Source organism: Lynx canadensis, chromosome A1 (genome assembly GCF_007474595.2).
Source record: "Lynx canadensis isolate LIC74 chromosome A1, mLynCan4.pri.v2, whole genome shotgun sequence".
Taxonomy (NCBI): domain Eukaryota; kingdom Metazoa; phylum Chordata; class Mammalia; order Carnivora; family Felidae; genus Lynx; species Lynx canadensis.
In genome coordinates, this window is record NC_044303.2 from 89,422,559 (window position 1) to 89,563,342 (window position 140,784).

The window sequence follows — 140,784 nt, forward strand, 5'->3', positions numbered from 1 at the left end:
GTTCAACAGGGATTCCAGCCCATACCATCAGAGGGCCCGTTCTCACAAGTCCCATGGACCTGGCCACCAAAGAATTTCACTCAAGTTGCCTCTCAGCACGTTAATATAATACCATGCTCTGGTCTATAGCTGCACAGAACCCTTGATGAACCAACAAGTTTAGGTAGGAACATCTCTACACCCCTTATTAAGCAGGAAGAAGCTACTGGGGAGGAGACCTCCACCCAAATGCCATAGATTCTCCTTGTTGATCTATCGGGGCGGGGGTTGGGGGGAATGTAGAGACTGCTTTTTGGCAAACAGGCTTGAGCAATGCAATATAGACAGGCATATCAGGCAACTCACCTCAAAATATCCATAGGCCATGGGGCACCTGGGAGGCTCAGTTGGCTGAGTGTCCAACTTCGGCTCAGGTCACGATCTCACAGCTTGTGAGCTCGAGCCCTGCATGGGGCTCTGTGCTGACAGCTCGGAACCTGGAGCCTGCTTCAGATTCTGTGTCTCCCTCTCTTTCTGCCCCTACCCCTCTCACGCGCTGTCTCTGTCTCTCTCTCAAAGATAAATCAGCGTTAAAAAAAAAATTTTTTTTTAAATATCCATAGACCTTAACTAACCAATGGGCTACTTACAACTAGGCACACTTACTAAAAAAGGGAGAATTCTGTAGGTTACCATACCTCTTCACCTTTACTTTTAAAGAATGGTCCACACCCACTGCCTTGTTGCAGACAGCTTCTCTGCTTTCCTGCCCACTATTCCCTTGTGGTGTATTCAGTAAACTATCTCCTTTGTCCTGCCTTAAGTGAATTCTTTCACCTTCCATGCCATTGACTTCCATCTGATCATCGCCCCACATTTGAAGGCCCCTGTCTGACCGAGAGACAACCCACTTAGACACCACATTATTCACAATAGCTAAGATGTGGGAACAACCTAAGTGTCCACTGATGGATGAATGAATAAAGAAAATGTGATATATTTTTAATGGAATATTATTCAGCCTTAAAATATAAGGAAATCCTGCCATTTGTGACAGCATGGATGAACCTGGGAAACATTATGCCAAGGAAAATAAGCCAGACACACAGAAAATAAGTGCTGTATAATCTCACTAATATGTGGAATCTAAAAAAGTCAAAATCAAAGAAACAGAGTAGAATTGTGATTACCTGGGACTGGGAGTTGGCAAAATAGGATACATTGGTCAAATTTTCAGTTATAAGTTCTTGAGACTTAATGTACAGCATAATGACTAGTTAATATACTGTAGGGGTGCCTGGGTGGCTCAGTTGGTTAAACATCTGATTCTTGATTTCAGCTCAGGTCCTGATCTCATGGTTCAAGAGATAGAGCCCCACATCAGATCTGGTATCAGGCTTCACGCTGTCCTTGCAAAGCCTGCTTGGGATTCTCTCTCTACCCCTCCACTGTGCTTTCTCTGTCTCTTTCTCAAATAAATAAACTTTAAAAAAATATGTATATAGTATACTTAAAATTTGCTGACAGTAGATCTTACATGTTGTCACCACACAAAAAAATTATGTAAGGTGATAGAGGTGTTAATTAGTTTGTGATTATTTCACAATGTTTGTGTACAAACATTGTATTGTACACATTAAATATGTACAATTTCTATTTGTCAACCATACCTCAATAAAGCTGAGGGGAAAAGATAGGTTATGGAACAGCACTGTCAGCAGGGTCTACAGGAGCTTACACACACAGGAGAGCCAGACAATAAAACAACAACAACAAAAACAACAACAACAACAACAACAAGTGACCCAGATGATTTCAGCTACTGATAAAGGCCAGGTTAACATTTGAAAAATCAATCAATATAATTCACCATATTAACTAAAAAAGAAAAACCATCTTATTATCCTAGTAAATGCAGAAGAAGCATTTGACAAAATCTAATATTATTTTTTTAGGGACATTTAATAACAGGCTTTACTTATTCTCCAGTAGAAACTTACATAATGTTTATGGCTAAACAACAAGATATAAAGACTACACAAAACATTTTCTGGATTCATAACTTTTTTATTGAGGTATAATTGACTTATATTCATTTCAGGTGTATAACATAATGATTTGATATTTGTATATTTGATAATGTAGTATATACTACATTAGTACCTGTTTTCATTAACCAAAAGAAATCCAAAGAAGATTTCATTTTTAAGGGAAAATCCAGGTCTTTTGTAAAATCAAAGTAGTGTAACTTGAACTTTCAGAAAGTGGGCAATACTCCTCACTTTATGCCAGTTTGGTTTACCATAGGTCTCATAGGAACATTCTACTTTCTTTTTTTTTTTTAATGTTTATTTATTTATTTTGACAGAGAGCAAGCTGGGCAGGGGCAGAGGGAAAGAGAATCCCAAGCTGCGTCCTCACTGTCAACACAGAGCCCGAAGTGGGGCTCTATCCCACAAACCGTAAGATGGTGACCTGAGCTAAAATCAACAATCTGACGCTTAACCAACGGAGCCACCCAGGCACCTCTAGAACATTCTATTTTTTGGAGAGCAGGGAAATCTATACTGCAAAAAGTCTAGTTAACATCTGTTACCATACATAGTTCTGTTTCTTTTTTCTTGTGTCTAATGTCCATTTTTGATAAAACTCAGCAAACCAGGAGAATTGACTCTCAACCCTAGAAAGGGCTATCATACTCAATGTTGAAAGTCTGAGAGCCTTCCCCCAAAGAAGAACAAGGATTTACACTCTCACCACTTCTATTTAGGATTGCTTTAGACATTCTAGCCAGTACAACAAGGTGAGAAAAGTAATTAAAGGCATCCAGATTGGAAAGGAAGAGGTACAATTTTCATTCGTCACAATGATGTAATATCTATGGGGAAAATCCACCACAATCTCCCCCCGACACACACACACACACACACACACACACACACAAATACTAGAAGTAAACATGTTTAGCAAAGTTGCAAGATACATCATCGATAGCTAAAATAGTGTTTCTATATACTAGACATGAATAATTGGAAATCATTTTGTTTTAAAAAATAAAAGAAACTGCTGAATTCCACTGTGTTACTTTTAGACATGACTGAGAAACAAAAAGTTGTGCATAATTTCTGAAGTATTATAATGAGGAAAATGGTGCAGACACAATCTGCACTTTGCAAGCATTACAGAGTTAACAGCATGCCTCAACAGCTGAGTACTCACGGTTTGGTTTTGTTTTTTGGAGAAACCGAAATAAATGAATCATTTCCCCATGAGCTCAGCCAGCCCATTCACCACAGGCTCTAGACTTTGGATAGCCTCCAGCTAAGCAGAAAAAAGACTCACTCTCAAGACTGGCTGTGATGTTTCTCTCCTTTCTCCTCTCTTTCTCTTATAAATCCTACATGTGCCTTTATTTGAGAAAATCAACCAGTTGATTGGTCTCTGTCATATTCCTGTGCAAGGGGATCTCAACAATCTCAACAAGTGAGTTTTGGAGCTATTTCCTGACTCTTCACACAGCCCCTCCTAATAGGTTGCAGTAATTCCTTAAACTAGCCACTGGGTAAAAGGTGAAAGGCTTATTTTAAAACCATCTGAAGCTTCTTAGAAGGAGCTGTGGACAAGTACCAAATAACATGTTTATTTTTTTAAAGTTTTTATTTAAACTACAGTTGGTTTACAGTGTAGTATTAGCTTTAGGTATGCAATATAGTGATTCAGTGCTTCCATACAACACCTACCAGGTGCTCATCACAGCAGGTGGAGTCCTTAATCCCATGACCTATTTAACCCATCCCCTTTTCCCCCCATCTCCTTTCTGGTAACCATCTGTTTGTTCTCTGTAGTTAAGAGTCTGTTTCTTGGCTTGCCTCTTGCTCTTTTTTCCTTTGCTTATTTGGTGTTTTTTTTTTTTCTTAAATTCCACATATGAGTGAAAATATATAAATAAATAAACTTAAAAAAAATCCCACATGAGTGAAATCACATGGTATTTGTCTTTCTCTAACTGACTTACCAAAAAAACATGTGTAAATGAGCTTCTTTGGTTTAATTCCTAAGGGCTGCACCTGACCCACCTCCCTGGCCTATTGCTTTCTGTTTAAAATTTCATAAAAGTAGGGTGAAATGATGTAGAAGGAATTTATGGTATGAAAGCATAATAATTACACTTCTTGAATGTTTTTACAAAGCAAGTTACAAGACAGTGCAAAGTATTTTTGTTAAAATAGTGTGTATTAAAATATGCATGAAAAGAATATGAAAAGCTCTAAGCAAAATATTAACAATTGGGTGGCATTGTTGAAGGTGATTTTCATTTTCTTTATGCTAATTATTCTTATGCCTGTCTAATTTTTCTATACTGTGCACATATTGATGGAATAATCCTTAAGTTTCTAAAAATACAAATGGAAGTCCTAAGGAACTAAAAGAACTGGAGGAAGTTGACCACCCACATGACACAAGCAGCAGGGAGAGCACCAGGGTGCACCTTGGCCAAGGGTGCCTCTGTTTCTGCCCACTTTGGTGCAGTGTAACAGCAAGCCCATTTAGTCTCATGTTGCCAAATAAAAACAGAAAGTTAGCATTGACACACAGGAAGAAAGGAAAGCCAGAACTCCCTCTCACCTCACTGCAGGGTCACATTTTTAACAAGTTACTAAAACAAAAAGACTGAAGGAACTTGGAAAGGCTCTTATGCTGGGAGATGCTTCCATATCTGGTTCTTGTGTCTGTAACTGCAGTAGGCAGAATTCAAAGATGGGTCCCAAGTTTCCCATGCTGGTGTTCATACCCTGTATACTCCCCTTCCCTTGAGTAAATACGAAGGGATATCATACCCATGATCATGATACATTTTATGGAAGAAGCAATTTTGCAGATGTAATTAAGTTCACTGGCCAGTTGACTTTGAATAAATCCATTTTGGGTGGGCCTGATTTAATCAGGTGAAACCTCAGACAAAAGTGAAGTACCAGGGGAGGTTGCACTCTTGGCCTCAAGGGAGAAATAAAGTGTCCTATTGTGAAAGGGTCAATGAGCCAGCAAGAGGGCTCTGAGAACAGCATCCAACAAACAGCCAGCAAAGCAATGGGGATTTTAGTCCACAACCACAAGGAACTGGAGTCTGCCTACAGCTGATAAGGTTGGGAGAGAATCCCTAGCCTCAGAGAATATGGCAGCAATGGCCAAAACCATGATTCCACCTGGTGAAACATGAGGAAAGGACCTTGCTAACTTGTCCCCAGACTCTTGACCCACCAAAACTGTATGATAATAAATTTGTGTTGTTTCAAGCCACTAAATTTGTGGCAATTTGTTATGCAGTAATAAAAATAAAAAATGGCCTTTTGAATTAAGGAACCCCTCTTTTTTAAAAAATTGTTATTGTGAAAAATATCTTTGTTGTGCAAATATTTTTACATGTGCAAAGATCTTAAGCACACAACTAAGTGAATACACACACACACACACGTGCCCATCACCCAGATCAAGGTAGTATGTTTCCAGCACCTGAAACTGTTACCTCCTGTCTCTCTGCCATCAGTACCTGCACTTCTTTCCCCGAAGTAACAGTATTTCTAACTTGTATCAGCAGAGATTAGTTTTGCTCATGCTTGAATATCTTATGTATGCAATCAACAGAAAATAGGATCTTTTATGCCTGACTTCTTTGTTCAGTATTAATGTGAGTGAAATCTATTGATGTTTGTAACAGTAAACTTATCTACTTCTGTTCGAGCTGCCGTAACAAAATACATGATTCAAATTTGTATCTATAGGAGGTAGACCTACTGGTGCAAGAAAAAGTTAACGGAGAATATTGATACTGATCACTAAATATTGATAGTTGTTTCTGAGTTGTGGGTTTTCTGGTGAATTTTTTTCTATTTTTTTCCCGGATTTGCCGAGTTGGTTTTACTTTTTTAATGGATTTTTATAATGGGGAGGGAAGGGAGGATACCCTGTATAGGATTCAATCTAGCGTGTTTTTTCAAGACCCAATACCTCCAGCTGAAACACTTGTTTAAAGGGTGGAAATCAGGGCATTCACTTTCGAATGTCCCCCCTCTGTAAACAGAGCTTTACTACTATTCTTACTTTCTAATCTTACACTCTAATAAACTTTTGCTTGTTGTTAGGAAGGAAGGAAGGAAGGAAGGAAGGAAGGAAGGAAGGAAGAGAAAGAGAAAGAGAAAGAGAAAGAGAAAGAGAAAGAGAAAGAGAAAAAGAAAAAGAAAAAGAAAAAGAAAAAGAAAAAGAAAAAGAAAAAGAAAAGAAAAGAAAAAGAAAAAGAAAGAAAAGGAGGGAAATCTTGGGTAGCAGAGTTGCACGGGTGGAGGCCTCTGAGATCTCAGCCACTTCTGAAAGTGCTGGTGCTATTGCCAACAAAAAATGTTATGGTTTTTTTTTTTTTTTTAATTGAGAGGGGGTGCAAGATTCCTACGCATTAATTTCTGAAAATAATATACACTCACAGTTTAATTTGAAAAAAAATTAAAAACAAGGTGAGATTATAGAAGGCTTCCCCTGCGTTCAGGCCCATTCCCCAAAGTGAGAGGTGGGAGTGACTTGAGTGTCTTTCCCAAAACCAAGGCGTGGGGTGTGCGCTTCTCGTACCCTTCTCTGACAGCGCTCGTGGAGCTCAGGTTCCCTGCCTGTGACTCTGGTTAAACTAATCTTTCCGGTCGGGATACAGTTCTGTTTTAACCTGTAAATTTTCCTCAATGCTTCCTTTTCCTGAAAAACCCTTGAAAAGTTATCAGCAGTGAAGACATCCAAAGGGACTTTGCAGCAGGGTAGTGTGGCTGAGCGGTCTAAGGCGCTGGATTAAGGCTCCAGACTCTTTGGAGGCGTGGGTACGAATTCCACCGCTGCTAGTTCCTTGACGTGCTTTATGCTATTTTGCTTTGGGTCACAAAAGAGGAATGAGGCAGAATTGGGAGCGCTCCGACCTCAGTGTCTGGGATTCCGTTTTAGCAGCGTGAGTCTGCTATGGATTGTCGGATGCTCTGTGCGGTCTCCGTGCGCTCTGGTGTCCTAGACAGTGAGTGGGTTGGGATGAGGTATTTAACAGGCGTACGTGGCTGAGGCGGAAAAACGGCTGTGTAGATACTGTTTCTCTCCATCCTGGAAGATCGCGCGTCTCTGTACAAGCAGAAGTGATGTGGAAGTCCTGAACTGGACCCTGGTATGTCCCCATAGAGTCTCCAAGTGTACCCCAATGTAGTAAATTGCAAGTAGTAGATGATGGTGGATGTTCTAAATCAGGACCAAGTTTGATTTACAGAGTCTCCAAATGTTAAGTAGTAAGAAGAAAAAAATGGCAGGGGAAGCCCCACACATTGCTTTGGCCCAGCTTTGAACCAAGAACTTCCACGCATATTAAGCGAACGTGATAACCACTACACTACGGAAACTTTTGGCTGGGGAATCCCTGTTAAGACCTTTGATGATTAAGAGAGCCTCCCTGGGTACACTAGATGCAAAGTTCTACGACTGAGAAAAGATGGGTCCAGGTCCCATGCTGGCGGAAAACAAAAGCGAACGGCTCTGCACCCAACCCTTCACCTGCGACCCTCAGTTCTGGAACGGCTCACTCACTCTCCTACCTGCTCTTCTTACTAAACCCCAGGACACTCAGAGCTCTGGGGTATGCCAACTCTGTTCAAGGACAAAACCATCCACATAAGGGACCTAGCTAGAAAGTTAGTAGAATTGAAAAAGCGGGCTCGTCCGGGATTTGAACCCGGGACCTCTCGCACCCAAAGCGAGAATCATACCCCTAGACCAACGAGCCACTTTGTACCTAGCTGTTTTTTGCTCAGCTTATAATCAGATTCTCCAAGAAGTAATTTTTATCACCAACGGAGATTTTTATTTTTGACATATTGAAATTGCTCTCTGGATCTGAGTCTCCCACACCCAACTCATCCCTACTCCACAGTCTGGGCATCTGCCATTAATCTCATCCGTAGGTAGCTCGCCCAGCGTAAACGGTCCGTGTCCCTTGGTCCCTCTGTATGTAATCTGGAATCCGAAGGAGTGCCTCACTAGCAGCAGGTAGGAGCATCAGGCAGGGGCAACTTTCCGCTTTGGGGACCGGGAGCCCCTGCCCAAGGGAGCCCAAGCAAGGCGCAAGTCTGGAGGCCAAGGGTCTGGGCTCAGAGGCTGGGAGAAGCCCAGGGCTCCTGGAGAGAACCGCGCGCGGGATTTGGAGGGGACGCGGGACTGACTGGGTCCTGAGCCGCCACAAGCGAAATGAAGTCGAGGTAGTAGTCCCTTCAGGTAGGGCGCCTGGTAAAAGGGCGAGAGCTTTTCTTTTATTGTTTTATGAAAACATGAAAAGCAACACACCCTTATTTGCAAAAGCTTCACAAAATGTAGGGAAGTGTAAGGCAGAAACAAGATGACCGGATACCCCGTTCCCTTGGGGTGGCTGGCTGAAGTGGTGGTTGCGTAGCTCTGGAGGCTCGCACTAGAGCGCGCGCGCACACTGGGCACGCAGACTAAATGCCCCGGCTCTCCGTCCCCGAAGCTTTGTCCCGAGATTGCACTGGAGCAGCCATCGGCTCCCGCCAAACCAGGGTCCTGGGCTGTGCGGGCGCTGTCCTCCCTCGTCTCAGCCTTGCTTTCCCTAAAAAGACTTTAACTGCGCTGGATTATTCAGTAGTAAAAAAACAAAAACCAGTGATTCTGATTTCCTGCTGTAAAATTCACGAAAATCCACTCAGAGCTGGTCCAAAGGTTTATTTTTGTGCAGCCAGCAAAGAAATTTCCTACACAACGGCAGTTATAAAAAATGAGTGGGAGACGAATGGTGGTTAACCTCCTCCAAGGAAAAAAGTGCTAATTTATCTACTGCCACTCCACGATCTTGCTCATCCCTCTGCATTGACCGCTCCATTCGCTGCTCCTCTCGGACTTTTCCTTGGAAAACACAATGCTAACCCTCCTCTTCGCCACAAGGCGTTGGCGTTGTCCTCGTCTCTTTTCGAGACGCACAAAGCGTTAGATGGGCTCTCTTCTGCCCTAGGCCACCGTGTGTCCTCGGCCTCCGTTACTACCACCTCCGTGTCGTAAGCATTTGCTTCTCTTCTCTATGGAATTATATAACGAAAAGTACAAACTTCCACAATTAGTAACACCTGCCCTAAAGACTATAATTGTCCCATTTACTTCCGGTCTTTTTTTTAAACCATTTAGTTTTTCTTTTAAACAAAACAATAAAAACACAACTGCTGACCTTCTGACTTTGATTTATTTATTTATGCTGTTAAAGGAAGTCAAGTGTACAAAATGAAACTAAATCCCCAGTGAACAACTGGGGCGCTGCCAGATAGGCAGAGCCAGGCTCACGGAGGGTCTAGGGCACCATCCCGCCACGGCTTTCGCCCTCACTACCCTACCAGGCAGCCGTGGCTCAGGCAGAGGCGTGACCATGCCCCACCGCGCTATCCCAGCCCGCAGGAGTCCTCTCTCCAAGTCAAACGGGACCTTCAGAAAAGTCCCCACGTGGGGACGCGGCTGACTCCCGGCAGCACTCTATCGCGATTCGGATTTCGAAAACAACCCCGGCCTGGGGCAACAGAGTGGAGAAAACCGCTTGCGGAAACCTGGGTAGACGCCGAAGAGGCAAAGGGAGTAAGCCGGTAGGGAGAGTGGTGGATGGGGGCCACAGGCATTTGCACCGGCCGGCTCCCATCCAAAGAGCCTAGAGTGCTTCAAGACCCGAACAGACACGCCCAGGATAGGCCAGGAGCGTGCCGGCACCTTCCGGCACCTGCGTGTCCCGGGCTCCTGGAATTCGTTGACCCTATGTTCCTGCCCCACTGGACAACCACCTCACTATGGAAGCTAGATTGTGGAGAGCAATGGCGAGCCAAGGGTAAGGCTTAAACCTAGTCCCCCTCCAGACTAAAATAGATTCCCAGGGTGCGTTGTTAAGAGGTGGGCACAGACAGGTGGTCCCCACTTAACGAAGAAGACAGAGACCAGGGCGACTCCCTGGCCTGAGTAGGTGAGAGGAGGGGAACGGAAAGACCTTCCACGAACTTGCAGAGAGCCTGCGAAGGATACCAGCGAAGGACCGCTGTGGAGAAGACGCGCGGAGCCAGCGGAGCCTGTGATCGAAAGGTCACGGACGCAGTTGGGTTTGGTTCTTGAAAAAGTAAAGCCACTTTTAGTCGGTGGGCATCTAAGTGGCAAGGAACAGGCAGCTCTGCCTAAGGCCTGGTCTCTAAGAAAAGCGGAAATTCGTGTTGGCTCAAGCATCTTCCGCTTTTCCACCTTTGAGGAAGGGGTGGGGAAAAAAAAGACACGCCAGCAGGCCCCAGCGAGATTTGAACTCGCGACCCCTGGTTTACAAGACCAGTGCTCTAACCCCTGAGCTATGGAGCCAACCGTAAACTTCATCTCTGCGCAAGAATACTTGATGCTGTCATCGTCTCCCGCGCAGCCGCAATGAACCACAGGAAGGAGCTAAGCAGTAACAAGCCGGACGGCGTCTCTCCACGAACTGGGGCCCAGTTGGGCCCTCGCTGCCTCTCCGGGGACTTCAATAAGTGTCAGTGAGGCAGGCCAAACCGCAAATCCTGGGAGACAGGGCAGATCGTGTGAGAGATAGGGTGAGAGCACTACCAGACGTGGGAGGGGGCGGGGCCTCCAGTGGGCGGAGCTGTAGGAAGACCCGAGGTCCTTCTCTGGCTTGGGAGTCGGGGGCAAAGACGGGTTGGATAGATAAGTCCAAGGCTTATTCTGTATGAGAATGAGTCCAAGGTCAGGGCTGCGAGGGAGGAGTTAGGGTAAGGGTGTCAGTAGGCCTGTTCCGAAGGAATCCAGGTCCGGGCTGGTAAGGTGGGCTGTCAGTGGGCAGTGAGTGAGAGGCTGAGAGAGGGTGTTGGAGAAATCGGAAGGTCAGAGCGTGAGGAGGTGCTGGTGGGAAAAGGACTGGATCAGGGGTGGGGTTCCCTAGCCCCTGAGGCACCTTTAGGCAAGTTAGGAAAAGGCAACCTTTTGTAGCAACCTGGATGGAACTGGAAAGTGTTATGCTAAGTGAAATAAGTCAAACAGAGAAAGACAGATACCATATGTTTTCACTCTTATGTGGATCCTGAGAAACTTAATAGAAAACCATGGAGGAGGGGAAGAAAAAAAAAAAAAAAGAGGTTAGAGAGGGAGGGAGCCAAAACATAAGAGACTCTTAAAAACTGAAAACAAACTGAGGGTTGATGGGGGTGGGTGATGGGTATTGATGAGGGCACCTGTTGGGATGAGCACTGGGTGTTCTATAGAAACCAATTTGATAATAAATTTCATATTTAAAAAAAATAAAAAATAAAAAAATAAAAACTTTCAAATAGTTAAAAAAAATAAAGGAAAAGGCAACCTTTGGGGCCCACCTCAACTCTGGAGGTGCTGGTTCTGTAAAAGTCCCTAAAAGCCCAGGGGATAGAGAGCAGGGTGAGAGCCCAGGTGAGAGACAGGAGCCCTAGCCCTGCAACGGTCAGGAAGTTGCAGCTGTACAAGATATGGAAGCAGCCCAAGTGTCCATCATTGATGAATGGGTAAAGAAGAAGTGGTATATATATACAATGGAATGTTATTCAGCCATAGAAAGGAATGAAATTTTGCCATTTGCAAGCACATGGATGGAGCTAGAGAGTATAATGTTAAGTGAAATAAGTCAGAGAAAGGCAAATACCATATGATTTCACTCGTGTGTGGAATTTAAGAAACAAATCAAGTGAGCAAAGGGAAAAAAATAAGATCAAGAAACAGACTCTTAACTATAGAGAATGAACTCATGGTCATCAGAGGGGAGGGGAGGGGAGGATGGGTTAAATAGGTGATGGGGATTAAATAATACACCTGTCATGATGAGTACAGGGTGATGTATGGTGTTGAATTAACTATATTGTACACCTGAAACTAATATAACACTTTATGTTAACCAACTCAAATTAAAGTAAAATTTTAAATTAAAAAAAAAGAAAGTGACTGCTGTAAGTGATGGACCTTGCCCTGGTGGCCCAACCTGCTTTATGGTCCCTGCAAGGCCAGGTGACTTAGATCCATGGGCACCCTCAAGTCTGTATGCTGAGGAACCATTTAAGGGTCTGTTGTCAGGGAACTAGCTCATGCAATTCACAAGCATCTGGGACTAATGGGTGGGGTCAGAAGGACCCAAGCTAAGCCAGTCATTGCTTTCAGAGACCTGAACACCTAACAGATCTTAGGATCCCAAAGGATGGAAGAGAAAATTGTATACAATCACACATACCCTCACACCAGCATTGTGACATCCAAAGTCACTACATTGCCTTGTTGACCAAAAGAGAACATCTCAATGTGTGATTGTTACTGTAACTGTTGTTATATTTCTTCAGATATATAGATGTCTATGTAGTTATTAACTCTGCAAACACATACTTCGATAGACACACAATCACATTCACAAACACAAAAGCTGAAAATATACACACAGACAGCCACTCGTACAGTCCCCAGACCTGGCCCTACAGGCACCTCCACCAGACACCCACCTTCTGTGACCTGTAATATGTGTTGCAATACTTCAGCACAGTTGTTATGTGACCTTAAAGGTAACTGTGATACTCAGTCCAAAAGCCATATAAGCCCAGATAATATCAGGGCTTGACGATAACATTAGGCGATTTAATTAGCAAGTGAGTGTTAAAATAAAGCAGGGGGGGGGTCCTTGTGGAAATGAGTAGTATTCAAATACATGGATTGGCTGCAGTGTTCTAGAACTTCTCCATATATGAACACAACATAGGATTCACCCTCTGGAATGATACAATTATACTGTAGGCTGGACACTTATATGATCCTGACCCAGGCCCATAGGACATTGGATTCAGATTTCCTGGTGCTATGTCTGCTGTGTCTGCCTCTAGAACAGTGTCATGCCTCCCCTGTAAGACCCCTGTATTCAGAGTGTGCTTGGAGCATCTCACGGACAGAGCACAGAAACCCCATGACACTTGCAGACCAGGTTATTCAATTGTCACTGTCCCTACATGCCAACATATCTGTCTAAACAGATTCATCTAGCCAGTTAGCTAGGTAGTGGGGGAGGAAAACCATGACCCTCACCTAAATGTGGAGTGGCTAATATTTAACAACAAATGAAAAATAGGGTATTACCAAATTGACCTAGGTCTGTTTGCAATACCTAAACCTACGCATGTGCTGATAAAACTGCTCTCCAAAATCCACACAAACCCCTGCCCCCTCAATCTGAGATATAAACATACATGCACACATTCCTCACACATTTAAACACACCTGATCACCCAGTCTAGCAGAAACCTTTACTACTACTTGTGCTCTTGCACTCAGACTGGAGGAGTCAAGAATGAGCTAAGCCATCCTAGAAATGAGCTCAGAGTTTGTATTTCCATCTCCTCATCCCCCTTCCCTGGGTAGCACTAAACAGGAAACTGCCCAAAACCCCCTCCCAGAAGCCCACCCAAACAGAAGCTTGGGAACAATTAGCCAAGGGAATAACACCCCACCAGGGCACAGGCTGAGCAGACCTTGGCACCAGGGTCCTCTGCTGTTGGCACACATTTGACAAGTTCCAGGAAGGGTATATCAGGGGCATGTTTGTGCTCTGTGCATTCCCATGCTGATATTAGTTGCATCTATAAAATTATAAGTGTTGTTTTGTGTTTCAAAATCCCATAGCCTTTGGTCTCCTTACTCAAGGGAGACTATACTTTGGCATTTAAAAGGGGTTTAGGCATGTGTGAGAACACATGGCTGTCACTGTGGCAGAGGATGTACATATCACTCTGTATCATCATTAAGGGGTATTGGAAGGTAGCCATGATAAATGCCATTGTCCTGGGCTTTCCTCTCATGTACAGGTCAAGAATCTCCTTTCAGTTCTGTCCCAAGCTGTTCTCTGACCTGGGAGTACAGTGCTCCTCCCTGAGTAAATGACCTCAGGCCAGGTGGATCCAGGCGTCTGAAGGCAGAGCTAGAAGCTGACAAGAAGGCAAAGCAGAAGTGGTCATGAACTTGGCTGGCTGGGCCTGAACCTGCCCCCTTGCACCTGAGGACAGCACTGTACTTGCTATTGCTCCAGAACCAGAGGCCCTGCTAAGTCCAGGTAGAAAGTCCCAGTGATGGGAAACACCTCTGTCAATAGCTGGGCTCCTGTCCTCACCCACCTCCAAGTCCTCACAGCTCAGGCTAAATCCACATGTCGACAACAGGCAGAGGACAGGCGCCAAGGGTCCAAGGCATCTTCTCTTCTACTCAGTTGACCAGGGAACCCTTTTCCACAATCGCCCGTTTTCTGTCTCCAATGTTGTGATCTGCAGGAGCCCCTCCAAGGCAGCCCGGGGCCAATCTGGAAGGCAGGCCCACAGTAACCAGGAGGCTCCGACAGAGGGCAGCATTGCTTCCCATGGGCAGCCCGGATGAGGAGGTATTCACCCTGGACCGATTCACCCTCTCTGGGAGGCCAAAGACTCTCAAGGCCAGATTCGCAAGTAGGTGCCGGTGGAGCAGACAGAGAAAAGGGGGAACACTCGCTCGTGGAAGTTGACGCGGAAGGTGTAGAGGTGGCGCATGTCCTCCACAGCGTAGAAGGACACGGCCCCCACCTCTAGATCCAGGGCCACCCGCACGCGGGACAGGTGGCCACAGCTGAGGGGCGTCCGTTCAGGGCTAGTCACTGCCCAGTACTTCCCGCTGTTGAGCTGCAGTGCCCAGACGCCCTCCTCAGGGGTGAAGGGCGTGAGGCCCTTGCGGCGCACGCTCTCTCGCGCCACGCCGAAGGCCCAGCCGTCCTTGGAGCCCACTTCCACCTCCCAGTGGTGCCGCCCGGAGGAGAAACCACAGGACGCCAAGACTCGCATGTTGGTGTCAAAGCGGCGTGGGTGGCAGGGCAAGTCCTGCGCCCGCTGTCCAAGGCGCACGCTCTTAAGATCCAGAGAGAGGATGAGGCGGGGGTTGGCAGTGTCGGGGTCCAAGGTCAGCTCCACTGAAGGCAGAGACAGGGAGAGATGTCCCATGCAAGCCCTCTCCCCAGCTCCCGTCAGTTACTTCTCCTCCACCATCCCCCCCAAAACATGTACAAGTGGAAGCCAAACAAAAGGAATGTGTGAACCTAATTTGGATCACAATTAGAACAGATCGACAAATACAATTTAAAAGACAACTGGAGAATTTCAAACACTAGGTATTGGAAAGAAGCATTACTTTTTCTAATTGTGATTATGGCTTTGTGGGTTTTTTTAAGTCTATCTTTAGAGATAACATACTGATATTTATGGAAATAACTTATCCATGATTTGCTTCCAAATAATCCAGTGGGAAGAAGCAGGTAGGGGCGTTTATAAAAATATCAGCTGAAGGTCTATGATGAGAACATAATATTCATTATGATCTTCTCTCTACTTTTGTATATATTTAAATTTTTTCATAATAAAAACTTAAAATATGCACACTTGTCATAAGTACTATGTTCTAGGACTATTCTAGGCCCTGGGAATCCCACGGTTCAGTATCCCTGCCCTCCTATAGCTTCCTTTCTGGGGGGAAGGAAAGAAGAGACAATAAATGGTAAACATGGACAATAAGAGGAGTCAGAAGAGAAGGCTGTAATTTCAATTAGAGTGGCCAGGGAAGGTGAAAAGGCCTAGGTATGCATTTGAGCAAAGACATAAAGGAGGTGAGGAAGCCAGGCATGAAGCTGTCTAGAGGAAGCATATTCAAGGCTGAGGCCAGCCAGTGCAGTGCAAATGCTCTGAGGTGGGGGTGTGCTTAGTGCATTTCAGAAGCAGCAAAGAGCACTTGTTGTGGCTGCACAGAGTAAGCTAGAGGGAGAGCGTGAGTTCAGAGCCTATGAAGCCTTGAAGAACATAGAGAGGACATTATTGAATGAGAGGGGCTGTCCTAGGGTTCTGTGCAGAGGAGGGTCATGATCTGACTTGGTTTAGATCCTTCCATGGTAAATTCTGACATAGCTTGATCAATCATTAGCATCATGAATATGTGCCCCCCTCTGCCCTCCTGCAGAGTTGGATCCCACTCACCCCAGAGCTCTGCAGTAGTAAGAAACTCCTCCCTTCCTGTCTTCAATCTCTTCCTGCTTTGCCTGACCCCTGCACACAAGCCCTGTCCCCAGGAGAGGTCTCTGTTTGTCTGGAAGGGGGAATGGGGAGAGAGGCTCATCCAGGTGACTGGTCTGCAATTTATGGGCCTAAAGGTCCCACTGAGGCCTGAGGGAGCCAGAACTGGGAGGCAAGGATGAGGGGAGGGCAGAGGCAGGCAGGTAGAAGGAACCAGCCATTCACAAAGCCCAGAGAAACAATCATGGGGAGGCAGTGGATTCTCTACATGGCCAAATAATGGGAAATCACTATCACAAGAACCATCTTACCTTTCTCCTCTTTCTCTAGCTCTCCACGAAGATCCTCTGAGGAGGAGAAACAAAGCAGGATATTCGTAAATGACTCAGAAGATTGTCTATCTGGCAATGATGGTAAATATCACCTCCTCTGACATTTACAGCCAGATACCCCGAAGGCTGAGAGTTGGTGTGTAGACACTGGGTCAAGTGTGAGGGGTCAGGAAGGGGCAGTATCCTAGCTCTACCTCTTCCACTTCCCTCTCTTTTGCCTGAGCTAGTCTGAGCTGAGCTCTCCTTCCTCATCCTTCTTCTTGCCCCAGTAGCCCTCTACCCTGCCTGTCCCTGGGGGAATCTTTGTGCTCTGGGGAGCAGGGGCTGCTGAATGGATTTGCCACCACCATCTCCCTGCGCCAATCTGTCCTTGACAGATTTTTCTAACAAACCTTCTGGAAAGACACATTTCCTGGGCCCCCAAACTACCAGAAACACACCATGGCCACCAGCACTGCATGGCCCAACCCCAAGCACAGGCCCTACCTTTGAACTTCTTGAGCAGCCCCTTTAAGACAAAGGTCTTGAGGGAAACATTCCAGACTTTATTCTTCATCTCAGAAGAGACTGTGGTTGGCTTGGGACCAGGCACATTGCTGCATCTGCAGGACAAAGAGCCTGAGGAAGGCCCACAAACACTGTCCCACTCCCACCAGGCTGTGACAATTAGGATGGTAAGGTCCTCTTGGTGGGGAGAGGTAGGAAAAGAGAGGCTGATCTTGCAGCAGAATATCCACAGCCATGCAGGTGGACATTTGCCTTAGAAGGTACATAGGTAAGGCAGTGTGGGAATTGGGAGTGTGAGGTCAGGGATGAGGGGATGAAGAGAGAGAGCTCAGTGGAAAAGGAGAAGAGCCAGCTTGGAAAGACCTAAGGAAATCTTAGGTCCACTCACCTGCTTAGTGTGTTCTTGAATTCCTGGAAAGAAAGATGAAAGAAAGCCAAATCAGCACGAGGTAACCTCCAGTTACTTTTGAGAAAATAAAACTGACCCCTTGTGCTGCTTCCAGAGGAATATGCAACTTTTTTTATTTTTATTTTTTTAGTAGGCTCCACAAGCAGTTTATAGCCCAAGGTGGGGCTTGAACTCACAACCTTGAGATCAAGACCTGATCTGAGATCAAGAGTCAGAGGCTTGGCCAACCAAGGCACCCAGGGATCTAGGTACCCCCAGAGGAATAAGCAATAAGGTGTACTACCACTCCCTACCACCTTTATGGGCCCAGGTGTCAATGGCTTCCTGCTGTGGCTGGTTTCTGGGTGTCTTATCAACTCTCTGCCCACAGCTTTGCAAATGCTCTCTTCATTACAGAATCATCACTGGAGCTTTGTGCTGGGATCCAGTGTTGCCTACCCTCTCTACACCACCCCAGATAAGTCACAGCTCTTATGCAATGACTGGTTACTCATACCAGCACCTTTCAAATGCCTATTCTTGACCAATTTGTGGATTGTGACTATTTATTTATTTTGAGAGAGCCCATGAGCAAGTGGGGGAAGGGCAGAGAGCAAGGGAGAGAGAATCCCAAGCAGGCTCCTTGCTGTCACTGCAGATCCATACGGGACTTGATCCCACCAACCATGAGATCATGACCTGAGCTGAAATCAAGAGTCTGAAGCTTAACCAAGTGAGCCACCCAACCCCCCCCCCTTTTTAAAGTTTATTAATAATTTATTAGTAATATTAATAAATATTGAGAGAATGAGCAGGGGAAGGAGGGAGAGAGTGTGACTATTTATTTTAAAAGGAAATAGAATAGAAAATGTCAAAATACATCCGGTGTAGTAAAGTATTATTTTATGAGACTTTTGGCATAAGGTTTACATCCTGGAATATGACATAAGCCTTGCATATAGCTCTTTGGAACTCCTTTCTGTCTGCTAGATTGGATGTTGCTCAATTCATGTCGTTGAGTAAAGCCAGTAAGATCTTTATTGTGACTCGAGGTCAAGAAATTTTTATCACAACTTTTTAGAACTTTAACCCCAGGAGAATCAGGGCAGTTTTCTCCAGTCCCCTTCTGCTTGAGTATGTGATCCTACTAAATTCACAGGATCTAACTCTGTTCTCACTGTTTATGAAGCCTTAGGATAAATGATCCATACCTCTGGCCAAGCCAGACTCACCTGGAGAAAGTCAAGGTCAGGCTTTCGAGATGTCTCCTGGATCTGGCTGCTGAGCTTGGAGAGCTGGGTGATTTCACCCTCAAGCTGAGCTATGTTCTCATTTTGCTTCTGTGTCACCTCCCGTGACAGCTCCTCCAGGCGGCCCAGGAGCCGGCCCTCCTGCTCCACCAGGAAGGCCCGCAGAGCCTGGAACTCTGCACCCACCTTCTCTCGCTCAGCTGCCATCTGCTTCTGTCTCAGGAGAGAAGTTGGAGAGGCAATGGGGCACAGGCATCAAGATGTGGCATTTGGACAGGAGACTCTGAGCCATCCCACAGGACAAAGTTCCGTCCCCCTCACTGATCAGGGGTCAGAGACTCAACTACACATACCCACCAAGCACAGCCTCTAATTTAAATATCCCACCTCTGAATGCAGAGCAGCTTCAACACATGCTCTCATGTCCCCTGTCACAGATGTGCTCTCCCATCAATCTAGGACAACTTATACTTGCCTCAGAACCACCCTGGGCTGCAGTTTCCTCATTTGAAAAGTAGGAGGAATAAATTAGTGCCTCCTAGAGCCACTGCAAGAATTAAACTGAAGTCACTCCCTCCCACCCCCGAACACACTTATTTTGAGTTAAAAACCATCCTAAAATTTGTATGGAACCACAAAAGACCCCGCATAGCCAAAGTAATATTGAAGAAGAAGACTAAAGTGGGAGGTATCACAATCCCAGACTTTAGCCTCTACTACAAAGCTGTAATCATCAAGACAGCATGGTATTGGCACAAAAACAGACACATAGACCAATGGAATAGAATAGAGCCTCCAGAATTGGACCCACAAAAGTATGGCCAACTAATCTTTGACAAAGAAGGAAAGAATATCCAATGGAAAAAAGACAGTCTCTTAACAAATGGTGCTGGGAGAACTGGACAGCAACATGCAGAAGAATGAAACTAGACCACTTTCCTACACCATTCACAAAAATAAACTCAAAATGGAAAAAGGACCTGAATGTGAGACAGGAAACCATCAAAATCCTAGAGGGGAAAACAGGAAAAAACCTCTCTGACCTCAGCCACAGCAATTTCTTACTTGACACATCCCCAAAGGCAAGGGAATTAAAAGCAAAAATGAACTATTGGGACCTCATGAAGATAAAAAGTTTCTGCACTGTAAAGAAAACAATCAACAAAACTAAAAGACAGCCAATGGAATGGAAAAGATATTTGCAAATGACATATTGTACAAAGGGCTAGTATCCAAAATCTATAAAGAACTCACCAAACTCCACACCCAAAAAACAAATAATCCAGTGAAGAAATGGGCAGAAAACATGAATAGACACTTTTCTAAAGAAGACATCCGGATGGCCAACAGGCACATGAAAAGATGCTCAATGTCGCTCCTCATCAGGGAAATACAAATCAAAACCACATTGAGATACCACCTCACGCCAGTCAGAGTGGCTAAAATGAACAAATCAGGAGACTATAGATGCTGGAGAGGATGTAGAGAAACGGGAACCGTCTTGCCCTGTTGGTGGGAATGCAAACTGGTGCAACCACTCTGGAAAACAGTGTGGAGGTTCCTCAAAAAATTAAAAACAGATCTACCCTATGACCCAGCAATAGTACTGCTAGGAATTTACCCACGGGATACAGGAGTGCTGATGCATAGGGGCACTTGTACCCCAATGTTTATAGCAGCACTTTCAACAATAGACAAATTATGGAAAGAGCCTAAATGTCCATCAACTGATGAATGGATAAAGAAGATGTGGTTTATATATACAATGGAATACTACTTGGCAATGAGAAAGAATGAAATGTGGCCTTTGGTAGCAACGTGGATGGAAGTGGAAAGTGTTATGCTAAGTGAAATAAGTCATACAGAGAAAGACAGATACTATATGTTTTCACTTATATGTGGATCCTGAGAAACTTAACAGAAGACCATGGGGGAGCAGAAGGGGGAAAACAAAGTTAGAGAGGGAGGGAGGCAAACCATAAGAGACTCTTAAAAACTGAGAATAAACTGAGGATTGATGGGGGGTGGCAGGGAGGGGAAAGTGGGTGATGGGCATTGAGGAGGGCACCTGTTGGCATGAGCATTGGGTGTTGTATGGAAACCAATTTGACAGTAAATTTCATATTTAGAAAAAAAGAAAAAAAAAGACAAAAGGCCCAAAATGGAGTCACTCATGCTAAGTCCTCCATCAGGAAACAGAGACTTAATTACAGTTTCAGTTCTCCCAGAAATAGAATCTTAAACCAGTCAATCAGGAGTCACCTGATCAGCATTAGTTGGGTAACTACCTGACAAACAGGGAAAGTAACCTTGCAATAATCCATCTGCTTTTTGGCCCAGTATAACTTCCTTGTTCCTCCCCCCTACTGCCTATAAAATCTCTTGGCTTGCATAGCTTTTCAGAGCTCTTTTTCTATCTGCTAGATGGGATACTGCCCAGTTCATGAATCACTGAATAAAACCAATAAGAACTGCAAATTTTACTCAGATTTTGTCCTTTAACATTTGTCACCCATCCAACTTTCACTCTTCACTTCTTTTTAAAGATTGCACATACAATGCCAGGATGGTGGGGTCCTCTGTTGTCACCCAAAGAGGGCCCACCTGGGAAGTGCCCTGCTCACCAGAAGCTCCTTGCTCTCCTTCTCTTCCGTGGAACGAAACACCTCATAGTCTTCCAGATCCTTCCTCAAGACCTTCAGCCTAGACTCCAGGAGCTCCTGCAGGAGGGTGAGAAGGGAGACATTATGGGAAGAGGACTCTGGAAACACTACATGTGCCTTCCCGGAGCCATCCAGGAGAAAGACAAGGCCCTATTAATTGAAGAGGAGGAGGCAAGGTTGAAGACCTGTCTGGACATCGGGATAGCTGACAGCCTGCACAGACGCACATAGGGGTACGGGGCAATTGAAAGGTGACTCCAAAGACCTCAAGGTCTCACTTCCCCAACCATCTGTGCACAATCCTGGCTGAAATGCAGGCCCTTTGGCAGCCCAACCTGCCTAGTTTTGTCCTCTGATCTCTTAATCACCATCAGAAAGACGTCTGGGAGGGAGTGCTGGAGCGGATTAAGGAGTAAAGAAAAACTGGGGGCTGTGTGCCTGAAGCCTCCGTGCACACCCCAGTAAGAAAGTGGGAAAGAGAAGTGCCTCAAACCCATATCTTTGACACAACCAAAGACAGCTTTTGGTGCTCTATTCAACCCAGAAGTCACCCACTGCCTTACCCCAACCTTTTTGGAAGGTCGTCCCACTCCAGGACGCGGGGACATTGCACAGAGCCACGCCCAGGGAAAGGGCGGGGGCTGAGAATGGGGGCAGAGGAAGTGGGGGTGTGACGGAGACACCGCTAGAAGCCAAGGACAGACAGAAAGAAAATCGCGAAGTCTGGGGGCATCAATTAGGCGATCCAGTAGGGAGCCCAGAGGGAAGCTCGAGGTGGGTGGCAGGATGGTACTGGTTGTGTGTGGGTGACCCAGCGAGTGCTGCAATCAGTCCCAGAGCCAGTGGAACAGGAAGAAAGGGGCAGGGTCTCACCTGGGTATCCTGCCTGCCTGCCTGCCAGAGGTCTGCACTGTCTGCGCGGGAAGACAGGACCCGAACTGGGATCCTGAGGCTCTGCATGGGTGGGGCCCGCCCTCACCTTAGCTTCCTGCACAGCCTCGTCTAGCGGCAACACTGCGTGCGCGCGGTGTTCGCGGGCGCGGTCGCACACCACGCAAATGGCGCGTCCGTCGTCCTGGCAGTAGAGCTTGAGCGGTTCACCATGCTGTACGCACCCGGCCACCGCCGCCTCCGGGGGCCGGTGTTCTCCTGGCGCGGCCGCAGGCAGGCTGAAGCGCCGCAACAGCGTGGCCACTGAGGCCAGCTGCCTGTTGGGCCGCAGCTGGCCGGGACGCACGGGCTCTCTACACTGTGGGCAGGGCAGCGGACAAGGCAGTGCGCGCGGCACCGTGGTCGTTCCTGTGCCGGGGCGCTCCCAACAGCGCGCGATACAGGAGCGGCAGAAGCTGTGACCGCACTCGACGGATACGGGCTCGCGGAAGAGCTCCAGGCAGATAGAGCATGTGGCCTCGCCCTGCAGCTCTGCCGCCAGTGCCAGCGCCTCGGCCCCGGAGCTGGGGCCAGTCCGCGGCCCCACCGCCGCCATGCGCTTCCTTAGCGCACTTAAGTCCAGCAGTGCTGGAGAAGCCGAGGGACCCGACAGTTCGCGGCTCGGAGTGGGGAGGCCCAGTAGGGGCCTCCGAGCACCCACTAGGAGAGGAAGGGCGGGGCTGACGCCGGGCAGGCGGAGACGTAAGCTGAGGGCTGGCCCGGCCGGGAAGCCGAGAGAAGAATGAGAGTTGTGGGCGGGCCAGACCGCACTGCTCGACTGGATCCAAGCGCCGGCCAGCTCCCTGCACCTCTGCTCTGGGCCACTCAATCACTGGCTTTGGTCTGCGGCCTCCTCGGTCCCCTGGCGCCCTCTCTCTGTCGCCCCCCCAGCCCAGCCCGTCAGCAGTCCTCTCTAAGCCACCCACAGCCTGGCCCAGGCAGCCGTGGGAAACAGGCCCGGACAGGTGGGAGCCCACACCCAGCCGGGCACAACTTGTCGTGGCCGCCTGAGGCCAACCCAGCAGGGCCAGGCCTTGGGCCTAGCGCCCGGGCCACAGTGTCAGGTTCCCAGAGTGCAGGTTTGTCCTGGTCCTGTGCTGACCTAAATTTAGTGTCTGGAACCTGGCTCTTGCCCCCACCCCTAAGCCTGGCATAGTATCTATTTCCCACTGTTGTTCTCCCCCTTGTTTATTCTTTATTTAATTTTTGGCTTTGAATAAATAATACATTTACAATGAATTTTCCCACTTTAATCTCCCTCCCAAATAACTCAACCCTCTACTGTCCCTCCAGAACTACCTGATGTATTTGTTTCCACCCCCTTTCCTCATTCCCTCTGGAGGCCACTCAAGGCAGGCTTTAGCGACCACCCTCCTCAGAAACCACTCTTGTCAAGGTCACCAGTAACCTCAGCAATCCTAACCTAAAGGCATAGGCTCCTTCTCATCTCATCTGCCCTCTTCTCTGATGCTTCCTCCTTGCTGACACTCTTTCCTGGCGCCTTCCAGGTTACTGTACTCCCTGGCTCTCCACCCACATCCCTGGCCTCCTACCTTTTTCTTGGTCTCTCTTGTGGTTTCCTCCTCCTCTCCCCGCACTTGCTCAGCCCTTGGACCTCCGTCTATCCTCACTTGTGATCTCTTCCATTTTCTTGGTTTGAAATACCCTCTCCTTGTGGATGCCACAATACACATCCCCACCCAGGTTCCCTTAGGATGCCTGGCTCCCACATCCATCCCCAGGCAGCATGTCCTAAGGAATATCACTCCGCACTCACTGTATCCACAACTGTATTTCTAATCTGCTTCTCCACCTGTTCCTTCCACAGTCTTCCCCACCCCACCCCATTTAACAGCAACTCCATCCCTTCAGGTGCTGAGGCCAAACTGGGGAGTCCTCTATGACTCCCAAGAGGAATACATTGCCCACACTCCACCCTCAGTTCCTCAGTGTGTCCTCCCTCTCTCATGTCCTCCACTGCACCATTTCCAATGATCTGATGATCACAATTCTCTCCCCTTCTGTCACATTGCTCTACCTTGTCTTCTCCACCCAGCTGTGAGAACAGTCCTGTTAAAATGTTAAGTCAGATTAATGTTAAGTTCTCCTCTGCTCAAACCCTCCATTGGCTCCCACTTCTCAAAGTCAAAGTCTTTACAGTCCTCCAAAGGCCCTATCCATTCTTTGACCCCATACCCTGCACCCAGCCTCTCTATCCGCATCTCTTGTCACTCTCCTCTGTTGACTCCTCTCTTTCCATATGGACCTCCTTGCTATTCCTGCACCATGCCAGCAAGATCCTATCTCAGGGCCTTTGAACTGGCTTTTACCATTACTTGGACTTCTCTTTTCCCATACTTGCATGGCTTACTTCTCCCCTCTTTCAAGCCTTGTTTCAAATAACCTCTCAGCGAAGCCTGCCCCCACCACACTGTTTAAAATCACACCTTACCGCACTTTAATCTTCAACGCGGGCTCTATTTTCTAACACTCTACTCCCTCCTCTGGAATTTGAGCTATTGAAGGGGATGACTGTGTCAGTTTTGTTCGCGGCTGGACCCCCAGATTTCTAGAGCAGTTCTTGGCACATAGTAAGCGATCGGTAAAGTTTTCTTGGAATGAACTGATTTAACATTGTTCAAAATTCAGATATACACAGCAGTTCACAGCGAAAAGTGTGTCCACTGTCTACGCTCGAGTCTCCTCCCCATCCCAAGCGATCAATTTTGCAATTCTGAATTACTACACTCCCTTTCTTTTTGTTTAACAAACGTAGCAGTCTGCACACAGTCTTCCTTACTTCACTTTTTCGGATCACAGTTCATTTGGGGCATTGTGCCCAATGACTTCCCCCCTGCCTTCAGGTGTTTATTCCGGCCCTGTTCTTCCAGCGAACGTCCCCTCAGTGGGGACAGTGGAGGACTCGGAAACACAGCTCCAAGCGCTACGGTACCGGCTTTGCAGCATCTGGGTTATCTCGCTCCGCCATTTGCGCAGCCGCTCTCTGTGCTAATATACAGTCAAGAGAGCATGTAGAGAGTGGCTTTGCCAGGTGGGGATGTAGCTCAGTGGTAGAGCGCATGCTTTGCATGTATGAGGCCCCGGGTTCGATCCCCGGCATCTCCAGCGTGGGTTTGCGTGAGAGCCTCTTTTTTATTAAGTTTTGAAACTAGGTTTGTTTGCAAAGCCTGGGGGACAAACTTCCTATCTTGGAGTTTGCACAGGTTGGAGGGGGCGACCGTGGGACCCACCTACTCGATTTCCCAGATACCACTTCTGAACTCCAGATTAAAGTATCAGAGTGAGCATGACAGCGCCATAGAAAGAATGCGTTTGCCGTCATTCGCCCCCTGCACTTTCGGGGAATTTTAAAGTTTAGGTCGCGGGCAGACCAGAGTAAACAGAAAACAGACTTAGGTGGGAGGGGCAGTCAGGCATGATCTACAGGCTTTACGTTCCCCGGGCTAAGGAACCATTTGATTAGATCACAACTAAACCGACCTTTAAATTTGGAGCCGCAAACAGCCTGAATAGTACTTTGAAGTAAGAATTGTTGAGACCCCGTCTCAGGCCGCCCGGCTAGCTCAGTCGGTAGAGCATGAGACTCTTAATCTCAGGGTCGTGGGTTCGAGCCCCACGTTGGGCGCGCAGTGTGTCTTCTTTTCTTGTATTTCAATTGATGACAACCGGTTCACTACCTCTGTATTCTGGGACAACAAAAACCTCATTCGGGAAATTTCCTGTGTGCAGCAGTCAATTGGCCGTTTTTTGTAGCTATACCTTTGTTCATGGATTAATTTATGCTTTACCGCTAGCAAAGTGAATTTTACATAAGTATATGTAAATTATTAGTTTTTAAAATAGTTAAAATATGCAAAATAAAATTTACCATTTCAATAGTTTTTACATGTACAGTTCTGTAGCTTTTCACACATTCACACTGTTGTGCAATCACCATCTATCCATCTCCAATTGCTTCTTGGCCTTTTGGCTAAGATCAAGTGTAGTATCCATCTCCAAACTTTCTCGTCTTCCCCAACTGCAACTCTATCCAGGAAATACTATCTCCATTCTCTCCTTCCTCCAGCCCCTGGCAACCACCATTCCACTATCTCTATGACTACTCTAGGGGCCTTATACATATATTTGTTCTTTTGTGACTGGCTTATTTCACTTAGCACAGTGTCTTCAGGGTTCATCCGTGTGTATCAAAATTTCTTTCTTTTTAAAGCTAACTAATATTCCATCATATGTTACATTATTTTTAACTGTTCATCTGTCTACAAACACTTGGTTAGTTTCCTTCCATTTTTTGGCTCTTGTGAATAATGAAGCTGTTAGCATCGGTGTGCAAATACCTGTTTGAGTTCCTGCTTTCACTTCTGTTGGGGATATACCTAGAAGTGAAATTGATTACCATATGGTGTTTATTTTTTCTTTTTAATTTTAACTCCAGTATTATAACATATGGTATTCCTATGTTTAATAGTTTTGAAGAATCACTATACCATTTTCCACAGAATTCCACAAAGTAAGTTTTTAAATATCTTTTGAGTAGGTTACAAACTGTACTGTTCAAAAATTGAACCATATATAAAAATATTCAGTGAAAACTGTCATCTTCTCTCCTTAGGTAACAACTTTTGTTTCTTTGTATATATTCTTCCACAGTTACATATTTTTGATGCAAATATATTTCTATTTTCCTCTATTTTATACAAAAAGATAGTTACAACTCTTACATTTGGGGATCTTTCCATCTCAAGACATGGGAAACTTTCTAAATCTTTTTTTTTTTCAGCTGCATCATATTCCCCTGTAGATGAATCACAGTTTATTTAACAAATCACCTACTGATGGACATTTATGTTGTTTCTAACCTCTTATTATTATAATCAATTCTGCAGTTAATAAGGATATTGTGTTGTTATTTTGCACTTATGCACTCATATCGGTGGGGCAAATTCCTAGAAGTGAGATTGCTAGGTCAAAGCTTAAATGTGATTGTAATTTTATAGATGTAGACAAATCACTGAACTGTGGATCTTACAGGGTGATATTCCTTCCTACCAGCCATGAATCAGATTGGCTGTTTCTCCACTACTTTGGTGGCAATGGACTGCTTTAACAAATCTAACATGACTCCACCCTCCTTAAAATTGCCAGGGTCCCTCACTGCCTGTCCTAGATAAGATGATACCCATTGCAGGGCCTACAGAGCATGGCCTGACAGGAAGAGGGACCCTCCTTTTGCCTCTCAGAGGAGCATACTCAAGCAAAAGATTCTGAAGATCACAGTGTCAATCTATTTATGGCTTCTAATCCAATTCTATAGGACAACATTATTTTTTTCTTTTTTAGGCCTGGTTCTGTGAAGACTATTATGTTTCCTTCATTTGCAGAGCCACGACATCTTTGGAAAGGCAAACTCGTTTATTTCTTACTCTGCAAATTTTCTCCCTTGGACAGGAAGAAACCAACCAAACATAAGAAATTAAATGTGTATGTGATTTTCTATTTGGTCTTGATATCACATGGGGCATGTATAAATTATTAGATCATGGGGGTGCCTGGGTGGCTCAATGGGTTAAGCTTCCAACTTCAGCTGAGGTCATGAGCTCACAGTTTATGGGTTCAGGCCCTGCCTTGGGTTCTGTGCTGACAGCTCAGAGCCTGGAGCCTGCTTCAGATTCTGCGTCTCCCACTCTCTTTGCCCTTCCCCTGCTCATGCTTTCTCTCTCTCTCTCTCTTCCAAAAATAAATTTAAAAATATTATTTATTAGATCATGCATGAACTTGTGGTCTACAATAATAATTATATGTAATTTATATATAAAGTATTAATTCACCATAGACTTGAATATTTTTATCTAAAACCTCATTTGAAACAGAAAATTATCTCCAGGTTTAAAATATTTATGGCTATTTTCTAACTAGTCTAAAAATACTCCAGTGTCAGCTGTTTCTTTAACAGTCAGTGGTTTCCTTTTACTAGCTTGACAAAGTCATTCTCCTAGGGTCTGTGTAGAATCAGGAGAAATGGCTCAACGACCAACAAATACCCCCCTGTTATTTTAGTGCTGTTTATATTATATCACATTTGTTAAGGGTACAAAGTCCTCTAAATAAAAGGCAGGTTTCAGTCACATACTGGTGTCCTGGGGAATGTGAATTTGGGGTAAGTAGGAAGACAAAATGTCAATCAGAGCAACCTAATTCTGAGGACTGCATGCCAGAGGAAGAGTGACCAAATAGATGACCCAGAATGACCTGCTCCTCCATTCTGTGTCAGGACCAACTGGATTAAAATCACTGGGTATTTTTGGCAACTGCTGTCATTTGAGATGTTTAATGTCTAAGGACTAGGGAGGCTTTAGAATATGGAAAAGAATACATACTTGTTCTGTGATTAATATTCAATGTATTACAGTTGTCAATGTTAAAGCCTAGTTTTTCTCAAGGTTTTAAATTCAACTTATAAGTATTGCTGTTTTTCTTATAAAGCTAGCAAATTTTGGAACAGGAAAATCACTAGGTCCTTGCACTCATTACTTCACTAGTGCCTTCATGAATTATGGTTATCGAAAGGCATCATCCCAAACATCTCAGCCATTGGTGATAGTTTCTCTTAGACGTTTCAGGTGACAGTTGTAGATGTACCTATCTGAACCCTCATTGAGTGTGGAGGAGAGGGAGGCACTGATTAGGTTACAGGTGCAGTGTAGAGCCAGTACCTGAACCTTGGTTGCTGCTGCCGTCTCCCTGCTTCAACCACCAACTCACAGCATTTAGAAACCCCGGGTGTGTTGTCTATTTGCAAGCTTCTGAATGAAGCTATGTGTTTATTCATCTGTCCTTAAAAACTCCACATTGAGGTCCTGCTGTATTTCTCATCAACCTGGGAGTCCTCTAAGACTACAGATCTAGTGTCTTCCATACCTTTTTCTATCCACTTGTAAATAAATACAGCAGCTGATGTGGATGGAGTCATCAGAATGCAGAGCCAAGGAGTTATAGCTGTGGCTCCTTATCCTCCCTGGTCTTCCTTCACTCATTGAACCCACCAAGCACACTCCTACTTCAGAGACTTTTAATCCTCTGCCCATCTCCCAAAGGCTTCTTCCCAAGATCTTTGAAAGGCTGGCTCCTTTTTATCTTCCTGACTCAGCTTATTGTCACCTTTTTTTTTCTTTTTCTTTTTAAATTTAAATCCAAGTTAGTTAACATATAGTGTAATAATGATTTCAGGAATAGAATTTGGTGATTTATCACATATGACACCCAGTGCTCATTCCAGCAAGTGTCCTCCTTAATGCCCCTCAACTATTTAGCCCATCCCCCCATCCAGCATCCCACCAGCAACCCTCAGTAGCCCATCTCTGTTTGCTTGTCACTCTATCAGATATCCTTCATTTTCTCACAGTCCTTATCATCCTCTGAGATAGAGACAGTGAGGTGGGAAGTGATGGAGGCAGAGATAAAACTGGAATTGTGGAATAGAGGAAAATATTGAAGCTGGGTGATAGGTACTTGGGTTTCATAATATCATTAACTCTACTTTGAATTTCCTAATAAGTTTTTTAACAAATAAATCAAAAGGAAACATAATTACTTATGAGTGAGAGATTAAAATTTTAGGTAGATAATTTTGTAGAATAATGATATTGGGGCTTATTTGAAAAAATGTAAAGATGTAGCAAGGTGACAATTACATAGAACCCTGAGTGTTAACTCATGTCCTTTAAACTATTTCCCTGGGGTACTCAGAAGCAGGGGAGCCAGAAATCTTGAGCTCCATGCACTGTCCTGGCACCTAGATTTGGCCTTTTTCTTTCACTCTTCGCTGAAAAAAGAAAAAAAAAAAAAAGGGAATCTCCCTAAATATTCTCCTGTGTCCTAAGGCAGGAAAAAATTACAGATGAATCCAAAGCATGAGTAGTTTCCAGGAAACAAGGATGCTCTCAAATGGTCAGGGCAATGCTGAACAGATAAAGGGGCCAATGTGAAGGGGCTCCCACTGACAAGCAGCTACAATTTAAGTATCAAAAAGAGAATAATAATTAGCATTAATTGAAACAAGATGAGCCTAGGAAAGCTTTTAAAACCATAATGACAAGTTAGCACTAAGTGTAATCCAAAGAAATATGACTCAAAGCAGACGGCTTCCTGCACAGCTTGTTGCCCAGCCCAGCTGGGTTTTTGGTGTTAATTGTGTTGCTTTGAATTTGTTTACTATCTCCACAAGGAACAGGAATGAAAGCTCATAGATAAGCTGAGGCACAAACCAAAATTCACCTGGTGAAGAGTGACTGAGTGATGGTGCTGGGCTCTCAGAGTTCTGGGGCCACCAAGAAGGTCAGTTTGGGGAGGGGGGGCGTGCAGGAGACACTCTAACAGTGCAGAGCCTGGAGTGAGGAGCATGTACTGACTGACTTGCCTCAAATCAGTAAAACATGAAAAAAAAGAAAGAAAGAGGGAGAGAGAGACAGAGAGGAAGGAAGAAGAAAGGAAAGAAAGGGAGAAAGAGAGAAAGGAGGGAAGGAGGGAAGGAAGGAAGGAAGGAAGGAAGGAAGGAAGGAAGGAAGGAAGGAAGGAAACAAGGAAACAAGCAAGCAAGCAATGGGGTCAGCGGGGGAAGGAGAAGCTTTCTCCCAGGTGTGATCCAGAATCCTTCACTCTTCACTCCTCTGGGTCTCTAAGTTCCATGGCTGGGCTCTAGCCTTTCTGGTTGGGTGAATGCATCTTTAAGTTCTGGGAAGTTATACAAATAAGTGTGAAAGAGCAATGATAAAGAAATGGGCAAGATAATTGATTTTTTTCTTATGCTATTTTTGGTTATGCTTTGTCTGCATTGTGTGAAGCTTTAAAGACAATTTGATTTACAACTTTGATGTTTTATTTGGCTTTCCAGTTTGACAGAAGTGCCGAGAAAGAAGTTGCTCGTCAAATGTTTAAATGTGCCCCCATCAGTTATGAAAGCGTGAACCCTATTTTCCAGGGCGTGAAAACAGACTGCGCTGCAGAGGTCCACAAAGTGTGCGTCTCTACGGACATCTGTCAAGCCTGGAACATTGGACTGGGGGCCCAGAGCACCTCTGGACTGCTTCTTTAAAGCCTTTTCCCCTTGACCTCTAGAGCCTGTTTCCCAACACACGAGGCGTCTCACAGGATGGAGGCCGACGAGCTGCAAGTGAGGATCAGTGAAGAGGGCGACTGATCAAGGCACCTCTGGAGAGAGGGATGGTCCTTTTGACTGCTCTCCATCACTGAGGACACACTGTACAGTGGGAGGGATGCAGGGTAGATACCATGTGGGTCTGTATGAGGGGGCGCGCGGGGAGCGAGAGGAAGGCGCCACTTGGAGGAGCGGAGACGGTCCCACTCAGGACAGGTGGATGGGGAGGCCCCAAGCTGGAAGTGAAGCCAGTCGGTGTAGAATTGTTCGTGGTAGTGTCCATAGTGTGGATGGTGAGGCCATTGCCTTTGGTTCCACCTGGCCAATCACCAACGGTCCGCAGGTAGGACCAACGTTGGGTTCCTCTGCTGAGCTTACTTGAATTTCTCTACGTGCCTTGTTTTCCTCTTCTCCATCCTTTAGCTCCGACTTCTATTCCTCTACCTCACGATTCCTCACCTTACGTGATGTGTCTGTCCTCAGAGGCGTCACCTACAAACTGGGAACAACAATATTAAGTACCCTGCAGGATTGTTAGGTTCCTTTGAGGCAGACACCTAAAACAGGTCCAGACAAGAGCAACACAACGCATTGTAGGTGGTGTGGTCATTACCGCTGCAACGATCTTCCCTGTGAATACTTTCCCCTGGCCTGACTTCCACCATACATTTCCAGCTCATTCTTTCTTGCACTTTTCAATATTTCATTTGTGGTTGCGTGACATTCCTTCCCTTTTCAGTCTTTTAACCCGACAGGATTTTAAGTTCTTTGAAGGAAATGTCTAAAGACATAGACCACCTTCTTTGTACCACAGATTTAGAGATCTGGACTGTGTTGGTTGAAGTGAACTGGTCATGAATTGGAAAAGACAAGAGTACATGAAGAACGATGTATCCATACATATTTGCACATATATTCCAAGGGCAAAAGAGCGAAGTAAACAAATTCGCTTAAATCAAAAGCATAAGACCGAAGTAAACAAATTCGCTTAAATCAAAAGCTTAAGCCCGAGATGTTTCCGCCCGGTTTCGAACCGGGGACCTTTCGCGTGTTAGGCGAACGTGATAACCACTACACTACGGAAACACACGCTGAACCCAGCCTTCCTTAATCCTTCTAAGACGTATAGTCCTGCGTACTGCCCCGGTCTCTGCATGGGACCTGAGAGAGCTCTTGGAACCCTTTTTTCCTAGTTTACCAAAGGCTCTCACTTCCCACCGTGGCCCTGGGTAATAGCGCGCGCGACCCCTTAGTAGGTCCTGAAACCAGTCACATTCTGCAATTAAAACACCCCCCAGAACAGTAGTGAATGAAAGCAGTGGGCCTCTCTAGAAGTAGGGTAAATGTGGCTTCGGATGTTTGATACGAGATAATTGGCTCCATTTTGTCTCTTCTAGGGAGACAGCGGGAGAGTTTAAATTCTCACCCAATTTGTGCTGGATTGAGACTGAAGATTTAAAGGATTAAAGAAATGCTAAATGCATTCAAAGAATACGAGACTTGAATATATTTCGTTAAAATGTAAATATAAATAAGCCAAAAATAAAACTGGTTTTACCTTATGCTTTCAAAATAATTGTTTCCTCTAAGTTATGTAAAATTATCTATTAAAAATAAAGGGGAAATTGAAATTAATAAATATCATATTTTAACTCAATGTTATTTAAATAAAGCTGAATATTTAATTAAATTTTGTAATGTAATGATATCTTTTAAGTATTTCATAAAAATAAAACTAATCAATTCTATCATGGAACATCCAGAATTGGATGAGGCTTAATGCAGGTATATGTAGATCTATATACATACAAATGTAAGAGCAGTATAGATTATTTAATATTGCAAAACTTTTTTTTTTTTTTTTTTTTTTTTGGTCGCCTAAGCTGATTCCAGAAGACCTGCAGAGCCAGGAATTGGATTGGAGGCTGATTCCTACTGAGTCGGGATCCTTGAGTTGTCTGCAACTGGTAAGCCCTTCTTCACCAGAGCACAAGGTGGAGGCCCTCTTGTCCAAGTCTGGCTCTAGGATCAAGTCTGGCTCTAGGTCACCAGGGGCTTGCTGGTGGCCCAATCCATAGATGTTTTACCACCTTCCCATATTAGAACATGTATGGAATTTGACTCTACCAATCTGTCCCTCCTTTTTTGCACATCTTAACTCCCTTGGCCTCTGTGGAAGCTTTGCTGCTAGCTTTACTCCTATTCTGACTCCTTGTCCATCTATCTACAGACGGCCATCTCCCTGGAGAGTCACATTGGCATTGACAGTTTGACCCAGCCTCTACCCCTATGTCTGTGGCTCCAGCAATGACCACTCTCCCCAAGCTTCAAATCCACAAGTCTTGGACATAACCTTTTAGACATCTCCCAATCTCTTCAAGACAGAACTCATTACTTCTCTCTCACCTCTCACCCCACTCCTCAGTGTCAGAAGGTGGAAAGTCAGTATAAGCATCCTGTAAACTGAGAAGACGGAAAAAAGGAACGAAGCTACTCCATTATGGCTTTCACAGAGTTTTATTCAGAGTAACTTAACTGAAAGGGAGAGTGGGTGAGCACAGACCACCCAGGCCTTACCAGGCCATTCTCCATCCACATTCTCCACAGCTATACTCCTCCCAGTCCAGACCTTAATCCCTAGATTTTATGTTATGAGGGGCATTCCGGTCAGGCATACATTAACCTCCAGGGCACTGGAACACGTAGTGGGAGGGAAGTCATTGCCTGGCTTGAAGAGGATGGAGGGCCAAAAGTGGGTCAATGTTGTCAGTACTCTTACACTCAGTCTCTGATCTCTGTTACTAAACCATCTAAAGCAGAAACCTGGGATCTCCCTCTCCTGTCCACATATAAACCATATGCCCCTAGCTCCTTTACCCTTCTCCCTTCTGGCTGCTGTCTTGCCACTGCCAGGTCAGCCACTTCCTTTCTAGACCATGGCTGTGTCCATCCAGTTCCTTCTGTCTAATGCAGTCTCATTCCCATCACACATCCTGCTTATCATTCCTAAAGGAATCCTTCTGGAATGTAAATCAGAGTGAATCCTACTGCCTCCATGGCCTCCATAGCCAAGGAGGAAAAAGACCAAAGATCCTAGTAGGGTTCCTTCTGTTTGCTGAATGTCTGAACTGATGAACACTTGACTCTTTTGTTCTAAGAGCAGCCTGGATCGCCTACCAGAGGGGATTCCAAACCGGGCCTGGCTGGAGGGGCAGCGGTGGAAAGGGTGGAGAGGAGAGAGAAGCAGAAATTGTAGCAAAAAGCTTGGAAGGGTGTGGCCCCAGCTTGTTGGGAGATGGACCAAGAAGCCTGCCACTTGGGCTTCCCTTTAATGAAAAGCCAGGATCTTTTTTAGGAATGTTTTCCTTTTCCAGTAAAGATTGTTAAAAAACAAAACAAAAACATGAAACCACAATTTGCAAATGAATCCATATTTGTGCAAGAGAAAATGTCAAAGTTGAAACTCTTGGGACACAAGTTTATTTAGACCCATTAATTCCAAGATAAGACCACAGTAAAAGTAACTCTCCAGGAAGGCACGAGTGAGCTACGACTTACCAGCAAATCTACCTATTTTGAAAACTTTGATCAATTCCTGTCCAGACTGCCCTTATAGGGTGTCATGTGAAACCCTCCCTAATTCCCATACACTTTGAGACCGAAGGAGATTCAATTCTTTGCTTAGCAAGTTTAGTAAACCAGCTTTACATGATCAAGACTTCTCCTATGGTCTGGCGTGTGAGGGAGACTTCTACATTCGGAAAACAGAAAATAGGCTGAATTTGCAGGACTAAAAAAAAAAAAAACCATTTAACGTAACGGAATGAATTTCAATTGAAATTAAGGAAGAACTTCATGATAAGACAAGTAAACTGAGGATGTTCATGTTAGAGTGTTCCAAAATAAAGGATATTTTTACATTCCTCTCTGTGTGGGGCAACATTTCACAAAAGATGGACCCTTAAAAAGAGAATTTGGGGGTCTCAGATTACGAAGAGTACCTCTTTCCTGACGAAAACAAACAAAAAAGCCGGCGGCGGCAAGAGCTCGAGAATGCCAGCTTTTAAGTCACTTAGTAAGGTGGTCGCCACTCTGGAGGCCCTTGGGTCTCCTCGCAGAGAGAAGCCACGCCGTAACCCTCCCTCTCTGCGCAGCTCGCCCTGGACCAGACGCCTAATATGGTTGACCATGGACGAATTTCAGCAAGCAAAACGGTGTCCTGAGGAACATGTCCTGGGGCATTTGTCCGCTAGCAACCAACACTCATTCACTCCCTTTTAGCCAGCAAGGGCCTATGGCTGGGACATTCTTTTATTCGGCTACTGGTAACCACCCGTCCAGTTTCCGTCTGCTTGGCCAAGGATGCAGAGGAGCACCCGCTGTCGAACTGGAGGGAAACTCGATGCCTGCCTTGCGCCTTCTTCCCTTCAAAAGGAACTTGCGCCCAACGTGGGGCTCGAACCCACGACCCTGAGATTAAGAGTCTCATGCTCTACCGACTGAGCTAGCCGGGCACACGCGCAAGTCCTACATTGTACCTCAGAAGACTGAAATCTATATGCAGGGATGAGGACACACTTTAAAAAGTAATTGCATAAGTATTATGGAGCACCTACTGTGTGCCTGATTGTCCTAGTGACTAGAGCCAGAGGATCGGAAGCCTAGCATCCCTGAACCTGGGAGAAGTGGCTGCGCGGGTTCCCGAGGGGGAAGAGCAAGAGAGCTGAGGTGCTAGATCTGAATTTACATTAGAGAATTTATGGAGGGCGTGCTGTGAGCTCTGTCCTGCTGGGGTCTGGCTTCACTGAGCGTCTACCAGAAACAGAAATAGACATACACGTGTCCTTCCCTCTGTGTGAGGGCAGTTCTTTCTCCTACGGAGGCAGAAAGCAGCGTGGACGAGGAGGTAACCCTTTAAATGAAAGGGAGGCTAAAAACAAACAAACACCAAAACTGAAACCCTGTTTCCGCCCGGTTTCGAACCGGGGACCTTTCGCGTGTGAGGCGAACGTGATAACCACTACACTACGGAAACCCACACCACTCGTGCTTGACTAACACTACCTAGAAGCTACACTGGGGCGATTAAGGGGCTGAGGGAACCCAGACTTCCAAGTAAGTGACTGGCGTTTTCTGAGCTGCCGGCTGAACTGTGTTCAGGTCTCGTATCCACACTTCTTTTGGCGTGGCTTCCTACAGTTGTTCACCAACGAGAATTCGTGATTTTAGCGTTTCAGGCCACCCCTCCGAGGAAGCAGGCGTTCACTCCGAGTTTCCCTACTAGGTGGGAAGCGCCTCGAGAAGAGGGTGAGTTCTGCGTGCGCAGCCCTGGCATTCCGCAGCGTTTCGCACTCACTGAGACTTCTGTACATGAATTGCGTTCCTGTAACTCCCCCTCCAGTTTTTGTTTTCTTTTTAAAAATTCCTCAAGTATTATTTCAATCGCCCGAATAATCTATTTGGCAGAGATGCTCTACGTACGAAAGCAGCATCTTTGGTAGCATAGTTCTACAGCCTGGATGAGATTCTCAAAAATAAATAAATAAATAAATAAAATAATAATAATTTAATACCACAATCCCAATTGGAGCCCATTCTCTTAGACTGAGACTCCATGAAGACAGACCTCGAGGTAGTTTGGACGCGGAGCATGCACGGTGCCCACTCAGAAAGTGCTGAATGACTTAACTCACTATATGTTAAGCAACATAGCTTTGAAATTGTATTAACTCTAATTTCACAAAACCCTCTGATGGCAACTATTATACTTATTTTATACGACTAAACACAGGACTACAAAGATATCAAATATATTTTTTAACCCCCCCCCCTTTTCTACACTTTTCAGCACCTTGCTTTTCTCACTTCAGAGTAAATCGTGAAGGATTCCCTTTTTACAGATAGTGTTCCACTGTGTGAATGTTTATGTGACGGTTTCACTACTCCTTTATTGATGGGCAGTTAGAAAAGTTCATCTAAACGCTACGACAGTGACCAGACGGCAGTTTCTAATGCGCGTGGAAATGCCGACTACAGTGGGGAGGTTGGAGAAGATGTCCGGTCGCCTTCTGGATCCCTGAGGCACTCTGAGTTCCCAACCAACAAAGTCCTCGGCCTAGAAGGGCCGGAAGTACTTGAGGGCGCTCACCGGGACCCGCCCCTCCGCTTCCGGCATCAGCTGTGGGGAGTCCCTGGCGTTGTCCTCCTTGTCCGGTTAGTAGGATGGCGCTAGGCCGACGCAGTCATAGCACCGAGAGCGGACGGCCGTTAAGAGCCTCAACCTTTCCCCGAAGTTTATCCCCAGTGGCGGGGGATGGAGGAGGCCGGTCCTTCCGAGTTGTCCGCGTTCCCTGCTCCTTCGTATTACAGAGACGTGGGCCTCCATCGTTGTAGCCCTCCCGTCCTGTTCCCGTGTGCCTGCTAGAGCGTCTCCTCGCCGTTTCCTGTCGCCCAGGGGCCCGAGAGGAAAGAAGGGGGCGTAGCGCTACCGCGGGGGGAACTCGCGAGCTTAGGTGACTCGCAGACACCGGAAGTGTTGAGAGGGAGGCCGGAAGTGAGGGGGCGGAGCCAGGAAGTGAGGAGGGGCGGGGGTTTATGAGGAGGCCAAGGGAGCGTTGGGACAGATTTGCACTCAGGGCCACCTGAGGGACTTGGCTGTAGCGCTCAGCTCTGTCCCCTCCCCTCGCAGAGACACGGTTGTCGTCTAGGAGTAGGGAACTTTGTGGAGGGGGGGTTGTCGGGAGGACCTTTCTGTGTCTGCGATTGAGGCAAGGTGTGGAGAGGCGGGGTGGGGGTGGGGCCGGGTCGTCAGGGCGTCTGAGAGGGAAGACCCCCGCCCCCGCCCCCCCACCGCCCATCTACACTGGCTGACTGGACACTAAGATGGCTGCCGTTGCCATGACACCCAACCCTGTGCAGACCCTTCAGGAGGAGGCGGTGTGCGCCATCTGCCTCGATTACTTCACGGACCCCGTGTCCATCGGCTGCGGGCACAACTTCTGCCGAGTGTGTGTAACCCAGTTGTGGGGAGGGGAAGATGAGGAGGACAGGGACGAGTTAGACCGGGAAGAGGAAGAGGAGGACGGAGAGGAGGAGGAGGTGGAGGCTGTGGGGGCCGGTGGAGGGTGGGACACCCCCATGAGGGATGAAGACTATGAGGGCGACATGGAGGAGGAGGTCGAGGAGGAAGAGGAGGGTGTGTTCTGGACCAGTGGCATGGGCGGGTCCAACTGGGACAACATGGACTATGTGTGGGAGGAGGAGGACGAGGAGGAAGATTTGGACTACTACTTGGGGGACATGGAGGAGGACCTGAGAGGGGAGGATGAGGAGGACGAGGAGGAAGTGCTGGAGGAGGACGAGGAAGAGGAGTTAGACCCCGTCACCCCACTGCCCCCGCCTCCAGCCCCTCGGAGGTGCTTCACCTGCCCCCAGTGCCGAAAGAGCTTTCCCAGGCGGAGCTTCCGCCCCAACCTGCAGCTGGCCAACATGGTCCAGGTGATTCGACAGATGCACCCAACTCCTGGTCGAGGGAGCCGTGGGAACGAGCAGGGCATTTGTCCCAAACACCAGGAAGCCCTGAAGCTCTTCTGCGAGGTGGATGAAGAGGCCATATGTGTGGTGTGTCGAGAATCCAGGAGCCACAAACAGCACAGCGTGGTGCCATTGGAGGAGGTGGTGCAGGAGTACAAGGTGAGAGAAGTAGAAGATGGGAGTTTTGTGGGGGTGGAGAGAAGCTGGGAAAAGGCAATATGTCCCCTCCCACTCCCCAGAACTTCATGCACTGATTCTCCTTTTCTAAGCACTTAGTGGCATCAAGGTGGGTTGGAGTGAGAAGGATCCTGTACACTGGGCTGCATGTCTTGGGGAAAGCCACTGCTGTTTCACACTTCCATTGTCCCTAAGTGTAGGAGTACAGGTGACAGGTCCCTCAGGCTTTACCACCAGTCTCATTTTCCTCTGGGTAAGTTTTCAGTCTATCCTTGACTTGGACCCTGGAGATGGAAAGGACTTGAGGCCTCAACAAGAAAGGGCCCTAAGGAGCAGGAATGTAGAAATGACTACTAGTGTCAGACCCAGATGCTTTGCACTTGCCTTTTAATGGGTTTCCTACCTACCCCATGATACGGCTTGGTTCTGTCCTTGAGGACTTTTGTTAAATCTGCATCAGTCTGATGTACTGACTAGAAGTTCTTACCTTACCTGAGAATGCAGATAAAAGGGAGAAGCTTTTAAGTCAGAAGACCAGGCTCTGCACTCACTCACCCAGGCATCTCTGAAAGCCTTGGAGCATTAATTTTTCCAGGGTTAAAAGTTAATATTTACTGAACACTTAACTTACTATGTACACCAGGCACTGTACTAAGCACTTTTCATGGACTATCTCATTTAAAACTTCAGACAACCCTGTGAGTTTGATATGGTTTCTGTCCCTGTTTTACAGATTAGGAAATAGACTTAAGTAATATACACAGGGCCACATAGCTACTAGTAAGTGATGGACTTGGTTATGACCTGCCCCTGTGCCCCTGCATACTGTTAACAGTGTCATCACCATTTAGATGTCTGTCGTTAGTTTGTCTTTACTGATATGTGACTTCTTGGAGTCTGATTCTAGTTTGGTTAATACTTTGCACCCTACTTCTGGCCTTTACTCTTTTGGGATACAGGTAAAGGAGATTGGTCTGTGAGACAGCCAGCACAAATAGCACTACTTAGTGAAGGCTGGGAAGGGTTTGAAACAGTGGGACCAGGAGGAAGAGAGGGTCGCTCCTGTGTGGTCTGTGCATTACCCCAGTTTTAGAGTAACGAGTCTAGAGCTTCTCAGCTATGAGTGGTACAGCTAAGACAAACTTACATCGTCTCATGACAAGAAACTATGTCTTCCACACAGTGATACTCCCAATTACTAGGGGAGTTTTCAAAAGTACAGTGGGCCCTACCACTAGAGATTCTGAGTCAGAGACAGGGAGAGTGTCTTTAAGAAAGCCCAGCCTAGCATTGGCATCACTGCATTGGTAATATCACCTGTTGTTTAGGCTCTGTGTTGTTAGGGGAGGTTGTGATTTCCTTTTGTCCTTTTTATCTCCTCTCGGCTCCTCAGTGGGCAGTTTGTTAATTAAATGTTGGGATGGACTATTCATGAACATTCCACTTGTTCTCCACCCTCCTTCTACAGGGCTCTTCTGAAGGGCTTCTGAAAATGGATTTTTATTTGTGAATTTGTGTTAGCCATGTCTGTTGTATGCCAGCCTAGTAGGGCTCTGCAATTTGAGGAGGCCACATAGATGCAAATAATCTGCCATTAACTGATCAGCAAATGTAAATACATGGATTTTATTATTTAGAACTAATTTGAGTGATTCCTTTTTTAATTTACAGGCCATTTTATAGGTACGTAGTTTATTCTTTTCAAATCTGTACACTAACTAGCACTAGTTTGGAACAGTGTTGTTTTATAGAAATATTTTTTATTGAGTAGGTAATAATATGGATGATGTATAAATAAGTCTCCTAAAAAAGTGAAAGTTCTTGAAAATTTCTCTTAAAATAGTACTCTGTTTGGACTTGTGCTCATGAATTTGTCAATGATTTATGAAAATTATTAAATGGGAAATTTAAGCATCATAAATTCTGAACAGGATTGGAGAAAAATAGAAGGTAATATCAAAAAACAAAATTTTTTGTAGTTTATGCTACTTTCATGTCAGGGGTTGATTGTAATATTATTAATGTAATTTTTTCTAGAACCACTCATCCTGTGCAACAACCACTGCCTTTTGTACTCTTCTCTGGGTCAGTAACCTCTTTAGTTCAAGGGTCATTATCAGGTTGTCATTGGCAGTTTAGACATAGGTAGAGAATACTAGATAACATTTATTGATCTTTACTATGTGCTACTGTGTGAAGCATACTGTCCATAACATGCATTCTGTTATTCCCAATTCCCATGTAAGATGAGGAAATTGGAAGTGCTGCTTGCCTCAGGTCACCTGGCTACATTTAGGTTTAGATTGGAGTCTAGGCTTGAGCTCTTCTGCTCTGTATTACCTCTCAAGGAAAAAGGCAGAAGTAGTAGGAGACATAAAAAAAAAAAGGAAAGAAAACAGGTTGGGCCTATTTCTGGTCTCTAACAGCCCTTTAAAGAAAAAGATTCTGGGGGTACCTGGGCGGTTCAGTCGGTTAAGCCTCTGAGTCTTGATTTCAGCTCAGGTCATGATCTCACTGTTCCTGAGATAGAGCCCCACGTCTGGGGGCAGGGAGCCTGCTTGGGATTCTCTTTCTCCCTCTCTCTCTATCCCTCCCCTTGCTCTCACAAAATAAATAAATAAACATTAAAAAAAAAAAAAAGATACCGTTACAAGAGATTGGAACATAGAGCTCAAATGCATATTTGCCGTGAAGGTTAAAATCTTAGGAAGAGAGAGGTTTTGTTTTCCATTTATATTTATTTAATAATAATTAAAAAAAATTTTTTTAATGTTTATTTTTGAAAGAGAGAAAGAGTGTGAGCTAGGGGAGGAGGAGAGAGAGGGAGACACAGAATCTGAAGTGGGCTCCAGGCTCTGAGCTGTCAGCACAGCATCAAACTGATGAGTGGTGAGATCATGACCTGAGCTGAAGTGGACATTCAACCAATGGAGCCATCCAGGCGCCCCAGTAATAATTTTTTATAAGTTTGTTTATTTTGAGAGAGAGCTCGTGTGAGGGTGGGACAGAGGGAGGGGGAGAGAGAAAATCCCAAGCAGGCCCAGTGCTCTACTCAAGGCTTGAACCCACAAACTGAAATCATGACCTGAACCAAAACCGAGTCTGTCTCTTAACTGACTAAGCCACCCAGGCACCCCTTGTTTTCCATTTAGTAAGTGAGTGAGAGAGAAAGCAGATGGACAAAGAGGCATAGAAATTAAAATAAGTAAAGTGGGGCCCCTGCCCCACAAGGAGCCATTGTGTCCTGGCAGAGACATATTTAAAAACCATTACAGTGTCTAGGAAGTATTGTAAAGGTTGTATTCATGTTCCTTGGGATGACAGAGGAAGTTGGGGGCAGGGAGGACCATGGTCAGGTAGCTGGTATTTAAATTTTTTTTTTTTTTAACGTTTATTTATTTTTGAGACAGTGAGAGACAGAGCATGAACAGGGGTGGGTCAGAGAGAGGGAGACACAGAATCTGAAACAGGCTCCAGGCTCTGAGCTGTCAGCACAGAGCCCAACGCAGGGCTCGAACTCACGGACCACGATATCATGACCTGAGCCGAAGTCGGCCGCTTAACCGACTGAGCCACCCAGGCACCCCAGGTAGCTGGTATTTTAAAGGAAGAATGCCTTGGGCCAGGTGGAGAAAGGAAATCCCAGAAAGAGGGAAGAGCATGTATGAAGATAATAGAATTACATTCGGGAAAAGACAGTTTTATGTGGCTAAAACTAAGAGTCTATGTCAGAAGGGGTAAGTGTAGTAGAGAAGTCTAGAAATGTAGAGGCAATGAAGGAACCTCATATTTTGCAGGTGATTGAGAACCACTGAAAGATTTTTAGCACAGGCACAAAATCATCAGAGAAATATTTAGAGATGAAAGTTATGAGGAAGATTGCTTTTGAGGGCTGGAATATTTCATATGGAAGGACCTTGTATGGTGAGGGGCTCAAGCCAGGTCCACCCCAACTCTGGGTATGGAGCTCTATGGTCACCAGGATCCTACCAATAGAGAACACACTCAGCGGTGTGTTCTTCTATACATGAGTGCAGGCAGAGGGTTGGAGGCCTTTGTCATCATCTGAAGAGAAGAGAGGGGAGGAAGAGAGTATGATGCTCATCTGATACCTGTGATGGGGGTCAGGCTTTGAGCCCCAGTCCAATGCAGGGAGGATGGGGGAAGTGGGCACTGAAAGCAGGTGCCTCTCCTATCCCAGGCTTCTAACCTTCCTTTTCTCATTCCCTCAGGCCAAACTGCAGGGGCATGTGGAACCACTGAGGAAGCATCTAGAGGCTGTGCAGAAGATGAAGGCCAAGGAGGAGAGGCGGGTGACAGAACTGAAGGTGGGTGAATGTCCTTGATAGGGCTTACTGGCTCTGTGATCGGGGCAGGGAACATGGGTTGTCTACTCTCAGAAGTGGTGACAAGATTCCCTGAAGAGGGACCTGGGAGAGAGGTAGAGACATTCCCAGGGTTTTGAAGAGAGAGGGGCCTTAAAGGGTCAGGGGGCACATTTATTCTAGGTTCCAGAATGGAGTGGAAACAGATCTAGTGTAGAGAGATTGGGTCCGTGGCCCAAGCCTGAAGAACAGGCTTACCACCCCAGACACCTCACTTCATGGCCTGTGCCCACCAGGCTGGATAGCACAGAGGGCAGAAGTGGGCAAGGCAAAATCTACATAACAGCCATCAGAGAAGCCCCAGGTCCCAGGACAGATGGTAGGTGGTAGGTAGAGCAACCCTGAGCATGAATGGGAAGGGGAGGGCATGGTGTTTAATAGAGGATAGAATGTTACAGAGACCTGGTCTTCTCTAGTCCAGTGTTTCTCAGCTGTTTTTCTTGATTGATCACCCCTCCCCAAGGAGTATTTTTAGATATTTTTTCCCTAATACCACCCTCCCTACCCCCAACTCTGTACGTGTGTTTGTAAGGTCAGCAGGAACTGGAATGGCCTGGCACTGAGCTTTGGAGACCAAGACAGGACATCCTTCTTGTCTGACCTCTTCCCTCATCTTTCCCTGGCCAGTGGGTGGGTCTTGCCACTTCCCAAGTCTTGTACTTATTTTTTTGCCACCTACACATTAGGGACTCTGCTGCTGGCAATTGCCACACACTGAGTGTGTCTGGGAGCCAGGGGGTCCTCTTAGCCAAATGCTCAGATTGAGACTTCTGGGGTCCTGGGATGCAGAGAGAAGATGTCAGGGTCTGCGTATCACTGGGACAGAGAGTGAAGCTGACTTTCCTTCACCGACTTAGCCAGTCAGAACTTCCTTCCTCATTCTGGCCTGTCCCTCTTTGTCCCAAGAATGTCTCTAGCTGATGATACCTGCATGGAAAGCATGCCCACTATCTGGGATTGCCCAGTCCAGGCAAATGGGGTGAGATTAGGCAGAAGTTTTTTCTGATTATATATAGACTACAATCTACACAATGATATCCACGATTTTGCCTTTTGGCTTTTAAAGTGTAAAGTAACATTTGGTCGTTTACAGAGAAAGTTTGCTAGACTCCTGATCTAGAAGGATTCGGTGACTTTTCCAAAGTCAGTAGTAGTATAGTCAAGACCCTAACTTGATATCTTGATTCCTGAATTTTTAATTTATTCATTGCAAAAAACTTTTACTAAGTACTGGTGCTGTTCTGAGGTCTGAGGATCCTGTGACAAAAAACTTACGCAGTGGTGGAAAAGGATGTTAAAAGATACTTCAATGTAAACAACATTTCAAATTAATATTAATGCTGTGAGGATATATAACGAATGATATTTATGGGAGATACGATGGTATTTATGGGGGTAGTCCTGATTTAGATCTAGTGGGGAGAGAAGGCTTCTCTCAGGGAATATTTTTAAATTTAGATCTGAAGAATGAATCAAGTTAGATAGCTAGGGTGGAGATAAGTTGCAGGCAGAAGTTAGTGAGTTTGAGACCAGTGTGCTTTGGAGTGTGGGAGTGGTGCCTGGTAAGGTTGGGAGGTGGTGGAAGGGACAGGGGCCCCTTTCCATTTGGGATGCAGAGCTCCATTACCTTGGATTGAGGGGCAGCAGTTGCAAAATTGGAAGTTTATGTTTCTGTGTGTTGAGGTGGTATCCACCATCCCCTTTGCATCATCCCAGAGCCAGATGAAGTCAGAGCTGGCAGCTGTGGCCTCGGAGTTCGGGCGGCTGACACGGTTTCTGGCTGAAGAGCAGGCAGGGTTGGAGCGGCGCCTCCGAGAGATGCACGAAGCCCAGCTAGGGCGTGCAGGAGCAGCGGCCAGCCGCCTGGCGGAGCAGGCTGCCCAGCTGAGCCGCCTGCTGGCGGAGGCCCAGGAGCGGAGCCAGCAGGGGGGCCTGCGGCTGCTCCAGGTGAGCAGTGCCCCCTTCCCTGTCTCCCCCTGCCTTCCCCCCAGCACCCTGTATTTGCTCTGTTAGGCAGTGCTTACCAAACATTTGTTCAGAGCTGCCTCTCTTCTCATTGGGAGGACCCATGATAATTTAACCTAAGACCAAAAGGTTTTTTGAGGCTGGGGACAGGGTTAATGCCAAATGTGGTGTGTGTGTGATTATACCCAGTGAAAAGAAAGAAATTCAATTGTATAAAGAGGGTTTTAAAGTAGAGTCAAGGAAAGAATTTTTGACAGAGACATCCTGAGAAAGATGCCTAAGTCATGTTGTAAAAATTCTTTTACTGGGGTTGAAAATTCTATTATTGGTCTCACAGCAGGATGAGATAAGTGTGCTAGGGCATAGGGATGATTGAGATGGATACACACTTACTGAGGGTCTTGAGGGTTGCTTTTTCTTACTCCCTGTTCAAGTTCAGTCCTTTCTCTGGCTGGAATCAGATTGAGAGAAAGGAGCTGTCTGTGTGCAGCTGACTCTCTCTTTGTCTCTTTTTCCCTCTCCCTCTTTTTGTTTCTGTTATTCCCAGGACATCAAGGAGACTTTCAATAGGTGTGTTGCCACCCTTTATCCTTTGTGACCCAGTGGCATCTGGTTCCCCATCCCTACCTCTCTTGGATATCCCGCTCCTTTCCTTCCTTCCCCAGGACCCGAGTTTCTGCCTCCTGGACCCTCCTCTCCTTCCCCTCAGCTTCTGCTCTTCCCTCTGGGAATATCATGGTCCCACCCCCTGCCCGGTCCCCTTCCTCTAGGTGTGAAGAGGTACAGCTGCAACCCCCAGAGGTCTGGTCCCCTGACCCGTGTCAGCCCCATAGCCATGACTTCTTGACAGATGCCATCGTGAGGAAAATGAGCCGGATGTTCTGTCAGGCTGCCCGAGGTAGGGAGGTCACCTGTACGACCTTCCTTTTCCTTTCCCTTCACAGACCTGAGATTGGGTTCTGAGGAGGAGGTTGGGCCTGGTGGGGGGAAGATTGGAGCTAAGGTGGAGCAGGATACAGGTAGGCCGCTTGGGGCTTCAAGCTAAGAGTAGTTTTTGACCTAGACCAGGTAGGTGTTGATGGTGGGAGTGGAGGGTGGATAGCAAGAGCCAGGGCCAGAGGGAAGACCTGTCCAGGGTCCTGGAAACAAGAGTCGGGGAAGAGGTGGAGCTCATAGGAACTAAAGTCTGGTCTCTAGGATGGGGAGGGGTGAGGACAGCTGGAAGGCAGGCAGGGAGGGAGGCAAAGGGGAGGGCAGCAGGAAAGGCTGAATCTTGGAGTTGGCTACTGATGGGGAACAGTTGTTCCAGCCTTGGCGTATTTGTCCTCCCCCTCCCCAAGTGGACCTGACGCTGGACCCTGACACGGCTCACCCGGCCCTGATGCTCTCCCCTGACCGCCGGGGGGTCCGCCTGGCAGAGCGGCGGCAGGAGGTTGCTGACCATTCCAAGCGCTTCTCAGCCGACTGCTGCGTATTGGGGGCCCAAGGCTTCCGCTCTGGGCGGCACTACTGGGAGGTAGAGGTGGGAGGGCGGCGGGGTTGGGCGGTGGGCGCTGCCCGTGAATCGACCCATCATAAGGAGAAGGTGGGCTCTGGGGGATCCTCTTTGGGCAGTGGGGATGCCAGCTCCTCACGCCATCACCATCGCCGCCGCCGGCTCCACCTACCCCAACAGCCCCTGCTCCAGCGCGAAGTGTGGTGTGTGGGCACCAATGGCAAACGCTACCAGGCACAGAGCTCAACGGAGCAGACACTGCTGAGCCCAAGTGAGAAACCACGGCGCTTTGGCGTGTACCTGGACTATGAGGCTGGGCGCCTAGGCTTCTACAATGCGGAGACTCTAGCCCACGTGCATACCTTTTCAGCTGCTTTCCTGGGCGAGCGTGTCTTCCCTTTCTTTCGAGTGCTCTCCAAGGGTACTCGTATCAAGCTATGCCCTTGATTAGCCTGCCACCCGCAGGGGCCCCTCTGGTCAGCACTTGAGGGGCGGGTGGTGGTGGAGGGTGTCCCATAAGTTTAGGGGCTCAAAGGCTCCTTCCACTGTTTGTTGCTTCCCACTCCCCTTTGACCCCAGGCCCGCTTCTCCCTCTAGGAGCCTAAAGAACCTTCCTGGCCTGCAGCTCTGCCTTCTCTCACCTGCAATGTCTGTCCAACAGGTCTGCATGGGTCCCTGATGAGAACAGCTGCCTGGTTTTCCTTCCCTCTGTCCACCCAGGGTTTTGAGTAGGAGTTGAGGGGAGATTTAACTCTATTACTTAACTTCCCTTTCCTTGCCCCTACTCTTCACCTTTCTTGTCAGTTCCCAGGCTGGGATATTTGGGCAAGACTCCTGTCTGCCCTGAATTCCATTTTCTGATGCAAATTTTAGCTAAGGGATTTGGAAGCTTTTTGGGGAGGCGGGTTAGGCAAAAGGGTAGAGCTGGGTAACAAATGTCTATTCTCTGGGGGAGGTAGGAGGGATTCTAGACTCCTTCCATCCCCAATTTCTACCTCCATAGACTGGCCAGAATTTAGCTTGAGATCTGGAATGGTCAACACAATTGAAACTACATACCATTGTATTACCCAATAAATTATTTTCTCCCCCACCCTTTTTCCAGCACTCACATTAGGAGTAAAGCTCACCCCGCCCATCCCCTCCAGGTCTTTTCACTGCCAGGCTCCTTTCCTCTTTGTCCAATGAAGTTCCTTGTGTCAGTATCCAGCCTCATATATTAGTTCTCTCCATCTGGTGAGCCCTGACCAGGAGCCTGGGGACGGGTTTGGATCCCCAGGAGAGCCTTGGGTATAATCTATTTTTCTAGTAACCCCTTGCCTTCTGTCACTTGTCAGCTTTTGTCCTTTGCTTTGATGGCAGAGGTCAACTTCTGTTCCTGGGGGAAAGGGAAGACGGGATGTGTTGTGGAAATAAAGTTTATTTGCTTCTTTTGTGGAGTCCTTTCCTTTAGGTGAGCAAAAATAGAACGTAGGGCCAGGGTTTCTTCCACAGTAAGCCAGTCTCTCCAATAAACATAATGACACAGAACTGAGGACTGATTGTACCTTCCCCATAACCTGCGTTTTACACCACTCATGTTATTTCCATAGATTGGGATATTCACTCTCACCCCATTTGAATATCTACATAGTTTTATTGGTACCCTCTTCAGCATGCACTTTGAAAATTGTTTGCCACTTGTCTATCACTGCTTTGAGGTTTTAGGATTCTGGTTTTCCCAAGAATCTTTACATTTCTAAAGTCTTTCCATGTGATTGCATCTAGCTGAAATCCCATAAAATTGAAGCTAAAGCCACAGTAGCCTTATCACCATTAGGAGTTGATGGCAAAGGGAACTGTACAGGCTACTTCAACATGCTACACATTTACTTAGCCACTACCTGAGAAAAAGCCAGCTGTGATTGTATTTATGAATACCTGCAGACTACATAATTTTTAATCTCCAACAATGGAGGGAGTAAAAAGGACCTGATCTTAAGCAGAAACTCTTTTGGGGAGAGTTGCCTTATCATAGACAAAGGGTTCAAAAAAATCTCCATTTTAACAAAAAGACAACTTGACAGACTACACTAACTTGAGTTTCAAAATAATCTCATATTACCTTGAGGAATGACAAATGCCTACTCAATTATTTATGTTACAGATTGAACTGAGATTTTACTATTCCCAAGGAACATTTTCTCCAGGCTTAAGCGAGGCCCCAAGGATCTATACCTGAGACACAGTACATTGTGATGCAACCCAGCATTAGAAAGCAGTTTTGCTTATCAGAGAAAGACACTATAAGTCAGCAAACCAATGTTTTATTTCCAAAGTTTTGCCCTCTATTTCTAGCGGGTGCCAATGGTCACCTGCCACACTCGCACCAGGTTGTCCGTGTAGCCAGCAAACAGAGTCTGCAAGGGAGAAATGACAGTGATAGGTCATGTCAGAGCCATGGAACTCTGCATTCCCTTCTTTTAAGACCCCCAATCTTCTAACCACCAGGTTGTAGGTGGTATGTATTCCTAGAGGAAGCAACAGCTGGTAGTAAGGACTCATACTCTTGTAAAATGATTAAGTTATCCAAAGTGTTAACTGAAGGTAGGTAATCATTGCTTGTTAGATCAATTTTCCTTCCAGTGCAGGAACATGTACTCTGTTCACTGGTAGAGCTAATTTGGTTCTCTCAAATCAACCTGGCTAGTTTTGTCATTTCATTTTATGTCAAAGATATTCCAAGAGCAAAGGGGGAGAGAAAAGGTAAAAGCTGAGTCACTTAAGCAGAGACCCACTTACCTGGCCATCAGCAGACCAGGCCAGAGAAGTACACTGGGGTGGCTCTGCCTTGCTGCTGGTACTGATAACTTCCTGCTTCAGTTCATCTACAATGATCTTGCCTTCCAAGTCCTGGGAAAGGGGCAAAATCAAGGTAAGGAGGGATTCTACTACAAGCATCCAAGGAATAGAGGCCAAGGATGTTGTGAAACAGCCTAAAATGCATAGGACTGTCTCCCCTCCCCCCACCAAATAAATTATCTAGACCAAAAGGTTGATTATGCTGAGACTGAATAAATTGCTGTAATTTGTGACACCCTTTAGTAGGTAAGTATCGTGCACCACTGCAAATCCCAATCCTAGCAAGTTGTAACTTGCTCTTCCTGGGTCTCCACTGATAGCCTGATGATCAGCAGTTGTTCAGGAAGCTCGAATCCCAGCAGTGACATATCAGGAAATCACAACATTGCCATGGCTCACAAGAGTAAAGCCAGGAGCTCGGCCCTCAACTGTAGCCCACACTCACCCAGATCTTGATGCTGGGGCCTGTGGCAGCACAGAGCCAGTATCGGTTAGGACTGAAGCACAGGGCATTGATGATGTCCCCACCATCTAGTGTATAAAGGTGCTTGCCTTCATTAAGGTCCCACAGCATAGCCTGGCCATCCTGAGAAGAGGAAAGGGGAGTCAGGGTAATATGAAACCTATTCCAGGTGTTAATCTCTACTGTCAAGATTCTGTCTTAATCCTTATTCTCCCTCCCACAACTTCCCCAAAGCTAATGATTCAAATACCAGTATATCTCTGAATGCCCCTCCGTTAATGCATGACACCCCATCAACCCTACCAAGGCCCTGACAATTTCTAAAATCACTACAATCAGTTCTGAAAACAGAATTCTAATATCAACAGCTTTAAGAAACCAGCTTTACTGAAAACAATCTTTTAAACAGTATGGTGTATATAATTTTTAGAGAACAATTTTCACAAACATTTACTCTTGGATTGCTACCTTATCTTAAGTATTTTTAAAAAAAAAAACACTGTCCCCCATTGAGTAGAATACTCCCAGCTCCTGAACATACCTTCCCTCCAGAAGCACAGAGGGATCCATCTGGAGAGACTGTCACAGTGTTCAGGTAGCCTGTGTGGCCGATGTGATTGGTCTTCAGCTTGCAGTTTGCCAGGTTCCATACCTAGATATGGGAGGGTTAGGGGTAATAGGTGAAAAACCTGGCTCCGAATCCACTGGGGTCAGGAGGACAAAAAAGGCATGGCACCTTCTTTAAAAGCATTTCTGGATATGGTGGCCATTTTTCATTCTACCAGTAACAAAAAAGGTTAAAGAATTTGTCTTGGTCACCTAAGGACAATCAAGATTAAATAAAGAATGCTTCGTTGCTCTACAAGGGATATTGGGTTCAATTAGCTACTCCACACCAAGTATCAAAAACTAATAGTTAGAAAACAGCAATAGGAAACGTCAACTGAGGAATAAAGCTTTCAAAGTTAGAACTTATGACTACCTACGAGGCAATGGGAACATTCTGGCTGGTAAAAGCCCTACATCCTGACTTCAAGCTCACCTTGACCAGCTTGTCCCAGCCACAGGAGACAATGATGGGATTGCTGCTATTGGGTGAAAAGCGGACACAAGACACCCACTCCGAATGGCTCTCATCCTAGAGGACAGAAAAGAAGTAAGGAGAAACTATCCTGTCCCATGAAACTACATTCCTCACCCCTTCCCTCAGTTACATGGGAGGTACACTGATGGCTTTGCACTCACATCCCTGGAACCCAAACCTTTATTATCAACAGAACCCCTTGGGAGCCCAAGCCAGGCTTGAAATCACCACATAATGCCAAGGTTAAGAAGGATGGGAGAGAATCTTCATGTGCTTTCTGCATGTGCCTTCACTGTTACCTGGACAGTATATTTGCATACACCCAGAGTATTCCACAGCTTGATGGTTTTATCTCGGGAGCCAGAGACAATTTGGCGGTTGTCGGAGGAGAAAGCCACACTCAGCACATCCTTGGTATGTCCTACAAATCTGCGTGTGGTGGTACCCCTAAGGAAGAGGACTTGGTCAGTCTCTAGACTCTGTAAACATTCTTCCACATCAGACTGTTTCCCTGGCCTTCCGTGGTCTTACTGGAGCTGCCATTACTCACATGACCCTGGACATGGGTCTGATCACAACATGGTTGAGCATATGCCAGAGAATCCCTTCAGAATTGCAGGACATGTCCTCACTCCCACATGGGGATTGGCTGACAATGTCATCTGTCATCACTAGGATCCTCCATTATGCCTGACCATCCAACGACTGAGCTCCCAAGATAAAACATGTTCAAACCCTTGCCTACTCTCAACCACAGTATGTGGCAAAACTGCTCAACCAGCCTACTCTGAAGCAACTCTGCGAAAGTAATTAAAAGCAGCAAGGATGGAAGCCAAGCAACCCAACTACCTTCTCTATGTACGCCCTGCCTTACAGTTCCCACAATGAAGCTCACTGTCCTTTGGAAACCACCTCCCAACAGCATCTACCTCATTTCTGCCCAGCTTTTTCCCAGTGCCCCAGAGTTAAATGAGCAGCTACTTGCGTTGTGAGATCCCAAAGACGAAGGGTTCCATCCCAGGAGCCTGAGAGGGCAAACTGGCCATCTGAGGAGATGACCACGTCACTAACGAAGTGGGAATGACCCCGAAGAGCACGCTGTGGGATGCCATAATTGGTCTCATCCCTGGTCAGCTTCCACATGATGATAGTCTTATCTAAGGGGAGGTAACACAGAAAATCCAGTGAGGAATCCCACAGCCCACTCACTGACCTACTGGATAATCCAGGATCCCTCAAGGTCATTGGTGGATTTACAAGAAATTAAGGACACTCAAGGGGGGAGGGGACCCCCAAGCTGAGAGTGCTGTCATTAGTCAAAGCTAAGTGATTCATTATTCCAAAAAAAAGTCAAGTAGAACTAAGCAACGCCACTAGAATTAAACTTAGGTGTGGAGGCCTTTAGCAGATTATGGATGCCTTTTTGTGACATTCATAACAGTCCAATGTCTGAATCTTATTCTGAGGTCTAATACATAAACACTGCTGCTTGGGTGTGGGAAGACTGAATGTGGGCTTCCTACAACTACCACTGAGGATGCCAGAAGTACTGGATTTAGTTGATTTACACACTACAAGGCTGGAAGCTTTCACTGAAAGGTGTTGGACTCGACACGCTTTCCGATTATGCGTCACACATGATCCTAACCTCAGACTGTTTTTAATAGCGTGGGGGCAAACAATAGCGTGTTCATTCAAACAAGAGAATGACAAGAAAAAAAAGGCAGAAAAGACAAGACACGAGCTTGCAAGGAGATCGGCATCAGGACTTCCCTTGGGAGTCCATCCAGGAAAAACTAGGCACAGGGCCGGGCGGCAGCTCAGAAACAGCCTCTGGGTCTCAGCATGGGCACTCAGATGGCATGTTGGGGTCATCACCGCCCCGCCCGACCCGTATAGGCTCTTGCACACTTAGCCACATCTGCGAGGAGGCGGGCAAGAAATAAAACCCCAATCCTGCAATCCTAGCAGCCACGAGCTGATCTATGTCTCGGCCTTTGCAAAGTGGAAAATGCCTCATGGGCTTATCCAGGCTGAGACTTAGGCCCGGGTCCGCATGCCCCACCTCGCAGGCGGACGGAGTTTTCCGGGCCGCCAACTCGCGATCCACTGGAAACAACAGGAGACACGCGCAACCCACTTATCTTTCAACCCCTTGCCCCGCACCTCAGCCCGTACCTCGAGAAGCGGACAGTATCATGTCCGGGAACTGGGGGGTGGTGGCGATCTGAGTCACCCAGCCGTTGTGGCCCTTGAGGGTGCCACGAAGTGTCATCTGCTCAGTCATGGCGGCGGGGAGTGCGGGTGTCGCCGGGGCGACAAGGATGGAGTTGGATAGCTCAGAGACTAGCACCACAGCCGCTCGCACCGCGGCTCTGCAGAGGAAAAGAGAAAGAAGGAACCCCACCGGAACCGGAAATACCCGTCCGCTCCAACAAAATGGCTGCTCCCATGATTCATTTCTGCTTAAGATGGCGGCGCCAGGTGGGGCATAGGGACAGGTGAAATGATAAAACTTCATGGTCCCCTTCCCCCACACATTATAATTTAGCAGTGCCATACAAAAACATTCTGAAACCAACTCGGTCAAGTGTTTTAAAGAACCCATCAAACGTTCACTGGGGCGTGATGTCTAAGAAGCGGAAGAGGGGAAGTGCACGGCACATTCCCGTCAGGATCGCCCAGTACCTTTGGTATTCCCACGTGGCACAGCCCGAGCCCCGCCCTTTCCGCAGGGTGGCTCGGAGGGCAACGCTGAGGGAGCTTAATTTCTGGGTGAGAACTGCAAGTAATGGTAAGCGATATGAAAAATATGGTATTAAATTTTTTTAAATACACTGTGCTCAGGTGAATTATTAAACCCTAACAGACTTCTGTCTCAGAGGGCAGCTCTTTCATCAAGAGGTTTTTGCTCTGAGGGAATTGGCTGAGGCACTCCCTGTTCGGAAGGGCTTAGTCCAGGCAGGAGTTAAGACGAAAATGGGTTACGGTGCGGAAAAGCGGGGAGGAACGAAAAATCGGTCCGTGGGCCGCTTATCGGTCACCGAGCTCTCGTCTAGGCAGGAGTGCAGAGAGCTGTCATAGAAACTGAACGGCCGCGAGAGGAAAGGCCTCCGGGTTCTGAATTCTGGGGACTCGGGTCCAAAGCCGCTCTGGGCCTAACCACCTCACAGAAAGGCCGGCTGGGGGGTCCAGGCGTGCCCCCAAGGAGGTGTCCTCAGACTGGGAAGCAGTGGAACATGGTTGCCTGGCTGGCTACCGCCCTCCCATTTAACCTCATGGTATGTGAGTATGTAGTGCCTCCCGCTACGGCACATTCTTGAAATTAAGATATGATGCTGGCTGGCAGCGCCTCTCTCAAGTATTTTTAATTTTATTTTTTTAAAGTTTATTTATTTTAAGAGAGAGTGGGAGGTGCACATGAACGGGGGTGGGGGCAGAGAGAGAAGGAGAGAATATTCAGGCAGGCTCCATGCTCTCGGCAGAACGCTGGACACTGGGATCGAACTCACTAATCCTGAGATCATGACCTGAATCAAAATCCAGATTCAGATGCTTAACTGACTGAGCCACCCAGGTGCCCCTCAAATATTTTTTAAATGGGGGAGGGGGGGTTGCACAGACCAGGATGATAGCAGTGACTATCATTTATGCAAAATAAGGGGGATTATACATAATTATTTTGTTTGTAATGTGTATTATTTTTAGTTTCACATCTGTAAAATGAGGTTGGAAACAATAGTATCAACCTAAAACGGTGTTGAGGAGAGTAAGTGAGTTAGGTAAAGCACCCAGGGACGCCTTGGTGGCTCAGTCAGTTAATCGACCGATTCTGGATTTTGGCCCAGGTCATGATCTCAATGTTAGTGAGTTCGAACCCCGTGTCCAGCTTTGCGCAGAGAGCACGGAGCCAGCTTGGGATTCTGTCCTCTCTCTGCCTCTCCCCTGCTTGTGCTCTATCTCTATCAATCAATCAATCAATCAGTCAGTCAATAAATGTAAAGCCGCCCAGAATGGTGCCTGGCAGAGTAAATGCAGGCAAACTTAGCATTTCTTTGGTACCAGTTCCTGTTTTAGGTGTTGGGGGGAATACACCTGTGAGCCAAGACGGTGGGGACCTGTTTTTTGTTTTGTTTTGTTTGGTTTGGTTTACATTTGATGGGGTGAGTGGAACGGAGATTGAGAGAGAGATTGGAGCAAAGAGAGGAAGAAGTAGGATACAGCCCTGTGGCTATATGGAAAGTTAATGTTCCAATAAGGGAAAGTATGTGGGAGGAGATATAGTTGGAGAGACAGTCAGTGCAAAAGTCTTGAACTGGATTGTTGCAGGTGCTGAAACTCAAACCGTGAGATGGAGGTAAGGGGCAATTGACAAGAGGGCCAGCAGGCTTGGGAAAGAATCATGGCTCTTCAGGACGCTGTCCTGACTGTGCTTCAAGGGTCCCAGTCACATATGTCACCCACCACCATAGCACCCCCAATTAGCTGTCTTCTTGCTTTTCCAACACTATAGTCCAATTCGACTTCAACCTATGTATTTTGTTTCTCCTCTGGTCGTGGGAGACTCTTACCTTCACCCACACCAATATCCAGCTTGCTGTTCATAACTGGGGTCATGTCAAGTGCCCTGGGCACTTGGCACAAATGGAGAGGTGAGAGATTCCACGCATCATCTAGTAGAGATGCTCAGCGCAAGCACTCCCCTGGCTGTTGACCTGTATACGCAGAGGATTTCCTCTCAGTTCAAGAACACGAGTTCTTCCTCTCCTATCTCCACTCCCTAAAGAGATCATTGCTCAGTCACTTTATGTTTACCCGCCTGGAGAAATATCATTTGGCTCTCAGTTTTCTTGAATTTTGCCAGGGAGCTGCTGTGGAATCAGCATCCCTGAGGCAAGGCCAAGGGTGCAGGTTTAACACGAGCCTCCCAGGTCTTACACATGCTCAAGGACGACGCTTCTAGGCATCTCTCAGTTCCTTTCCAGAAGAGGGCGGTTCCCAGGCTAGCCCCGCCCTCCCCCAGTCCCATCTTTGGCTGGCCCCTTCACGGAGTCCTCCCTGCCGCCTACCGAGCTCGAAATTTCTGGAAGTGCCTTTGACCTCCCCTAATTCCGTGGGCCTCTTCGTACGCCAGCTCCTTGCTCTGTAAGAGGATTGTGTTAGCGCCCCATCCTATGCGGCCAAGGGAGGGTAATTCGCGTTTTCTCCTGGAGCCTATTAGTACCGGTCTGGCAATGCCAGAGGAGAAGGAGAAATGGAATGTAGTGGACTTCCCCGGACGACCAGATTACAGGTTTTGGGCTTTCCACCTCCAGACTGGAGTTTTCCTCCAGTTACTGCCTGGCCTCCCGGCAAGCCACAAAGTCATTGAAGAGCATTCCTCAACCGAGGGAGGCATGGCCCCGACTCTGGGTGTAGCGAGGGGCAGGAAGGAGGGTGCAGCGGCAGCCTTTCCTTCTCAGCCCCAGCTGGAGTTGAGCCCCATACACACCTGCTTCCCTCTGGGTCCCCATGGTTCCCTGTTAGGCATATGGGCTCACCTGGACTCCTCACACCTCAAGCCCTGCCCCTTCCAGTGGGATGACTCCCCTTGGCTACAGGATGCACAGTTCCCACAACGGGTCTATTGTGGCCGGCCTTTTCATTCCAGATGTCTTTGATCTGGCCTCTAGGAGGTGGAAGTCTGCTGGAGGGCCGCACCTGGCCTTTGGGAGAATTTCTCTGCAGAGCCTTCTTTCTGCTCCTCAGGCTGCCCCTCCTGGAGGGTTCCCCACCCACTTCTAGTCCCAGTCCCTGGGCTGCTCCCTTGTCTCCCACATCCTCACTGGCACCACTTCCATTCCCACACAAGGTAAGCATCCTAAGGGAGAAATTGGAGATGCTCTTTTAAGGAAGTCTGTCTTTTCTGCTGGGCATTCCTAAGACTCATACAGCTGGGAGAAGCCCCTCTGGTTTCCCTGCTAGAGGTCCATAGCCTCTCTTTTAGGAACAGACCTCTATTCCCTCCTGTCAGCATTCAGGAGGTGAGACATGTCTTCCCTTGAATGTGGTGGTGATGACTATTGTGGGTGACAGGTGAAGGGCTGAGGGAAAAGGATGTGGCCAAGGCCAGAGGGCCCACTGCCAGCTAAAGCGGGTGACTTCCCTTCATTCTACTGTTTCTTGGCAGTTTCAGTGTGGTTGGCTCTGGCCCATACTTACTTTTTTTTTTTTCTTTTTTTTAAAATTTTTAATGTTTATTTATTTTTGGGAGACAGAGAGATAGAGTGCGGGAGGGGCAGAGAGAGAGGGAGACACAGAATCCAAAGCAGGCTCCAGGCCCCAAGCTGTCAGCACAGAGCCTGATGCGGGGCTTGAACCCACAAACCGTGGGATCATGACCTGGGCTGAAGTCGGACACTCAACTGACTAAGCCACCCAGGTACCCCTGGCCCATACTCCTTTTGTGGGTACACTGTCTCTCCCCTGCTCCTCCCAACTATCAGTTCTCTCCTACACAGAACACACACCTTGTTCTGCCGGGAAGGCCCACCATATTCCATCTCCACTGTTCTTTTCTTTCTTTTTTTAACGTTTATTCATTTTTGAGGGAGAGAGAGACAAACTGTGGGCAGGGGAGGGGCAGAGAGAAAGAGAAACACAGAATCTGAAGCAGGCTCCAGGCTCCAAGCTGTCAGCACAGAGCCCAACAGGGGGCTCGAACTCACCAACCACAAATCATGAACTGAGTTGAAGTTGGATGCTTAACCGACGGAGCCACCCAGGCACCCCTCACCCCCACTTTTCTTAATCTAAGCTTCCTTCAGGTCTCAACTCAGGTTGCCACCCCAGAGAAACCCTCTGTGACCCTCAAGTCTAAGTTAGGCTTCTGGTTTCATACCCTCATAGTGATGGTGTGCTGGGCCTTCATAGCCCTTAGCTCAGTTTCCCCTTATTTGAATCCCTCAGGGATTTTCTCAGTGCCCTGAGGTCAGGGACTGGTCTGTTTGGGCTCATATGCTGCATTTGCTGGTAGAGGGTTTGGTTGTAGAAGATTCCAATCTTGGTAACTAGCCTCACAGGCTAAGTAGTTAAGGGCAAGTAGTTAAAGGGAGTTCCAGGCAGAGGGATCACCATGGGGAGGGGTTAGAGTGGTTTGCATGCAGAAGTTTTGGAGGGATGGTTTCAAATGGGAAGGTAGGAGAGAGTGAAACCCAAGGTGGCCAGAGAGCCTCTATCAGGAAGGAGTTGACTACTAAGGAATCTGGATTTGTCTTGAGGCCTAGGTCTTTCTCTTTAGGATCATCTCATCCCTCTCCTGCCTAGACTTGATTTTGTTGTAAAGTGTTTGGTCTCAGAATGGAGGGTAGGTTGAAGGTTGAAGGAAGACTAGAAACGACAAGAGTTCAGAAGTCACACAAGGGGGTTTGTAGGAGGGTCATGAGAGTCCTATGAAAGGAGAGACTGAGTGAGGACTTACCAATGGCCTTATGATGAGGGATTCAACATGTCTAATCCATCTGTCTCCTCCCTACCCCACCTTCTTCACTCCAGTATCTAGAATTGGGCTCTGATTATAGAAACTAATTCATGATTGAGGCCTAAAGAATTAAGCTGAAAAAGATTAGAAAGAAACATGGGAAGTTCTGTTCTTATTGTAGGTTCTATTGCTTTCTTCCTGGTGAGAGGCAGGGATATGTTATTAAGTCAAAGCCAGGAAGAGATCTTGCAAAAAATCACATATCATTTCCTTATGTCTCTGGATAAATATTCATTGCCCATCTTAGGCGGAAATCTGAAGTCTAATAGTGAAAGCTGCTAAGGCATTCTGTTGGGTTTTCCCTGGGAGAGGGACTGTGGGTTCTCCAGGCCCTAGGTACTTGAGCAGATGTACAGCGAGAGGCTGTGGAAGTGGGTGTGGTCCAGGCAGGTGACTACAGGCCAGGTAGAATTATAAGACATGCTAGGAGAAGGCAAACCTCTGGCTTGTTAAAGGATTTAAAACAACATTAGGTGGTAGGAAGAAACAAAAGATGACCCAAGGTGCCTTTTTTCAGCTTTCTCCTGGAAGACAATTTCATATGAACTAGGGTTGGGAAGGTATGTTAAAATGGAACCTTAAGACTGGCTAGCACACTGTAAGAGGGCTGAAGAGAAAACAGTTCTTTCTACTCACACTTGGATTAAATAGCCAGAGCTTGCTGAGAAATTCCATCCTTTGCTGGAGAGGGTAGACAGAGGATTCTATCTGATTAGGAAATGGCAGACAAAAAAGGGCAGGACCCCTAGGGGTCTTCTTCCAGGTGACCTGGGTCCTTCATCTTTGTGGGGCCCTGCTTCATACCAGGTGGAATAGTCAATGAGAAGTCTCTGACCAACTCTGCTGAGTCCTTTAGGATGGGGTAAAAGACTGGGAAGGCCTAAGCATGATCCTCAGTAGCTATAGAAGAATAAGCCTCAGTAGCTATGGAAGAATAAGACCTATTCTTTAAGGCTATTTCTAGCTCAAATCTCTGAGGTATCCATTTTCCTGCTTCTTTGGAAGGGATAGAAGTGGGGAGAAGAGTAGTAACTTAGCGGCCCATTTCCTTCCTTCTTTGCTGGTCTCCTGTCACAGCTCCTACACTTCTCACATTGTAAGATGAGCTATTTCCCTATGCCTGGGGTTCTCATACTATACCTCTGAGGACTCTGGTTTGTGGGCAAAGACTATATAATTAAAAGTTAAATTTGTCACCACTTTTAGCTCTCCTCCTTTTCAGCCCTGTTATTCCTAAAACCTCTCACTTCCTCTTTTCTTATTTAGCACTGCCAGCACAAACTGCTTTCCCTTCTAGGACTCCATGATCTCCTTACCACTCTCTGTCAGGATTTAGGTGTGAGAGGAAAAAGGGAAGAACCCACTTACCTACTTTAATGCTAGGTTTTGCCCCACATCCCATTTTCAAAAAGTCAGGCACCAAATAAAACCTTATTTATACTTCTTTCCCCCCTATTTTGAGGCCCCAGCTTTGGCTTTTTTGGGGAAGAGGGTAATGCAGTTTCTTTTTTAGCTGCCTTCCCATTAGAGTTCCTTATCACATTTCTCACATGTGATCCACATGAATCACAAGTGGAACTGTTCAAGGTTGTTTTAGTCAGATTTTTAAAAAAAAATGTAAGAAGGCCTTTATTTATTTTAATGTTATTTATTTTTGAGAGAGAAAGACAAAGCGTGAGCAGGGGAGGGGTAGAGAGAGAGAGGGAGACACAGAATCTGAAGCAGGCTCCAGGCTCTGAGCTGTTGGCACAGAGCCTGATGTGGGGCTCGTACTCACAAACTGAAAGATCATGACCAGAGCCAAAGTCGGATGCTCAACTGACTGAGCCACTTTCTTTTATGTATTTGCTTCTGTGCCAAAAAATATCACCTTTGAGCCTGCCTCTTCTGATGGGGAAAAGAAAGTTGTCTCATTTCTTTGTCATCTTTCCTTTGGACTTGCCTCTATTCCTGAGTCCTAGGAAGGACCAGAATTCAACGTGCCTTCTTTCTTGTTTTTTTTTTTTTTTAATGTTTATTTATTTTTGAGACAGAGAGAGACAGAGCATGAACGGGGGAGGGGCAGAGAGAGAGGGAGACACAGAATCGGAAGCAGGCTCCAGGCTCTGGGCCATCAGCCCAGGGCCCGACGCGGGGCTCGAACTCACGGACTGCGAGATCGTGACCTGGCTGAAGTCGGACGCTTAACCGACTGCGCCACCCAGGCGCCCCACAACGTGCCTTCTTTCTATGGAACTATACAATTCAATATAACTTGATAGCCACTAGTGGCTATTTCAAATTAATTAAAATTAAATACAATTAAAAATTCAGTTCCTGAGTTGCACTAGACACATTTCAAGAGCTTAAGTCATATGTAGCTACTATATCAAATAGCATAGATTTAGAATACTTCCATTGTTGCAAAGTCCTTTCAGACCTGGTATAACAGCCTAATGTCTTGTGTCCCCCTTTTTGTAATCTTTTATCAGTCAATAAATATTTGTAATAACTTTCAGTGTTCCAGGATTAACTTTCAGAGGGGGTCAGGAGTTGGGGGTGGGACATAGCATAGAATCTGTAGGTCCTATAAAGATTTCTGGAGGCATGGCATAGGGGCCAGAGGTTGGTGGCTAGTAGAGGAGACTCAGGTTTTAAGGAAGTGCTTTAGGGGTTGACGTTATACTTACTAAAGCAGGGCCACCCCACTCCACCAGGAGCAGGCAGGCTCTGGTTTTGTAAATTCTGCATAATACTTAAAAATCAAAACAAAAAATGACTGCCCTGTAGCCCTGCTGAAACTGATATTTGCTGAAGTGACTGTCTTTTATTACTCATCATTTCTAGATCTTGATTTCATACACTGCTTTATCTGTCATAGGCCTTGTTCTCCCAAATGACAGTGACATATGCAGCTCTGGCTTAAAAAAAAAAGTTTGCTGGGGTGCCTGAGTGGCTCAGTCGGTTGAGCGTCCGACTTTGTCTCAGGTCATGATGATCTTGCACTCCGTGAGTTCAGGCCCTGTGTTAGGCTCTGTGCTGACAGCTCAGAGCCTGGAGCCTGCTTCGAATTCTGGGTCTCCCTCTCTCTCTGCCTCTCCCCCACTCATGCTCTGTCTCTTTCTCTCTCTCTGTCAAAAATAAACAAACATTAAAAAAAAAATTTTTTTTTAAAGTTTGCTGACTTTGCCACCTGCCTGCCAAGAGCTGGGAGAAGTAGGGGTCATATCAATTAATACACTGATGCTAAGACCGTTTAATAAGGTTCTAGGTAGGTGGGGCTATTTTTCCATTGAACACTTTTTTTAAAAAGATAATATTAATTTAAATTTAATTTTACAAAGCACAAGCAAGCAGGGGAAGGGCATAGAGAGCAGGGGACAGAGGATCCAAAACGGGCTCTGTGCTGACAGCAGACAGCCTGATATGGGGCTTAAACTCACAAACCATGAGATCATGACCTGAGCCAATGTCAGATGCTGACTGAGTCATCCTGGTGCCCCATTGAACACTTTTAAACACCTATGTCAATCACTGGCTATAGGGCATAAGTAAAGCTGGTAATGGCACATCTGTGGATTTGACCACTTTCCCTGAGTCTAGACCAATGATTTTTTTTTTTTTTTTTTTTTTTTAAATTTTTTTTTCCTTCAACGTTTATTTATTTTTGGGACAGAGAGAGACAGAGCGTGAACGGGGGAGGGGCAGAGAGAGAGGGAGACACAGAATTGGAAACAGGCTCCAGGCTCTGAGCCATCAGCCCAGAGCCTGACGCGGGGCTCGAACTCACGGACCGCGAGATCGTGACCTGGCTGAAGTCGGACACTTAACCGACTGCGCCACCCAGGCGTCCCTAGACCAATGATTCTTAACCATGGATGATTTTGCTCCTGTCACCCCTCTCCACAAGACATTTGGAAATGTTGGGAGACATTTGTGGTTGCCACAGCTGATGGAGGGGTGCTACTTACATCTGGTGGGTAGAGTCCAGGGAATGCTTCTAGGCATCCTATAATGCACAGGACAGCCCCAACCTGCAAAGAATTCTCTTATTCAAAATGTCATTAGTGCTGAGGTTGAGAAACGCTGGTCTACACTACAGTGTGGATCCGTTCTTCATGCCAAGACTAATCATGAGGTCCAGGCTCAGCAAGAATCTATTAAATTGGGAAAGAAAAAAATTAGGAGTCAGTGAACTGTGGCCTCCACAAAACTGAAGAGCAGGTATAACTAGAGTGTGTTTAACTGCATTAGGAGGCAAAGAGCTAAGGTCATAGTGCAGTTTAAAGTGAGGGTTTCAGATATGTAGCAAGTCTGTAAAGATGAGGTCCCAGGTACAACCATAGGAGTAGTGAGGACCAAGTTTAAACAGTCTGACTTGTGATACAACAGTCAATAGCTGAACCTAGTAGGGAAAACATTCAATAAATAGATGAATATCTGGTGAATATGGATATACCAGTTTTTCCTCAATGTTTTTGGAACTCATAGCTCTACTTTTCATATACGTAAAAATTTCACATTTTCCCTCCAGTGTTATTTAAAATTTCACAAGTATCATGACTAAAAATCAAAGCAAGGGTAATTTTGGAAGGCAAAAATTTATTCAGATGATGTGATAACTATGTCACTGTTAAAAGCCTTATCTTTCTTGGGCGGTGTAGAAGATGTAACAAAACACAAGCTGCTTTAACAATACTCTTGTACCGTTTTCTCCCCACAGCTAGATATACTCCACCCCCCTCCCAAAAGCTTTTAAGATGTAAAGAGAAAATGGAATAACAAATGGAACAAAGTCTTCACATATGCTTAGACATTTTATATCCCAATTTCTCTAGAGTATTTATCTGGAAGTTTCTAGTCAAAACAAACAGACTTAAAGTTCCACATACTCCTCTTAAAGGAATTGAACCAACCGACAGTGAAAACATTCTTTATAAAAGCGACCCCAGGTAGGTTTTAAGAACAAGGTCAAGAACAATCACCCAAAATAGTTATGGATATTTCATATTTTTGTCTTGAAATAACATTCAGAAATCTAGTCCTTGAAAGATTGGCCAAGCAAGTTAGACATTTTTAGCATGAGTTTGCTATGTGTAGCTGGATTTTTGGCAAGTTTTGCTTAAAGTATTTCATAATGAGAGTGATGTTGGTGTTTGCCTTTTGACATTTCAGGGTCAATGTATTTTAAGCTTCAATGCATTACATTCTGTCAAAAGTTTTAATTTTTGAAATTTTAAAGAACAAATTCTCTTTAGATGGTGTTCCAAAATCAGAGGGTTATTTTGTCATTGGTGTTTCAAAATTAGTTCTGTCCATAAATTCAGCTGAGTACAGTTCTTTGACAACCAAGGAACCTTAGTACGTAAGAGAAAACACTCTCAATGGCATTCTGAACAGATCTTCAAAAATCAAGGCAAACTGGGATCAAATCTACTGTTTTTCACAAGGGTTATGCTGACAGCAAGGTGAAGATTTCCAGTAGATTATGGGCCAATCAATGGAAGTGGATGCTTGGTGGGGATTGCACACAGTTTTCTTCAGTTCTTGCCAAAAACCCAGATTTAGAACATTCCGTTGCTGTAGCACCACCAAGTATACTCGTGTAATTTTCTTCCAACTCAGTTCATTTGATACAGCTTCAAAAATACTGTTTTTAGTGGTCAAGTATTACGTTTATGAAACCACCACATCCACAGTTTTTAAAGCTTTATTTTTAAACATAAGCAAAGCACACTTTTTTTTTTTCAGTAGATTCATCTCAACAGCAAAGAAAGATGAGCTGAAGTTTTTAAAACCTGAAGTTTGATATGTTCAGTCATCATTTCAGAGTTGAGACTGTAGAAGTAGATGAAGAAAGTCTGGAATTCCTCAATTTCCTCTCAAAGTTGTGGCAGCACTTGGAATGCAAGGCTTCACAAATTTCTTCATTTTTTTCTCCTTTGCAATTAAAAGGGCTATTTAATATTATGCTTTCATAGCTTTTGGAAGATTGCGGTTAATATTCCAATACTGTCCAATCTTAAAGCTTCAGAGAACTGTGCTTTGCAGAATACTCCACTGTTTTTAATGGCATAAATTTAACAGTGTTTGGCATTGTGTCACTGCCCAACATTTTCAGGTAACTGGTAACTCAACTGAAGAAGATGACCCTATCTTCTGCATCATAACGTGAATATATACTTGATAAAAGCCTCAAATAACTTTTTGGCTGCCATCTTTAGCTACCTCAAAGGAGAAAACAGAAAAAGGAGTACTGATGATGGAAGCATCTGGTCCCTCTTGCAGAATGATGAATGATTTTATTGGCGGCAGCTGGGTGGCAGGGCAATACAGGCATCCAGTTGTGCCTGAACCCCAACAAGTGAAATCTTTGTTCATTTCCTTTTTATACACCCATCTGCCGCCTAAAACCTGACACCATTTAATGGTGCCCTTGGTCAAATCTAAATGCTTTTACTTTCATAATCCTCTGATTCTATCTTGAAGAGTCAAGATGAACTCTAACTCATGGGATGGACAAAATGGAAGATGTAAATAAGTAAGCTTTTCAGAGCTAAAAAGCCTCTTTTTATACAAAATTAAACTTTAAAAGTACATTGACCTCGAAACAATATAATTGTCTTGGATATGCAAGAAAAATAGCAGTATAAATATTTAGCATCATACCCACAATGAACATCTGTGGCTACCCAACCTGTTCATATGCCTCATTAATTATAGGCCTTACTCTGAATGTTTCTTGTTCTATCTTTGTATTCCCACCTGCCAAGGAGTTCTTTTATAAATTATAACATTCCCCATATGTGCAATGCTAATATAACTTGTGGAGGGAGAGAGAAAGCCTTTCTCTCCTATTCCTGAAAAATCACTGACCTATTCCTTGAGTCTATGAGTAATAACTCCCTACTCAGTCCCTAAAACTAAAAAGTTTGATCACCTTCAAAGTAGATTAAAAAAATGTGTTCAAGTGGTAGCTGACAAGAATTCACTGTAACCAGAACTGTGTGATGGATAATGCATAATATGAAATAAACCTTTATACAAAAATAGTTCCTTATAATGTTACCTATCATGAGAGTTTTCAGTAAAATTGTAAATTATGCTGCTGGTATATGTTGATCAATGAAAGACAGTAACGAAACTACATTACCAATTACTAAAAGTTTATACATACATAAAATAAAAGTTTTTAACATCTTCATTGTAATTCCTATGTTTGGCAATACCATCTACTTAAATTCTGGTACGTGTTTGAAAATAAAAGTTTTATTTTCTTTTAAATATTCTATATTTTGAAAGGAATTATCCCCAATTTGTTTAACTTGGTTTTGCTGTTTATGTTTACTGGTATGTTTTATAAATAATTCAAGTTTCAAGTGAGTGTTATCTGGCTTCCCTAGTTGAAAAGACCATCTCTTTTAACTTTCAGTGAAAATTGTGGTTTCAAAATCCTTACAGAAAATTCTAGCAGAGGAATGAAAGGTTACCTTCTTTCCTCAGGTTCACTGTACTAAAAACCAGAAGTATAGGACAGAGTTTCTTCTGGAGGCAAACTTTATTACCCTGGGGGAAAGCATGGTGCTAGGGTTGTCCTTAAAGTCAGGTTTGTATGATGAAATTAGCAGTGATTTGTAGTTAAGATTGTAGTGTCTCACTGTGCACTTGCCAGTAACCAAATTGAAGGGTGATGATAATAGCTAATGTATGATGCCTTAGGACAACGTTTGTGGTTTTTTTTTTTTTTTTTCAACGTTTATTTATTTTTGGGACAGAGAGAGACAGAGCATGAACGGGGGAGGGGCAGAGAGAGAGGGAGACACAGAATCGGAAACAGGCTCCAGGCTCTGAGCCATCAGCCCAGAGCCTGACGCGGGGCTCGAACTCCCGGACCGCGAGATCGTGACCTGGCTGAAGTCGGACGCTTAACCGACTGCGCCACCCAGGCGCCCCTAACGTTTGTGTTTTGACTGCAACCCAGAGTAAGCAATACGTTTTACTGTGAGACCAAGTATACACAGGTGTACATATAATTTAAAGCTTTCATAAGACAATGTTTACCTTACTATGTTCCATGAACCCTGATATTTTCTGTTTAATTTTAAAATAATGCTGGGCATGACACATTTATTTTAAGACCCACTAATTGGTCAAAATCCACAACTGGAAAACCACTGCTGTGGGAGAACATGAGGAAATAGATTTTATAAACTGTAAAGCACACTGAGATGTGAGCAGCTGCTAATGAATATCCAAGATAAGACTTTTGGGGCCTGAGATATCCTCTCCTTCCTTGGGTACTGCTAGAAGTCACATTCACCTAGGCTTTTGGTAAGGAAGACATTATTTATGTGGTCATTGAGATAACTCTCTACTACTCAGGTCAGGAAAGCAATGTATTAACTAAATCAGAACCCAAAGCAAAGACAAATTACAGGAAAATCAAATAAAAGCAAACATCTGTTTAGTGCTTCATGGTTTATAAAAAACTTTCACATATGTGGTCTCTTTTAATTTTAACAAGCCTAGGGGAAAAGTAAAGGTAAGAGGTGGAGACCTGCCCAAGTTTAGACAGTAAGTGGCAGAGCCAGGTCATCTCATCCTAAATCCCTCACTCCTTTCATGATAAAATACCAGGAAAGGAGAGTGATTAAGGATATGAGACTTCTTTTGATCCATCATAAAGATGTTTATGTCCTCTGCCTCTCTCTACAGGGAAAACAGACCCCACTGAAGGTGAGGAAGCAACCTCAGATTTTGGGAAGGGGGTATGGCCTGTTGCACTTAGTCTATGACTCCTACCTGGCATTTCAGCCTACCAAAACCAGCAATGTTTGTGTGTGTGTGTTTCCCCAGTCATCTGTTTTGACACTGCTTGTGCTCTGAGGTTTCAAATGTCTATTATGGTTCAAGTACTTAATGGCTTTCCATTCCTATGTGTTAAGGGTCTTGGAGTCTTGGTCAGGTACACCCTCAGTACTCAACAGAGTGAAATTTGGTACTAGGGACATGCCACTGATACTCAGCTTGAAAGGGAATAACAACAGTGGTCAGCTTTGGTGCCTCTGCTCAGCTTCCTTTGGGGAAGCCAATCAGCCTCAGCCATTGTGTCTCTTGTCCACATATGCCCATCTCTCTCCACTACTGTGCCCTTATCTCTCACAAAAAAGATTCAACTAGCAAGTATCTGCCTCCCAGCTGCCCTTGTTTTTCTCTCCACTCCCCTCACCCCCCCATTCTCCTTCCCCCCTTGTGCCTCTCACCTTGTACTCCTGCACCACCTCCTCCATTGGCACCACACTGTGTTGTTTGTGGGTCCTGGATTCTCGGCACACCACACAGATAGCCTCTTTGTCCACTTCACAAAAAAGTTTCAGGGCTTCCTGGTGTTTGGAGCAGATGCCCTGATCATTCCCCCGACTTCCTCGATAAGGAGTGGGGCTCATCTGGCGAATTATCTGGACCATGTTGGCTAGCTGCAAGTTGGGACGAAAGCTGCGACGCTTAAAGCTCTTTCGGCACTGGGGACAGATGAACTGACGTGGAGGGGGCGGAGGAGGGGGGGGAGGTGGAGGAGGAGGAGGCAAGTGGGTGTCAGGATACAGCTCTTCCTCGTCCTCGTATTCTTCCAATATCTCCTCTTCTGGGTAGACGTCAATTCTCAGGTCATGTCTCAAGCTTCCCAGGTAATAGTCCTGATCTTCCTCCTCTTCTTCCTCCTGGTCCCACACATAGTCCATGTTGTCCCAATTCCTGACGCCACCGTCACCAACCCAGAGTTCATCTTCTTGGTCCTGGTACACCTCGTCAGCACTGCCCTGGTACAAAACCTCTCGAATAGAGTTGTCCCATCCACCGGTGGCCCCCTCCACATCGTCGTCCTCGTCTTCTTCCCATCCATCTTCTTCCCCGTCCCTGTCTTCCTCATCTTCCTTGCCCCACAGTTGGGTCACACATCCTCGGCAGAAGTTGTGCCCACAGCCTATGGAAACGGGATCCTTGAAGTAATCCAGGCAGATGGCACACACCGCTTCCTCCTGAAGGGTCTGCATGGGGTTAGGAGTAGTGGCACAGCCAGCCATTTTAATGCGCAGCCTGGAGGTGTGGATGCGTCAACTCCGAGCTGAGGAGCGGGGAACGTGTCTGCAGGCTACGTGTCCAAGCTACGCTTGTGACCCAAGGTTTTTCTCTACACTGCTCTTCCTCCTCAGGCCGGCAAAGGAGCCTTACTCCCCTCCCTCAGGCTCTTCCCAGCTCAAGGCGCGAAAGCCCTCTAGCGCTGACTCAGCCGCCCTCCAAGAGGAGCGGGAGCGGAACCAGGCTGCAGCTTCCACTTTCCTTCCAGCCTCAGCTTGCAAATCCGGGTCCCGACACGTTTCTTGCCTCCCTCCAGGTTTGCCCGACCCAGCGGCGTCCTCCTCTGGTGGCGGCACTCCCCACCCAGCCCGAGGCGACCGAAAATGACGTAGGCACTCTAACCCACACTCGGAAAGGGTAGACTGAGCCAATGGAGGACTACGTTCTCTATGATGCCCCAGGGGACGCGACGGTTGGGAGCCCTGACGGCCATCCAGCCGGTCCTGATAGGAAAAACCTGAGAATGGGCAGAGGTGGAAAGAGAATCAACAGACCATTACACCGCTCCACACCAGCCAGACACAGAGTGTCCAGCAGTCCCTCAGCCGAGGCAGTTCCCCGGACACGGACCCAAAAGGGTGGGGAGAGCTGCGTCCAAACTCGTGCTCTCGTGCACTTTCGGCCCTTCTAGCCTGAAGCCTTTGTGGTAGTGAGAACGCCCTCTCCACGGAGGCCACGCTCGAGGGTGTGGCCTGCAAGAACGCAGTGGGGTGGTGCTTGCGGTAGCGTGGAGTGGCTGTGAAATCAAAGGATCTCGCGTGGGGACTCGTATACCTCCAACTTTTCTCCTCAAACCAATTAATCCCTTACTACCTGCAGAGCCTCGGCTTTCTAGCCCTCATCTCTCCCGTTACGACTTCTATGTCCATCTCCACTGTCCTGCAATTTCTCAGATAACCTCAGACTCAGCATGCCCTACGCTGACTTATTCTATAGATCTTTTTGTCTTCATCAATAATGCTTCCATTCACCATCCCCTCACTTATCCATGCATGCATGCATACATGAATACATCCACCCATCCACCTGCCCATTCATTTAATTAATGTCCATCATTAATTCATTTAATTCATCCATCTATCACATACATGCATAACCCATCCATTTATCCATCCACTTTATTATAGGAACAAAAACATGAGTAAGGCATGATCAGTCCCTTCAAGGTGTTCAGAGTTACAGGCGTGTGGTTATCCTTAACCCAAGGTTTTTACAAGGTTTGTTTTTCTTTCTTTCCTTGGCCCTCATTAAGAAGTGCATTGCACATGTTAATCTAATATAGACTTGCACATATGTAACAGAAATAAGATTTCTGAAAATTGTTCTTTCCCTTATGGCAGTCAAGGCACCCTGATATGTTCTATTCTATTTTGCTTCGGTAAAATGCTGTTCAAGATCCACTGGTATGATTGCACCCCTCACTAATTGGTCACTATTTGGTTTGAGGAACACCACCTGCCCTAATGGAATCTTCAAGGCACCCTGGAACCCCTGCTGTCCCTCTCTGAGCCCAAACTTGAACTGTAAATTCTACAGAGCAGGGATGGTAAATATGCTGTTAACATTGTACATGCAGCTTATCTATCATAATGCTGAACACACAGCCTATCTGCTGAATAAATAGTAAACAAACACAACAAAATGCAACCATCAAGTCCTGCTGATTTTTATCTCCCCAAACCTAGGCCGATTTCTCTATCTCTTCCTGTCATCCTAGATCTGACCCTATCAGCTTCCAACTGGATACATTTCCTAAAGGGTCATTTGCCCTCATTTCAGTCCATCCTGAAGCCACCAGAACCATCCACCTGAAATGGAAGTCTGACACACTCATGCTAGGCTGTTGGCCTCTATGTCTTTGGGCATGTTCTTCCACCTGGAAGGCTTTTGTTTCACTGGTTCACCCAGATATAGCTCCTTAATTATCCTTCAGGTCTCTGCCTAGGCATAACCTCTTGAAGGAGATGCTTCCCTGAGGCTCGTCCCAGACTGTGTTAGCACTCCAACTCTGTCACTTAACTCTGTGTGTGACTTTGGACTAGTTTCTTAACAACTGTGCTGCTATATCCCCATCTGCAAAATAAAGATGACAGTAGCACACATATATTAGAGTTGTTGTGAAGTTGGAATAATTGACATCTGTAAAGTAACTGGAACAGTGCCTACTGGGGCTATCTTTGTATCCCCATCACCTACTATTATATGCCCTTCCTGTAGTAGATGAGCCATAGAAGAAAGTCCTCCTCTTTGAAGGGTCAGGAGATTGGGACCCTGTGGTGAAAAATATCCTACTGCCTGTCGTTTAGTGGTTTGGAAAACCTTATGTTTGGAGAGGGAGGGAGTTGAAACCCAGGCCTGGCCTGCCTACAGTGGGGCATCTATTGGTAGTGTTTATTTGTTAGGAAACTAACAAGTAAATTCCCAGTATACAATCTGGGGGCCTTCCTAGAGGTCATGACCGAGCTGAGGAGCCATGAGGGGAAATCTGAACAAGAAGAACTGAAACTGCATTTCAACCCCATCTCTGAATGCGGGTTGTACCCTACACATGGAATGGTAGGGGAACCAGCTGGGGAGTAGAACAAAAGAAGAGGGGGCTGCTCAGAGTTGCATGCTCTTTGGACCCAACCAGCCATGTGCCCCTAGCAGAATTTTTAGGTTGGAGAAGCCCACACAAGAGTTCAACTGCAGATAATTAAATTCCAGTTCATGGTGACAAGGCAAGCCCTTGTCACAGACACTGGGGACCATTTGTCAGAGGTACTAGAGAGGCAGTCTAGCATTGGTTACGTTGCCCAGGGGTTGACAAATCTGGCCCTCAGTTTCTTTTTGTAAACCCCAAGAAGTAAGAATGGTTTTTAAATTTTATTTTTTTTAATTTTTTTAAATTTAAATTTAAATTAAAAAATTTTTTTAAATTTATTTATTTTGAGAGAAAGAGTGCAAGCATGCATGCATGAGTTGGTGGGGGTGGGGCATAGCAGAGAGAGAGGGAGAGAGAGAATCCCAAGCAGGCTCCACACTGTCAGCACAGAGCCCAAAGTGGGACTCAATCCCACGAACTGTGAGATCATGACCTGAGCTAAAATCCAGTGTCAGGGGCTCAACTGACTGAGTCACCCAGGGCACCTCAAGAATGGTTTTTAAATTTTAAAGGAGTTCAATAAAGATGAATATGTGGATGGAGACTATATGTGGCCAGAGAAATCTAAAATATTTACTCTCTGATACTTTACAGAAAATGTTTGCTGACACCTGGGCTAGGAGGCATGGAATAGAGGATCTCTAGAGTGTCTTTTGATGTGATTCTGGCTTGTTTCTCCCCTCTGGGTTCAAGAGCCAGACTCTTTCCCTAGCACTCCCTTCTTGAGTCAGATTACAGAGGACCTAGCTGGACAGGTGAGTGTGACCAGTAGGTCTGCCTTGAGTCTGGTTGTGGGTTTGTGGGTGGTGTCACTGTTATAGACTCCAGAAATACTGGTAGTTCTTTCACTCCCCTCCACTTGAAATGTGACATCCATACAGAAATGCACAAATCATAAATTTATAGCTCCAAAAAAATTTCAAAGTTATACATTGAGAACAAGAAATGGGCATCCCCAGAAATCCCATGTCCACTTCCACTCATTCCCCATAGCAGGCAAGCACTATCCTGACTTCTGTAGCCATGGATTAGTTTTGTCTTTTTGTGAACTTCACCAAAATGGAACATACAATGTGTGCTTTTATGCTTGGCTTCTTTCATTTTACTTAATGTCCAGGGGATTCATCCATGCTGTTGTATGTAGTAGTAAATTCTTCATTCGAATTTGGTATAACTGCTCCATTGTGTAAGTAGAGCAAATTTGTTTACCTGTTCTTCTGTTGAGAGGCATTTGGGTTGTTTCCAGTCTGGGGCTATTATGAACAGTGCTTTGAACACTTGAATCTGTCATTTATTTTCTTCTTCTGGATGTAAGATTTAGGAGTCCAGTTACTAGGTCAGAGGGATACATAGGTTTAGTTTTGAGTACATCCTACTTAACTGTTATTATTTAAACCTTGGAATTAAAAGCCCCCTGCACTTTGGTTATTTCACCGGGATGGGTGGGGCTGGACCAGAGTGGGACACTGAGGCTGAGTGAGAGGTAGTAACTAGGCCTCTGGCGTGCTACCCCAGGCCTCTCCTTGCTGACACCTCCCCAGAGCAGACCAGATCAGCTAGCATGAGGTACCAGTCCTCAGGCAGCACACAAAGTTAGGGGTCTCAGGAGCAGCCTGTTGTCATTATCAGGGATTTTAGGGGACACCTCAAGCTCAACCTGTCCCCCAACTCATTTCTTTCAAAGGGCATTCTCTTCACCTCACCACCTCCTTTCTTTTTTTTTTTTTTTAACGTTTATTTATTTTGGAGACAGAGAGAGACAGAGCATGAAAGGGGGAGGGTCAGAGAGAGGGAGACACAGAATCTGAAAGAGGTTCCAGGCTCTGAGCTGTCAGCACAGAGCCTGACGCGGGGCTCAAACTCACGGACCGCGAGATCATGACCTGAGCCGAAGTCGGCTGCTTAACCGACTGAACCACCCAGGCGCCCCTCACCACCTCCTTTCCATCTAGCCTTTAGAGTTGAAGATGATGAGTGCCAGGCACCCCATTTCCTGATGGGGACAGATGCTGGATGGAAGACATATGATCCAGGACAGTTCCCCTGTGTCTTCTCCTCTGGTGTCCTGGTGGGGAAGATCAGGGAGCCTGTGTGGGTAAGAATCCACCCTCCCAACCCCCCAAGCCCCATCTGATTCATGGTCAGGTCTAACTTGGAGCCTGCAATATTCTCCCTGCTCCCAACATTCTCAGACACTCCCTAGCTCCCTCCCGCTGGCTGTTTCTTCCCAGGCAAATGTCTCAGGAGGTGGTTGCAAGGACAGATTTTGCCTTCTGAGCTTAGTACTCTGTGAAGGGAAAATGAGTTTTGGCACAGCCTTCATCTTCCTTAACTCAGGCTCAGCTTCTCCTCCATTTTCACTGCAATGCTTTGGCTCTCTGGATCTCTCCCTGTCCTGGATTTGCTCTAGCATGTGGCTCCGTCAATGTGGCCAGGAAGCAGGCCTAGAGAAACCTGAGGGTCAGCCTTTTGGCATAGGGCAGACTGGCAGACTGACTCCCTTTTCCCCAGCTGTTTGTCTTGAGGTGAAGCTGTGTGATTCCATTCTGGAACTTACTATTCAGTTACGTGGCAGTCTAGGGGCAAGGCTAAAGAGACACAAATGAAACAGCCTGTGTCTTCAATCCTCTTCTGTTTACATTGGTCTGTGAGCTTCTTCAGGAAGTTAGGGGATTAAAAAAAAAAAAAGACTCGTCCAGGACTGGGCCTTCCTCCTGGTCTTTGTTGCTGGCCAGGCCCTGACTGCCTGGACACACCCGAGAGACATGTGCTGTGGGCATCATGGAACCTCAGAGCAGGGATGGCTAGGAGGGCTTCTGGGAGCATGACCTGAGCACAAGTCTCAGAGAATTCCTGGAGGCTGTGGGGAGAGTAGGTGTGGCATTCTAGGATTGGAACAGTGCAGTTACTTACAGGACTGAGGCTGCAATGGGGATAGCCTGTAAGGAAGCCTTAGTATTTGGTGGACATAGAAGCTAATATTCATCGAATACTCATAATTTATTATATATTAATCAATGCATTCATTCATTCGACACACCATCACAAAGCACAATTCCAGGCCACACTGAATTCTGCCCTAAATATGGTGGTCTGGAAAAAGTCATGGTTTGGGACTAGAGTCCAGAGGGTTAGCAGGTAAGATCTGTGTCAGTGGAGGGGTATCTCAGTGCAGCCTGAAGACTAGAGAAGTCTGATGTAGCATTCCTCCCATGGGGAAGATGTCTTGGCCTCTGTGAGTGAGGGAATGGCCTGTGGATGGAGATCCCATGGTTCTGACCCAAGGTTAGGCCAGTCTAGGCTGAGAGAGAGAAGCAGTTCTCAGGAGCAGCTAGTGGAAGTATTGCCCTGCTGGGTGAGAAGGTTGCTCTTCCTGTGGGTCTGTGATTTTTTGCAAAGCTGTCTTCCTGTCCTTGCCAGATTTGTAGGCTCCTTTACTGCTTCCAAGTGTGCTTAGAACCCTCCTCACTTGCCCTCCTGCCTCTGTCTACTCCTAAGACTGTGGTAGTAATCAGGGGGAACCCAGGGGAACACTTGGGGCTCAGATGAACTCCCTCTGTGTTTGCCTTCTGTCCTCTCACGAGCTTCTCTCCAGGCAGGAGTGGCTGAGGAAAGAACCAGGGACGTAGGCAGGCAGGGCATCTAGGCTGGTCCTGCTGGGTCCAGAGCCCCTGTCTTTTGGTTGAGATCACTGACCAGCCATTGCTAAGCAGAGAAACAAAAATGGGAGAGGGAGCAAGGCCTGGGTTAAGCGAGACCACCCTATTTTCTGGGCCTGTTCATCCCTCTGTGGAATTAGACTCGGGACTCCCAGGTTCACCTCCTACCTGGCCATGAGGTGCTGGTGCATGTTCCTTTGTCTCAGGTTTTGCAGGTGCACTGGACTTAAACCAATATATGCTTGGGGTGTGGGTGGAAGAGAAAGAGAGATGTGCACTGGAGAGAGCTGTCATCCTGGACAGGAAGGACTCTAACATGAGAAGCAGAGAGAGGTGGCATGATCATGGGGTTGGGGGGGAGAGTGTGTCAAATTATCAGGGGCTTGTAGGGTGCTATATGGGGTTCCTTCAGGTCTAAAATTTATTTTATGGTTCCATGGGCAAAACACTGAACTAGTCTGTAAAGGAAATATGATTGAAACAAAATAAAGCTGAAGGATGCTCAGTTGCCAAGATCTCATAATCCAGTTATAGAGCAGATACTTCATGAAGGTCAGAATGGTGGTGCCCTTGGCAACAAGAAGATCAGATTCTTTCAGGGGTGTGAACTAGAAGTTATTGGGTTAGTAGGACTCAGGAAAGGGGAAACAGCCCCCGCTCCATGTTAGGGGGCAGTGTAGTGGCCACCCCTCTCCTCAAGATATTTTTGTCTACCAGGCCCTGTCCCCAGAGTCCCAGGTTCCCATGCAGATGTCAGGTTCCTAACTACCGGGAAGGTCAGGTAGGTGGAGGTTGAGGAAAGCCATCAGGAAAAGGAAGTGAGGTGAAAGAAAGGAATGGCTATCAAGGGCAGATACAGACAGCATAGCCCAAGCCCTCAGGCAATTTCTAAACCAAGTAGCCAATGAGACCACTCTCTGATAAGTGGTGACCCTACCCTTTGGGTTGTGGCAGGTGGCTGGGGCTCTGCTGCCATCCTGTAGGCACCGTTCTGAAACTGTATCAGTCCATGGCCTTTCTGCCCTCTCTCCTCATCAGAGAGATGGTCCTACAATCCTGCAGCCCAAGAAGTTCTCAGAGTTCTGCACATAGAGATGCGCAGAACTGAATAGGAAATTCTAGCCCATTCTGCCCAAGGCTCACACTTATAGAAGCCAGTGTCAGTGGGATGAGTACCTCGTCTAAGGCTCCCTGAATTTACAAACCCTCTGTATCAAAGAAGCCACACAAACTGCTGGTCTAAGGCCTATGCTTTACTAGGCAGGACCAATGCTGGAGGATGTGGTGGGTAAAGTTAGCTGTGGGTGAAGGAGCCTGATGTCTTTGGGGTAGGGGGACAGAAATGTGACATAGCTATACTAATTCAAAGTGAGACTGACTGACCAGAGCCTCCTCCCATCTGCTTCTCCACAAATACACTGGGCCCTCATGCTCCTCAGGGATGGAGTTTTGACCTTTGCTCTGGAGATCCTAAGCACATCTTCAAAGGTCAGCACAGGCACTTGTGCCTTCCATCGGTGTGGGCCAGACCCACCTTGTGCTTCAACATTTTCACTGTACAGACAAGTATAAAAATAAAATATTTATTATCACAAAATCTTATTAATACAGGTCCACAGCCCTTACCTGAAACCCTGGGGGCCAGATGTATTTAAGAATTTAGAATTCTTTGGGCTTTAGAAAATGCCAAAGTACAGATGCTGAATGTTACATAACATCTCCAGAGTTTGTCTGGGGCACCACTCCATAATCAAATATATCAATATATCTGTGGAAAATTGTGAAAAGGCACACTGGCCTACAAATAGCCTCACTTCACTTCAGGTTGGGTTTTGATGCCAAAATAAGGAAGGAACTTCTGGTTTTGGGTTAGGGTTTTCACAGTTGCAGATTAGGGATTGCAGATTTATGCTTACGTACCCATTTACAGAATGGCACAGATGTCATTGAGGTTTTTGGTGCAGTAGTGAAGTGCCCAGGCTGTAGCCACAGACTTCCTGGTTTCATGTCCTGGCTCTGGCACAAACCAGCCATAGGACCTTGGGCTTCAATGTCTTCACCTGTAGCACAGGATTATTAATTCTCCCACACAGGCGTGTTATGAGGATCACACAGTTTAGTACATGTAAAAGTGCTCAGAACCAGCACAGCATGGATCCTGATGGCAGCACTAAAACAGGCAGACAGACATTAGAGACACATTTTTAGTGCAATCACATAGTTGCAAGCTCACTGCTGAGGTTCTTCAGGCCACCAGGGCAGGCTGAATCTGTCTAGTATCACAAATCTTTCACATCCTTCAGCTTGGGGCCTCCCAGGGCTGCAGACATGAAGGTTTCAGAAATCCCCACAAGAGGCTTAGTCATGCCTTGGGGCTCTACAGAGAGGCAGAGGCTGCCCTGTGAAGGGCCCAAGCTTGTGTCCTTTATGCCAGTGGAGTGGTCCCTCTGCTGTGGCTCTGGAGTCCTCTCCCTTTGCACATCTGCTGGCTGGCCGTGAGACTTGAACTGCTCTCTGAATAAACAAAAATGTGTGCTCCCCAGGAGATTCTTATTTACAAAGGAGACGTAGGGTTTCTGCTATACTGAAATTCAGAGAAGGAGAGGCTGGACCTTCCCAGACACATCCTTAACAAGAATTCTTAACAAGCATTTCCACAGGACATAGTGAAACTTCTCTTCCCCTTATTGTAAAAGTAACATGTACTTATTGTAAAAATTCAAACCATTCAAGAGGACAGGATGGAAAATACTGACTATTGTTTTCCATCCTTCAGCTGCCCTGGGCTAACAGGTCCCTGGGCACCTGTCCCTTGAACTTCTCATACACACAAAGTCACCCCCTGCTACACACCCCCCCCATACACCGTCACTCCCTACACACCCTCACACACATCATGGACCCCCTTGTCCTCACACACCCACCCTCACCCTGCAGGAACCACATATCCTCACACCCCCCAACACTCCAATCTTTATAAAAGAAAATATACATACACACAAGAACACATTTATAAAAGGAGGTAGGCATTTGGCCATGCTGCCCCCATAACTCCTTGACTGTTCTTCTGGTTCTTCCTTAACTTCCCATAGCTGTGGTTTCCATGTTGGGGAAGTGGAGGTGAGAATACCATCACCGAACTCACAGAGTACCTGAGAGGCTCAGGTGGGATTTACACTTTACATGAAATTATCGTGCAAATTGTCAAGTGTGAACCGATCTGAGGAATTATTACTGCCCTCCTTCCCACGCCCCCAAACTGGAGACAATTAGACTTTTAAAAGGACTTCAGGAAGATGGCAAATCTATCTTAGTGGCCCAGACTGCTTGTGATGAGGCTGATGGAGCTGAGGAGGGCTCAGTTTTGAGGTGGGGTGGGCCCTTCACAGTTGGATCACCACTGCCAGCCAGCTAGCACACTGGATGCCCCCAAACCCTCTATAAAACACCTCCTTGATCTGTGACAGTGAACTTGTGTCAGCAGAGTAGCTGAGCAGCCTCCACGCTCATTGGGTTTTGGGAATTATGAGGCTCCTCTCCACCTGCAGGGAGAAAGTAGGGAGGTGATCCAGACTGCTCCCCAGCCCTCTCCCAAACTCAGCAGTGGCTCAGTGGAGTGCTCCCTGCCCCCTCCACCTGGCTCCCAGATGGTGGGAGGGAGCAGAGGGTGAGGGATGAGGCCATGCTGGAGACGGAAAGCTTCCACCCACCACCCTGCCTCCAATTTTGGTTTTCAGGCATCTTAGCCATGCTTGGGAGCACCTGGGGCTTCCTCTCCCCAACCCACCCATCCCACAATCACCTGGGGCTTGTTTGCAAGATTCCTTATTCCTGGCTATGGGAAAAAGAACACAAAAGGAGAGACTAGGTGGGTGGTAGGCAGAGGTGGGGGTCCCAGGTACCCACCTTCCACTCCCTCTCCCCCTCTCGGGTCTTTTGAAGGTGAATCCCAGTGGTCTTCCCTGGCTGTGTGATCCACAGTGTCTTTAGGGCAATGTATGGCTATTGGGTGGGGGTACTTGGGCTTTTCCACAGATGGGGACAGGTGTTCAACAGTAGTTGCTTCTCCCCAAGAGAGAACAGTTCTGGTGGAAGGGATGGGAGCAGAGCATTCCTCCCTATAGGGTTGAGCTGGCTGTGAGGACCCTCCACCACTTTTTTTTTCTTCCCTACCTACCTTGAGAGTACTGCTTGATGAAAATCAAAACTCCAGCCACCAGCAAGAAAGTGATGGTGAAGATGATGGAGATAACCTTGGCACTGGTTATCCACTGATGAGAGGGTGCTTCTAAGGACGGCAGAGAAAAGGGGGCACCAGCCCCATGCCATGGGACTGTCTCTGGGTTCCCTGGGACCCTCCCCTGCTCCTCCTCATCCCCTCTACCAAGCCCATCTCCTCACCCCAGGCCACAGTGAGTGTATGGTTCAAGCTGGAGTGCTGCACATGGCAAATGTACCCATTCTCCATCCTGGCTGGCACCCGCACGGCCGCCCATGTCTGGTAGGTACCGTCTCCACCGGGGCGTGTCTCCACATACTCGGTCTCTTGAACCAGCTCCTCCTCCCCCAGCCACCAGCTCAATGAGATGTCCCGTGGGTAGAAGCCCCGGGCCCAGCATCTCAGTGTGATGCTCCCATCCTCAGCTGTGTGTCTTGTCACCTGCACTTTGGGCGGCTCTGCAGAGAGAGGTTGAGGGAGGAAGGCTGGTGAGAAGCTGCTCTCTGCTCATTCCTCATGCCTGATCCTGGGCTGCTCTAGCATTTTCCAGGGTGGAGGACACCCCTTCCACCCACAGAAACCCTGTGGCTTTCTCAGAGACTTTACATACTTCCTCCATGACTTCTTGCACATGGTAGGTGTCTAACAAGAAGTGAAGGCAAGAATGATGGTCCTTCCCTCACTTTGGAAGGAGGTGGTCATGTGTGTAGCTCTGGAGCCAGACAGCCTGGAATTGAAGCCCAGCCTGACTCCTGTCCACAATCCTCCAGTCTCTCAGGGCCGGATGGGGATTCTTTGTTTTTTCCTCTCAGGATTGTTCCAAATGACATAATCCGTGAGTGATGGTTCATTTTATGTGTCAACTTTACTGGACCACACTGTGCCTAGGCATTTGCTCAAGCATTACTCTGGGTGAGATTCACATCTGAATCAGTAGACTCAGTAAAGCAGATTGCTGTCCCCAATGTGAGTGGACTCCATCCAATCACTTGAAGATCTGAACAGGACAAAAAGTCTGAGTAAGAAGAAATACCTTCAGCTGGGGCATCAGTCTTTTCCTGACTATAGTTTCAAACTGAAACACTGGCTCCCTTAGGTCTCCAGGTTTGCCAACTGCAGATCTTGGAACTCCCGAGCTTCCACAATCACATGGGCGGATTCCTTAAATATGTCCCTTTCTCTTTCTCTCTCTCTAAACACATCCTGTTGGTTCTGTTTCTGTGGAGATTCCTGATGAATTCATCAGGTGATATGTGTGTAGAACATCCCCCTGCTGCTGGATGAGAGCTCAACACTCATCTAAAACACCAATATGGTGCTTCTTGGAGGCAGGGGCTATTGTTACCATCCCTGTAATACTAATGAGGAAACTCAGGCACAGAAAGGGCAAGTAACTTGCCCAAGGTCACACAGCTAGCCAGTCCTGGAGCCAGGACGTGGATCTGCAGGCTAGGCTCCAGTACCTGAGCCCTGACCACCGCCCCCCTCCCCCCACACACTCTACTCTCATAATCACATCTTCTCTTGATGTTATTTTCCCTGCCTTCCCTTCAAGGAATGTCCTCCCCATTGCCTCAGCTGATTCACATCCCACCAGTCCATCACCGAACATCCATGGTGTGTTGGGTGTTCTGACCAGCCCTACCCACTAGTAGCCAGTGAGGCCTCTGCCTCAGCACCCCCATGCACCCACCTTCCCTAAGGTCCATCCTAGTCCTTGTATCTCCAGCCCTGCTGGCTGGAGTCAAGAATTTAGGATGCACCTGGAGTCTGAGGAGCATGTTTAGCATGAGGGGTGTGGGGGCAAAGAGCCTCAGCTTCCCTGGCAGTCCCCAGTAGTCCAGGGACTGGCCTAGTGATGGATGCTATCCCCTGGGGCCTGAGGTGCATTTCCCAAGGAGAACCACAGGATGTTAAACCCGCAAAGGACTTTATGAGCCAACTAGTTTAACCTACTTATTCTATAGATGAATAAAATGAGGCCCAGAGTCAGAGCCTCATTCACCAAGACCATATCATGGGGCATGAACTCCCCATTCTACCTCACCTGGAATGAGGGCCCAAGGTCCAAGCTTCTGTGCTGCCCTACTTGAGGAAGCCTTCTTTCTGGGGCCAATTGGGCTTGTCTGAGCCAGGGAAACACAGCCTATCTCCTCACCCCGCCAAGATCCTCGAGAACGGGAGTGTGGGCCCCTCTTTGTTGCCACAGGCTGCACCTTACCTTTCCGGGTGAGGCTCTGGCTGCCCAGCTCCAGGTACCTGTGCAGGGAAGTGAGGCAGAGGCCCTCCAGGTAGGCCTTGTCGTATTCGGCATAGCAGCGCTCTGTTTCCCACCAACGCTTGGTCTGCACAGCCACAGGCTTGGCTGACACCCAGCTCAGAGTCTCCAGGTCCAGTGACAGGTGGTCCTGGCCATCAAAGCCAAACTGCCAGAAGCTGCTGGTACGGCCGTCTTCCTGGATCTCACAGCCGAACGTTCGCTGAGTGCTGTGTGTGCCTGTGCATGTGGGCAAGCAGGCTGCGGTTTGCCTGGGCTATAGGTCGTATCCCTGAGGCTGGGGAGAAGCCCACCACCCATGGGTGCCTCTGAAGGATGGGAGGGGGTCAGAGTGGTGCCATTTACAAAAAATGCTCCCTGGGTAATTTTCATGAGCAGGCCAGGGCTGAGAAACCCGTTGGGCTTCTCACGTGAGAACACTTGCATACATAACTACAGGCATTGTTATTAGAAGGAAAACTCTGCTACTTATGGAAGTAAGATGTCCTTAAAATACACTTGTGGTAAGATGAAATCACACCCCAATTTCAGAGATGTGAAAGAGATGTTAAAATGTGAACCTGGCTGCTGCCACAGCACCTGGGGGCTGGTCATGCTTATTATTCTGGGGCCCCTGGGCTAATGTATAGCTTGTCCCAGCCTTGGGCTTTTAAATCTACTCCCTCTGAGGCATCTGGGACCTGAGGCTTCAGTTTGGGTTTCCAGGGACAGGATGGGAAAGGGCTGAGAACAAGTGCCCCACAAGCACACATGCAGCATTAGCAGCAGCCATCAGTAGGCATGAGCTAGCCTTTGCTGAGATAAGGAAGCAGAAGCCTGAGAGAATGCTATACCTAACACTGGGTAGAGCAGGGGTCTTTAACTAGGTTCTCTTTCCCACCCTGAGCTGTCTGCCTAGTTCAAGTTCATTTGGCTTCCCTCCCTGCATGGCAGAGTTGGTGTCTGAGAGCCTGGTGGGTGGGTGTGATTTAAGTGTTTGGTGAGGATGAGGGATGAGGTAGGGAAAAGCCTCTGCCTCTGCCAGTCTGCTGAGGTCTGGAACCATGGGTAGCTGAAGGGGAGGTGTTGTGAGTCCCTAACTTCTGTGGATGCTTGCTGTGCTAGCCCAATGGGCTGGCCACTGGAGCCACAACTTATTCTGAAGGCCCCTATGGCCCCTGCTTGGTCCTTGTGGTGGGAAAGCTATGCATCAGGAGCATGCCTTGTACCCTCTTATGGGCTCAGTGGAGTGACCTCTGTTCCCAACTGGAAGGGCATGGCTGCCCAGAGGGTCAGCATGCAAAGTATGAAGGAAGGAGGATGTGGGGTGGCAGGAGCCTCTGACGCACCACTGCTCTGGTTGTGGTAGCCCATCACAGTCCATGTCTCCACCTGCTGCACCTTTGCCCAGGCTCTCTGCTTCTGGGTCTCTGTTTCCCAGTACTGGGTGTCCACAGCTGCCATCCACGGGGCCTGGGGCTTGGCTCTGTCCACACGACTGTCATAATGGATGAAAGGCTGGTCGTCCACGTAGCCTACAGCCAGAAACTGAGGAAGGCCCGGGCCTGGCTCTGATAGGGCCAGGTAGTGGTAGTGGAGAGAGTGTGTCCCTGTGAAGATATGAAACAATAAGGCTCCTATGCACTGCCAGGATCTGCACCACAGGTTGGGTGACTGATGGGATTGGCGGTGGAAACCTATCCAGAGTATTTGCTTATCAGTACGAGCAAGAACTGAGAATTTCAGTTAAGAAAATAAGTGTATCCAAATAGTTTAAATAAAGAATCAATCAGGCAAGCAAGCAAGCACTGAGGCCAAAGTTTATTTGCTCAGGCTTGTGGACTTTATTTTTAGGAAGTTTCTCAGCTCCTGACTCAGGCTTACTTGCTCATGCTTTACACTCATCTCTGTAAGTATGATTACTGTTTTTCCGTCTCACAATAAAAAAGGTATGATTAAAAAAAATTGATTGTTTTTAAGCTTAATTTACGTGAAGTTATTCATTCCCCAGAGATGCCTGATGAAGCTGAGCCATCACTCCTGGTTTGAACCATTGCTGCCAAGTTGGTGGCATCTTGACTGCACTCTCCACTTACTCCTGTTCCCGTAGCAGACAGTGCTAGTCATCTCTTCTCTTTATGTCCAAATGCTGCCCTAATATTTGTTCTCCACTATCTCCAGAAGCACCAACTCATCCATTCAACTTGATGCTGGAGATGAAATCTATTTAGCAGCCAGGCCTGACTCAAGCTACGAAAACAAATGCTGTATCTTTAAAAAAAAACCTCAGTCCACCTTTCTCAGAGATTCACCCAGGGCTCACTCCCTTAATTTTTTAAAAGGTCTTGCTCAGGAGGTGTCTAGGTGGCTCAGTCGTTTAAGCATCCGACATCAGGTCAGGTCATGATCTCATGAATTCGAGCTCCGCGTCAGGCTCTGTGCTGACAGCTCAGAGCCTGGAGCCTGCTTCAGATTCTGTGTCTCCCTCTCTCTCTCTGCCCCTCCCCCATTCGTGCTCTGTCTCTCTGTCTCAAAATAAATAAACATTAAAAAAAAAAAAACAGGTTTTGTTCAAATGCTGCTTTCCCAGTAAAGCCTTCCTTGCCCACTCTGTTAAATACTTACAACCCCAGCACTCCCAACAGTGTTTTTCTCTAGGGCATTATTACCACCTCCTAGAGAACATGCACTTTATCTGTTTATCTTGTTCATAGTCTGTCTCTCCCCTGTAACATCCATTCCCCAAGGGCAGAGATTACTGTAAGGATCATTCTCCTGGGGCACCTGGGCTGCTCAGTCGGTTAAGCATCCTACTCTTGATTTTGGCTCAGGTCATGATCTCATGGGTTCATGGGATTGAGCCCTGTGTTGGGCTCTGCACTGACAGCATGGAGTCTACTTAGGATTCTCTCTCCCTCTCTCTCTGCCTCTCGCTTGTGCTCTCTCTTTCAAAAAAAAAAAAAAAGGATCATCCTTCTTTCCCAGCCTGCAACAGCTGCTGGCACACAACAGGTGGTTAACATTTGAATATTCAGATATGAAGGGATGAGTCAAATGCATCCCCATCCTCACAACTCCTTCTGCTATTTTATAACCACATCAAACTCTGCCCAGGCGCTTTGTACCTGCAGTTCCTGCTGCTCCCTCTCTTCTCTCAGCCAATGTCTCCTCAGCCCTCAGGTTTGAAGGTCAGCGTCCCTTCCTCCAGGAACCCCTTCTGATTCCACCCAGACATCCCTCAGGGGTCTCTGGGCTCCCTATGAAACTGTGGGCTCCATGAAGGTGGGCAATACATCTGACTGTGCCACTAGTGTTTCCACGGGTCTTGGAAGAACACCATGCTTGGCATACAGTGGACACTTCCAGCGTTTACTGAGTTGGACAAAAAACAAGAACATGAAGGGCAATGATGATGATCAGAGCTGTCAGTTTTGGACAGTGACCACTGTGTGCCCTACACCAGTCTAACTGCTTTTCATTCACCATCTCAGTTGATCCTTAGGATAAACCCGAGAAGTTGATGTCATTGGCCCTGTTTCGCAGATGAGGGAACTGAAGCCCAGGGGAGGGCAAGTACAGCACCCAAAGTCGTAACTAGAAAGGGAAGAGCCCAGATTCTCTCCCCAGAGCCTGCTTTTTCTTTTTCTTTCTTTCTTTTTTTTAAATGTTTATTTATTTTTGAGAGAGAGAGAGAGAGAGAGAGAGAGAGAGAGAGAGAGAGAGAGTGAGAGCAGGGAGGGGCAGAGAAAGATGGAGACACAAGCCGAAGCAGGCTCCAAGCTCTGAATTGTCAGCACAGAGCCTGATGTAGGGCTCGAACTCATGAACTGTGACATCATGACATAAGCCGAAGTTGGATGCTTAACCGAATGAGCCACCCAGGTGCCCCAAGCCTGCTTTTTCTAAGCTTAGGAAGAATACAGAGGAGCCCTCTTCTCACACTGATGAAACCTCCTTATGGGAGGTGAGAGGGATCAACGTTGAAAGTGTTTGAGTGAAGAACTGATACCAGGTCTGGACTGGTGTGGGCCTCCTGGGAAATGACTGAGTCTCAGGGTGTTGTTTCCTTGCAAACCACTGAGTTAAGATTAGTGGGATGCTCCTGAGCTGGGAGCTGTAAACAGGCATGCAGGCCTTGAAAGGAACAGAGGTTGTGGCTTCTCTATGTTAAGGTGACCCACCTTCTCCTTGGCTGTGATCTGCAGAAGCTCTGCTTGTTTGTGGGGTGATGGAGGGCAAAGAGCCTGTGCCCTTGGGTAGCTGCTGGGCCTCCTGAGTGGTGGGGAAGCCATGCATGTTGTAGTTTCTGTCCTGCCTCCTCCACAACTAAGGGAGCACAGTATGGTAGCTGAATCATGCCCCCCACTCCCACAAGATATCCCTAGAACCTATGAATGTTACCTTATATAGTAATAGGGATTTTGTAGGTGTGATTAAATTAAGGATCTTGAGCTTAATGATGATTGTAAAAAAAGATAATAAAAAAGGTTAATAAAATAAATAAAAAATAAAAAGAAATAAAAAATTAAGGATCTTGAGATGGGGAGATTATCCAGGATTATCTAGGCAGGCCATAAATGTGTTGTTATGAAACGGAGACAGAGGAAGATTCCATGACTATCAGAGAAGATGATGTGAAGATGGAACAGAGAAAGAGGCAGGAAGGTGCCATGAGCCAAGGAATGCAGCTCTAGAAGCTGGAAAAAGCAAAGAAATGGATTCTTCCTGAGAGCCTTTGTAGGGAGCTCTCCTGTGGCACCTTAGTTTTAGCCCAGTGAAGCTCATTTTGGACTTCTGACCTTCAGAAATCTAAGAGAATAAATGTATGTTGTCTTAAGCTACCAAGTTGTGGTCCCCCCCCCTTTTATTTTAAATTTTGTTTTAATGTTTATTTATTATTTTTGTGAGAGAGACAGAGTACAAGCGGGGGATGGGCAGAGAGAGAGGGAGACACAGAATCTGAAGCAGGCTCCAGGCTCTGAGCTGTCAGCACAGAGCCGGACGCAGGGCTCGAACCCATGAACAGTGAGATCATGACCTGAGCCCAAGTCAGACGCTTAACCAACTGAGTCATCCAGGCACCCCGTGGTCCCCTTGTTATAGCAGCTATAGAAAACAAATACATATAACATGAGACTAAAGTCTGTTGTGTCTTGTGAGTTTGGTGGGCAGTTCAAACCCATGAGCTCTGGAGGTTCTGCTGCCCTGAAAAGGAGAGAAAGATGCACAGTCTGGGAAGAGAGATGTCCTCTGAAAGCTGTGCCAGTCTTTAAGCTGCCACTAAGACTGAGGCCTGGGGAACGCAGAGTGAGGGTGCAGGGACCCTGGTATTCCCACCACTGAAGCAAAGAGGCCGCACAGGTGCTGACATGCTCTTTCCTAGGTGTGGGAAGGTGGGAAAGAACAAGAGATCCAAGTTCAGGCCTGCAGGAAAGACACCAACACACATCTGGTTGTTTCGTTGGGGCAAGTGCACAATTTGCTTCCTAGGTAACATTTCTATTTATTAATATTAGCTGCTCTAGTAGCCAGTTACTTTAGTTTAAAAAATGAGGGGAAGTCTATCAATGTATTATTTTTTAAAATCACAAAATTGTTATAAAGTACTTAGGTGCTGGGCCCTGTCCCGAGCACTTTACAAAATTTTGGCTCCATTAACCCTCATGACAATTTTATCAGGCAGGTATTGTGCCACTACTGTTCCTGTCTATGGGGAAACTGAGCCCCAAAGAGGCAAAGTCAACTGCCAAGCTCACACCAGTAGCAAAAAGCAGGGCCAGACTGCATTATTCAGATTCTTAAGGTGTCCCCTGGCCTGCACCTGCCCTTTAGTGAACACATTATAAAGACTAACAGTGTGTGGCTGGCTGGGGGCACAAAAGTGGCCACATTCCCACTGCTACCTCAGGCTCTGTGTCATCATCCACCCCTTCCCTCACTGCTGATTCCTGGTTACTGGGCCACATTACCCACCCCTCCCACCCCCCACACACAAAAGGGGCAGTCCTGCCCTCTTATGCACAGCCTCCCTTTTTCTCTGACTATGGTGGGGAATGAGGTACCCTACCCCTTTCCTGCCCCAATCTCTGTAGACGTTTTTGTATCTGCCCCACCTCCCTACAATCCATGTGGATTACAACTCTCTAGCTGTGTGACCTTATTTCACAGCTTCCGGCTTTGGTTTCTTCCTCTGTGACCTGCTCCACTGGAGCATTTGGTGAGGTAATAAACACAAAGAAGTATAGGCATGGAGGAAGGGTTCTGTGGACATCATTTTCTTAGCCTTAGTTCTTTCCTATCTGGTAGGGAGAGGTGGGCATGGGAAAAAGAGAGCTGGAGTATGGGGGGGATGAGGGTGGGGAAAGATACCTAAGTGAAGCCCCCCGGGGTACCTTCCAGAGGGTATGGCCTCTGTGTCCCCTACCTAAGCAAAGACAGTCTACCAGGTTCCCAGACTGTACATGCCCTTCTGTAAGCTTGGGGGGTGTGTGTGGGGGGAGCTCCTGGTCTCTGCCATCTTGCCTCCTTTTTCATCACATGGGCAGAGCCTTACCTCCAGGCCATGGCTTGTTTTCTAACTTCAGGTCAGCCAGTTCTGCCATCACCACCTTTGCTAAGGAAGCTGGGCCATCAGCTACCACAGGCAGCCCCCAGGGACTCTCTGCATGGGGGAGAAGGAAAAGGGAAATATGAATCTCAAGGCATAAACATCCTACACATCCTTGTCTCTGCTTGGAGAGATGGCATGAAATGACAAAGAGAGGCACATTGGAAGGGAAGAGGGACATAGGAGCCTTGCCTCAGGAATGACCAGAAACTTCCTTAGCATGCAAGTATAAAACCAAAAGGGCTGAGTTCTGGGTCTTGGTGCCAGAGCTTTATAAGGATTAATTCATGATATTTTTACTGCATTTTTGTGAGGTAGGCTGTTCCCACTTAAGAGGGAAACCAGGGCTGGGTTGCTCATACCTCTGCCAGAGGTTTTCCAACCAGCTGCCCCTGTACCTCCTGGCAGCTTTGACAATTCTGCTATGGACACACATTTGGTTGGTTTGGAGGGAAGAGGAGAGGACATTAGCAGGCACTGAAACCTCCCAGGTAATGCTCATGTGCTGCCAGGTGAAGAGCCCATGCCCTCTTGGCTCTGCCTGGCCCTGCCCAGCTTTGTACGCTTGCTCACCTGGGCCAGTCCTGACCTCTCCCCTTGTGACATTACTCATTTGGCAAACATCTGTTGAGCACCTACTGCTATGAGCTAGGCACTGAGCTAGGTGGGGGTGTGTGTGGGGACAGAGAGAAACCAAGACAGACATGGGCCCAAGGAAGCTCAGGTCTGACAAGGAGGTGGCAATTGAACAATTAAATAAGTAGGTCCAATAAGGTGAGCAGGGCTGATGAGCGTTGTGGTGCAGGAAGTACCAGGCTCCAGAAACACCCTAGGGTGGGAATGTGCTGGGGTCAGGGGCCTTATAGGCTGAAACCTGGAGGGGATCTCACCAGCTGTGAGTTACCAGGCAGTGGAGTTGGTGAGGAGGAAAGAACATTCTAGGCTAGTGAATCTAGTGTGGTTCCAGGACCAGCTGTATCAACATCACCTAGGAATTTTCTAGAAATGCAAATTTGCAGGACCCAACCTAGCGCTACTGAATCAAAAGCTCTGGGGGTGGGGTCCAGCTTTCTTTAGTTCAACAAGTCCTCTAAGGTTTGGGCCACTTCAAACTTCCCTGCTGCAGCACTCATGATAACTGCCCCATGAAAGCCACTTCCTCATTTCCTAGCTTCTAAAGGGAAAGACTGGCATCCAGGAGTGTTGTGAGCAGGCAGCCAAAAACCTCTGGCTACCTCCCCTCTGTGTGCCATCTCCCTCCTACAGTTTGGTAAACCCCGGGGTTATCCTCCACTCCTTTCCTCCTCTTTGGTTTGGAGTTCTGTCTCCCTAAGTCAATCCCGGCCATTCCCTACAAAGGCTACAGGGCCTTTGTGCCCACACTCATGACCATTCCTGCCACGCAGAACTAGAATCACCCATATGCCCCTGTATCACACCTGAGGACTTGGGGGTGCTGTAAGTAGAATCTCTAGAGGCTGTATGTAACTTGAAAACCAAGACTGGTTATACAATCTTGGCCCAGAGACACAGTGGCCCATGCCCTTGGGGTCACTATTCCAAGGACCAAACTCTTCCCCAATCTTCTTCCCAGACATCCAAGCTGATTCTCCTTCAAGTGTTTTCCATGGGGAGCTGAGGGCTGAATCCTTCTGTAGATGCATCCTGTTGAGTTTTGGAGCCTCAACTTGGAGGGAAAAAAATAACCTCTTTATTTTCACTAACCTCTGGCTGAAATTTAGCTTTTCTCTCATGATGAATGAAGGCAACAAAGCTCAGCAGGATTAGCAGGGCCTGTGCTTTGTTCTCAGACAGAAGCCACAGGTGTTTTTGAATCACAATCCAGTTGTTGCAGACACCTGGAAATATGCTTTAATCTCACTACTTACAAATTCTGGGAATTGTTGCTATTCAGTGCGTTATTAAACGTGTTAACTTAGAAGCATACATTCTACATCTCACACATTTATATTTCTATTTAAAAGATTTTAATAGCTTTGTAGAAACAATCAGATTCCTTTGTTATCTTATATATTTCATTTTATGTATTGAAAACATTCTGGGACCGGGTCTAAGGCATAGAAAAGGTTAAGAATTCCGACTTTTGGGGCTCCTGGGTGGCGCAGTCGGTTAAGTAGGTCATGATCTCACGGTTCCTGGGTTCCAGCCCTGCATCAGGCTCTATGTTGACTGTTTAGAGCCTGGAGCCCACCGCAGCTTCTGTGTCTCCCCCTCTCTCTCTGCCCCTTCCCCGCTCATGGTCTCTCTCTCCTTCAAAAATAACATTAAAAAAAAAAAAAAAATCCGACTTTTGATCCTGCCACCTAGCGTCCTGAGCCGTACATTAAATCTGTAAACAGTAAATTGAGAAGTGTTCTGTGAGTTGAAATGGCTTCTTGTATGTGAAGTACTTAAAATAGAGCCTGGCGTAAGGGTGACCAGCTATTGTTACTTCTGTGATGGTGGACATTTCCCCGCCTGTGCTAAGAAATGTTCGGGTATACATGCGGCCCGGATGGGCAGTGCCCTATGGGAGCCGGGGGCGGGGTGGGGGAATCCAGGATGATGTCAGGCCCAGCTACCAATGCTGGAAGAATTAAAATTGGGAAAGAATGGAAATTCCGGACCAGGTCAGAGAAATCTTCCTCACCCAACAACCCACGCCAGGGGATGCTCGGGTAACCCAACAGAGCCTCGCTAAGGCTCCAGGGAGACTACCGCGAAGGGCGGGCGCCTGCCCCAGCTAGATAGCAGGGAAAGTGCCAGCCGCTCTCACATTCCTGACTCCACAAGGGCTTCACCATGGCCTTGTTGGAGGACCTGGCCCCAGAAACCGAGTGGCGTCCAACAGATGTGCCCAAGGGCACCCCCAAGAAGGTATGGCATCGGCTGCGTCCCAGGCCGGGGTCACCGCCAGCACCCCACGTCCCGCCGGTTTCCCGTATACTCTAATCCATATCCCAGTGTAACCGTGGGAGCCAGCAAACAGGAGCTCTAACGCAGGGCCTAGCGTCTCCTACAATCCTGGGTCGGCTCTCCCACCATCCTCGTTCCCCAAACCCGGAAGTGGCCTATCTCTCCCTGCCTCCCCCAGCCCCACCCGCGCTCTGCTGGGCAACGATTGAGGTTCTGCCCCTGGCCCCCAGACTCTCCGCCCAGTCACCTGCCGTGAGCTCCCGCAGTAGCGACAGCAGTTGCAGCAGCAGCAGCATTGTCCGCGGCGGCGTCCAGACGTGCGCGCTCCCGACGACCGCCAGCCTTGCGCGCGTCCCTAGGGCGTCGATTTCCCCGGAGTCGGTCTTCAGCTGTGGGGTCGGTGGTCTGGCGCTAACCGGGGAGAGCGAGAGAGCTCAGCTTTGGGAAGGCAGCGCATCAGCGACCTCAGCCCGCCTCGCTCAGCTGGAGTTCCAGCCCGGCCCCTTCAGCCTCGGGCTCCGGCTCCCACGGCCATTGTCACAGCTTCCCCCACTCCCCCGCGTTGTCCCCCACAGCTCCTCGACGGTCCCCTTTATATATACATAGGAAAACCAATCGTGTTGGTAATTGGCCAGTGAGGATCACCTGGTTTCAAGGGTGTTTAAAGGTCAGAGGACTTCTGCCACTCCTGCTACACCGTGTGCCCATAGTAACCTGAAAGTGGAACTGGGGGTGCAGCACCTGCAGCATCAGGAGGATGTGTCCAGACGTGCAGAGAAGCATGGCTCTGATCACTTCCAACTGGAGGACAGCAGTACAGCATCAACAACAGCCTGGACATGAGGGTACTCTGGCTGGAAGTTCTGGAGAGGGGAGGGGCAGGGAGCCTGGCCTCCTCAGGTTCTTGCCTGCCCTGTTCTGCAATCCCACATCCTTCCCTCTTCTTTCTTCTCTTTCTCTTCCTCCACTTTCCACCCTGGGCTCTATAGAGAGGTTCCTACAGGCCTGCGTGTGTCACTAGGCAGGTATATCTCAGCTCCTCCTTGGATACAGTCTCCACTGTCGCTCACTTCTAGTAGCTGAGTCTGGTGTCTGGAGACTCCTACCAGGTCATGTCTCCATGTACTCTGTATCTTGGGTCATCTCTTTCCTGTCTAGTAGTCATCCAAGCATGGTATCTTGAGGGAAGGAGCCAAGAGCTCAGGCTTTAAAATGGTTTCTTCTACATCTTGGTGAGTGTGTGCATATATGCATGGTCACCTATGCTGATGGAGAACTGGAGTGGAGCAGAAGAAATGAAGTTAAGGTGAGGCAGAGACTGGAGGGGCTACCCTGGAGCTTTACTCCCCACTCCCATAAACTGGAAAATGGGGAGGGGGCTGGATTAGGAGAAACCACTTCCAGAGCCAGACTATTTTCTGAGTTCCTGACCCCTATTAAGGCTGTGGCCCACATGCCAGGTTAAAGGAGGAGTGAGGAGTTAGAGCTGGCTGCTCAAATAACCAACATCATTCATTATAGCTTCAGTATAGTTGGAAACAAACCCAAAGTACATCTGTGGGGGCTGGCTGCATATGTAATGACACATTATGGATGTAGGTACAGTATTATTTGTCATGAAACAATGAGAATGCTCTATGTATGGACATGGAAAGATCTCCATCAATTGTGAGAATGAGTGTCTGTTATGTTACTTCTTCTGGGCAAAAATAAGAATTCCTATTTATTTTCTTATATATGCATAAGGGAATTATATAAAATATTTGGACAAGAAATTAAAGCCAACATACAAAGAAGACTTATACCATATTCACAGATCAGAAGCTTCACTAGCTGTCAGTTCTCCTCAAGTATTCCTTTAAAAATATGTCCTCTAATTTTATTTTTTTGCTCTTTTAAATTTGAGTATAATCAGACAATGCTTTTTAGTTTCAATGGTACAACATAGTGATTCGACAAGTTTATATATTATGCTATATTCCCCACAAGTCCCCACACATTGCTATTACAATATCACTGAATTTATTCCTTATGCTGTGCCTTTTATTCCTGCAACTCATTCATTTTATAACTAGAAGTCTGTATCTCCCTCTCCCCTTCACCCATTTTGTTCAACCTCCTACCCCCCGTCCCTCTGGTAACCATCAGTTTATGTATTTATAGGTTTGATTCTACTTTTTATCTGTTTATTCATCTTTATTTTTTAATTCTTTTTCTTTTTTTTTTTTTGGAAAGAGAGAACGAGTGCACGAGTTAGGAAGAAGGGCACAATGTTATGCAACCTCTATTTAGTTCTAAACAATTTCACCGGAAATGTTCCAAAACATTTCCATCACCTGAAAAGGAAACCCTGTACCCAGTTGCAACTGTTAAACAGTTCCTCCTACTTTCTGCCTCCCCTTGACACTGGTGACCACTTGTATTTTTTCCTGTGACTGCTTTAACAGAGGACCACAATTTGGGTGTCTTAAAACATGGGGAATTTATCCTCTCACAGTCCTGAAGGCCAGAAGTCTGAAATCAAAGTGTTGGCAGAGCCATGATCCTTCCAAAGGCTCTAGGGGAGAATCTTTCCTTGCCTCTTCCAGCTTCCTTGGTTTATGACAGCCTCATTCCAATCTTTGCTTTACCTCTGTCTTCATGTGGCTACCTTCCCTCTGTGTCTCTTCTCTTTTTATAAAGATACCCATTACTGAATTAGGGCCCACTCTAGTTCAGTACATCAGCAAAGACCCAATCTCCAAATAAAGTTACATTCACAGGCACTGGGGCTTAGGGCTTCAGCATATCTATTTGGGAACACTATTCAACCCATTCTACCACCAATATGAATTCTGTCTGTGGATTTACCTATTTGGGGTATGAGATTTCTGCACCCTACAGGCTAATTATAAAGTTACCACTCATCCTGGAATGAAAAGCCACTGTACTTTGAGCTCCTAGTTTGCTCCAATGGACTTTGCTTTTATAATAGCTCCTCCCACCTTCCCTTTTTTCTCTGTAAAAGAGCAGCCCTCTCCTTTGTTCTCCAGACTTGCCTATGGTTTTGCCATAGCTTGCTTGTCCTAAATTGTTATTCTTTGCTATTCCCCAATAACCCATTTTTTGCTGATAAAATAACTGACAGTTTTATCTTTAAGGATAACAGCTCTTTACTAAGTCAAGTCCCATTCCTGTTCCATCCCCTCATTCTACTCTCCTCCCACACAATAGCATTTGTCTGCTTTGACATGTATCATTAAATTCATTTGTATCTTTGATAAGTCTGTGTTGCAGTTTATATTTTTATTTTATTTTATTTTAAATGTTTATTTATTTGAATATATTTTTATTTTATTTTATTTTAAATGTTTATTTATTTGAAAGAGAGAGAGAGAGAGAGAGAGAGAGAGAGAGAGAGAGAGAGGAGAATCCCAAGCAAGCTCCACACTATACAGAGCCTAACTCAGGGCTCTACCCCACCAACCATGAGATCATGATCTGAGCTGAAATCGAGTCTGATGCTTAACTGAGCCCCCCAGGTGCCCCATGTTTTTATTTTAAATTTACACAACTAGTATTTTTCTCTGGAACAGGTTCTTTTTTTACTTTTTCTCTTATAATCTGTACATGTCCATTTTGCCATGAGGACAGTGGGAACAGAGAGTTACAAAATTGAGTTATAATTGCAAGGGGGTCCCGAAATGGAGCTGGGAGGTCATTGGAAACACAGAGCTTATGCACATCCACACCCTGATGGAAACTGAACTCTCACACTTGGGCCTTAACCACTTAACCATATCCTGGAACATTTCTATGTATTAGATAGCTTAAACTTTGTCAGCATCAATCATAATTCTTTCAAAAACAGTTTATACAACCTTGCAGTTTGGGCCTTTATAACCCCTAATTTCTTCCCCAAATTGGAACATGCATTCAATTCCTCTTGAATCTGTGTCTCCTGGAATTGCAACTCCTAAGACCCCCAAAAAAGTGCATTGTTAGTTCTTATAGCCTCAATCTGAAATTTGTTAACAATTGATACCTACATGGTATTCCACTGTGGTTCTCCCTGTATCATCTCCCCTCACACATGGCCTCCTCACTTTTCTCATCTTTGATAGGCATAGATGAGTGCCCCACTTTTGTTTTAATTTCCATTTTTCCTCATGACACTTGATTTTGAGAAATCTTTCATATATCTGTTGGCCTTTTAAGTTTCTCCTTGTGTGAATTGCCTCTTCATAGTCTTTATTTTTCCATAGTACTTCCTGTTCATTTTTCCTCAAGTTGTAGAATATATTCTGGCCATTGGCAGTTGTTTTAAATATCTTTTTCTCATCTGTCCTCTTCTGTGTGTATATGGTGACTGTCATTAAGGAGGAAACTTGAGTTTTGATGTCATCAAAGCTAACAATTTTCTTCTTATGTTTTTGCTTTAGGGATTAAAAAATATATATTTTATTATTAATTTTTTAATAAAACTTTACTTTGAAATAACTGTAGATTCATTTCTTGTGCTTTTAATTTTAGCTATTCTGACAGGTGTGTGGCGATATCTCATAGTAGTTTTGATTTACATTTCTCTGATGTTGAGTGATGTTGAGCATCTTTTCATGTATCTGTTGGCCATCTGTAATGCCTTCTTTGGAAAAATGTCTATTCAAGTCCTATACTCAGTTTTTATTAAAAAATTTTTTAAATTATTTTTTTTCTTTTTCAAATTTTTGTTTATATTCTAGTTAGTTAACATATAGTGTAATATTGATTTTAGGACTAGAGTTTAGTGATTCATCACTTACATATAGCACCCAGTGGTCATCAAAGTGCCCTCCTTAATACCCATCGCCTATCTAGACCATCCCCCATCCACCTCCCTTCATCAACCCTCAGTTTTTTCTCTATCGTTAAAAGTCTCATGGTTTGTTTCCCTCTCTCTTGTTTTTCCTTTCCATATGGTTTGTCTGTTTTGTATTTTAAATTCCACATAGAGTGAAATCATATGGTATTTGTCTTTCTCTGACTGACTTATTTTGCTTAGCATAATACACTCTAGTTCCATCCATGTTGTTGCAAATGTCAATATTTAATTCTTTTTGATGGCTGAGTAATATTCCATTGTATATATACTGCATCTTCTCTATCCATTCATTGGTTGATGGACATTTGGACTCTTTTCAGCAATAGCTTGGCTATTGTTGATAATTCTGCTATAAACATTGGGGTCCATGTAACCCATTGAATCTGTATTTTCGTATACTTTGGGTAAATATGTAATAGTTCCTATGCAGTCCTTTTCTCCATAACTTATTTATTTTATAACTAGAAGTTTGTACCTCTTACCCCCTTCACCTATTTCACCTGTTGCCACCTCCCCTCTGGCAATCACCAGTTTGTTCTCTGTATTTGCATCCAGCTGCATGGTATGCTCATCTCTGCACTGTCTTAAGAGAGAGAGAGATAGGTTGCCCTGGTGCTCAGTTTTTGTGTTTGGGTCCCTCTTTTACAGTAGTTTTGCCTGTACCCTAGTGATACCATGTCTTTTATAATTAATACCTTTTATTATAGTTCAATTAATAAAATTATAATGTTATTGTTAATAAATAATAGGACATATGTTTGACTGATCACTGTGTCAGAAGGAATAAAGTAGATATATGCATATGAACATAGAGAGATGCCTGAAACAATACTGAGTTACTAAGTCAGGAACTGACCCAGTTAGGGGTTTTCATGGAATCATAGACATGATTGATGAACTCATTGGCCATTGGTGATTGAACTCAGTCCCTGGTCCCCCTCACCTCCCTGGAGGTTGGCGGGGGCGGGGAGGGGGGTGGAGGTGGGAGGGGGGTGGGAGGGAGTAGGGGTTGGGGAAGGAAGGAAGGAGGAGGCTGAAAGTTCCAATCCTCTAACCTTGGGTTGGTCTTTCTAGCCATTAGCCCCCATCCTGAAGGGTCTCCACCCCTGAGTCATCTCATTAGCATACGAAAGACACTCCTATTGCTGAAGAAATTCCAAGAGTTTTAGGAATTCCTTCTAGGAATCCCCTCACTCCGACCCTCCTTCTATGAAAGTGAGATCTGTGACAGTCATCTAACCAGTTCATGACCACCTCATCTGAAATTTCTATGTGATGGTTTGCCTTGAAATGGAGCAGCAATTGTTTCCATGCCTCAGCCAAAAGTGAGAAAGAAAGTATGAGCCCCATTCTGGTGTCTATTACACTTATCTTTAAACCATAAAAGGAAAAAGATACTTGAACAATGAGAAGCCATTTCATTTCAAAGGTGGAAGAGAAATCATATGAGTAACCAGTTTGTTAAATTAAAGTAGGAAGTGGGTAAGGCTGAATCTGCCTTGCTTTGTGTACACCTTCTCCCTACAACGAGACCTAAAATTTAAGGTGTCCACAGGCTCAGTCCTACGTCACATGCATCTGTTAAAAAGAAAAATCATAGGCCCATAATGGAGTCATTTAAGTTAAGACCCCCATTCCTGTCCAGTGGTTCCCTGAGAGACCATTCTCCCTTAGGAGGGCAATCTTGACTAAACAGTGCATTCCTTGCTAATAAACCCCTTTCTTTTTTAAGCCTTCTCTCTCCTTTAAAAACATTTTTTCTGCAAATCAGCAGAGCTTTCTATTTGCTAGATGGGTTGCAACCCAATTCATGAATTCTCTAATAAAGCCAATTAGATCTTCAGATTTACTTGGTTGACTTATTTTTTTAAACGTATCTGTTCCCTTGGTTATCTTATCTTGTTTTATGTCATCCAGTACCAATTGTAAACGGTCAACTCTCAAATTTTTCTCCCAGGCATCTCCCCTGACTCCAGACCTAAATATCCCATTGTTTATGCAACATCTTCCCTTTGTTATGTATGTCTAGGATGATCTGGACTAACTGAATGTGCCCAAACCTAACCTGAGCCCCTGCCCCTTTCCCTTTCCCCCTTCCACTTAATGGCAGTGTTACCCCTATTTGCACATGAGCCCATCCACACAATCTTTGTTCTTTCCTGTTCCACATCCACAATTCTGCAGCTGGATCTTCCAAGTCTATTGAGAATCGCCCTGGTCCAAACTACCATCATCTCTACCTGGAATGATTATAGATAGCCTCCTAGAAATGATGCATGAATGAGTTCAGGACACACTTCCCCTAAATAGACAGCTTTGGTTTTCTAAAGGATACAAAAATACTGATTTGAAGGAGCACGTGCACCTCAATGTTTATAGCAGTGCTATCAACATTAGCCAAATTATGGAAAGAGCCCAAACATGACGGGGATGCCCACTCTCACCGCTGTTGTTTAACATAGTGTTGGAAGTGCTAGCATCAGCAATCAGACAATAAAAGGAAATCAAAGGCATCAAAATTGGCAAAGATGAAGTCAAGCTTTCGCTTTTTGCAGATGACATGATATTATACATGGAAAATCTGATAGACTCCACCAAAAGTCTGCTAGAACTGATACATGAATTCAGCAAAGTTGCAGGATACAAAATCAATGTACAGAAATCAGTTGCATTCTTATACACTAACAATGAAGCAACAGAAAGACAAATAAAGAAACTGATCCCATTCACAATTGCACCAAGAAGCATAAAATACCTAGGAATAAATCTGACCAAAGATGTAAAAGATCTGTATGCTGAAAACTATAGAAAGCTTATGAAGGAAATTGAAGAAGATATAAAGAAATGGAAAGACATTCCCTGCTCATGGATTGGAAGAATAAATATTGTCAAAATGTCAATACTACCCAAAGCTATCTACACATTCAATGCAATCCCAATCAAAATTGCACCAGCATTCTTCTCGAAACTAGAACAAGCAATCCTAAAATTCATATGGAACCACAAAAGGCCCCGAATAGCCAAAGTAATTCTGAAGAAGAAGACCAAAGCAGGAGGCATCACATCCCAGACTTTAGCCTCTACTACAAAGCTGTCATCATCAAGACAGCATGGCATTGGCACAAAAACAGACACAGACACCAATGGAATAGAATAGAAACCCCAGAACTAGACCCACAAACGGATGGCCAACTCATCTTTGACAAAGCAGCCAATGGAAAAAAGACAGTCTCTTTAACAAATGGTGCTGGGAGAACTGGACAGCAACATGCAGAAGGTTGAAAATAGACCACTTTCTCACACCATTCACAAAAACAAACTCAAAATGGATAAATGACCTGAATGTGAGACAGGAAACCATCAAAACCTTAGAGGAGAAAGCAGGAAAAGACCTCTCTGACCTCAGCCGTAGCAATCTCTTACTCGACACATCCCCAAAGGCAAGGGAATTAAAAGCAAAAGTGAATTACTGGGACCTTATGAAGATAAAAAGCTTCTGCACAGCAAAGGAAACAACCAACAAAACTAAAAGGCAACCAACGGAATGGGAAAAGATATTTGCAAATGACATATCAGACAAAGGGCTAGTATCCAAAATCGATAAAGAGCTCACCAAACTCCACACCCGAAAAACAAATAACCCAGTGAAGAAATGGGCAGAAAACATGAATAGACACTTCTCTAAAGAAGACATCCGGATGGCCAACAGGCACATGAAAAGATGTTCAGCGTCGCTCCTTATCAGGGAAATACAAATCAAAACCACACTCAGATATCACCTCACACCAGTCAGAGTGGCCAAAATGAACAAATCAGGAGACTATAGATGCTGGTGAGGATGTGGAGAAATGGGAACCCTCTTGCACTGTTGGTGGGAATGCAAATTGGTGCAGCCACTCTGGAAAGCAGTGTGGAGGTTCCTCAGAAAATTAAAAATAGACCTACCCTATGACCCAGCAATAGCACTGCAATAGTACTGATGCATAGGGGCACTTGTACCCCGATGTTTATAGCAACACTCTCAACAATAGCCAAATTATGGAAAGAGCCTAAATGTCCATCAACTGATGAATGGATAAAGAAATTGTGGTATATATACACAATGGAATACTATGTGGCAATGAGAAAGAATGAAATATGGCCTTTTGTAGCAACGTGGATGGAAGTGGAGAGTGTGATGCTAAGTGAAATAAGCCATACAGAGAAAGACAGATACCATATGGTTTCACTCTTATGTGGGTCCTGAGAAACTTAACAGGAACCCATGGGGGAGGGGAAGGAAAAAAAAAAAAAGAGGTTAGAGTGGGAGAGAGCCAAAGCGTAAGAGACTCTTAAAAACTGAAAACAAACTGAGGGTTGATGGGGGGTGGGAGGGAGGGGAGGGTGGATGATGGGTATTGAGGAGGGCACCTTTTGGGATGAGCACTGGGTGTTGTATGGAAACCAATTTGACAATAAATTTCATATATTAAAAAAAAAGAAATTGTATGTGTATATATGTGTGTGTGTGTGTGTGTATACATACAATTTTTATTCCATTGTATGCATGTGTATATGCATATGTGTATATATACACATGCATACAATGGAATAAAAAAGAAAGAAATCTTGCCAGTTGCAACAATGTGAATGGAACTAGAGTGTATATATACATATACACTAGTGTATATACATATACACATATATATACATATATACATATGTACATATATACATATACACTAGTGTATATACATATACACTAGAGTGTATATATACATATACATATATACATATACATATACACACATATATATATACATATACATATATATACACATACATACAATGGAATAAAAAAGAACGAAATCTTGCCAGTTGCAACAATGTGAATGGAACTAGAGTGTATTATGCTAAGCTAAAGACAAATACTGTATGATTTCACTCACATGTGGAATTTAAGAAATATAACAGATAAACATGGGGAAGGTAAGGAAAAATAAGATAAAAACAGAGAGGAAGGCAGGGCACCTGTGTGGCTCAGTTGTTAAGTATCCAACTCTTGCTTTCAGCTCAGGTCATGATCTCATGGTTTGTGAGTTCAAGCCCTACATCAGGCTCTGTGCTGACAGTGTGGAGCCTGCTTGGGGTTCCGTCTCTCTCTTTCTCTCCCTAATTCTCTCTCTCTTTCTCAAAAATGAATAAATAAACTTTTTTTAAAAAGCAGAGAGGAAGGCAAATCATAAGAGACTCTTAAATACAAAGAACATACTGAGGGTTGATGGAGAAGAGGTGGGTGGGGGGGGATGGGCTAAATGGGTGATAGGCATTAAGGAGGGCACTTGTTGGGATGAGCACTGGGTATTGTATATAAGTGATGAATCACTGGGTTCTACTCCTGAAACCAATGCTGCACCGTATAGTAACTAACTTGAATTTAAACAAATAAATTTAAAAAATAGACTGCTTTGGTGGTATGTTGATTCTTTTTGAGCTGAAGGCGCTTGAAAAACAGCAATTGCAGGAAGAAGCTTTCTTTGAATGTCCTTGTTTATGTAAAGACAGATCTTCCCAAAGGAACTCAATTCTCATAAACACCCTGCCTGAAATTTCATCAACCGTGGAAGAGTGACTCTTCACAGGAGAGTAGAATAGAAGTCCATACCACATGCAGACAAACTTGGTCACAAACTATCATACCTCCCATCTCTTCTTAAAAGGCCCCATTCATTTTCCTAAAAACCATTTAGACTCCACTAAGAGGACTACATTTCCTCTCTCCTTCCCCTATTAAGATGGTAAATGAGCTCTCAAACCTCTTAGCTGTTTGAATATTCGATTTTTCCAGTGGTACCCTATGGTATGGTATAGTAAAAATTAATAGATTTGTATACCTCTCCTGTTAATCTTCCAGTTGTTAGTTCACTTCATTGATCCAGCTATGGAACATAGGAGGGTGGAGGGAAAGTGTTTCTTCCTCTACCCCACCTCTGCCCTGGCCTTTCTTCAGGCAGTCTTACCAGAAATAGCAACTGCTGACCTTTGTTTTTTTTTTTTTTACAGGACTCCTTTCTGTCCACAACTTACCACTGCCTTTGGCCTCATTGGGGGAAAAAACATACTCCTTGAAGGCCCTTCCTGTGTCCTGTCTGCACTCCTTCCCTCTAGCCCCTGCTTCCCCCTCTCCCTTTTTGTCTCTGTCACCTCCCTGTTGTTCCTCCAATAGGCCAGATCTGTTCCTGCTTCTGTTTCTCTGCCTTTATGGCTCCAGATCGTCCCCAAGCTCACTATCCGTCCCCTTTCAGGGGTGCTTCCCTGACCACCCTAATTAATCTGCAGCCCTCTCCTGCTGGTCCTCCCCACCACCGGCATACTTGACACCACCTGAAAGATTGTATATTTTCCATTTTTATCTGCTCATTTGTCTATCCTTTCTGGTCCCATTGTCTTCCCCGCTCATGAGGCAGGCATCTTTCTCTTGTGTTCCTTAATTTTTCTATTGTGCCTAGAAAAGTGCATAATGATATGCTCAATAAATACTTGTTAAATGGATAAATGGAGAGGGCGGTGTTTGAATGGAAGTGAGCAAGGGATACCTACAAATTCCCACCTTTTAAGACTCACCATGTACAGAAAGGATGATCCAAGGTTCTGATGAGCATAAGAAGAGCCTTCTCCATTGAGGAGAGGGGGGATTTTCTTACAGTTGTCGCAAGTGGAGAGATTCACTTACTTCCACTTACATACTCAAAGGGAGCTCTTTACCCTCCACAGACTGACTCATTGCAGACACTTTTGATGTTCTCTCTCCACCGTCCCCTGGGATCCTTTTTGCCAAGTTTCTGAAGCGTATGCCCACCCAAGCTGTTCAGGTGCTTCAGTAAGCTGCTCTCTTGGCAACATTCCCTGAAGGATGACTAATTGCATGTTTAACTAGTGAGCCACCAACCAGGAGAGGAGCATCACAAAAGTCCAAGGGACAAGTGAGCAAAGAAAAAACCTCAGAAAGGCAGAGCCTGGATAATGAAGGATGTGGACACCCAAACTCCATGACCTGAACAAATTTCTGCCACACTAATTCCTGCCCTAGTGTTCAGACCTATATTGAACTTGAGGTTGTATGTATGCTTCTGGTAAACATTATTTTCTTCAGTAAGAATTAGCATAGGGCTAACCAAGGCAAGGCTCTTGGTAGAATTCTCAGGATCTTGTCACCCAGCATGCAAGAGTGTGTTCACAGATGTGAACAGAGAGACAAGTGGGAGGGAATGTGGGAAATTTATAAAAATAAAACTTCACATGTGTATGTGGATAAACATTTCTCATTTTGTCTTCCAAATAGCTCTATAAGGCATTATACAACCATATCTGTATTCAGATGAAGGATCTGAGTTTGGGACATTGAAAGATATATACCTGGAAGTCTTGCTAGGTGACCTCTCAGGCTTCACTAGGGACCTGTTCTCTTGGGCTTGAGCAGGTTCTCTGCCCTCCCACACTCTCTGAGCCACCCAGGAGGTGGCATGGTTCACTGTTTATACAGTGAACCCACATCTTTTCCACCAGCCAGCACTGGCCCTCGGCACCACAAACACAAAGCCAGCATCCCATCACCGCAGGTGCAGTTTGCTCACTCACCAGCTCTGGAGAGAAAAAAGATTTCTAGTGTCAGAGATCATGAATGTTTCTAGTAACACAACAGAAAATACTGAGTCTAGTGAAGTGCTCCCAGGAGCTCCTGACACAGGAACACTCCACAGACTTGTCCTCCATGGGAAATGCAGGCACTGGGTGCCCCTGAGTTCACTGCAGTGAGAAAGGAACTGGAGAGACTCTGTCCTGCCTGGGTAAAGTGTGAAGGACAGCAGGAAGGATAACAGCTTCTGACTTGAGTTCCTCCCTCAGGAAGACTTAGCTGATAGTTGAAGACCCACATTTATAAAATATGAAAGTGAAACTATCATTTCTCTACAAAACAAGCAGTTCCAGGAAAACAAACATGAAAGTCTTGTGACTTCAGGTGACTCAGAGAGTAGGGGGAGGGCAGAGAGACACCAGAGATCATGGGACACAGGTCTCCAATGATCCCTGTGAGGTCATCTAGCCACGACTCCTATGGGAGCACTGGAGACAGGGAGGAGGGCTGTGAGTGAGTTTCCAAAGCTTCCAGTAAAGGAGAGATACTTTTCCCATCAGAAAGGGGAGAGACTGTAACATTTCTCTGTGTTTCTTTTTCCTTTATTTTTAGGAACTCTGTTGCTGGCTGCCACATTGTCATCTTTGGGGGTAGATGACCCTGCCAGGTCATGGGGTCACTTCTCATGAATGACTTAAGGAGGGGCTCTGAAGAAATTTGGCAAAATATCAGGGAGTGGGACACAGAAAGGGAGGAAGGAGCTTGGACTCTAAGATTTATATTGAAGATCAAGAGGAAACTACCAAAGTTTCTTTAGAAGAAGGAGAACATAGGAAGATTTGCTGTATCAGATAAGATTTATTCCAATGCTATAGTATCTAAGACATTTGGATGTTAGCACAGAGATAGGACAACTGACCCACAGAAAGGAACACAAATCCATGTATAAGATTCAGGAATGTGTGGAATTCTGTTGCATGGAAGAAATGCAGGGGATGTGAATGGGTATAGAAGGCACTACCTAGTAAATGGAGCTGCAAAACTGGTTCTCTGTATACACAGAGGTTATTGAATCTTTATTTACATCACTTATGATAATCAACTCCAGACAGATTAAAAAAAGCATTTTATTATTATTTAAAAAAATGTTTATTCATTTCTGAGAGAAAGAGAGAGAGCACAAGTCAGGGTGGGGCAGAGAGAGAGGGAGACAGAGGATCTGCAACAGGCCCTGTGCTGATAGCAGAAACCGTGAGATCATGACCTGAGCTGAAGTCGGATGCTTAACTGACTGAGTACCCAGGTGCCCCTCCAGATGGATTTAAGACCTAAATCTCAAATGGAAACTGTAGAAGAACATATAACTGTTCTTTAGGGAAAGATTTCTTAAATGAAGTGATTCCTGTATAAAGATACCAAGATGACAGCCACATAAAGTAGACTGACAAATGCGATGCCTTTGACTACATTAGAATGAAAAGCTTCCCTACATGAAAACAAATACAAAAAGAAATCTTAAAAATGTTCACAAATCTGGAAAGGATATTTGCACAAATGTAGTCAACTAAGGATGAATGGAAAGAAGGCATTAATTTTTTTTTCAGAATTCACTATGGAAAAGTGAAACAATCCATGATATAGGAAAAATGAGCAAAAGACATGGACAGAACTTTCTTAGAAAAAGAAACATGTTAGGGCAAAACAAAAAAAGAGAGAGAGAGAAAGTGCCATAGATGAACTAGTAATGAGGCAAATACACTCTAAGATGGCATTGTACATTAATACTATTGAAAAAGTTATAAAGTTGGACAGAATTGGGTATTGGTAAGAATGTATGTAGATTGGAGATCTCTAAAACATGGCAGCTGGTAATGTAAACCAATACCATCACTTTGAAGAAACGGTATGGCTGAATCTTATAAAAGTGAACATTCATGTGTCTCAGAACTCAAGTTTCCACTCCTAACACTATACTGAAGAGTCATTCTGTAAAACTGTACAGGAGACATGTGGACAAGTGCTCCTAGCAGAAGTCTTCATAATTGTAAAAAAAAAAAAAAAAAAAAAAAAAAAGAAAAAAGAAAAAAGGAGAGACTAAGCATTGACAGGAAATGGGTAAATAAGTTGAGCTACACAGTGTTGAAAGGAATAAACCATAGTTATATAGAAAGGAATTAATCTTTTAGCATAGTGTTGTGATAAAGAACCAGTCAAATACCTCTTAAATAAAGCTTCAGGAAAACAAAACCATATATTGTTTAGGCATGCATATGTAAGTGATAACACCACAATTAAAAGAAAGGAATCATAAATCTGTACTCATGACATTGTTACCCGGGAGCTGTGGACAGAACTAGAGTGAATAGGAACAGAGAGATTGGTGTGAGTTGTTAGGGATGTTCTTTCTCTTGGGATGTTTGTTCAGTGCTCATTATATTACCTGAGAAGGTAAAAGATTTTTACTTTTTATTTTTTATTCTTTTTTAATTTAATCTTTTATTTTTTAAAATTTACATCCAAATTAGTTAGCATATACTGCAACAATGGTTTCAGGAGTAGATTCCTTAGTGCCTCTTACCCATTTAGCCCATCCCCTCTCCCACAGCCCCTCCCGTACCCCTCAGTTTGTTCTCCATACTTATGAGTCTCTTCTGTTTTGTCCCCCTCCCTGTTTTTATATTATTTTTGTTTCCCTTCCCTTATGTTCATCTGTTTTGTCTCTTAAAATCCTCATATGAGTGAAGTCATATGATTTTTGTCTTTCTCTAACTGACTAATTTCACTTAGCAAAGTACCCTCTAGTTCCATCCATGTAGTTGCAAAGGGCAAGATTTCATTCTTTTTCATTGCTGAGTAATACTCCATTGTATATATATATACCACATCTTCTTTATCCATTCATCCATCGATGGGCATTTGGGCTCTTTCCATACTTAGGCTATTGTTGATAGTGGGGTGCATAAACATTGGGGTGCGTGTGTCCCTTCGAAACAGCACACATGTATCCTGTGAATAAATGTCTAGTAGTGCAATTGCTGGGTCGTAGGGTAGTCCTATTTTTAGTTTTTTGAGGAACCTCCATACTGTTTTCCAGAGTGGCTGCACCAGCTTGCATTACCACCAACAATGCAAAAGATATCCTCTTTCTCCACATCCTCGCCAACATCTGTTGTTGCTCGAATTGTTAATGTTAGCCATTCTGACAGGTGTCAGGTGGTATCTCATTGTGGTTTTGATTTGTATTTCCCTGATGATGAGTGATGTTGAGCATTTTTTCATTTGTCTGTTAGCCATCTGGATATCTTCTTTGGAGAACTGTCTATTCATGTCTTTTGCCCATTTCTTCAGTGGATTATTTGTTTTTTGACTGTTGAGTTTAATAAGTTCTTTATTTTTTGAATACTAACCCTTTATCTGATATGTCATTTGCAAATATCTTCTCCCATTCTGTTGGTTGCCTTTTAGTTTTGCTGATTGTTTCCTTTGCTGTGCAGAAGCTTTTTATTTTGATGAGGTCCCAATAGTTCATTTTTGCTTTCGTTTCCTTTGTTTTCGGAGACATGTTGAGTAAAATGTTGCTGCAACCAAGGTCAAAGAGGTTTTTGTATGCTTTCTTCTTGAGGATTTTGATGACTTCCTATCTTACGTTTAGGTCTTTCATTAATTTTGAGTTTATTTTTGTGTACGGTGTCAGAAAGTGGTCTAGTTTTATTCTTCTGCATGTTGCTGTCAAGTTTTCCCAGCACCATTTCCTGAAGAGACTGTCTTTATTCCATTGGATATTCTTTCCTGTTTTGTCAAAGATTAGTTGGCCATAGGTTTGTGGGTCCATTTCTGGGTTCTCTATTCTGTTCCCTTGATCTGACTGTTCTTGTTCCAGTACCATACTGTCTTGATGATGACAACTTCATAATACATCTTGAAGTCTGGTATTGTGATGCTTCCAGCTTTGGTTTCCCTTTTCAGGTTGTTTTGTCTATTTGGGGTCTTTATTGTTCCATACAAATTTTGGGATTATTTGTTCTAGCTCTGTGAAGAATGCTAGTGCTATTTTGATAGGGATTGCATTGAATGTGTAGATTCCTTTGGGTAGTATTGACATTTTAACAATATTTGTTCTTCAAATCCAAGAGCATGGAATATTTTTCCATTTTTTTGTGTGTGTCTGCTTCAATTCCTTTATAAGCTTTCTATAGTTTTCAGTGTACAGATTTTTCACCTCTTTGGTTAGGTTTATTCCTAGATATTTTATGGGTTTTGGTGCAATTGTAATGGGGTAAATTCCTTGATTTCTCTTTCTGTTGCTTCATTATTGGTGAATGAATGCAACCAATTTCTGTGCATGGATTTTATATCCTGCAATTTTGCTGAATTCATGGATCAGTTCTAAGAGTTTTTTGGTGGAATCTTTTGGGTTTTCTGTATAGAATATGATGTCATTTGTGAAGAGTGAAAGTGTGACTTCTTCCTGGCCAATTTAGATTCCTTTTATTCCTTTCTGTTGTCTGATTTCTGAAGTTATGACTTCCAATACTATGTTGAATAACCATGGTGAAAGCGGACATCCCTGTCGTGTTCCTGACCTTAGGGGGAAAGCTCTGTTTTTGCCTATTGAGAATGACATTAGTGGTAGGTCTTTCATATATGACTTTTATGATCTTGAGGTATGATCCTGCTATCCCTACATTCTTGAGGGTTTTTATCAATAAAGGATGTTTTGTTTTGTCAAATGTTTTTTCTGCATCTATTGAGAGGATCATGTGGTTCTTGTCTTTTCTTTTATTGATGTGATGTATCACATTGATTAATTTGAGGATATTGAACCAGTGCTGCATTCGAGGTGTAAGTCCCTCTTGGTTGTGGTGAATAATTCTTTTAATGTATTTTTGGAACCGGTTGGTTAGCATCTTGTTGAAGAGTTTTTCATCCATGTTCATCAGTTCTCCTTTTTAGTGGTGTCTTTGGTTTTAGAATAAAGGTAATTCTATTTCATTCTTCATAGAATGGGTTTGGAAGTTTTCATTCCATTTGTATTTTCTCCTCTCAGAGATTCCCCCTTAAAATTACTTGGAGGGGTGGTTTAGTGGTCACAAACTCCTTTAGTTTTTATTTGTCTGGGAAAATTTTTATCTTTCCTTCTATTTTGAAATACAGCCTTTCTGGGTAAAGAATTCTTTGCTGCATATTTTTCTGCAGAAGGGGATACCTCCCCTCCATGCCTATGCAGCCTGTTTTCTCTCTCCCGGTTTACAATAACCCACCTGTGGTCTCTCAAGTTGTGCCATTTTCTTCCTGGTAGATTTAATCTCTTTTCCTCCCAGAGTCTTGGGGTTCAAAGTCCTTTGCCTTCAGCACTTCTTTGTTTGAGAGACATGGGAAGTATGGATCCTTCTACTTCTCTGCCATGTTGGCCCCTCTTCCGCATATTTTTCCAGTTCAGCACATTGAATATATCCTGCCACTCCATTCTTGCCTGCTAAGTTTCTGTGGATAGGTCTGCTGCAAACCTGATATGCCTTCCCTTGTAGGTTAAGGACTTTTGTTGCCTTGCTGGTTTCATGATCCTTTTCTTTGCATGAGTATTTTGTGAATTTGACTATGATATGCCTTGTTAATGGTCGTTTTTTTTTTTTAATCTAATGGGAGTTATCTGGTCTTCCTTGATTTTGATGTCTGTGTGTTCCCCAGGTAAGGAAAATTTTCCACTATGATTCGCTCACATAAATCTTCTATCCCTTTTTCTCTCTCTTCATCTTCTGGGATCCCTATGATTCAGATGTTATTCCTTTTTAATAAGTCACTGAGTCTCTAATTCTTTTTTTTTTTTTTAATTTTTTTTTCAACGTTTATTTTTGGGACAGAGAGAGACAGAGCATGAACGGGGGAGGGGCAGAGAGAGAGGGAGACACAGAATCGGAAACAGGCTCCAGGCTCTGAGCCATCAGCCCAGAGCCCAACGCGGGGCTCGAACTCACGGAGCGCGAGATCGTGACCTGGCTGAAGTCAGACGCTTAACCGACTGCGCCACCCAGGCGCCCCGAGTCTCTAATTCTTAAATTGTGCTCTTTTGCCTTAGTCTCCCTCTTTTTTTTTTTCTGCTTCATTGTTCTCCATAAGTTTGTCTTCTATATCGGTGATTTGCTGTTCTGCTTCATCCATCCTTGCTGCCATGGCATCTTTTCAAGCATCCAGCTCAGTTATAGCATTTTTTAATTTTATCCTGACTGGATTTTACTTCTTTTATTTCCACAGAAAGGGATTCTGATCTGTTTTCAACCCCAACTAGTATTCTTATTATTATGATTCTGAATTCTGGTTCAGACATCTTGCTTGTATCTGTGTTGATTAAGTCCCTGGCTGTCATTTTTTCCTATTCTTTCTTTTGAGGTGAATTCTTTCATTTTGCCCTTTTGAAGGAAGAAAAATAATTAATAAAATAAAAAATTTAAAAATGTAATTAAAATATTAAAAACAATACAAAAAAATCAAATAAAAGATGTTACCTCCTAGGTGTGTTTTGTTCTGGTTGTTGAAAGAAGCTTGATAGAATAGAGAAAAAAAGGGAAGGAAAAGAAAAGGAAAAAAGGAAAAAAAAAAGAAAGAAAGGAAAATGTTTGAAAATTAAAAAAAAAGAATACAATAAATAGAATAAAATGAAATGATGAAAGTAAAATAGGGGTACCTGGATGGCTCAGTCAGGTAAGCTCCTGACTTCAGCTCAAGTTGTGATCTCATAGTTCGTAGGTTTGAGCCCTGCATCTAGCTCTGTGCTGCCAGTGCAGACCCTGGAGTCTGCTTCAGATTCTGTGTCTCTTACCCCTGCTCATGCTCTGTCAAAAATGAATAAACATTAAAAAATTTTAAAAAAAGAAAGTGAAATAGAATTAAAAAAAAACAAAAAAGTAAAAAATATAGTAGAAATAAATTAAGGAAAAGTCTATTTTATAAAAACAGAAAATAGGGAGATAGGGAGAAGATGGCATCATAGAAGGACGCTGGGCTCACCTTGTCCTGCTGATCACTTAGATTCCATCCACACCTGCCTAAATAACCCAGAAAACCGCCATAAGACTAGCAGAATGGACTGTCTGGAGCCAAGCATAGACAAGAGGCCCACGGAAGAGGTTAGGAAGGGCAGAGAGGCAGTGAATGCTACACAGACTGGCGGGAGGGAGCTGGGGCGGTGGAGGGGCAGCTCCCCGGCAAGACAGAATCCCTGAGCCCGGCTTGCAAAACCAGAGGGGCAAGACTGCATGAGTTCTGACAGCCAGCTAAGTTAACATCTGGAATGTTATACGTCAACAGCTCTGCTCGGAGAGCAGGAGGGCTAGAGGACACCGGGAGGGAGAGTTGTTGAGCCTTGGAGGACAGAGATCAGCCTGGCGGGGAACAAAGGCACTGGGAAGGGCCATCTCCCTCTCCCATCCCCCAGCCAAAACCTCAAAGGGAACCAGTTCACCGAACTTGCTTGCACTGCGCAAACACCCAATGCTGTGCTTCTGCAGATCCATCCCTCCAACGGGTCTGCCTCCCTCCCAGTGCCTCAGGGCCCCTCCCGAAGCGGATCTCCAAAGGCAAAGCGAGCTGAGCCTACCCCTCCCTCCCGTGTGCACCTTGCAGATCCACCCTAGCTAATAGGCCAGATCCCATCAAAGCAGCACCACAAGTCTGGCAGTGTGCAAGTAGCCCAGACAGGGGTCACACCACTCCACGGTGAGTCCTGCCCCTGGGAGAGGGGAAGATAAGGTACACACCAGTCTGTGGCCCCAGCAGTGGGCTGGGGACAGATATCAGGTCTGACTGTGGCCCTGCCCACCAACACAAGTTACCCAAGACAGCATAAGGGAAGTGCCCTGCAGTTTGCACCACCCTAGGGACTTTCCAAAATGAAAAAACAGAAGAATTCTCCTCAAAAGAAACTCCAGGAAGTAGTGACAGCTAACGAATTGATCAAAAATAATTTAAGCAATATAATGGAACAAGAATTTAGAATACTAGTTATAAAATTAATTGCTGGGCTTGAAAAAAGTGTAGAAGACAGCAGAGAATCTATTGCTGCAGAGATCAACAGACTAAGAAATAGTCATGAGGAGCTAAACAATGCTATAAATGAGGTGCAAAATAAAATGGAGGCGACCACAGCTTGGATTGAAGAGGGAGAGGAGAGAATAGGTGAATTAGAAGATAAAATTATGGAAAAAGAGGAAGCTGAGAAAAAAAGAGATAAAAAAGTCCAGACTACAAGGGGAGACTTAGAGAACTCAGTGACTCAAACAAATGGAACAATATCCATATCATAGGAATTCCAGAAGAAGAAGAGAGAGATAAAAGGGCTTAAGGTGTACTTGAGCAAATCATAGCTGAGAACTTCCCCTATCTGGGGACAGAAACAGGCAATGAAATCCAAGGGGCACAGAGAACTCCCTTCAGAAGTAACTGGAATCGATCTTCTGCATGACATAACATAGTACAACTGGCAAAATACAAGGATAAAGAGAAAGTTCTGAAAGCAGCTAGGGATAAACACACTCTAACATATAAAGGGAGACTGATAAGACTAGTGACAGACCTATCTACTGACACTTGGCAGGCCAGAAAGAAATGGCAGGAAATCTTCAATGTGATGAACAGAAAAATATGCAGCCAACAATCCTTTATCCAGCAAGCCTGTCATTCAGAATAGAAGGAGAGATAAAGGTCTTCCCAAACAAACAAAAAGTGAAGGAATTCATCACCACTAAACTAGCCCTATAAGAGACCCTAAGGGGGACTCTGTGAGTGAAGTGTTCCAAGGACCACAAAGGACCAGAGACGTCACTACAAGCATGAAACATACAGATAACACAATGACTCTAAACCCATATCTTTCAATACTAACAATGAATGTAAATGGACTAAATGCTCCAATCAAAAGACATAGGGTATCATAATGGATTAAAAAACAAGACCCATCTATTTTCTGTCTACCAGAGACTCACTTTAGACCTGAGGATACCTTCATATTGAAAGTGAGGGGATGGAGAACTATCTATCATGCTATTGGAAGTCAAAAGAAAGCTGGAGTAGCCATACTTATATCAGACAAACCAGACTTTAAATTAAAGGTCATAACAAGAGATGAAGAAGGCCATTATACAATAATTACAGGGCCTATCCAACAGGAAGAGCTAACAATTATAAATGTCTATGCACCAAATTCGGAAGCACCCAAATATATAAAACAATTAATCACAAACATAAGCAACCTTATTGATAAGAATGTGTTAATTGCAAGGGACTTTAATACTCCATTCACAGCAATAGACAGATTATCTAGACAGAGAATCAATAAAAAAACAAGGCCCCTGAATGATACATTGGACAAGATGGACTTGAGAGGTATATTTAGAACTCTGCATCCCAAAGCAACAGAATATACTTTCTTCTCGAATGCACATGGAACATTCTCCAAGATAGATCACATACTGGGTCACAAAACAGCCCTTCATAAGTACAAAAGAGTTGAGATCACACCATGTACACTTTCAGATCAAAATGCTATGAAACTTGAATCAACCACAGGAAAAAGTCTGGAAAACCTCCAACAACATGAAGGTTAAAGAACATCCTACTAAAGAATGAATGGGTCAACTATGCAATTAGAGAACAAATAAAAAAAAATATGGAAACAAATGAAAATGAAAATACAATAATCCAAATGCTTTTGGATGCAGTGAAGGCAGTCCTGAGAGGAAAATACATTGCAATCCAGGCCTATCTCAAGAAACAAGAAAATTCCCAAACACAAAATTTAATATCACGCCTAAAGGAACTAAAAGCAGAACAGCAAAGACACACCAAATGCAGAGAAATAATAAAGATCAGAGCAGAATAAACAGTATAGAATGCAAAAAAAAAAAAAGTAAAGCAGATCAATAAAACCAAGAGTTTTTTTTTTTTTTTTAAATAAACAAAATTGATAAATCTCTAGCCAGGCTTCTCAAAAAGAAAAGGAGATGACCCAATTAGATAAAATCATGAATTAAAATGGAATTATTACAACCAATCCCTCAGAAATGCAACCAGTCATCAGGGAATACTACGAAAAATTATATGCCAACAAACTGGACAACCTGGAAGAAATGGACAATTTCCTAAGCACTCACATTCTTCCAAAACTCAAACAGGAAGAAATAGAAAGCTTGAACAACCCATAATCAGCGAAGACATTGAATCAGTTATCAAAAATCTCCCAACAAATAAGAATCCAGGACAGATGGCTTCCCAGGGGAGTTCTACCAGACATTTAAAGCAGAAATAATACCTATCCTTCTCAAGCTGTTCCAAAAAATAGAAAGGGAAGAACAACTTCCAGACTCATTCTATGAAGGCAGTATTACTTTGATTCCTAAACCAGACAGAGGCCAATAAAAAAAAGAGAACTACAGGCCAATATCCCTGATGAATATAGATGTAAAAATTCTCAATAAGATACTAGCAAATCGAATTCAATAGCTTATAAAACGAATTATTCCCCATGATCAAGTGGGATTCATTCCTGGGATGCAGGGCTGGTTCAACATTCGCAAATCAATCAGTGTGATACATCACATTAATAAAAGAAAAGAAAAGAGCCATATGATCCTGTGAATCACTGCAGAAAATGTATTTGACAAAATTCAGCATCCTTTCTTAATAAAAAGCCTCAAGAAAGTCAGGATAGAAGGAACATACTTAAACATCATGAAATATATTTATGAAAAACCCACAGCTAATATCATCCTCCATGGGGAAAAACTGAGAGCTTTCCCCATGAGATCAGGAACACGACAGTGATGTCCACTCTCACCGTTGTTGTTTAACATAGTGTTGGAAGTCCTAGCATCAGCAGACGACAAAAGGAAATCAAAGGCATCAAAACTGGCAATGATGAAGTCAAGATTTCACTTTTTGCAGACGACATGATATTATACATGGAAAACCCGATAGACTCCCCCAAAAGTCAATGGACATTTCAGTTCTTTCCATAATTTGACTATTGTTGATAATGCTGCTATACACATTGGGGTGCATGTACACCTTTGAATCTGTATTCTTGTATCCTTTGTATAAATACCTAATAGTGAAATTGCTTGACCATAGGGTAGTTCTATTTTTAGTTTTTGAGGAACCTCCATACTGTGTCCAGAATGGCTGCACCAGTTTGCATTCCCAACAGTGTAAGAAGGTTCTTTTTCTCCACATTCTCTGTGAGGTTATATCTCATTGCAGTTTTGATTTATACTTCCCTGATTATGAGTTTTGTTAAGCCTCTTTTCATGTGTATGTTGACCATCTAGATGTTTTCTTAGAAGAAATGTTTGTTTCTATCTTCTCCCCATGTTGTAATTGGATTGTTTCTTTTTGGGTGTTGAATCATATCTGTTCTTTATGTATTTTGGATACTAATCCTTTACTGGATATCTCATTTGCAAATACTTCTCCCATTCAGTATGCTTCCTTTAGTTTTGCAGATTGTTTCCTTTGTTGGTAGAAGTTTTTATTTTGATGTAGTTCCAATAGTTTATTTTTGCTTTAGTTTCCCTTGCCTCAGGACACCTAACTAAAATAATTTTGCTATGACATAAGTCAGGGATATTACTTCCTATGCTGTCTTCTAGGTATTGAAGTAATTGCAGATACTGACCCAGTTGTAGATGATAAGTTCATGTGAGAATTAAGAAGAAACTGCCTCCCAGTCTAGAATTGGGAAGGTCTTCTTGACTTCAAGGTTTGCCTCCCCCTGGTCTGGGTGAAGGAGAAAGAAGAGAGATATTAAGTCTCATGAACTCAAGGCCTTTGATTCAAAGATTCTCCCAATAAAGATTGAGAACCAATGGCTGTTGCCCTTCAAACATCTTCCGTGGAAGGAGGAAAGAGTGGGTGAGCACTGAGAAAAGCATATGAAAACCCACTTCGTGCCTTCTGAGGAGTGGGCAGAAGTCGTTCCATTGCTGTGACCTAATTAAAAGTCATGGGATAATTTTGTTTTTCATTTGTCATTGAATTATAGTTGACACACAATGTTACATTAGTTTCAGGTGTACCATATAAAGAGCCAGCCACTCTATACATTATGCTGTGCTCACCACAACTGTAGCTACTTTCTTTCACCATACACCACCACTACAATCTCGTTTACCATATTCCCTACATTGCACCTTCAATTTGTCCTGGGACCATCTTTACCCAAGAGACCTGTTCCTCCCCTGCACGGCACAATTTTTTTGGGGTAATCTCATTCTAAATATTTGGCCTATGTTTCTATTGTTTGCTTCTTTCTACTGGCTTTTGAAAATACTGAAGGCAGGAAATATTTCCATTGCCCCTAAAATGGAGGTGCTAAAGATAACAGTCAGATGCTGGGATATGAAATGAAGGCAAATGTGGTGGTCTTATAAGAAGTTCCACCCAAATCTTGGTGAGAATAGGAAACATTTCTACTCCACAAGCCAGGACACTCATCTTGCAACCAGACAGCCTGAATTTCTTAGTCTTCAATTGATGATAATACAAACACAGTGCCAACATTTGCTTTTATCGTTTTTTTTTTTTGAGACATTTAAATTCCTTCTCAGGTAGCACACTCATTTTCCTATTATTGACTGTTTAATGTGTGTTTAAATTTGAAAATGGCGTTCAGTATGATGTGATGTTATGTCTTTTAAGTAGTCAAATTTTTGATGCATTCAAGTTGGCAGAAATCAAAAGGCAGAAATTGTCTTTTAAGACGCATGAATCACAAAATGTCTCTCTGGTCAAATCCAGTGAAAAGACCCATTGTCAGGGAAGTCTTCATTCACCATGTTCCCATGCATTCACATGAACCCAGCCCTATGGCCTCAGTACTCATAGCACACGCAGGGTATCAGTGGACCACTCTGGCTCTGTTACACACTGGAGCCCAATCTGTGTTGTGATGGTGCAGGAATGATGGTAGACCCTCTGTGGGAGGGCGGGTGAAGGCCAGGCAGGTGCCTCTTGGCCAATGCACCCAGTGAGCTCCCCAGGGCTGGCCATGGTGCTAGAAGTAAGAGAAGGTGAATTTTCAAGACTTCAGTGACAAAGGAATAGGGAGTTAGTCCTTTCGAGCTCTTTTCAAATTTGACTAAAAGCACATTTCCACTGAAATTGAGAGAAGCTGAAGCACTGAATTAGAATAAAAGCCTATTGGGAATCAGGATGTATTCTGGAAAATGTTCCTTCCTAAGTTTCAGGAGGTTGGTTTGCTAAGGTTGCCATAACAAAATACCATGGTCGGTGGGGGGTGGGGGGGTGGGCAGGGCTTAAACAACAGAAATTTATTTTCCCACTCTTCTGGAGGCTGGAGGTCAAAGATCAAGGTTCCAGGAGGGTTTGCTTCCCTTGAATCCTCTCTCCTTGGCTTGCAGATGGTCACCTTCCTCACATGGCCTTTTTCTGAGTGTGTGCATACCTTGTGTCTCTTCCCCTTCTTCTAAGGACACCAGTCCTATTGAATCAGGGCCCCACCCATTTGGCCTCAGGTAACCTTCATTACTTAAAGAACCTCCTACAAATACAGTCACAATGGGGGTTAGGACTTCAACATAGGAACTTGGGGGTATATACTTCAGTCAGAACAAGCCCTAAGTGTAAAACAGTAGTGGCAGTACTACTAATGCAGTGTTAGAGTTGGACTAGAGAATGGTATGGGTGTGTCTGAGAATCCCCACACCCTTGCTAAAATCCATTCAGACAGACCCTGGAGGATGAGGTAGCAGACCCTGCAGAGCTTAAAGGGCATGATACAGGAAGGTGCTTCAGATGCAAATGTGTTCTCACACCATGTAACCTCCTCAAGACAGAACTGGGTGGTCACAGGCACCAAGTTACAAGTGTACTCTACATTTGAAGTATATGGGTAGGCAGATCTTTCTCAAGTGTCCAACAGTAATAGAAATACAGAAAATATATGAATGATGGAAGATTTGAGGCTGTTTGGTAAGCAATGCATTCTCTTCCTTTGGTGCAATGTGTAAAAATTCATATGTTATGACCCAAGATTCCACACCTATTTCCAGAGAAGGTTGTACACAGGTGTATCAGAAGCATGTGCAAGATGTTTATAGAAGAACTGTTTTGAAGAGAGAGAGACAGAATATTTTAAAGAACCCCAGTCCCCAAATTCCATTTACATGAAATAGGTATATGATATGTGATATCTTCACAATGTGGAAAACACATGTGATAGAAACAATTGTAAATGTTATTGCTGGGTCATAGGGTAGGTCTATTTTTAATTTTTTTAGGAACCTCCACACTGTTTTCCAGAGTGGCTGCACTAATTTGCATTCCCACCAACAGTGCAAGAGGGTTACCCAAGGGATACAGGAATACTGATACACAGGGGCACTTGTACCCCAATGTTTATAGCAGCACTCTCAACAATAGCCAAATTATGGAAAGAGCCTAAATGTCCATCAACTGATGAATGGATAAAGAAATTGTGGTTTATATACACAAGGAAGTACTACATGGCAATGAGAAAGAACGAAATATGGCCCTTTGTAGCAACATGGATGGAACTGGAGAGTGTGATGCTAAGTGAAATAAGCCATACAGAGAAAGACAGATACCATATGATTTCACTCTTATGTGGATCCTGAGAAACTTAACAGAAACCCATGGGGGAGGGGAAGAAAAAAAAAAAAAGAGGTTAGAGTGGAAGAGAGCCAAAGCATAAGAGACTCTTAAAAACTGAGAACAAACTGAGGGTTGATGGGGGGTGGGAGGGAGGGGAGGGTGGGTGATGAGTATTGAGGAGGGCACCTTTTGGGATGAGCACTGGGTGTTGTATGGAAACCAATTTGACAATAAACTTCATATATTGAAAAAAAATTAAAAAAAGAAACAATTGTAAATGAAAAACAACTTACTGAAGATGGCATACAAAGCAATTCTATTTTTCTAAAGCATCCAAACAAGCAAAAGTAAATAATATATTGTCTGAGGAAACACATATTTGTGGCAAATACCAAAGAAAGAAAAAAAAATGTTAAACACAAAATTCGAAGGAGCTGTACTTCTGAGAAGAGATGTGGAGAGAGACAGGTTACGGGGTAAAGCATGTGGGAATATTTAATGATATAAGAAACATTCTAGTTCCTAATTTGGGAGTTGAATTCCCAGGTATTTATTTCTATATCTTTGTTTATACTGTGTACATATATGCATGTAATATCACATATATACTATTTTAGCTAGCTGCTGAACACATATTACACTTAGAAAAAATAGAAAAGGAAAATGCCAAAGCCGATGAACATTGTTAGCATCCATTTTCTTTTTCAATATACTATATTTTAGAGCAGTTTTAAGTTCACAGCAAAATTGAACACAGGTACAGAGGTTTCCCATGTACCTCCTGTGCTCATACAAATACAGTCTCCCCACTATCCACAATTCACACCATCATACAATTAATGAACTCAGACTTGCCCATCTTTATCCCTCCAAATCCATACTTGGGGTTCACTCTTGGTGTTGTATAGTTTATGGGTTTTTAATGCATAATTTATCCTTTACTTATCCACCATTATAGTATCACAGAGTAGTTTCACTGCTCTCAAAGGCCTCTCTGCTACACTTATTCATCCGCCCCTCCCCCCAAACTTTGAGAACTACTGATATTTTTCTTGTCTCTATAGTTTTGCCTTTTTTTTAGAATGTTGCACAGTTGGAATCATGCAGTATATAGTCTTTCCTGATTGGTTTCCTTCACTTAGTAATATGCATTTCAATTTCCTCCATGTATTTTCATATCAGCTGTCATATAAGGAGCCTTCTGAAAGCTGAGTCATGCTGCAGGTCACTAGTTCCTGGTGACACTTCTGAACCCCAGGGATGAAGAGTTTCTACAATTTTCTTTGGAGACAAACAGGTTACCATGCAAGGAATGAGAATGGACTTAGCACTGGGATTTTTACTGAGAATATGGCCTGCCTGAAGGAAATATACCTTAACAGTTCTCAGAAGGTATAATGTTATATCCACAATCCTATACTCACTTAAGCTATTTATTGAAAATTATCCCCCAAAAAGGCATTAGTTGGAAATGCAAAGACTGAAAGTTTATCACTAAAAGAAAAATTTTTTTTCAATTTGTTTCAGAATGGACTCATTGTAAATGAACGGGGAATCAAAGCAGCATCAGCACCACCAAGGTAATGGAAGGATGTTAGTGAGTCCTGTGCTCCAGGCTAGGAAAGCAACTAGTTCAAATGAAAATAGGAATGAGAGATGTTGCATAGGACACCTTCAACGAGAAAAGATTTTCCAGATTCATGTCATGGTTACTAAGCAGAGTCAATGTCATGGTTACTCATCAGAGGGATAATGGAATGGTATGGTATATTATTCAATAATATTACACTATGCCACTCTTTCATCCCTTTCTTACTTTTCTCCCAGATTACTTTTAAGTATCTTCTGTTTTAAGCTACACATATTTGGTGGCCAAAATTTTACACATTGGTTCAGTTCAGATATGTTCACCAAATTCATATTGAACTCTGTACTGGGTGATATATTCTCAGGTAAACAGAGTAAGGTAAGTAGGATTGTTGGGGAATGATGCAGGGAAAGATGGTTGCCCTTGTGAGGGATGAATGATTCCCTCAGTGGCAAGAGACATGTATTACTTCTTGTGGTAGAGAATGAGGTTTCAAACTTCTATAGCAAACATAACACGTACTACTCCCTATAACATGTCCACAATAAGCATGTGCATGTTAAGATCATGACCTTTCAGAAGGGGGGATGTCAGTGTTATTTACAATAGTCAGGTTTGCTTATACATTCAAAAATTTTCCAATCCTAGTAACAATGGCCTTAGTGTCCATCTCTGGTATCTATGTATCTATGTATCTATCTATCTATCATCTATCATCTATCTGGCTAAGGCTAAAGGAGAGACATAAGGGCAGAGCTTTGCAGGACACCAGACTGTCCTTGGAATCCTGACACCTCCACACAATTATTTTAAAGGAACAGCTAAACACACATTCTCCATCATATTTTCCCAAAGGGAATATCTCAAAGGATGTTGTCCCTTTGCCTTCAAGTGTGCCTCTGTGAGTCCAGGGAGTGAGAGGTGAGAAGTGAAGAGAATGGGTCTGAGATGTCCTGACTTTCCTCCAGAAGGAGTCTGCTCAGAGGTCAACTCTTCAGATGATGAAGTCTGTAAGGATTTTCTTCAGCATGGTCTTGGTGTCCTTGGCAACTATTTCAAGGAAGCATCTATGTTTCCACTCCCTTAAGTAGTTGATAATAGTGTCACTTAAGAGTGGGATGTAGCTAAGAATTGAATATAGGTAAGACACTATATTATAATTCATGCAAAAAAAAAAATTCCCAGCCCCTGGTGAGGACAATGTACAGACCTTGAGACTTATAACGGCCTTGTACTCCCCTGTGGATTTCCCCATACTCTAGACCACCTGCTGGAAAGAATCATCATTCACACCAAAGAGCCAGTGGTAGGCATTCAGACACTCCCAGATCATCTGCATTCTAGATGCCAAGGATGTCCTGAAAGACTTGGAGGCTCTTTCCTCCTGCAACGTGGTTGTTTTGCCATTAGTGACCTTCTCACAGGTGTATAGAACGTTCAGGTTGGTCCAGACATATAGAGCCTCTTTCCCAGGCATTGACTTGTTTTGGCAAACTTTATGAGATTCATGCTAAACTGTTCAGATGCAATGATGTTGAAGAGGTCATACTGACTAATCTGCATCTCTAGATAGTTCTCCAGGTTTTGGGTGGCAGCCTCTGTGACAGGAAGGTCCCCATAACACCACACTGGGGATGTGGGAGGAAGAATAGCAAGTGGGAATATGGGTGGTCCTCACCACCCTCCATGGAAGTCTTCCTCCTCATGCCCAATTTCACATGGTGCATTGATGAAGGAGGATGTGCCTTTGCCAGTGTCCTCACTCTCAGGAATGCTCACTGGGGCACTGGATGCTGTATTCAGAGACCCCTTGACCACAGGGGCCATCTTCAGCAAATTTTCTCCTCCCCAAACCTTTCCAATGTGTATGGTACCCACTTTAGATAAGTCATTCCAGCTCATATGGTACAGCATAGCAGAGGTGAAGGATACAGATAATAAGGTATGAAGGGATGGGGCGGGCTGTGTCTATTTTGTGGTAGGTCTATTTTGTGAAATTTCCAGAAAGATTGCAAATGGCCATAACAAGCTATGAAATCTCTCTTTGTCTAAGAGATGACAAATTTGTCACTTCCATCCTTGATTCCCTTCAAAAGTCAGAAAAAGACAGCTGACAGGTTGATGAGAGAGCAGGTAGGGATCTTTTTAGTGAGCCTGTTGCAAAGGATATGGCCAACATTTAGGGTTGCGCATGGTCTTCCTAGGTAGGATGATCTGAGGAGAATGAGGTGGGGCTGCCCTCCTGTGCCTGACACCACAGAAGAGGTAGGAGCCTGGAAGGTCTGGACTAAGCTTGCCCTGAGTACCCGATGGGGACATCAACATGGTTCCTCCATGAGCTTTCCTACCTGAGGGACACTGACCACACCTGGCCATCAACTGGATTGTAAATGTCCTACTTGAGTGAATCCTTTCCTACCTTTTAGTTCCCCTACACCATGCTCTTCGTGTAATGGGGGCAGTGGGAGAAGAAAGAGGAGATAAACTGACTCTTTCTCTCTTTGCTGCAGGTGTTTCACTCAGTTGGAGGAGGAACTGAGCCAGGGGAGGGGAGATTTCCATTCTACAAGAATATGAACATCGTATATTACCTTGACTGGACTTCTGTTCCCCTGAGTGGGACCAGGAGAGAGGCTATATTCTAAGCCATTGTTCTAGAATATATTTCCCCTTTCTTTTTTTTTTTTTAATTTTTTTTTTCAAATTTTATTTATTTTTGAGACAGAGAGAGACAGAGCATGAACGGGGGAGGGGCAGAGAGAAAGGGAGACAGAATCAGAAACAGGCTCCAGGCTCTGAGCCATCAGCTCAGAGCCCGACGCAGGGCTCGAACTCACGGACCGCGAGATCGTGACCTGGCTGAAGTCGGACGCTTAACCGACTGCGCCACCCAGGCGCCCCTATATTTCCCCTTTCTGAACAGAAGGAATGTAACAATATCCTCATAACTCATACCTCTGGATTTTCTAACATTGACTTAGGAGTAGCAAGTCTGACTCTGGACCCTGAAGTGTGCATACTGGGCATCAGGCCCCAGCTCACTGTGTGCTGCAGACCAGCAGACCAGAGCCAACCAAAGAGGGCACCAGCCCCAGAGTGATTCTCACACACTGCTGGAAGGCAGCCCAGCTCTGGAGAGCAGCCACTCCCTGAGTATAAGCTTTCTGTCCCCCACTACAAAAAGCCCCATCACTGCCAGGATACCTGAGTCTCACAGGTATTTCTTACCTTACTACTGAGTAATTAGTACTGTAATTGGCTGTCTGTGTGTGTTCGTCTGCATCTATACCTTGTTGTCAAGTTCATGTGTGAGCCTACATCTTTGTCCTGTAGTTGTTTCTACCTGGAATTTCGGTCTCTCTTGTACCCTACTTCCTCCCTGAATGATTTCTCAGTCTTTCTCCCATCATTGTATTGATTGTCTCTCTATGTCAGGCAGAGTGTATTTCTCTGATGTCCCCAAAATATGTCAGGACAAAGAGATTCATGACTGACTACATGTGTAGTCATAGAATATACACAGCAACAATCTGAAAAGAACTGATATATTTCTCTTTTTAAATTTTTTTTTTTACTTTATTGTGTATTACAATGACCACCTACACACTGAACAGTCATCCAAAGAAAAGAACATCTGTAACAACTCCCAGCTCCCTCTTTGTTCCTATTCACTCCATTTCTGTCCACAGCCCCCAGGTAATAATTTCATGAAGTACATGTTTATGATTCTTTTATTTGTGCTGTTATAATTTACATATGCATGGCTAAACAACATCTGGTTTAGTCTTCTTGAAGCTTTATTTAAGGGGTATTCTACTCATTATTAAGATTAAATCTCAATACTATCTTAAAAGAGTAATTAAGAGGCTCTGAGAAGGATTTTCCTTCCTTCAGGTGGTTTTTTTGGGGAGTCCTCAGAAGGCTGAGATTTATACATGGATTTTGTCATGCTTCTGTGGACAGAGTTTTTGCAGCTGAGCAGTACTGTGCCACTTACCAGCTGTGTGATCTCAGGGCTACTTCAATGAACACCTGGTGGAGGGTCCAAAACATCACTAGAAGTAGGGAAAGAAAATAACCAAAGTCACAACAACAGAGAGCAAGTAACACTCTCCAAAAAACACTTCCTGAAAGGCCAGGCCTTGGACAGTGTATGACCCCTCCCCCCCTTAATATTGCAGTGCTCACAGGTGCAGAGCACATAACAAGCCTTTAAAACTCATAAGGGACAGAAAACTATCCAAAATGATAAAATGGAAGAATTCTCCTGAAAAGGAATCCCAGGAAGAAATGACAGCTAAAGAATTGATCAAAACAGATATAAGCAATATAACTGAACACGAATTTAGAATAATAGTCATAAGATTAACTGCTGGGCTTGAAAAAAACATAGAAGACAGCAGAGAATCTATGCTGCAGAGATAAAAGAACTAAAAAATAGTAATGATGAATTAAAAATGTTATAAATGAGGATCAAAATAAACTAGAGGAGGTCAGAGTGAGAATTGAAGAGGCAGGGGAAAAGGGGTAAAATAGAAGATAAAATTATGGAAAAAGAGGAAGCTAAGAAAAAAAGATAAAAGACTCTGGATCACAAGGGGAGAATTAGAGAACTAAGTGATTCAATGAAATGGAACAATATCGATATCATAGCAGTTCCAGAAGAAGAGAGAGAGAAAGAGGCCAAAGGTGTATTGAACAAATCATACCTGACATCTTCCCCCCAATCTGGGGAAGGAAACAGACACTGAATCCAGGAGGCACAGAGAACTCCCTTCAGACATAATTTGAATCTACTGCATGACATAGCAGAGTGAAACTGGCAACATACAGGGATAAAGAGAGAATTTATAAAGCATCTAGTGATAAATGGACATTAACATAAAAGGTTGGACACATAAGGATAGTAGCAGACCTATCTACTGAAACTTGGCAGACCAGAAAGGAATGGCAGGAAATCTTCAATGTGATGAACAGGAAAAATATGCAGCCAAAAATCCTTTATCCAGCAAGCCTGTCACTCAGAATGGAAGGAGAGATAAAGGTTTTCCCAAACAAAAACTGAAGGAATTCGTCACCACAAAACTAGCCCTACAAAAGATCCCAAGGGCGACTCTGTGAATGAATTGTTGCAAGGACCACAAAGGACCAGAGACACCACTACAGGCATGAAAACTACAGATACCACAATGACTCTAAACCCATATCTGTCAATAGTAACGTTGAATGTAAATGGACTAAATGCTCCAATCAAAAGACATAGGATATCAGAATGAATAACAAACCAAGACCCATCTATTTTCTGTCTATAAAAGACTCATTTTATTTATTTTTTTTAACGTTTTCTTTAGTTTTTTTTTTTTTTTGCCAGGCACTTTGTTTATTTTTATTTTATTATTTATTTATTTATTTAATATACAAAATTTATTGTCAAATTGGTTTCCATACAACACCCAGTGCTCATCCCAAAAGATGCCCACTTCAATACCCATAACCCACCCACCCCTCCCTCCCACCCCGCATCAACCCTCAGTTTGTTCCCAGTTTTTTTTTTTGTTTTTTTGTTTTCAATATATGAAATTTATTATCAAATTGGTTTCCATTCAACACCCAGTGCTCATCCCAAAAGGTGCCCTCCTCAATACCCATCACCCACCCTCCCCTCCCTCCCACCCCCCATCAACCCTCAGTTTGTTCTCAGTTTTTAACAGACTCTTATGCTTTGGCTCTCTCCCACTCTAACCTCCTTTTTTTTCTTCCCCTCCCTCATGGGTTTCTGTTAAGTTTCTCAGGATCCACATAAGAGTGAAAACATATGGTATCTGTCTTTCTCTGTATGGCTTATTTCACCTAGCATAACACTCTCCAGTTCCATTCACGTTGCTACAAAGGGCCACATTTCATTCTTTCTCATTGCCACGTAGTATTCCACTGTGTATATAAACCACAAATTCTTTATCCATTCATCACATGATGGACATTCAGGCTCTTTCCATAATTTGGCTACTGTTGAAAGTGCTACTATAAACATTGGGGTAAAAGTGCCCCTATGCATCAGTACTCCTGTATCCCTTGAGTAAATTCTTAGCAGTGCTACTGCTGGGTCATAGAGTAGGTCTATTTTTAATTTTTTTTTGTGTGTGTGTTTTTTTTTTATATATGAAATTTATTGACAAATTGGTTTCCATACAACACCCAGTGCTCATCCCAAAAGGTGCCCTCCTCAATACCCATCACCCAACCTCCCCTCCCTCCCACCCCCCATCAACCCTCAGTTTGTTCTCAGTTTTTAACAGTCTCTTATGCTTTGGCTCTCTTCCACTCTAACCTCTTTTTTTTTTCTCCCTTCCCCTCCCCCATGGGTTCCTGTTAAGTTTCTCAGGATCCACATAAGAGTGAAACCATATGGTATCTGTCTTTCTCTGTATGGCTTATTTCACTTAGCATTACACTCTCCAGTTCCATCCACGTTGCTACAAAAGGCCATATTTCATTTTTTTCTCATTGCCACATAGTATTCCATTGTGTATATATACCACAATTTCTTTATCCATTCATCAGTTGATGGACATTTAGGCTCTTTCCATAATTTGGCTATTGTTGAGAGTGCTGCTATGAACATTGGGGGTACAAGTGCCCCTATGCATCAGTACTCCTGTATCCCTTGGATAAATTCCTAGCAGTGCTATTGCTGGGTCATAGGGTAGGTCTATTTTTAATTTTTTTGAGGAACCTCCACACTGTTTTCCAGAGTGGCTGCACCAATTTGCATTCCCACCAACAGTGCAAGAGGGTTCCCATTTTTCCACATCATCTCCAGCATCTATAGACTCCTGATTGGTTCATTTTGGCCACTCTGACTGGCATGAGGTGATAACTGAGTGTGATTTTCATTTGCATTTCCCTGATGAGGAGCCATGTTGGGCATCTTTTCATGTGCCTGTTGGCCTACCGAATATCTTCTTTAGAGAAGTGTCTATTCATGTTTTCTGCCCATTTCTTCACTGGGTTATTTGTTTTTCGGGTGTGGAGTTTGGTGAGCTCTTTATAGATTTTGGATACTAGCCTTGGTCCGATATGTCATTTGCAAATATCTTTTCCCATTCCGTTCATTGCCTTTTAGTTTTGTTGGTTGTTTCCTTTGCCGTGCAGAAGCTTTTTATCTTCATAAGGTCCCCGTAGTTCATTTTTGCTTTTAATTCCCTTGCTTTTGGGGATGTGTCAAGTAAGAAATTGCTACGGCTGAGGTCAGAGAGGTCTTTTCCTGCATTCTCCTCTAGGGTTTTGATGGTTTCCTGTCTCACATTCAGGTCCTTTATCCATTTTGAGTTTGTTTTTGTGAATGGTGGGAGAAAGTGGTCTAGTTTCAACCTTCTGCATGTTGCTGTCCAGTTCTCCCAGCACCATTTGTTAAAGAGACTGTCTTTTTTCCATTGGATATTCTTTCCTGCTTTGTCAAAGATTAGTTGGCCATACTTTTGTGGGTCCAGTTCTGGAGTTTCTATTCTATTCCATTGGTGTATGTGTCTGTTATTGTGCCAATGCCATGCTGTCTTGATGATGACAGCTTTGTAGTAGAGGCTAAAGTCTGGGATTGTGATGCCTCCCGGTTTGGTCTTCTTCTTCAAGAAGAAGAATAGCATGCTTGGCTATTCGAGGGCTTTTGTGGTTCCATATGAATTTTAGAATTGCTTGTTCTAGCTTCGAGAAGAATGCTGGTGCAATTTTGATTGGGATTCCATTGAATGTGTAGATAGCTTTGGGTATTGATATTTTGACAATATTTATTCTTCCAACCCATGAGCACGGAATGTTTTTCCATTTCTTTATATCTTCTTCAATTTCCTTCATAACTTTCTATAGTTTTCAGCATACAGATCTTTTACATCTTTGGTTAGGTTTATTCTTAGGTATTTTATGCTTCTTGGTGCAGTTGTGAATGGGATCAGTTTCTTTATTTGTCTTTCTGTTGCTTCATTGTTAGTGTATAAGAATGCAACTGATTTCTGTACATTGATTTTGTATCCTGCAACTTTGCTGAATTCATGTATCAGTTCTAGCAGACTTTTGGTGGAGTCTATCGGATTTTCCATGTATAATATCATGTCATCTGCAAAAAGTGAAAGCTTGACTTCATCTTTGCCAATTTTGATGCCTTTGATTTCCTTTTGTTGTCTGCTGATGCTAGCACTTCCAACACTATGTTAAACAACAGCGGTGAGAGTGGACATCCCTGTTGTGTTCCTGATCTCAGGGGAAAAGCTCTCAGTTTTTCCCCGTTGAGGATGATGTTAGCTGTGGGCTTTTCATAAATGGCTTTTATGATGTTTAAGTATGTTCCTTCTATCCCGACTTTCTCGAGGGTTTTTATTAAGAAAGGATGCTGAATTTTGTCAAACGCTTTTTCTGCATCAATTGACAGGATCATATGGTTCTTATCTTTTCTTTTAATAAGAGTCCAGGACCACATGGCTTCCCAGGGGAGTTCTACCAGATGTTGAAAGCAGAGATAATACCTATCTTTCTCAAGCTATCCCAAAAAATAGAAAGGGAAGAAAAACTTCCAGACTCATTCTATGACGGCAGTATTACTTTGATTCCTAAACCAGACAGAGACCCATTAAAAAAAAAAGAGAACTACAGGCCAATATCCCTGATGAATATGGATGCAAAAATTCTCAATAAGATACTAGCAAATCGAATTCAACAGCATATACAAAGAATTATTCACCATGATAAGGTGGGATTCATTCCTGGGATGCAGGGCTGGTTCAACATTTGCAAATCAATCAACGTGATACATCACATTAATAAAAGAAAAGATAAGAACCATATGATCCTGTCAATCGATGCAGAAAAAGCGTTTGACAAAATTCAGCATCCTTTCTTAAAAAAACCCTTGAGAAATTCGGGATAGAAGGAACATACTTAAACATCATAAAAGCCATTTATGAAAAGCCCACAGCAAACATCATCCTCAACGGGGAAAAACTGAGAGCTTTTTCCCTGAGATCAGGAACACAACGGGGATGCCCACTCTCACCGCTGTTGTTTAACATAGTGTTGGAAGTGCTAGCATCAGCAATCAGACAACAAAAGGAAATCAAAGGCATCAAAATTGGCAAAGATGAAGTCAAGCTTTCACTTTTTGCAGATGACATGATATTATACATGGAAAATCCGATAGACTCCACCAAAAGTCTGCTAGAACTGATACATGAATTCAGCAAAGTTGCAGGATACAAAATCAATGTACAGAAATCAGTTGCATTCTTATACACTAACAATGAAGCAACAGAAAGACAAATAAAGAAAATGATCCCATTCACAATTGCACCAAGAAGCATAAAATACCTAGGAATAAATCTAACCAAAGATGTAAAGGATCTGTATGCTGAAAACTATAGAAAGCTTATGAAGGTAATTGAAGAAGATTTAAAGAAATGGAAAGACATTCCCTGCTCATGGATTGGAAAAATAAATATTGTCAAAATGTCAATACTACCCAAAGCTATCTACACATTCAATGGAATCCCAATCAAAATTGCACCAGCATTCTTCTCGAAATTAGAACAAGCAATCCTAAAATTCATATGGAACCACAAAAGGCCCCGAATAGCCAAAGGAATTTTGAAGAAGAAGACCAAAGCAGGAGGCATCACAATCCCAGACTTTAGCCTCTACTACAAAGCTGTCATCATCAAGACAGCATGGTATTGGCACAAAAACAGACACACAGACCAATGGAATAGAATAGAAACCCCAGAACTAGACCCACAAACGTATGGCCAACGCATCTTTGACAAAGCAGGAAAGAACATCCAATGGAAAAAAGATAGCCTCTTTAACAAATGGTGCTGGGAGAACTGGACAGCAACATGCAGAAGGTTGAAACTAGACCACTTTCTCACACCATTCACAAAAACAAACTCAAAATGGATAAAGGACCTGAATGTGAGACAGGAAACCATCAAAACCTTAGAGGAGAAAGCAGGAAAAGACCTCTCTGACCTCAGCCGTAGCAATCTCTTACTGGACACATCTCCAAAGGCAAGGGAATTAAAAGCAAAAGTGAATTACTGGGACCTTATGAAGATAAAAAGCTTCTGCACAGCAAAGGAAACAACCAACAATACTAAAAGGCAACCAACGGAATGGGAAAAGATATTTGCAAATGACATATCGGACAAATGGCTAGTATCTAAAATCTATAAAGAGCTCACCAAACTCCACACCCGAAAAACAAATAACCCAGTGAAGAAATGGGCAGAAAACATGAATAGACACTTCTCTAAAGAAGACATCCAGATGGCCAACAGGCACATGAAAAGATGTTCAGCGTCGCTCCTTATCAGGGAAATACAAATCAAAACCACACTCAGGTATCACCTCACGCCAGTCAGAGTGGCCAAAATGAACAAATCAGGAGACTATAGATGCTGGAGAGGATGTGGAGAAACGGGAACCCTCTTGCACTGTTGGTGGGAATGCAAATTGGTGCAGCCGCTCTGGAAAGCAGTGTGGAGGTTCCTCAGAAAATTAAAAATAGACCTACCCTATGACCCAGCAATAGCACTGCTAGGAATTTACCCAAGGGATACAGGAGTACTGATGCATAGGGGCACTTGTACCCCAATGTTCATAGCAGCACTCTCAACAATAGCCAAATTATGGAAAGAGCCTAAATGTCCATCAACTGATGAATGGATAAAGAAATTGTGGTTTATATACACAATGGAATACTACGTGGCAATGAGAAAAAATGAAATATGGCCTTTTGTAGCAACGTGGATGGAACTGGAGAGTGTGATGCTAAGTGAAATAAGCCATACAGAGAAAGACAGATACCATATGGTTTCACTCTTATGTGGATCCTGAGAAACTCAACAGGAACCCATGGGGGAGGGGAAGGAAAAAAAAAAGACGTTAGAGTGGGAGAGAGCCAAAGCATAAGAGACTGTTAAAAACTGAGAACAAACTGAGGGTTGATGGGGGGTGGGAGGGAGGGGAGGGTGGGTGATGGGTATTGAGGAGGGCACCTTTTGGGATGAGCACTGGGTGTTGTATGGAAACCAATTTGTCAATAAATTTCATATATATATATATATATATATATATATATAAAAGAATCACTATATATTCAATGCAATCCCTATCAAAATAACACCAGCATTCTTCACGGAGCTAGAACAAACAATCCTAAAATTTGTACGGAACCATAAAAGACCCCGAATAGCCAAAGAAACTTTGAAAAAGAAACCAAAGCAGGAGACATCACAATCCCAGAATTCAATCTATACTACAAAGCTGTAATCATCAAGACAGTATGGTACTGGCACAAGAACAGACACTGAGATCAATGGAACAGAATAAGGAACCCAGAAATGGACCCACAAACGTATGGCCAACTAATCTCTGACAAAGCAGGAAAAAATATCCAATGGGATAAAGACAGTGTCTTCAGCAAGTGGTGCTGGGAAAACTGGACAGCAACATGCAGAAAAATGAACTTGGACCACTTTCTTACACCATACACAAAAATAAACTCAAAATGGATGAAAGACATGGATGTAAGATAGGAAGTATCAAAATCCTCGAGGAGAAAGCAGGGGAAAACCTCTTTGATCTTGGCCTGAGCAACTTCTTACTCAACACATCTCCAGTGGCAAGGGAAACCAAAGCAAAAATGAACTACTGGGACCTCATCAAAATACAAAGATTCTGCACAGCAAAGGAAAAAAATCAGCAAAACTAAAGGTAACCAACAGAATGGGAGAAGATATTTGCAGGTGTCATATCAGATAAAGGGTTAGCATCCAAAATCTACAAAAAAATTAATCAAACTCAACACCTAAAAAGCAAATAATCCAGTGAAGAAATGGACAAAGACACGAATAGACACTTCTCCAAAGAAGACATCCAGATGGCCAACTGACACATGAAAAAATGCTCAATATCACTCATCATCAGGGAAATTCAAATCAAAACCACAATGAGATACCACATTACACCTGTCAGAATGGCTAACATTAACAACTTAGGCAGCAACAGATGTTGGCAAGGATGTGGAGAAAGAGGATTTCTTTTGCATTGTTGATGGGAATGCAAGCTGGTGCGGCCACTCTGTAAAACGGTATGAAGATTCCTCAAAAAACTAAAAAATAGAACTACCCTATGGCCCAGCAATTGCACTACTAGGCATTTATCCAAGGGATACAGGTGTGCTGTTTCAAAGGGACACATGCACCTCCATGTTTATAGCAGCACTATCAACAATAGCCAAAGTATGGAAAGAGCCCAAATGTCCATTGATGGATGAATGGATTCTAAGATTCATATGGAAGATCAAGAGGAAGATGCCAAAGTTTTTTAGAAGAAGAAGAATATAGGAGGATTTACTGTATAAAATAAGATTTATTTCGATTCTATAGTATCTAAGAGAGTTGGATACTGGCACAGGGATAGACCAACCGACCCATAGAAAGGGACACAGAGCCCTATATAGGATTTGGGCATGTGTGGAATTCTGTTGCATGGAAGAAATGCTGGGGATGTCAGTGGTATAGAAGAAACTATTTAGTAAGTGGAGCTAACAAACTAGCTCTCTATGTGGACAGAGGTTACTAAATCTCTACTCCAGATAGATTTAAGACCTAAATTTCAAATGGAAACTGTAGAAGAACATACAATTGTTCTTAGAGAAAGATTTCTTAAATGATATGATACTTTTATAAAGATACACAGATGATAGCTGTATAAAACACACTGACCCATGTGATATCTTTGACTACATTGAAATGAAAAACTTCTCTTCATGAAAACAAATGCAAAAACAAAGTTTCAAAATCTCCACAAATCTGGCGAAGATATTTGCACAAATTTAGTTAACTAAGGATCAATGGGAGGAAAGTATTTTAAAAATTCCAGAAGTCACTGAGAAAAAGTGAAATAATCCATCATGGAGGTAGGCAAAAGACATGAAGAGAACATTCTTGGAAAAAGAAACATGTATGGGAAAAAAATAAAGAATGTATCAAAGATTAATGAGTAATGAGACAAACGCACATCTGTGCAATTCAAGATGATGTTGTACAGTAATTCAATTGGAAAAAACTTAAAGACAGACAAAACCAGGTACTGTTGAGAATGTAGATTGATAGAATCACTGAAATATGATAGCTGGGAATGGAAATGGATACAATCAATTTGAAGAAACAATGTGGCTCAATCTTATAAAATTGCACATTTGTGTGCCTCAAGGTTTCCACTCTTAATATTATGCTGAAAAGTCACCTTGCAAAACTGTACAGGAGATGTGTGAACATATTGTCCTACAGCAGTATTAATAATTGTGAAAAAAGAGAGGATAGTCATTGACAGAGAATGGATAAATAAGTTGACCAATACAGTGTTTAAAGGAATGAACCATAATTGTATAGAAAGGAATTAATCTTTTAGCATAGTGTTGAGATTAAATATTAAGAATCAGTAGAAAACCCCTGAAGTAAAGCTTCAGGGAAAATAAACCATACATTATTTAGGCATGCGTATGTAAGTGATAACACACAAATAAAAGAAATGAATCATAAACACATACTTCATGAAATTGTTACCTGGGCGCTGTGCACAGAACTGGAGTGAATAAATAGGAAGAGAGAGGGAGGTATACATTGTTTGAGATGTTCTATTTCTTCCCTTCATTGTTCAGTGTGTAGGTGATCATTGTATTACACAAAAAAAGTAAAAGATTTAAAAGACATCTCAGTTCTTTTCAGATTGTTGTTATATATATATTCTTTTGTGTGTAGTCAGTGATGAATCTCTCCCTTCTGCCATATTTTGGGGACATCAGAGAAATATTCTCTGTCTGACCTAGACAATCACTGTTATGATGGGAGAAAGACTGAGAAATCATTCAGGGAGGAATCAGGGGACAAGAGAGACTGAAATTCCAGGTAGAAAGAGCTGCAAGGCTAAGATGCAAGCTCACAGATGAACTTGAAAACTAGCTGTGGGTGCAGATAAACACACACAGACAGACAATTACAGCCCTCAGTAGCAAGGTAAGAAATACCTCTGAGATTCAGGTACCCTGACAGTGATGGGGCTCTTGGTAGTGGGTGACAGAAGACTCCCACTCGGGGACTCCCCAGGGCTGGGCTGTTCCTCAGCAGTGTGTAAGAATTACTCTGGGGCTGATTGCCTGTTTGGTTGCCTCTGGTCTGAAGTGTCTGTAACACCTAGTGGGCTGGGACCTGATTCTCCAGTATGCACACCTCAGGGTCCAGAGTCAGACTTGCTGCTCCTAAGTCAACACTAGGAAATCAGGGAGTATGATTTATAAGGATGTTGTTATGTTGTCTCTATTTAGAGGAAAGGGAAATCAATAATTTCTTGTGCCCAGATCTGTGCTCCTGACTTTGCAGACAGAAAAATGGCTGGATCCTGAGATTAACATGTATTTGGGTACACATGTACATGCACTAAAACTGGCACCCAATAAATAGCTCCTCATTCTTGAGTCCTTTGTTTATTCATTTGTTTTTTTATTTTTTTATTTTTTTTATTTTTTTAACGTTTATTTATTTTTGAGACAGAGAGAGACAGAGCATGAATGGGGGAGGGTCAGAGAGAGAGGGAGACACAGAATCAGAAACAGGCTCCAGGCTCCGAGCCATCAGCCCAGAGCCTGATGCGGGGCTCGAACTCACGGACCGCGAGATCGTGACCTGGCTGAAGTCGGACGCTTAACCGACTGCGCCACCCAGGCGCCCCTATTCATTTGTTTAATGTTTTGTAGGTTTAGGGGAGAATTTAAATATCAACAATGTCTTGGAAGATTAACATGACAGTCAGAAGTTTGCAAGAGAGTGGGGAGAGGGAGGTGAGAGTAATAAGCTGGAGTAGAGTCTGGGAGGGCCCAGGGATTAAGAATATTATGAAGAACAAGTTGAACTTCAAATATACCTGCTGCCCATCCTCAAACTGACCACATATTAGGAGACCAACACACACAGACTAGCACCTGTGAGCACAAACGTGCCATTCCTGTAAATGACCAAGGAGAGGGACAGCACATAGGCATTTGGGAGATTGCCCCACTGGCCACTTGCAGAGAGCTTTGCCGCTGAGACCAAGCTCACAGCTCCTTCTCCTCTGTCAGTAGTGGCTGCAGTGCTCAGTGGGTTGGGGCATGGAGCCCTGAGTGCACACCTCACAGTCCACAGTCACACCCTGTGGGTCCTGCATCCCCTGTGATCACATGACACTTAAGACAAGTGAGTGAGAACAGATGTGGGATAATCACTCTGGGGCCCTTACCAAGTGGAATTTTCCCCTAGCCACCAGCACAGCTGCTGCCTCTGCAGGTGAAAAACTTACGAGGCCACATCATAGGCCTGCAGGCCTCTGCTAGGTTCCTTCTGCCATATGAAACAGTAATCCATGGTAGAATATGGAGCCCATGAAATGCATACAAAAATTGTAGATTGCACCAGGGCCAAACTGAGCAACGCTAGGACTCAGGCCTTCATTTGGTAGGGGAAGGTGTATTGACACCAGGTCAAGTCACAGCTGAAGTGAGGACCTGAACTCCATGTTGTTTGGAGCACTTTCACTGTGATCTCAGTGGGTGGAAGCAAGTGATCCTTTGACATGTATAGCTTGGGTAACCTCAGGGAACAATTTTAAGGACAGTGAGTGTGTTCATCTGAGGGGCAAGTTTTATGGAGCTGAATGTGGACTTCTTACTGCTCTGGGTGCTGATGTCAGAGAAATGGCTCAGGTAGGAGGCAGCAGGAAATGGCCACACCCTCAGTCTGTTGGGCCTCTGCAGAGGTGCCATGGTGGACTCCCAGTGAAGGGCTCAGGCAGACTCTGCAGTTACCCAGCTCTCTAGACTGGAAGTGAACCCACTGCATCCCCTTTCTGAGACCTGGAGTCATTTTCAGGAATAGACACCAAAATTGGCCCTTGCTGGGTTGAGCACATGCCCAGAGGGAAAATGCCATACAATGAAATTGAGGGGAGAGAAAGAGAGATGTGGACTTGGAGTTCTGTCTTATTGGGGCTAAAGATGGGATGTTTACAGATTTGGGGGTTCACTCTTTAGTGGTGCATTAAAAACATAAGAGTGGTAATTAAAACACGGGAAGGCAAAAGCAAAGTGACTCAGGTGGTCAGTTATCTAGCACATCCAAGACTTTCTAAGAAAAGAATATCATGGTTGGAGTGACCACGTTCTTTATCCAGTTGTGTAGTTGGTAATATGTTTATTTGAGTGGATGTCTTGGAAAGAATGTCTTGGCATGAGTGTCAGGTATGCACTTTATAAGCAAGCAAGCTAATTGTCAGACACTTATTCTACACCTAATTAGGAGACAGGGTAATTTCAGTGACCTAATGGAGGAGTCAGGGTGATATGGGTGCATGTGGAGGTGATGATGGGAGTTAGACAAACCAGGGCAAGGATTCAAGGTTCCTTACTGGTTTCTGTCCTTTCTGGCTGGCCGGTCCCATGTGACTGTTGATAAGAACATTGAGCTTTTCCCAGCCCATACTAGGGACAAGCTTAGATATCAGCAGAATCCATAGCATAGTCAGGGGCAGAAGAAACCCCTTTACACACCAAGTCAGTGAGACTACAACTCACCTAGGAGATTATCTTGTTGTAGTCAGGATTATACGTGAGGCCCCTAGGAACCTCCATGTCCCCCATAAACAGGAACCCAGTTTTGTGGGGGAAGGGACAAGACAGATGTTGTCTCTTGCCTCATTATCTTTATGGGAAAGGTGAGTCCAGGCCTTGGAGATGGTTGCAACCATAGAAGTCTGGGGAGCAGTGATGCAAGAAGGACTCACCCCAGGATAAACGAGCTTGGGTGTCCCAAGGAGAAGACTATGAAGCTGCACCATGAGGCCTACAGATGGGGGTAAAACTTATACCACAGAGGGGATAGGGGGTCTTCTGAGACAGAATCATAGCAGGTTGGTGTGGGTATGGGTCTCCAGAAGCTTCTTAGGTTGGTCTGGCAGATAGCCCATCATGGAACAGAAGGGCCTCAGGGAGCTGTCAGGGTAATCACTTGGTCATAGAGCTGGTCATGACTTTTAAAATTTTGCATTTATGCATATGGTAGTAGTAGATTTTTAAAGGAAATGAACAAGTACGCCCTTATAGGGATTGTAAACTTACAGGATTGTGAAAGCCCACCAGTCAAAATTCTTCTGTACAGCACACAAGAGGAGAATCTACTAGATAATCCTAGCCAGTTCTTTTTCCTAATCTTGCATTATAAAATGCCTACAATTTCACTATGAAATTCAGCCTACAAGAGAAATCTACATTCACAGAGCAGCTTAAATATTATAATAACCATAGTGACAATGATAAACAGTTATGTACAAACATAAGTGCTGATTTAAAATCAGTAAGATATTATTTGGAAAGTTTGTTGTTACTTAGATGTTCAAATTGAAGAGACACATCCGAGGTGTGCAGACATGGAAAGGGAGGTGCCCTGAAAGCCAGATTTGCAGTGGAAAGAATGACATTCATTTACCTGAAAATGACACTTTTGCAACTGTTTTTCCCTGTAGGAAAGAAACAGTGCGGGCCAACATGGCAGAGAAGTAGGGGTATCCATACTTCCCATGTCTCTCAAACAAAGAAGTGCTAAAGCCAAAGGAATTTGAACCCCAAGAGTCTGGGAGGAAAAGAGACTGGGTCTAAAAGGGAGACACCAGGACATTCTTGACGGGCTATAGGTGGGTGATTATGAACTGGCAGTAACTTCAATCGATCTTCTGGATGACATATCATACTGAAACTGGCAAAATAAAGGATAAAGGAGAAACTGGCAAAATAAAGGATAAAAAGAGAATTCTGAAAGCAGCTAGGGATAAACAGACCTTAGCATACAATGGTAGCAGCATAAAGGTAGTAGCAGATCTATCCACTGAAACTTGGCAGGCAAGAAAGGAATGGCAGGAAATCTTCAATGTGATGAACAGGAAAAATATGTAACCAAGAATCCTTTATCCACCAAGCTTGTCATTCAGAAGAGAAGAAGAGATAAACGTTTTCCCAAACAAACAAAAAATGAAGGAATTCATCATCACTAAACCAGCCCTACAAGAGATCCTAAGGGGGACTTTGTGAGTGAAATGTTGCAAGGACCACAAAGGACCAGAGACATCACTACAAGCATGAAATCTACAGACATCACAATGATCTGAACCCATATCTTTCTATAATAACACTGAATATAAATAGACTAAATGCTCCAATCAAAAGACATAGGGTGTCAGAATGGATAAAAAAATAAGACCCATCTATTTGCTGTCTACAGAAGACTCACTTCAGACCTGAGGATACCTTCAGATTGAAAGTGGGGGGATGGAGAACAATCTATCATACTACTGGAAGTCAAAAGAAAGCTGGAGTAGCCATACTTATATCAGACAAACTAGACTTTAAATTAAAGGTTGTAACAAGAGATGAAGAAGGGCATTATATAATAATTACAGGTTCTATCCATAGGGAAGAGCTAACAATTATAAATGTCTGTGCATCAAATTCGGAAACCCCCAAATATTTAAAACAATCACAAATATAAGCAACCTTATTCATAAGAATGTGGCAATTACAGGGGACTTTAATACTCCATGCAGAGCAATGGACAGATCATCCAGACACAAAATCAGTAAAGAAACAATGGCCCTGAATGATACATTGAACCAGATGGACTTGACAGGTATATTTAGAACTCTACATCCCAGAGCAGCAGAATATACTTTCTTCTCGAGTGCACATGGAACATTCTCCAAGATAGATCACATACTGGGTCATAAAATAGCCTTTAATAAGTATAAAAGAATTGAGATCATACCATGCACACTTTCAGATCACAATGCTATAAAACTTGAAATCAACCACAGGAAAAAGTCTGGAAAACCTCCAAAAGCATGGTGGTTAAAGAACATCCTACTAAGAAAAGAATGGGTCAACTAGGCAATTAGAAAAGAAATTGAGAAATACATGGAAGCAAACAAAAATGAAAACACAACAACCCAAACCCTTTGGGATGCAGCAAAGGCAGTCCTAAGAGAAAAATATATTGCAATCCAGGCCTATCTCAAGAAATAAGAAAAATCCCAAATACAAAATCTAACAGCACATCTAAAGCAATTACAAGCAGAACAGCAGCCAAATCATAAGAGACTCTTAAAAACTGAGAATAAACTGAGGGTTGATGGGGGGGTGGGAGGGAAGGAAGGATGGGTGATGGGCATTGAGGAGGGCACCTGTTAGGATGAGCACTGAGTGTTGTATGGAAACCAATTTGACAATAAATTTCATATAAAAATTAAAAAAAAGCACACAAAAAAGAAACAGAACAGCAAAGACACCCCAAACCCAGTAGAAGAAGAGAAATAATAAAGAGCAGGGCATAAATAAATAATATATAATCCCACCCCCAAAAAAATCAGTAAAACAGATCAATGAAACCAAAAGTTGGTGTTTTGAAAAAATAAACAAAATTGATAAACCTCTAGCCAGGCTTATCAAAAAGAAAAGAGAGAGGCCCCAAATAGATAAAATCATGAATGAAAATGGAATTATTACCACCAATCCCTCAGAAATAAAAGCAATTATCAGAGAATACTGTGAAAAATTATATGTCAACAAACTGGACAACCTGGAAGAAATGGACAAATTCCTAAGCACCCACACACTTCCAAAACTGAAACAGAAAGAAATAGAAAACTTGAACAGACCCATAACCAGTGAAGAAATTGAATCAGTTATCAAAAATCTCCCAATAAATAAGAGTCCAGGACCAGATGACTTCCCTGGGGAATTCTACCAGACATTTAAAGCAGAGTTGAGATCCTTCTCAAGCTGTTCCAAAACATAGAAATGGAAGGAAAACTTCTGGACTCATTCTATGAATCCAGCATTACTTTGATTCTCAAACCAGATGGAGACCCAGAAAAAAAAGAAAACTACAGGCCAATATCCCTGGTGAATGTGGATGCAAGAATTCTCAACAAGATACTAGTGAATCTAATTCAACAGCATATAAAAAGAATTATTCACCATGATCAAGTGGCATTCATTCCCGGGCTGCAGGGCTGGTTCAATATTTGCAAATCAATCAATGTGATACATCACATTAATAAAAGAATAGATTAGAGCCATATGATCCTGTCAACCGATGCAGAAAAAGCATTTGACAAAATACAGCATCCTTTCTTAATAAAAACCCTCAAAAAAGTAGGGATAGAAGGAACATACTTGTTGCAGGGAGTATGGCTGTAGTTGCAAAAGATGAGTCTGCAAAAAAGTGTAGTTAAGTGAAGGTCCTCATACTGGAGGTGGAATGAGACCCTGACTCCAGAATGAAGCTTCTTTTTATTAGGATAATTGCTAAAGATTGCATGCATAAAGTCAGCTAAGCAGTGTGTTAATCAATATAATGGTTTAGCTTTTCAAGGTTGAATTTCGAGTTAATTGGCTTCTATAACACTAGGAAGGGTCAAGTGTGAAGGTGGATCTGGCCCTGGACAATGTTAATGGCTCTAGGGATTCCTTAGGAGCCACAGTCAAGGTTCAGCTGTGTAAACATGTCCTAAGGCCTTGTACCTTCTCCAGCCCTTCCCTTTTGAAGTCTTTTCCCTTGATGCTTCTCTCCTGTATCTCCCACATCTCCCCCTTTTTCTTTGATTTGGCAAAGCTGGAGGGCAAAGACAGAGGCTTGTAAGGCATATCCTCGGCTTTGTTGCTGTCCTCTTCTCCAGACTAGGTATATGCAAAATAATAAGACAAAGATTAATATAAAAATACCAATCGCAGAAATGCTTAAGGGTTTTATGTAATTCATTGGATTCAATTCCAAGATTTGACT

General features: G+C 44.4%; 6 protein-coding genes, 1 long non-coding RNA gene, 9 other non-coding genes and 1 pseudogene across 31 annotated transcripts; 5 read left to right on the forward strand and 12 right to left on the reverse strand.

Annotated features, from left to right (window-relative positions):
• Positions 1 to 7,705: 7,705 nt before the first annotated feature.
• On the reverse strand, positions 7,706 to 7,777 carry TRNAP-UGG. The gene has a single exon. It is a non-coding gene; the product is annotated as a tRNA-Pro (tRNA).
• A 1,442-nt stretch (positions 7,778 to 9,219) lies between these two features.
• TRIM7 (tripartite motif containing 7) lies at positions 9,220 to 22,914 on the reverse strand. 6 transcript variants are annotated; one of them, XM_030315737.1, is made up of 8 exons: positions 22,205 to 22,914; positions 21,187 to 21,282; positions 18,545 to 18,775; positions 17,313 to 17,335; positions 16,904 to 17,019; positions 16,397 to 16,432; positions 16,050 to 16,158; positions 14,843 to 14,995 (listed from the first exon to the last, which is right to left on the reverse strand). In XM_030315737.1, the coding sequence occupies exons 1-8, from the start codon at positions 22,709 to 22,711 to the stop codon at positions 14,935 to 14,937; spliced, it is 1,179 nt and encodes a 392-aa protein (XP_030171597.1). In that variant the 5' UTR covers positions 22,712 to 22,914; the 3' UTR covers positions 14,843 to 14,934. The 6 variants fall into 6 exon arrangements, with proteins under 6 accessions (XP_030171607.1, XP_030171615.1, XP_030171631.1 ...); XM_030315747.1 differs by lacking the exons at positions 14,843 to 14,995; positions 16,050 to 16,158 and adding an exon at positions 9,220 to 10,571; XM_030315755.1 differs by lacking the exons at positions 14,843 to 14,995; positions 16,050 to 16,158 and adding an exon at positions 11,903 to 14,359 and having other exon boundaries at positions 22,205 to 22,911.
• TRNAT-UGU lies at positions 10,305 to 10,377 on the reverse strand. Its single transcript has one exon. It is a non-coding gene; the product is annotated as a tRNA-Thr (tRNA).
• Positions 22,915 to 25,209: 2,295 nt separating the features above from the next.
• On the forward strand, positions 25,210 to 25,281 carry TRNAA-UGC. The gene has a single exon. It is a non-coding gene; the product is annotated as a tRNA-Ala (tRNA).
• A 447-nt stretch (positions 25,282 to 25,728) lies between these two features.
• Positions 25,729 to 25,801, forward strand: TRNAK-CUU. Its single transcript has one exon. It is a non-coding gene; the product is annotated as a tRNA-Lys (tRNA).
• Positions 25,802 to 26,126: 325 nt separating this feature from the next.
• Positions 26,127 to 26,206, forward strand: LOC115527084 (annotated as a pseudogene).
• A 6,137-nt stretch (positions 26,207 to 32,343) lies between these two features.
• On the reverse strand, positions 32,344 to 32,416 carry TRNAV-AAC. The gene has a single exon. It is a non-coding gene; the product is annotated as a tRNA-Val (tRNA).
• Positions 32,417 to 35,771: 3,355 nt separating this feature from the next.
• On the reverse strand, positions 35,772 to 35,844 carry TRNAK-CUU. Its single transcript has one exon. It is a non-coding gene; the product is annotated as a tRNA-Lys (tRNA).
• Positions 35,845 to 36,292: 448 nt separating this feature from the next.
• On the reverse strand, positions 36,293 to 36,365 carry TRNAV-CAC. The gene has a single exon. It is a non-coding gene; the product is annotated as a tRNA-Val (tRNA).
• A 507-nt stretch (positions 36,366 to 36,872) lies between these two features.
• TRIM41 (tripartite motif containing 41) lies at positions 36,873 to 47,602 on the forward strand. 5 transcript variants are annotated; one of them, XM_030315717.1, is made up of 7 exons: positions 36,873 to 39,022; positions 41,078 to 41,125; positions 43,273 to 43,368; positions 45,109 to 45,372; positions 45,938 to 45,960; positions 46,161 to 46,288; positions 46,731 to 47,602. In XM_030315717.1, the coding sequence occupies exons 1-7, from the start codon at positions 38,213 to 38,215 to the stop codon at positions 47,330 to 47,332; spliced, it is 1,971 nt and encodes a 656-aa protein (XP_030171577.1). In that variant the 5' UTR covers positions 36,873 to 38,212; the 3' UTR covers positions 47,333 to 47,602. The 5 variants fall into 5 exon arrangements, with proteins under 5 accessions (XP_030171577.1, XP_030171547.1, XP_030171561.1 ...); XM_030315687.1 differs by lacking the exon at positions 41,078 to 41,125 and having other exon boundaries at positions 36,876 to 39,022; XM_030315696.1 differs by lacking the exon at positions 41,078 to 41,125 and having other exon boundaries at positions 36,877 to 39,022; positions 45,142 to 45,372.
• A 1,573-nt stretch (positions 47,603 to 49,175) lies between these two features.
• RACK1 (receptor for activated C kinase 1) lies at positions 49,176 to 53,677 on the reverse strand. Its single transcript, XM_030315816.1, has 8 exons — positions 53,452 to 53,677; positions 52,259 to 52,430; positions 51,573 to 51,720; positions 51,232 to 51,327; positions 50,731 to 50,841; positions 50,172 to 50,312; positions 49,667 to 49,777; positions 49,176 to 49,284 (listed from the first exon to the last, which is right to left on the reverse strand). The coding sequence occupies exons 1-8, from the start codon at positions 53,558 to 53,560 to the stop codon at positions 49,219 to 49,221; spliced, it is 954 nt and encodes a 317-aa protein (XP_030171676.1). The 5' UTR covers positions 53,561 to 53,677; the 3' UTR covers positions 49,176 to 49,218.
• LOC115526780 lies at positions 51,874 to 51,952 on the reverse strand. Its single transcript, XR_003972756.1, has one exon. It is a non-coding gene; the product is annotated as a small nucleolar RNA SNORD96 family (small nucleolar RNA).
• LOC115526835 lies at positions 53,090 to 53,157 on the reverse strand. The gene has a single exon (XR_003972774.1). It is a non-coding gene; the product is annotated as a small nucleolar RNA SNORD95 (small nucleolar RNA).
• A 105-nt stretch (positions 53,678 to 53,782) lies between the features above and the next one.
• On the forward strand, positions 53,783 to 65,975 carry LOC115514136. The gene is made up of 2 exons (XR_003968885.1): positions 53,783 to 54,067; positions 64,893 to 65,975. It is a non-coding gene; the product is annotated as an uncharacterized LOC115514136 (long non-coding RNA).
• On the reverse strand, positions 55,397 to 69,245 carry TRIM52 (tripartite motif containing 52). 5 transcript variants are annotated; one of them, XM_030315849.1, is made up of 2 exons: positions 68,035 to 69,245; positions 55,397 to 55,988 (listed from the first exon to the last, which is right to left on the reverse strand). In XM_030315849.1, exons 1-2 carry the CDS (start codon positions 68,851 to 68,853, stop codon positions 55,947 to 55,949), a joined length of 861 nt encoding a protein of 286 aa, XP_030171709.1. In that variant the 5' UTR covers positions 68,854 to 69,245; the 3' UTR covers positions 55,397 to 55,946. The 5 variants fall into 5 exon arrangements, with proteins under 5 accessions (XP_030171709.1, XP_030171717.1, XP_030171702.1 ...); XM_030315857.1 differs by lacking the exon at positions 55,397 to 55,988 and adding an exon at positions 62,631 to 62,928 and having other exon boundaries at positions 68,035 to 69,244; XM_030315842.1 differs by lacking the exon at positions 55,397 to 55,988 and adding an exon at positions 63,576 to 64,995.
• Positions 69,246 to 77,784: 8,539 nt separating this feature from the next.
• On the reverse strand, positions 77,785 to 91,758 carry LOC115514094 (H-2 class I histocompatibility antigen, Q10 alpha chain-like). Of its 3 annotated transcripts, XM_030315798.1 has the most exons (8): positions 91,458 to 91,758; positions 88,241 to 88,348; positions 83,037 to 83,297; positions 81,652 to 81,927; positions 79,613 to 79,888; positions 79,389 to 79,499; positions 79,014 to 79,046; positions 77,785 to 78,753 (listed from the first exon to the last, which is right to left on the reverse strand). In XM_030315798.1, exons 1-8 carry the CDS (start codon positions 91,504 to 91,506, stop codon positions 78,689 to 78,691), a joined length of 1,179 nt encoding a protein of 392 aa, XP_030171658.1. In that variant the 5' UTR covers positions 91,507 to 91,758; the 3' UTR covers positions 77,785 to 78,688. The 3 variants fall into 3 exon arrangements, with proteins under 3 accessions (XP_030171658.1, XP_032448498.1, XP_032448499.1); XM_032592607.1 differs by lacking the exon at positions 79,014 to 79,046; XM_032592608.1 differs by lacking the exons at positions 79,014 to 79,046; positions 79,389 to 79,499.
• Positions 91,759 to 121,133: 29,375 nt separating this feature from the next.
• LOC115514453 (immunity-related GTPase family M protein-like) lies at positions 121,134 to 121,789 on the reverse strand. Its single transcript, XM_030316483.1, is given in 4 exon segments — positions 121,134 to 121,330; positions 121,333 to 121,489; positions 121,491 to 121,567; positions 121,570 to 121,789. Coding segments are annotated over 4 exon segments (651 nt in total).
• Positions 121,790 to 140,784: the final 18,995 nt, after the last annotated feature.

Excerpts from the sequence above, each read along its gene's own strand:
- TRIM7 (XM_030315728.1), bottom strand. The coding sequence starts at position 22,711 with ATGGCGGCGGTGGGGCCGCGGACTGGCCCCAGCTCCGGGGCCGAGGCG. Across the intron at positions 21,283-22,204 it reads AGGCTGTGCAGGAAGCTAAG|GAGCTCCTGGAGTCTAGGCT; the intron begins GTGAGGGCGGGC and ends ACCCTCCTGCAG. Across the intron at positions 17,020-17,312 it reads TTCAAGAACACACTAAGCAG|ATGCAGCAATGTGCCTGGTC; the intron begins GTGAGTGGACCT and ends TTTGTCCTGCAG.
- TRIM41 (XM_030315717.1), top strand. The coding sequence starts at position 38,213 with ATGGCTGCCGTTGCCATGACACCCAACCCTGTGCAGACCCTTCAGGAG. Across the intron at positions 45,373-45,937 it reads GGGGCCTGCGGCTGCTCCAG|GACATCAAGGAGACTTTCAA; the intron begins GTGAGCAGTGCC and ends TGTTATTCCCAG. Across the intron at positions 45,961-46,160 it reads ATCAAGGAGACTTTCAATAG|GTGTGAAGAGGTACAGCTGC; the intron begins GTGTGTTGCCAC and ends CCCTTCCTCTAG.
- RACK1 (XM_030315816.1), bottom strand. The coding sequence starts at position 53,560 with ATGACTGAGCAGATGACACTTCGTGGCACCCTCAAGGGCCACAACGGC. Across the intron at positions 51,721-52,258 it reads CGTCTTTGGGATCTCACAAC|GGGTACCACCACACGCAGAT; the intron begins GCAAGTAGCTGC and ends CCTCTTCCTTAG. Across the intron at positions 51,328-51,572 it reads TATGCAAATATACTGTCCAG|GATGAGAGCCATTCGGAGTG; the intron begins GTAACAGTGAAG and ends TCTGTCCTCTAG.
- TRIM52 (XM_030315832.1), bottom strand. The coding sequence starts at position 68,853 with ATGGCTGGCTGTGCCACTACTCCTAACCCCATGCAGACCCTTCAGGAG. Across the intron at positions 64,712-68,034 it reads AGGTGGTGCAGGAGTACAAG|GAGAAAAAAATGAAGAAATT; the intron begins GTGAGAGGCACA and ends TTAATTGCAAAG.
- LOC115514094 (XM_030315798.1), bottom strand. The coding sequence starts at position 91,506 with ATGCTGCTGCTGCTGCAACTGCTGTCGCTACTGCGGGAGCTCACGGCA. Across the intron at positions 79,889-81,651 it reads CCAGAGCCTCACCCGGAAAG|AGCCGCCCAAAGTGCAGGTG; the intron begins GTAAGGTGCAGC and ends CTCTCTCTGCAG. Across the intron at positions 78,754-79,013 it reads ATCTTGCAAACAAGCCCCAG|GTGGAGAGGAGCCTCATAAT; the intron begins GTGATTGTGGGA and ends TTCTCCCTGCAG.